Source organism: Osmerus mordax, chromosome 3 (genome assembly GCF_038355195.1).
Source record: "Osmerus mordax isolate fOsmMor3 chromosome 3, fOsmMor3.pri, whole genome shotgun sequence".
NCBI lineage: Eukaryota > Metazoa > Chordata > Actinopteri > Osmeriformes > Osmeridae > Osmerus > Osmerus mordax.
Window position 1 is genome coordinate 20,994,918 of NC_090052.1, and position 140,729 is coordinate 21,135,646.

At 47.8% G+C, this 140,729-nt stretch overlaps 8 protein-coding genes across 17 annotated transcripts; 6 read left to right on the plus strand and 2 right to left on the minus strand.

Moving 5' to 3' along the window:
- The first annotated feature begins 9,085 nt into the window (after positions 1-9,085).
- arhgap23a (Rho GTPase activating protein 23a) lies at positions 9,086-37,911 on the plus strand. Of its 7 annotated transcripts, none has more exons than XM_067232432.1 (24): positions 9,086-9,155; positions 15,775-15,978; positions 18,052-18,076; positions 18,657-18,749; positions 20,276-20,354; positions 20,730-20,790; positions 22,371-24,018; positions 27,591-27,746; positions 28,367-28,478; positions 28,596-28,635; positions 28,744-28,881; positions 29,148-29,453; positions 29,665-29,726; positions 29,833-29,948; positions 30,071-30,189; positions 30,317-30,469; positions 30,610-30,688; positions 30,822-30,895; positions 31,023-31,112; positions 31,348-31,473; positions 31,606-31,647; positions 31,792-31,885; positions 33,222-33,253; positions 33,358-37,911. In XM_067232432.1, exons 1-24 carry the CDS (start codon positions 9,105-9,107, stop codon positions 34,813-34,815), a joined length of 5,358 nt encoding a protein of 1,785 aa, XP_067088533.1. In that variant the 5' UTR covers positions 9,086-9,104; the 3' UTR covers positions 34,816-37,911. The 7 variants fall into 7 exon arrangements, with proteins under 7 accessions (XP_067088533.1, XP_067088535.1, XP_067088534.1 ...); XM_067232434.1 differs by having other exon boundaries at positions 28,406-28,478; XM_067232433.1 differs by having other exon boundaries at positions 20,730-20,784.
- An 882-nt stretch (positions 37,912-38,793) lies between these two features.
- On the minus strand, positions 38,794-40,693 carry hexim1 (HEXIM P-TEFb complex subunit 1). Its single transcript, XM_067233048.1, has one exon. The coding sequence runs from the start codon at positions 40,417-40,419 to the stop codon at positions 39,253-39,255; it is 1,167 nt and encodes a 388-aa protein (XP_067089149.1). The 5' UTR covers positions 40,420-40,693; the 3' UTR covers positions 38,794-39,252.
- Positions 40,694-44,892: 4,199 nt separating this feature from the next.
- On the plus strand, positions 44,893-58,776 carry plcd3a (phospholipase C, delta 3a). Its single transcript, XM_067232683.1, has 14 exons — positions 44,893-45,070; positions 49,252-49,419; positions 52,756-52,984; positions 53,870-53,999; positions 54,560-54,785; positions 54,903-55,104; positions 55,228-55,525; positions 55,646-55,786; positions 55,876-56,029; positions 56,169-56,285; positions 56,532-56,710; positions 56,863-56,998; positions 57,260-57,409; positions 57,493-58,776. Exons 1-14 carry the CDS (start codon positions 44,983-44,985, stop codon positions 57,633-57,635), a joined length of 2,361 nt encoding a protein of 786 aa, XP_067088784.1. The 5' UTR covers positions 44,893-44,982; the 3' UTR covers positions 57,636-58,776.
- A 470-nt stretch (positions 58,777-59,246) lies between these two features.
- On the plus strand, positions 59,247-65,816 carry nmt1a (N-myristoyltransferase 1a). Its single transcript, XM_067232556.1, has 12 exons — positions 59,247-59,362; positions 61,156-61,264; positions 61,440-61,584; positions 61,872-61,990; positions 62,158-62,249; positions 62,585-62,701; positions 63,010-63,180; positions 63,469-63,577; positions 63,680-63,850; positions 63,989-64,156; positions 64,489-64,626; positions 64,974-65,816. The coding sequence occupies exons 1-12, from the start codon at positions 59,247-59,249 to the stop codon at positions 64,992-64,994; spliced, it is 1,476 nt and encodes a 491-aa protein (XP_067088657.1). The 3' UTR covers positions 64,995-65,816.
- A 1,011-nt stretch (positions 65,817-66,827) lies between these two features.
- retsat.2 (retinol saturase, tandem duplicate 2) lies at positions 66,828-71,864 on the plus strand. Its single transcript, XM_067232555.1, has 11 exons — positions 66,828-67,035; positions 67,472-67,654; positions 67,889-68,130; positions 68,666-68,867; positions 69,054-69,251; positions 69,358-69,477; positions 69,613-69,751; positions 69,922-70,031; positions 70,442-70,611; positions 70,764-70,923; positions 71,064-71,864. The coding sequence occupies exons 1-11, from the start codon at positions 66,876-66,878 to the stop codon at positions 71,210-71,212; spliced, it is 1,833 nt and encodes a 610-aa protein (XP_067088656.1). The 5' UTR covers positions 66,828-66,875; the 3' UTR covers positions 71,213-71,864.
- Positions 71,865-72,671: 807 nt separating this feature from the next.
- cdk21 (cyclin-dependent kinase 21) lies at positions 72,672-74,720 on the plus strand. The gene is made up of 7 exons (XM_067233179.1): positions 72,672-72,904; positions 73,045-73,177; positions 73,261-73,428; positions 73,849-73,958; positions 74,193-74,243; positions 74,383-74,515; positions 74,643-74,720. Exons 1-7 carry the CDS (start codon positions 72,672-72,674, stop codon positions 74,718-74,720), a joined length of 906 nt encoding a protein of 301 aa, XP_067089280.1.
- Positions 74,721-78,371: 3,651 nt separating this feature from the next.
- Positions 78,372-95,223, plus strand: svilc (supervillin c). Of its 4 annotated transcripts, XM_067232369.1 has the most exons (31): positions 78,372-78,468; positions 80,000-80,615; positions 81,715-81,891; positions 82,369-82,403; positions 83,368-83,429; positions 84,652-84,797; positions 85,271-85,541; positions 85,875-86,552; positions 87,491-87,538; positions 87,663-87,725; positions 88,035-88,115; positions 88,216-88,561; positions 88,638-88,721; positions 88,898-89,102; positions 89,225-89,397; positions 89,563-89,700; positions 89,796-89,932; positions 90,120-90,267; positions 90,433-90,578; positions 90,766-90,941; positions 91,045-91,189; positions 91,717-92,059; positions 92,148-92,275; positions 92,470-92,572; positions 92,811-93,018; positions 93,132-93,265; positions 93,366-93,521; positions 93,681-93,824; positions 94,037-94,149; positions 94,279-94,434; positions 94,564-95,223. In XM_067232369.1, exons 2-31 carry the CDS (start codon positions 80,311-80,313, stop codon positions 94,648-94,650), a joined length of 5,136 nt encoding a protein of 1,711 aa, XP_067088470.1. In that variant the 5' UTR covers positions 78,372-78,468; positions 80,000-80,310; the 3' UTR covers positions 94,651-95,223. The 4 variants fall into 4 exon arrangements, with proteins under 4 accessions (XP_067088470.1, XP_067088471.1, XP_067088472.1 ...); XM_067232370.1 differs by lacking the exon at positions 81,715-81,891; XM_067232371.1 differs by lacking the exons at positions 78,372-78,468; positions 80,000-80,615; positions 81,715-81,891 and adding an exon at positions 81,393-81,541.
- Positions 95,224-96,430: 1,207 nt separating this feature from the next.
- On the minus strand, positions 96,431-98,484 carry tmem98 (transmembrane protein 98). Its single transcript, XM_067232373.1, has 6 exons — positions 98,291-98,484; positions 97,742-97,873; positions 97,268-97,301; positions 97,062-97,177; positions 96,861-96,920; positions 96,431-96,643 (listed from the first exon to the last, which is right to left on the minus strand). The coding sequence occupies exons 1-6, from the start codon at positions 98,419-98,421 to the stop codon at positions 96,442-96,444; spliced, it is 675 nt and encodes a 224-aa protein (XP_067088474.1). The 5' UTR covers positions 98,422-98,484; the 3' UTR covers positions 96,431-96,441.
- Between the last annotated feature and the right edge of the window lie 42,245 nt (positions 98,485-140,729).

Here is a 140,729-nt window from a genome sequence, read left to right on the forward strand (position 1 = left end):
AGTGTCTTTTTTGTCGTGTCGACTTCAAATCAGGGAGGATCCTTGATTTTTTTTGTATGGGAGCTGGCCACCTAGCTACTATCAAAGTGCTGTTGAAAATCAATGAACTGACAGAGGTTCAGACACAGGTAATGACTCACTCTGTAGGTCTGGCTTCATCACTTCTGGTGAACTCAATGACTCCAAATACCATCATATGACTTTAGGCAGCTTTAGCAGTGAAAGATCTTCAACCATATGTAGCGTTCTTTCTCCCTCTCTGGGTTCCAGTTGTCTTTCTCTTTCGTTTCTTTCGCTTGACGTCGGTTGTGTTCATCCCGGCAGTGAGCTTGTTCTGACAGGCCGGCTGGAGCAGGGGGCTGGGATGAGCAGACAGGCTGATAAAGAGATATGGAGGCTGGGTAGAGAGAGGGCGATGTGGGGCTGGGCTGCCCAGGGGGCAGGGTGGAGAGCCCTGCCTTGCAGGCAGGCAGGCAGGCAGAACAGAGGCACACTTCAAACATTCTCTATTTGTGGTGTTCATTACTCTCCTGCTCCATTTACTGCGTTTCATCGATTGCCTTTGCTGTCGGTCCTGAGCCTTTCCTCTCCTCTGCATCACCGATTCTCTGACCGCAACCGCCGTTTTCATATTTTTCCCCCTCATTTCTTTCCTCGATGCTTTCTCTTTCTCCCTCGGATTTGACTTACAGAGGCATGCCGGAGCAATCTCTTTTGATCTTCAGCCTGCTGCCTTATATGGCCATCTCCCTCTAGAAATGACAGAATGCTCACATTTTTTCCGATGCTGCATGTGTGCTTAGTGTAGTTTGAGCAGAAGTTCAGGTGTAAAGTATTTGAGTGAAGCTTCTCTGTACTAATATGGAATAGATTCCGTTGACATTGGTTTGTACGAAAACAATTTGACTCCCATCCTATAATCAAGTCAAATCATCTGGAAATGAGAGAGAAGCATCCTGTTTACACGCTTGACTCTCTTATTTCAGTTCTCTATTTGTCTATTAGAGAATGAGAGAAAGGGAGCGAAAGAGAGAGATAAAGAAGAGAGCAACTGAGGGGGAGAGGAGAGGGAGAGGGAGAGAGAGGGAGAGAGGGAGAGAGGGAGAGAGGGAGAGAGAGAGAGAGAGAGGGAGAGAGGGAGAGAGAGAAACCCCAAGGACCTACATGTGACCTTAGTCTGCTGCGTGGAGCAGTGTCTGGGTGTCGAACTGCTGGAGGAGATGTCTCTGGGTGGGAGCCAAGCCCCCCACAGCTGACCCCCTCCCCTGTACCCCACCACCACAAGAAAGGTCACTAACACAGAGTGACAGAGGCTAAAGACACAGAAATGCCGTCAGCATAAATGGCATCAGGCATATGTATCTCATCACATTACACACAGATGCCTGTGGCATACTCAGATAGCTATGGTAGTCTGCATGGTCGAAGTCACACACACACACACACACACACACACATACACACATCGAGTCGTATCTGTGCCTGACGCATTGGCTACGGCAAAACAACAGGAAGGAGCAGGCCTGTTGAAGATGAAAAGATGAGACGATAGCGAAGGCCAATGCTCTGCCTGTTCCAAACACAGCCAGAGGACCAATCAGAGTGGCATCTCTGTGCCAGGGGCGGGTGAGGGGCGGGCCGAGAGCTCGGGTAGGAATTACCCAGAAACGATCTACTAGTTATCTCTGCCTCATTGGTCTTATCACTGTGTACAGTCTGTGGATGGCGGGGGTTGTTCAGCTCCAGTTAAGACTAGCATCCCTGTTAGTCTCTTTACCCCCTTAGAGGTATGCAGGACAGGGTCTCATATGAAGGAGAGTGGGGGTCAAGCCCATGTCCAGGCCTTTTAGTCATCCGATTTAGAGGGAATACTGGAGAATGGAGTGTAGAAGCGATGGCTTTGTGGAGAGTTATTGAGTTGTTATTGGTTCCAGGGGGACAGTACTACGCTGTTGAGCTGTAATTACAAAGCAATGGACTGACTGAGATAAGACTGCAATGTTGAGCAAAACTCAAGAGAAAAACCTTCAGCAGTGTTTTGGGAGAGGTAAACGTCTCTCTCCCAGTAGTGTACACAGACTTCCCTCTGCTCTGTGTTTGAGTTTGTCTGTTGAAAACATTGTGTGATTGTGTGTGTGATTGTGTGTGTGCGTGTGTGTGTGTGTGTGTGTGTGTGTGTGATTGTGTGTGTGTGTGTGAGAGCCTGTCCGTGTGAACAGAATGGGTGAGGAATTCTCCTCAGTTTCAGTGTAGCGGCTGGCACGCGGTAGAAATGTACAAACCAGATGACCTCAAATGGAAAGTCCAGGGGCGTGAGAGGCAGGCAGGTCATCTAGCCTGCCGCCTGCTGCTACAATAAACATTCAGACAGACAGACAAGACTGGCAGACCAGACAGACAGAAAACAAATCGCTAATATATTTTCAACCTTTAAAAAAAAAAAACACTTTCAAACCTGTTTTTTGGAAACATTTGATCAAATATTTTTTCAACCTTTAAAAACTTTTTTCCCCAAAACGTTTTCAACTTTTTTACTACAGCCACACCATGAAGCAAGAAAGAAACTTTTGTATACTATTGTGTATGTATTCACATTGAAATTCAGACATTGATTTGATCCCCACGACTGTATGGATTGCTTAAATAGTGTTGCAAATAACCTAGACCCATGTCAGAATGTCAAAATGCAAAAACACAAGAATGTACATTTTGGGACAGGTCAAGTTCAGTTTGGGACGGTTCATTTTGCACTTCGGGACGGTACTGGGACAGTGAGGAAAAAAAGTGAGTTGCGAGCCCTGTGTGGATCCCCCAACTTTGCCCACTGTTGGCTCCACCCCACCCTGGCCCCTGGCCCACTGCCTGAGGCTGGTCCTCTAAGACCAGCCCCTGGTCCTGTCCCTGCCAGGGCCAGCTCTGCCCATGCAGTGGAGGGGAACAGAGACGTCATCCCTGACCCACACTTATAATTTTCATCTGTTAATTATACAGAAGCAAAGATGGGCTAAATATACCGTCTGAGGCAGGGGAGGGGCGGGGAGTGGAGTGGAGCGCAGGGGCCCCAGTCTCCAGGTCCTCTGCCCAGACACGGAGGGGGGCGGCGGGGGCCAGAGAGGCCTGCTGGAGCCCTGTGGTTTCTGGAGATCAACTCTGCTGAGGGGGCTGCTTCTGAAAACATCCAGGAAAGAAAGAAAGGGAAGGAAGGAAGAAAAGAGGGGTTGAAGAAGGGGGCTGCGTCGGAGCCCAAACGTAACGCTCTGATTGGTCCCAGTGGTTGTGGTCAGTGAGGGGGGGGCGGCGCGGGGGGGGGGGGGGGGGGTGTAGTGTTAGGTTGGCTTAGCTCTTTGCCAGATGTCGTCATTGCTGTGTTTAGGTTACACGGTACATGTGATACACACAGGAAGAAGGATGTTAGCACACAGAGAGTGAGCAGCCACGGGTTTGCTACCTGATGAGGCTCAGACGCTGTCTCCTGGCCCGCCCTACGTCACCACCAAGTGAAGGCTGGTAGAAGAGTTGCACTATGACCTGTCATGCTTGTGGAAGTATGTGTGCTTTGTAGGTATTTTCCTTCCCATTGACTAGCCCTTGTTTTGTAGCAAGCAGGCTAGACATCAGTTTGTTGTACAGCAGGGGTTGCAGTGCTGAATGGGAACTTCGTTGATGGTTGTCATAGTGACTGCACGATGATGGCAGTTTGCGCTGGCTGAGGTTGGTTCAGGTGATGCTGTCGATGGCTGAAGAGAGATGAAACCGTCAGCGTCGCAGCATAAAGGCATGGCACTGTTGCTATGGCAACACAGAAAGGATGTTGAATGGTGATGCTTGTCAGGGGGGATGGTGACCATGGAGATAGGCAGTGGCTGGCCGTGGTAGTGAGGGGAGCAGTGGTTGCACTCAGGTGGAAAAACCAGAGCAGAATGAACATGCCTCTGAACGCTCTGGTTGTGAATTGTACAGCGTATTTTTAGAGCAGAGCCATTTCCCAGTTGAGTGGAAAGGGGTCAGTCTTCCTCTCTCAGATTCGATGGTCTCCCTGTGACGGTGACCAAGCTACCTCTCTAGACAAGCCTCAACTAAGATGCCCCTCCTTAAGTCGGTTAAAGAAGATCCTTCTCCACTTAGCGTGGGCTATGCTTTAGAGAAAGAGGAGATATGTGTGTGACAGAGAGACCGATAGAGAGAGAGACATTTGTAGAGGTAGAAAAATGGCCGACCCGTCTCTCGCTCACACGTTCACAATGACACACATCCTTTCCTCTCCTTTCATCTCTGTGGATGTGTACGACTCAGCATCAATTCAAATACTGTATGGGTCTGAGCATGGACCCCCCTCTGCGACACAGAGTGTTGCACAGTCAGGGCTGAGCATGGACCCCCCTCTGCGACACAGAGTGTTGCACAGTCAGGGCTGAGCTTGATGAACCTGGGCCACCAACCTCTGCTATCCTCCTCCATGGCACTGCTACTGATTCATTATTCATCAACATCGCGATTAGGCTCCATGGAGTTTGACCTAGTACACACAGAACACTGTGTGTGTGTGTTTTGTCTGTACACAGTGTGTGTATGTTCACAATTTTATCCTCAGTTCCCACCCCCCCCCCCCCCCCCCCCCACCCCCCCCCCCCCCACACACACACACACACCATCTCATATCATCACTAACAGGCCAGGCCACATCAGTCAAAGGAAGGAATTCTGACCACACTGAAGGCTGCACTTAAAATACCCCGCCACTGTTGAGGTCAAAATCTGGGCTTATTAGTAGTTGGGTAATTGCAGTAGCATGTGCGAGTGTGTAGATGTGCGTGGCTTGAAACGGTATGTCAGTACTGTATCGCCGCCTCTTTTTTTTTTCCCCGCCATCTGCTCGAGCCTCTTTGCTATCTGCTTTAGATCTCTCGGTCTCTTGACGATTCTCCCCCTCCTCATCAACATCTGCCTCCCTCTTTTCTCTCTTGCTTGGTAGGTTTCTGCATGCTTAGCTGACTCATGTATCCCACATTTCCCCGGGGCGTTCATTGAGTGATTGATATGCACTGAAGTGGTATTGGACACGCCCACCTTCCTACAGTATATCCCAGCAGCATCCTTGTTCAGCCAATCAGCTCTCTCCCTCCGTGGGTCTGGGCGGATCCTCCAGTGGTGCCATTTTGTTTTAGCCAACTGTATATGTGCTGTTGTGTCCAGTGTGGTTTGGATGTTTGTGTGGAGGCAACTGCTGCTCATTATATTGTTGTGAGATTTTGGTGTTTTGTTTCTTTATCCTTTATGTGTATTTTGTTTTGGATTAAAGCATTTGCAAAATGAAAAAATGGATGTGAAGGGTGACTGAAGGGGAATCCTGTCAGGCTAGATCTGAGAGGAGGAATCAGTCTGGGTCATCCCAACAGTCTACTCTGAGAGAACTCACATGATCTCACATGGTAGTACTGTAACAGTGTGAGATTTACACACACACACACACACACACACAAACACACACACACATACAGAGGCAAGCACATCACAAGTTCTAATGCATCATATTTTGCGTGACGGGTTAATTACGGGGAAATGGTGGGTCAGGTGGTTTGCTGTAATCCTTGTGTTTCCTGTCTCCTGGAGAGATAACGGGTGTGTTGTTGAGTCCGTCCTGGCAGTGGACCACCCAGCTCTCTCAGCTGTGGAGCCCAGTGAGGAAGGTGGGATGGGGGATGGTCGGAGACGGTTTCCTCTCCAACTGCACCTGCCGCCTGGGCCTTCCCAGGGCCTTCCTCTGGCCCACTGAGAACTCACAACAGGTGTGACCTCTGCTGATCTCCAGCCAGTGCCCCATCCCAAGCCTAACCCTAACCATTAGTGGGTCAACGTCAAACTGACCTCATAGGTCAACATTTCGAGGGGGGGGGGGGGGGGGGGGGGGGGGGGGGGGGGGGGGGTACTACCTGCACCACGTCAATGAGACACACACCCCCTTCGCCTGCGTTTACACTGAGAACAGATGAGGCTAGCAACAATGGGGAACAATGGATACAGCTAGCATACTGTCACTGTCAGTATCTGAGAGCTCCACCCTGTGCCTTGTGTCCCAGTGTCCATCTGCCACTGAGCCGCATGTTGTGGCTGCCCCCTAGTGGCCGCGTCCCTGTAACTTCATGCCCTGGGTCTCCAAGCCTCTGGCCTCCAAAGGTCATGGATTTACTGGAGATTAAAGTTAAAATTAACCTGCTTAAAATAGCTGTGTCCCTTTTTATACATTTGCTTGGTTTTGATAGGATAGAGATGGGTGGTAATGTCTGTCTAGACTGGGCCCGACTATCTAATGTCCTACACTGCCAGCCTGAACCTTGTGCAGGTCACAGTTTTATACCCGACAACCTTTTATGTTTGTTATCTTCCACCCTACTTGTTCCTGTTCTTATTAGCATGAATACCACAGTAATCATCCCACAGCACGTATATCCACTTGATGATGAAGGCAGGTGTCCCAGGCCAGTGTTTCCCTGCATCCACACTCAGCTCCCAGCCCTGGGAGCAGGGCAGTCACACTCAGCCTCCCAGCCCTGGGAGCAGGGCAGTCACACTCAGCCTCCCAGCCCTGGGAGCAGGGCAGTCACACTCAGCCTCCCAGCCCTGGGAGCAGGGCAGTCACACTCAGCCTCCCAGCCCTGGGAGCAGGGCTGGTCCCTCTACCAGGGGGCTCCCAGCCCTGGGAGCCCCTGGTAGAGGGGGCCGCACCCTGCAGCGGGCCATGGAGCACCAGCCTGGAGGTCAATCAGCAGTGCTGCTCATGGTTCAAAGGGTGTCTGGACTCCATCTGAAGACCGGTCTGGAGCCAGCATGGTCATGTTGACGGAGATAACCGGCTTCCGTCGTTCCTCTCTGCCTGTCGTTCCTCTCTGCCTGTCGTTCCTCTCTGCCTGTCTTTCCTCTCTGCCTGTCGTTCCTCTCTGCCTGTCGTTCCTCTCTGCCTGTCTTTCCTCTCTGCCTGTCGTTCCTCTCTGCCTGTCGTTCCTCTCTGCCTGTCGTTCCTCTCTGCCTGTCGTTCCTCTCTGCCTGTCGTTCTTCTCTGCCTGTCGTTCCTCTCTGCCTGTCGTTCCTCTCTGCCTGTCGTTCCTCTCTGCCTGTCGTTCCTCTCTGCCTGTCGTTCCTCTCTGCCTGTTGTTCCTCTCTGCCTGTCGTTCCTCTCTGCCTGTCGTTCTTCTCTGCCTGTCGTTCCTCTCTGCCTGTCGTTCCTCTCTGCCTGTCGTTCCTCTCTGCCTGTAGTCCTCTCTGTGTTGAGTGAAAACACGTCACTGCCATGGCCGCCCCTGCCTTTGTTTTTGTTTTCGTTCTCGCGCGGCAAGTCTCGAGCTCACCTCTCTCTCTTTCTCTTTTGCGCCTGTCTTTCCTTGTTGATTTAGTCGAGAAAGATACACAGATCTGATGTCACTGCTCAGCTGCTGTGTGTGTGTGTGTGTGTGTCTGCGTTTCATGTAGGTGCACGGTTTTTTATGCACTTATCTGTCTGCAGGTCTGTCTGGACTTGTGGAACCTCCGTCAGTGGAAAAAAAAAGGGGGCAGGCCTGCTGTACCTAGCTGTCTTAAAGTACTAGGCCATGGTGTCGGTTCGAGTATGAAGGGGATTAGGGCATATCTCAGAACTAATCTGTCTGTGAGCGGCCGAGCCACAAACACTCTCTCTTCTCTCTCCCTCTCTCTCCCTTTATCACTCTCCAGCTCTCTCCGGCTCCTCTGTTCAGTGTTGCGCTTGGCTGGGAGAACGGGGGGGGGGGGGGGGGTTAGAGAGAGGGGGGCGTGTGGCATGGCATCTCTCCAGAGATTAGCAGCGTGCGCTGCCCGGATCTCTGATTCTTTGATTGTACGACTTCAAGGACTCGAGGCCCGCGGGGGTGAGATGGAGGTTAGACTGGTGGTTAGATGGTGGTTCAGAGGGGGACAGGTACGTCAGGCTGTGGGTGGTTCAGAGGGGGGACAGGTACGTCAGGCTGCGGCAGGGTGTCGAGGCTGACAACCGGCAGGTAATGAAGTGTGTCATGCAAGTGTTATGTCAAACCTTTTGTCCTGCATGCGATCCCAGTGTATGTTTACCTGTACGCGTGCACCGACATGCAGTGGCCTATCCGCTCCAGTATGGGTCAGTGGTCGGGAGCAGTGGTATTATGACTCCTCTTTGTGCGAGACTGTGTTCTCTGTGTAAACTTTTACTCAGCGCCTCCCTGCTCTCCTCTCTGGTTACCCGTCTCATCTGTCCCTCTTTTTGAGGCAATCTCTCCGTGGGTCACGAGAAGAGGAGGGGAGACGGAGCGAGAGTGGCCGTGCACACACAGAGGCGCTCTGTTCCCAAACCCGGCTCGACTCGGGTCGTTGCCAAAACGGCACTCTAAAACAATGTGATATGATTCTCAGTCAATGCTGCCCTGTGTGAAGCGAAGACGTCTGGTTACTCTTGCTCTCGTACCCCCCGCCAGGCTCAGACTGCCCTGTCTGCCCTGTCTGGCGCTGGTTTATGATGTCACCCATTAAACAAGCCTGTGCTCCTTTTTAGAAGGGTGAATGTAGGTGTGCTGTCCCTCTACTCCCCCCCCCCCCCCCCTGGCAGGGACCAGGACCTCCCCTGAGGTCGTCTGGTCATGTCTGGCGAGGGCAGGTCCCCTTGGCTCTCTGTCAGAACACTAGCCTCCAGCCAGACCACAGACTCAACAGAACCCCCACATCTCACAGCCTACGGATTTTATGAGATCCTAATTACACACCCCAGTGTATTTATACTCATGTGTGACTCAATAGCGTATGCGGTGTGTGTGTGTGTGTGTGTCTGCGTGTGAATTAAGGAAACTTTGTCTTGTCGAACTTTGTTTTGAGATTTCTTTCATTTCAATGAATCATATCTCTTTGGAAGTGGATGGTTTTTCGTGGAAAGGGCCTACGATATTCAACCGTTTCCAGACCTGGGAGTGTCTAGGTGTAGTGTACCCTGGGTACCTGGGATCCTGGGTGCCTGGCTCGTGTTGGAGCTTGCCCTGGTGTGTGGCAGGTGGAACCAGTCTAACGTCCTCGGCGCACGATGTCAGAGTGGAAGGGAGCAGGAACAGGATGATAAGGGAGCCTCACTCACCATGGTCACCTGCCTACCTCTCTCACACACACTCTGGAGCCACGGCTGTTTGGTGAGAATTCCGTCGTGTGTGTGTGTGGCTCTGTCCCCATGTGCATTTCTCGGAGTGATGATTTAGAGTCAGCGTGTGAGTGTGTGTGTGTGTGTGTGTGTGGGTGTGTGTTTAAGTGTTTTTGTGTGTGTCGCTGATTACACATTGCTGTTTAACGGCAGCTGCTTCTTCTGTGCTGGTTTTGGAAGCGTTGTGACGAGGTGTCTGTTACTCTCTGTATCCTTGTAGCCATTCTTACTCATTCTATTTTCATTCAGTTTTTCCATTTGGTCTGACCTATCTACATCCTCTTTTTAATTTTTCCTTTATTTGTCAGTTAGATGAGAGGAGAGAGAGAGAGAGAGAGAGAGAGAGAGAGAGAGAGAGAGAGAGAGAGAGAGAGAGAGAGAGAGAGAGAGAGAGAGAGAGAGAGAGAGAGAGAGAGAGAGAGAGAGAGAGAGAGAGAGAGAGAGGGAGAGAGGGAGAGAGGGAGAGAGAGAGAGAAAGGGGGGGAGAGAGAGAGAGAAAGGGGGGGGAGAGAGAGAGAGAGAGAATAGGGGGGGGAGAGAGAGAACCGGGACAGCGGTGAAGCCTGTGTTTGCTTTGTCTTTGTGTTTGAAATCAGACTCTTTTTGTTGTTCTCTGATTGGAGGGGGAGTGTCTGGGGTGGCTTTGTGGAGTCGAGGTCAGGGATCATAGTCGTGTCACTGCTTCTGTCCTCCTCACACATGCACACGTGCCACCCCAACTCCCTCTATACACACACACACACACGCACAGCACATGACATCAGAGCTACATTGGATTGACCTCGTCACCTGCCTGCGGGACGACTCTGGAGCGGAGCATCGACGAGCCAGTCAAGACTGTCCTGAGATCCCAGAGCTGGAGGGACAGGATCTGCAGTAGGATCAATCCTCCTGGAGCTGAGGCCGGTTTAGAGTGACAGCCTGGAACAATGGAGGAATGATGGATCCCGTGGGTTTGGAATGAAGAGGAGCGAAAGGGAACACAGAGAAAACATAGAGAGGTGGACCAAGTTGAATTTCAAAAGGTGAAGCCAGCGAGGAAGTAGAAGGCTGGGAGAGAGAAAGAGAAAGAGAGAGAGAGAAAGAGAGAGGGACATAGTTGGCAGGAGAGAGACAGAGGGAGGGCAGGAAAGGAGCAGCAAGAGAGAGAGAGAGAGAGGGGAGGAGAGATGGAGGATCCAGCCCTCTAACTGTGACGGTGGTTCGTGTTTGGGGGGGTTGACAGAGCGGCTTTGTGAGCGGAACATCGCTGGACGCTGCCACTGACGGTTGTTCTGTCCGTCAGTCTGCCAGGCGGGCACTGTGTCTGTCTGTCGGTCTGTAGTGAAATTAGCCTACCTCTGTTCCTCTGGCTGAACCACACACACACACACACACACTGTGCCATCTGCTACCCAGGCCTTTCCGCTCCTTCCTCTGCTCCTGGAAGGAGCCCCTCTGAGTGTGTGTGTGGCAGCGCGCGCGTGCGTGCCTTGGAGATCCGATTCCTTGCGCGTCCTTGGGGGGCAGGCTGCTTGTCTTTCCTAGGAGGTGGAACTTTTGTGGGATTACAATCACGCAGACCTCCTGGCCGCGGGCCAGAGTGTGGACGGAGACGAGCACAGCGGCTGGAAGGAGGCTGGTGCGATCGAGAGCTGTGGTCACCCAAGGAGGGTCTCGGAGCTCAGTGGGGACTAAGGAGGGGTGACGGTAGATGAGCTGCAAGGACACCCGCATCATTCCTAGGAGCCTCGTCTTGGTTCCCCGGCAGCCCTCGTCCCCGGTCGCCGGCTCTCCACCTAATGTACGTGTTCGTGGGCAGGGGCTTGTCCAGCGTTGGGTGAACTCCGTGCCCCGATGCCCGCAGCCATGCTCCCGCACCCTGCGCCAGCGCGGTCAGAGTGGTGCTTCCAGGACCGCGGTCGGGGTGGACTGCAGCTCCCCCGAGCCCCGCTGTATCTGGCTGGCCGTGCTCCGCGGAGCCCAGGCCCCCGTGCTCTCACCCTCACCCCCCGCCATGCCAGCCCGCCGCGGGCCCGGTCATCTCAGCAGGGGCCAGCAGCTCTTCGTCCAGCCAGGGTAAGGACGGCTCCTCCTCAGGCCCTGGCGGGCTGTCGGAGGCTGGTGAACAGGGGGGCACGCAGACCCAGCTGACTCGGTCTAGCTTGTGTGCGGTACAGTTTCAGTTAAGCTTTTCTTTAGACAAAGACGCAAACCTGTGAGAAGCTTTGTTTTTTGGGGGGTTTGTTTTTTGCGTTTCTCTGGGCCAGTGCTATGTGGGTTGTGAGACTAAGGCTCTTATCAAGAGGGAACTGTTTTGGCTGTAGCTCTGTGGGTATGTGTGACATACTGACTGTTTCTGCCCTGAAGAGGTTTCTAATTAGTGAGTAAAGACAGATGAAGGGGGGTTGTTAAGAGCCACTTTGAGAGGGGGGGATGTGGGAAAATAGAAATTAGAGCATCTCATTTTCACGCTTGCTTGCTTGTGTGTGTGTGTGTGTGTGTGTGTGTGAGAGCATGTCTATGTGTGTACACATGTGCCACATACAGTATATTGTTTCTCTTTTGGTCTGTATCTTCCCCTTGTTCTACACCTCCCACAGTCACACACTTGAAATGCCAGTGTTTGGAATTTGGGAATGAACAGGCTTCAGTAGATACACACAGCTGGTGCAAATACACACTGTAGCAGTCAGCGTTGAGAGTGTGTGTGAGTATAAACTACTGCAGCCCTGAATCCCGACCTTTATTCAGCTGTGCAGATTATTTCAACAATGCTAATGATGCGTGAGGTGTGTGTGATGACATCACGATCTGGCTGCAAGCAGTTGGGTCCACATGCTAATTGGATTAGGCTAATTATTCTTCTGTGTGAGACTCATGGATGTGATTCAGTGTTAAGACAGCCTTGGTTGGTGTCTGGGGGTACAGTCATAGTTAATGTCAAGTGTTTGGTTGGTTGGGTTGGACTGCGAGTCGGGGGCCGCTTTGTCCTTTCTATACGTGCTCAAGTGGAAAACCCAGTTTAACTGACATGTCGTAATCAACTGCTAGTTTCTCTGACAGAAAGGTTGGACAGGTTTTGAACGTACACACACACACACACACACACACACGTTTACACACACACACCCACCCCGTGAATCAGTTGGTTATGTAAATGATATTTGGAGCCTTTTGTCAAGTAGTCTTCTGTCTGCAACAGGATGTGTAATGGAGCAGCAGGTGGAGGTGGGGGCAGGTGGAGGTGGGGGCAGGTGGAGGTGGGGGCAGGTGGAGGTGGGGGGCAGGTGGATGTGGGGGCAGGTGGAGGTGGGGGCAGGTGGAGGTGGGGGTAGGTGGAGGTGGGGGCAGGTGGAGGTGGAGGTGGGGGCAGGTGGAGGCTCAGATGGCTGGCTTTGGAACAGAATGTTGTTAGACTTGGAAAAGAGGAAAGAGTATGTCCATGATGAGGCTGGGTCGCATACAGTATTCAAACACAATATACATCTCGCTCTGTCTCTCTCTCTCTCTTGGGCTACTCTCTCACTTTCACCGTTTCTCTTTTTGTTATTATACACTTTCTTAACACCCTCCCCCCCCCCCCTCTCTTGCTCTCTATCTCTCTATCTCTCTTTGGTTTGTCTCGGCCCATAGCTGTGTGCAGTGGGAGCAGACAGGGGATATGTGAATTTTAAGCCCGTCAGCATTTGCGAACTCTCTAAAGCTCCACTTTTCAAACGGGTTGCAGCTCTCAGCTGTTTGAAAGAGCATTGTCCTCTCGGTGGGCTCTGACAGGTCGGACATTCTCCACCCTCAGTTTGTCCCCCTCACTATGGCAGAGAGGGGCAAGGTAAATGACGAGCACAGCCTTATCGCTTAATCATCGGCCTGACAGTTGGGACCTCTAGACAATATGAATGTTGCGCAGCACTGCGGAGAGCTTAGAGTTCAGACCCCATTCCATATATCTCCCTCTGCTCTCCCTGTCCCTTCAAGGCTCTCAAATTGAGATGTGGATGTCACGAGGCAGCTGTCTGACCCTCCAACAATTCTGAGAACCAAATTATGAAGTCTGTGAATGACATGAAATATGATGTGGGCGTAGGGCTTTCTGGAGGGTTCCATATGTTTTTTTATGGGGCTTTTCATACTGAATGAGAGCCTGTGGATGCATTCACTGAAGGCATGCATGTGTTCGGGCGCCATATTGTCTGAATGGTAATCGTCAGTTAAATCATGATGACTTACGAAAGCATTCATGTGAGCTTCGTTCTTGAACCAAGCAAAGGCTGGAGGACTCCGCTCTGAAAGGCCAGCAGTAAATGCCAAAAGCCTCCTGCAGGTTGCACAGCCTCAGAAAGAGAGCTTTCCCCCGCCTGTGTCTGAAGGCCTGGGTTGGTCTCCGTTGAAAATTAAGTTTAGACTGTAATCTACTACAGTTTTCCGAGAGCATTTCTGGGTCAACAAAACATTTCCTCTGTGTGGGTCACAACGAGTATGTAGGGGAGTTAATTATTGATTTAACTAACTAGCTCAAATGTGCAGATACATGTATTAAGGATGGGTCAGAGACAATTGAGTGTGTGTTTGGTGAGCGAGTGGGGGTACTGATTGTAGAGAATAACCAAGCGCCCAACACGTTCCACACGTTGGAGGACAGACGGGTGGGAAACAGAGCTGTTTCATGGAGCCTGTCTCCTTGTGTTTGGAGTAATCACAGGGTTTGGTATTCCCAGTGCTGGGAGGGGCCATGCGGTCGAAACCGGCGTGCTGGAGCCTGTCCCTGGCCTCGCTGGGCCCTTCACCCCCCCCCTCCTCCTCCTCTCACTCTTTCCCTCTCTCCGTGGCTCCCTCTCGCCCGCTCCTCACCCCCCCCCCTGCCTCGACTCCTCTGTGTGGGTTTCAACACGTCTAGAGGCTCAGCCGCTCCCTCGGAGGAATTCAGGCTTCAGTCCTCCGATGCCTCTTTATCATCTCTCGGTCTTTCTTCCTTGCTCTCTCTTTCCAGCGTCTGCCCACTCGGTCTTTATCCGTGACATTTTTTTTCCTTTCGCGCTCTCCTTCTCGTTTGAATCCGCCTCTCCCGTCCTCTCCTCTTTGGGGACATTGTACGGGGATTTGGGGCCATTGTGAAGTGAAACGGTGCAGGGCCAGGTTACATCATCTGAGCTATACAGGGATCTAGAGCGCAGCACAGTGAGAGGATGTTTGGTAGAAGTCAACCCATCTGGATTACTAAGCAAGGAATGCGTGTGGAGACGGAGAAAGGAGGGATGGAATGGAGGAGAGTTCAGCACGACAAAGAATCGAAGGAAAGAGAGAGGAGAGCGCTATTGTGGAAGCTTTGTGGAAACCCTTGCTGGAGAGAGGGCGCTCCCTTCATATCTAGTTATTTATAGGTGCTCTTAATGGCTGGTTATCCCTCCCTGTTGCGATTCCCACACTTCCTGCCTTCAGTCTGCCACTTCCTGTTGTTGTGCTGGTGTATGGACTCGCGAGGTCAGCGTGTGTGGTGGGGGGAAGGCGCACAGGAAGTGAAGAACAGGGTGTGCATGAAGGCGTTACTGCCAGCTGTGGGGCATCCATGTTCACCTCTGATCCATTAGCATTAAAACCATATGCATACACACATGCCATCTCGGACGATACAAAACACTCCGATACAAACACGCATCTTCTCTCTCACAAACGCCCAGGCGAGAGACAGAAAGAGAGTATGTTTGAGGAGCAGCCGTTCCACATTCACCGGGAATCTGTTTATTTTCCTGCCGTATGACAAATAGTCGTTTCACCAAACAGTTTAGTCACTCCGAGGTTCCCGCGAGGCAGAGTACCTCCCCCCAGCCTGTTTGGTCAGGTGGTGCTGTCTGAGTGACAGATGTGGGTCGTTATGGCGACACGTGGGTGATAGTTCTGGCGTGTGTCCGTCAGGTGAACTGTTTGCCGAGGCCCTGCATTATGTTATGCTCTTTAGAGACAGAGAAAAAGAGTGAAAAAAAGTAGAGGAAGAGAGAGAAAGAAAAAAGAATGAAAGAAAGAATGACTGAATGGAAATCTAATCTCATTCCTTAGAATCCGCCTCATATCAGACTCGTAGACCCGTCCTTTGTATTGCAGTCCAGGGTGACATGACCAAGGTCAGTCCTGAGTGGTTGCATGTGCCCATATAATTGGGTTGAGTTCCGTCTTCCGCATTCCTAAGCGTTTCTCCCCAAGGACCCTCCTCCAGCCCCTTGTTCCGTCTAGACGTGGGCCTTTCCTGACACCGGACCCCCCAGAGCAGAACTTTTATGGGCCATTGTTGAGGTAGTGGAGGTGGCCATGGCTGTGCCCTTTGTCCCAGAAAGAGGTTCTGGTGGCGGGGTCGTGGATGCCATTGCTCATCGACCAGGGCATTCCAGTAACACATGAAACACATTAGCGCTAGCCTTTGGTCCTTTTCCTGTTACCTTCAAGTCCACGTTTTGAACATATTGCTACACCCTTTACTCCAGATAAGAGGTCATGAAACCAAACATTCCTAAATAACACATCCATACTTGCAAATGAAGGTTAAGGAACGCGTTGAGCAATATTAACATTCTTATGTCTAACGACGTCATGACTTGTTGACCTGAGTCTAATGGCTTTTGTTCTCTCCTTGTTCGCAGGCTAAGGGGCGGAGAGATGGGCTCTCCTCGGCCAGTGACAACCCTCGACCGGCGCTGGTGGCTGGGCCGGGCGGGGAGGGCGTCAGTGTGGGGTGGCATGGGCCTCGGACGCTGCTCCTCCACAAGAACTCCCAGGGTTTCGGCTTCACGCTGCGCCACTTCATCGTCTACCCGCCAGAGTCCGCCCTGCACACCAGCCTCAAGGTGAGTCCACCAATCACAAACCTGGGACCTAGGAACCTGGGCCTATCGAAACACAGAGGAGGAAAGATACAGCCAATGAGAGCGCAAGGGCAAAGTCGTGCATGATGTCAGCTCGGTCTCATCCACATGCATCATCACAGAGCTAATGCACTAAAATGGCTGCCCGAGCGAGCACAAACATAACTAGTTTCACTGCTTATGATTTAAATTAATACTTCCCCTATCAGAACACAGAAGAGGAAAGATACAGCCTATGAGAGCGCAAAGGGCAAAGTCGTACATGAGGTCGAGAGACTCGTACGGCAGCAGGAGGCCCTAAAGCTCATCAGCCATCAGGAGAATATAGAGGTAAACAGTCGGACAAACGAGTTGTAGCCAATTTAAGACAAAAGGACTGGCTGAGCCAAGCCAATTACCGCATTGCAGGAGCCTGAAGCCTGAAGACAGTTCTGGGAGGACAGCACTGAAGACACGTTAAAGAAGAATGCACAGCTTTTTCAGTGTTTTATAGAGTGTCTCGTTCTGACCAGAGGGCTGTGCTGCCTTTACAAGCTCAGAGGAAGTGGCGCTCTTCACTACGGCCGCTGAGAATCACAGATACCCTCTTCAGAATCAGAATCAGAAAGGGATTTATTCGCCATGAAAGTTTGCACAGACAAGGAATTTGCTTTGGCAGGAAGGTGCATACAATAAACATATACCTAAAATTTAAATATGTGGACTAACTATACTAAGGGTACATAGTTCCCCTTCAATAGTTCTCTTCCGACTGTGGATGGTTCTAGACTTTTGTTATTCGAGGTGTGGGGGCGGAGCTACAGATGTGAAATTTGGAGATGACGGCTGTGGTTGGTGTGGGGCTAAAACAAGGCCTTATTATTACCCCCCTCCCCCCTCCCCCTGCCCCCACTGGCATCACCCCACCTCACCCCAGCAGCTGCAGCAAGGACACAGACTCAATAGGCTCTGTTGTCACAGCCTAGTACCACTCACTGACTGCCTGGCTGTACCAGGAGCAGACAGGACAATGGGCCCACTACGACCCTGGCCCAGTGCCTCTGCCTCCACTGCCCCCACTGCCTCTGCCCAGGCCTGAGCCCCACATGGTGGGACAGTGTAATAGTCCCCTTATCGTCGTTAGACCGAAATTGTCTTCCTCAGTGTATCAACACGAAGGCAAGGATCTTGAGTGCAGCGACTCTCTGATCAAAGCTGAGGGCTTGCGAAGTGTGCCTAAGAGAAACAGCAAGATGCAGAAATGAGCATAGTCCATTCTCCCCACTTCATCACCCACCCACCCCCCCCAACCCTAACCCCCCCCCCCCCCCCCCCATATCTCGTCACTTCAACACATCCACAGGCCCTCGTCCGGATGTGACCAGACAGGGGCGTTCGGACGGGGAGCATCCCTGGTTCCTGTCCCTATTCTGGGGCTGCGCACCTCCTTTCTCTGGCCTTAAACCCCCACCATTGTCTAGGGAGTGAGGAATGAGCCCACTCAGCGCAGCCTAAAGCCAGCCAGCAGCCAGCCCACCCTGCCCCTCACCCCAAACTGTCCACTCAGCTCAGCATATGTGGATATGAGCGTGCGTGTGTGTGTGTGTGTGTGTGTGTGTGTGTAACCTGTGTGCCTAATCCGTGTCAGCCCTGTCAACTACCTCCAGTGAACGTCAGGCCCGCTGCTCAGTGCTGGCCTCGTCTGCTGGGTCTGGGAGTTGCATGTTGTTGCCTGCATCCATGACATCATCCGCTAGCAGACAGCCCAACCTGAAAAGCAGCCTCGGTGTTGTGTATAAACATCCAGAGACGCATGCAAACTGGAACAGGCTGGCATGTGACGGTTGGATGGAATTTCAGTCATTGAGATGCCAGGAGGTACTGAAGCACACTGCATGGTTGCAATTCCAAATCTCCTGCACATGCTCAGATCACATGTGTTGTAGAGAGAGGAAAGACAGAGCTGTGGTATCCTAGGATGCGAGCAGCCAATCAGTTACTCCACCATAACACAACACTACACAACACACTCCCACAACTCTTTTCTGATTCATGCTGTTTTCTTTCTCTTTGCAGGATGAGGAGAATGGGAATGGAAAAGGTAAATTACCCCCCCCACACACACACACACACACACACACACACACCCCTCTCTCCCTCAGTAAACACCAGCACCATCTCTGGAGGGTGGCTGCCCAGTGATGTCACCCCAGGCCCTCCAGACTCCCCCCTCAGGTTGCTCTGCAGCCACACTGCTCCCCCTGCAGGACTGAACACAGCACTGCACCTAGTCTGTACACATACACTAGATAGCTCATGGTCATGGTGTACGGAAAGGGAGGGAATTCAAACTGTTTAGGGTTGTTGCTCCACCAAGCGACATATATTTCCAACGCTAGTATGTTTTCAATGTAATTCCAGATATCACAAGAGTGACTTAATCAATTACTTCATCACGTGTAAGTTGGAGTCAGATGGCTGAGTGGTTAGGGAATCGGGCTAGTAATCAGAAGGTTGCTAGTTCGATTCCCGGCTATGCCAACCAAATATGACGTTGTGTCCTTGGGCAAGGCACTTCACCCTACTTGCCTCGGGGGAATGTCCCTGTACTTACTGTAAGTCGCTCTGTATAAGAGCGTCTGCTAAATGACTAAATGTAATGTAAATGTAATGTTTCGCAGGCTATCCAAGAAGTCACCTGGAGCCGATGGACACCATATTTGTCAAGAATGTGAGAGAGAGAGGTCCTGCTCACCAAGCTGGCTTGTGCACGGGTAAGGGAAATTATGCGTGTGTGTGTGTGTGTGTGTTTGTGTGTGTGTGAGAAAGAGAGGGAAAAAGAGACAGAGACAGGGCAACACTGTAGTCATGCTGATTTGCAATGAAAATGACCTGGAGAAGTCACATGACGCTACAGGCATAGAATCACAGACAAGATCAGATCCCAGGCCAGATCAGTACGCATACAAATGCAATAACAGTAAAAAAAAAATATATATTATGCTATACCAAAAGTGATGGAGTTAGACTGATAGTAGCAGTAGTTCAGTCTGACAGATGGAGGTTTGGACGAATTCCTTTTGTGTCTTGCTGGCAAAGCCTGGCTGCATTCCACTGCTGGCAGCTGAAGTCAAACAAAACCAGAACTCCTCACGAAGCAACGCTTTCTGCACAGATAACAGCAAAACACCTCCACTATAACACAACCCGTAACATACTCAACTCTCGTCCTCAGACTTCTTTAACACAGAAACTCACAGATTGTCTAAATTATACAATCTGCCCCCTTCTCCCCCTTCTCCAACAACCCTCCTGCCCCTCTCCCAGTACTCTCTCCCAGTATCCCCCCACATACACACACCTTCTCCCAACAGGAAGTGTGTGTGTCTGGGGGTCTCTCTGCCCTGCCCTGCCTCCACGGCTCTGGCCTGTTTCACCAGGATATCCCTCTGCTAGGCCTGTCTGGCGGGGGGGGGGGGGGGGGGGGGTCACAGGGTTCAGACAGGGTGTGTGTGTGTGGGGGGGGGGAGCTGGAGAGAGTGTATGTCTAAGAGAGTGTGTGTTTGTGTGTGTGTGTGTGTGTGTGTGTGGGGGGGGGAGCTGGAGAGAGTGTATGTCTAAGAGAGAGTGTGTGTGTGTGTGTGGGGGGGGGAGCTGGAGAGAGTGTATGTCTAAGAGAGTGTGTGTGTGTGTGTGTGTGTGGGGGGGGGAGCTGGAGAGAGTGTATGTCTAAGAGAGAGTGTGTGTGTGTGTGGGGGGGGGGAGCTGGAGAGAGTGTATGTCTTAGAGAGTGTGTGTGTGGGGGGGGAGCTGGAGAGAGTGTATGTCTAAGAGAGAGTGTGTGTGTGTGTGGGGGGGGGAGCTGGAGAGAGTGTATGTCTAAGAGAGAGTGTGTGTGTGTGTGGGGGGGGGGAGCTGGAGAGAGTGTATGTCTTAGAGAGTGTGTGTGTGTGGGGGGGGAGCTGGAGAGAGTGTATGTCTAAGAGAGAGTGTGTGTGTGTGTGGGGGGGGGGAGCTGGAGAGAGTGTATGTCTTAGAGAGTGTGTGTGTGTGGGGGGGGAGCTGGAGAGAGTGTATGTCTAAGAGAGAGTGTGTGTGTGTGGGGGGGGGGGGAGCTGGAGAGAGTGTATGTCTTAGAGAGTGTGTGTGTGTGGGGGGGGAGCTGGAGAGAGTGTATGTCTAAGAGAGAGTGTGTGTGTGTGTGGGGGGGGGGAGCTGGAGAGAGTGTATGTCTTAGAGAGTGTGTGTAGGGTGTTTTTCCTCACGGCTGCTTGTGTACGTGTGTGTGTGTGTGTCGTAGGGGATCGGCTGGTAAAGGTGAATGGAGAGAGTGTTCTGGGAAAGACGTACTCCCAGGTTATCGCCCTCATCCAGAACAGGTAAGAGCTGTGGGTTCAGCAGGGATTCATCTGTATGCAAGTGGGATTAGCTGCTTCGCGTCTGTTTTTAACAACGCAATGTGGTGTCCATGATGTGTGTATGTTTCTGTGTTTTCTGCTCACAAAGATAATAGCCTTAGAGAGTGTACATATATACATTCACCAGTCTGACTATATGATGTCAGGGTCAACAAAGAGAGTTGGTAATATGACCCATTATGCACAGAAAGTTCTGCTATTCAAAACCACGTGGAATCACATAGCACATTTTTTTAAATCAATAATACCTGTCTTTTCGAATCGTTTCCTCTTTCATGCTTTTCCTCTGTAGTGTATCGGCTCTCTATATAACTCTGTATGACCTTTCTTCCTCAGTGACAGTGTGTTGGAGCTTTCAATAATGCCAAAAGATGAAGACGTGTTACAGCTGGTAAGTGTGAGTATAAGATTTCTCACACACTTTCAGCACACGCGTGTGCACACCAACTAACACACACACACACACACACACACACACACACAAAAGACCATCCCTCCCTCTCTTTCTAAACAGATACTCTGATAAAAATATGACTGGAGCGGGCGACTGAGATGCTTTCTAGTCTGCACTCAGGTTACAACGCACCAGTTCACGTCATTATCAGCTGTTTTGAGTGTCGTTTGAAAAGCGCCTACATACCATCCCATTAACACCCACACACAGTCGGTCCTTGAATCGCTCTACAGCTCGCTAACATGATCAGGCATGTCGAGTATGCGAGCCCTTCCCCCCCCCAGACAGAAGGAGCTCAGGACCCAGTCGGACTCGTACACACCAGCCTGCTTCACCTTATCACTCATGCCATCCTTCCCCTTACCCCCGTACCCACTCGTCTGTCCGCATGCCCCGCCCCTCACTGCTACGCCTGCATCAGCAGCATTCCAGGGATGACATCATCAGCTCGACGCCCCCTTTCCACCCTGCCACAGGGTGGAGTGAGCGAGAGAGGGAGGGAATGAGGGAGGAGAGAGGGAGGAGAGAGGGAGTTTGGAAGGGTTGGGCTGGTTTAGGTACGGCACACACAGCGAAGGGCAAAACAAGGACAGAGAAGGAGCGCCACATTGGAAACACAACAGAGGAAAAGGAGTGGAAAGGGGTAGAGATACGACCACAAGAGGTTCGAAGAAACCGAGACAGAGAGAGAGGGGCGGGAAAAGAGAGGGAGAGAGAGCGTGCGAGAGAGTGGTGAATCCTAGCATCGGCAGTAGGCGGTGTTGAAGGTAAACAGACTGTTGATTCGAGGAGTCCTCTCCTCTCCTCCAGCAGACTGAGGAAGGAACCCTGAGTCAGTGCACAGAGCCTGGGCTCTGAGGTAAACCCCTCAACATTTCTCAGTTCTGTGAATATTCTGGAGATATTCTTCTTGAGAAGGGAGTTTGTTGTTCAACGCTCTGTTGTATCTGGTGTTTGGTCACGTCCAACCGCATGATCTAGCTTTACATACCTTTCGATGTAGTTCTGCTGTGGATATAGCCTTTTAGTATGTCGTCTGTAGTCTTTAGTATGGTTAAGATTGTAGCCTCTTTTCAAAGTATGTTGTTGCTGAGGTGTATATGCACGTCTTTATGTCGAACATTGCCGCAGGCCTGTTCAGTTGCTGCTGGTTGCTGTGTTGAGAATGTGGCTTAAGGCGTGTGCTAAGTTGTGCTTGCGGCTAGCTAGCCAGCTAGCGAGCTAGCGAGCTAGCTGTTTGTGTTGGGAACACAGGCCCCAGGGACAGACTGTGACAGAGGGAGGCAGCGAGCCGAGCACAAACGAGTCCAGGTTGGTGCCTGTTTGTGCAAAATGGTAGCAGAGAGTTCTTGGTTCTGCCGTGTTTGCTTTGTTATGGCTCTAATCTAGTCACAGCATCATTGATCCACTGACCACGGTCCCTCCACTCACCCCTCCCTGTCTCCACATCCGCCCACCCGGCCCTCACCTGCTCCTTGCTGGCCTGGCTTGTCTCTGACCTCACACTGTTTCCCTCCTCACAGGCATACTCCCAGGATGCCTACCTGAGGGGCAACAATCCTTACACAGGGGGGGCTCAGAATCTTCCGGTTCCGCCACCCCTCTGCTACCCACGCGGCAAGTCCCAGCCTCCCTCCGGGGGGGCGGCCCCCATGGGTCAGAACCAGCTGGATAACTGGAGCCGCTGGGCGGGTTCGTCCAGCCCCTCGTCCCCCCTGGACAACCGCTCTGCCGTGGGCAGCCCGGCCAGCTGGCAGGAAGGACGGGCCGGGGAGCCAGGGGGCGTGGGCCACAGCAGTCCCGCCCACCGCACCGAGGAGATCCAGTACGGTATGACCGGGCAGCAGCCGATGGGACAGACCAGAGGTCGCTCGTACTCCTCGTCCTCGTCCTCAGGAGGCCCCCTCTCCAGCCCGCTGCACGTCCACTACGCCAACCACAACACTGCCGCCACTGCCACCTCGTCGCAGGGCCCGCCTCGCATGTCCAGCCAGGTCTGGGCCAGCCCGCCACAGCCTGGCCACAGCCGCGGCGAGCGCTGCCAACAGGCCCTGTCGGACTGGTACTACAGCCAGGTTCCGGAGCTGCCTGTCCGCAGCATGCCTCCGCGCCACCGCAGCTACTCTCAGGACCGTCTGGGGGAAACGGGCGGCGGGCGACACCCCCAGCGGCCGGGCGGCTGGCCCCACAGCGCCTCCCAGGACACGCTGCTGCTCCTGCAGCAGGCCGGCCCCCACGGGGACCCTTACTGGACCTATGGGGAGTGGGAGGGGGCTCCCCCCCAAGGGCATCCCGCCTACGGACGGGCCCGCTCGGAGAACCTGCTGGCCCAATACGACCGCTACGGACGATCGCTGGAAAGGCTGGACAGGGAGGCGTCTGGGCTGGTGTCTCCCCGCTACGAGAGACCTGCCTGGCTACCGCAGGCCCCACAGCCCCCCCCCAGGACTGAGGCCTACCAGAGGCAGGGGAACCAATACGGGGTCACACAGGCCCCCTCAGCGAGCCGGCATTCACAGTCTCACCACAAACACCCCCACCCCCACACACAGCCCCACCCCCACACACAGCCCCAGCACCAGCACCAGCCCCAGTCCCAGCAGACGGCTCCACAGAGCCGACGGCTGCCCACCGGCCAGAGCATGGACGACCAGCCCGTGGGCTACCGCAGCTACAGCCCCTCTTTCTACCGCAAGACGGGGAGAATAATGCAGCAGGCTCACTCCTTCAGGGACCCCTCCTACTCTGGTCCCCACCTCAACTGGGCCCCGACCCCTAAAACCAGCCCCCCGGAGGGTGCCCCTGCCACGGCCCTGTTGTCCTCCACGGCGGCCCCGCTGTCCTCCACGATCCCTGAGCCTCTGGACAGGGCCTACCGGCCCACCAACCACGAGAGGGGCGCCGTGGAGGGCCAGGCAGAGGTGGTGGCACAGATCCAAGAGGTTGTGCTGAGGCAAAAGCCCCCCACCGGGCGGAGGAACGCCCACGCCATGCGCCACCCTCACTACGCCCTGCCAGTGGACGCCATGGAGCCCTCGGTGTTCCTCTCGGAACCCCTAAGCACAGCACCCGCCCTCCGCTCTGCGGGCGAGGCTGCCCCGCGGCGAACCAATGGCAACCTGGCGCCCCTGCCTGTTGAGGATGACTCCCTGGCCTCCATACCCTTCATAGGTAAACGCCTCACCTCCTCTACCACCCCCCTTCTTACTTCACACGCTCCCTTCATCTCAACCTGCAGATGCCACTGTTTCTGTTTGCGCTCGAGGTACTAATATGCTCTCTCTCTGTGTCTGGGTGAGTGTGGATGTTGTGAATGCGAAGCCCCAGACATAATTAGGAAAGATGGGGGACCTAGACAATGACGGTGTCTTTCATTTCCTGTCTGCGGAGGCTCGAGGCCTCATCTCTTTCAGTTTCTGTGTGTGTGTGTGTGTGTGTGTGTTGGGTAAAACTGGTACTTTCCGGCATGAGTAGTGTTTGATTGTATCATAACTTTTGTAACTTCACTGATCCAGCACAGATCACCTGGCCCTTTAGAGGAAATGAGGTACGGTTTGACTTCCTGTGTCGGTGTGTGTCCTTCCAGAAGAATTTGATAAGGACTTGAGGCTTTCTTGGTCCTATGAATGAATTCCACTTCTGTTTCAGTTGTAGGATGAACTCAAATTCAATTGAATTGAAACCCAAATAATAACTGGCAGCGTTCCTGGGTTAGCCAGGATTGACAGCCTCATATTTGCCATAGTTGTTATGAATGTGTGTATAATCCCATGTCTGTGTACGTGTTTGGGTGTATGAATGTGTACAGTATGTGTTTTTCAGAAGAGGCATCTGTAGTCATGTCCACGCATGTTCACTCTGCTCAATGCCTGAAAGCATACCAGCGACTGGGGAAGCTCACCGCCTGCTGTTACATTACTCTACAGCTGAACATCCAGATGCTGTGTAGTCAAACCACAGGCAGAAACTAGCCTCAGTCAGGCACTGGCGTACACGCCCACTCCTAGTTCAGGCAAAACAACCTAGCAGCCAGGCACATTATAGCTACTGTAGTTGTTGAAAACATCTTGAATCCTAATAATAATCCTGTAAATGACCTTGTCAGATGGTCAGGCCATGCTAAAAACGGGAGAGATTTTTGATGAAGGTACAAACCAGGAAGCAGGAAAACGTTCTTGCTTCTCCGCGTCTGCTCAGAGCAGCGAAAGCAAACCGAGACTATTTAGTCCGGAAAACAAGCTGGGACACGTTGCATGAGCAGAGACTGAAACTAGGCGGGCTTGTTTCTCCCGCACAAAGAGAGAGAGAGAGAGACGAGAGTCCCTGCATCTCCCCAACAGGCGCGTTGATACGATCTGGTCTGTTTGGGCGCGTGACTTGATAGGACGCTGCTGTCCTCATCGTCTGTCAAGCTCAGGCATCTGGGAGACAGACATATGCGTCTGATAAGCTTGTGAATCCTGGTCCTGTAGCCACCATGTTCTCGTGGATTTGAGGACGTCCTCTGGTCCTGTGCTATAGGCATGACTTCACAATGTGCTCCTCTCATCTGGCCCAGGGTCGATAGTTGGAGATAGAGAGGACAAAAGGAAAGAAGGAAATGGCATGGTTCTAAAGCTCATTTAAAGGAGCCTGAGATGTAGAGGTTATGCCAATGGAGCACAGGAAGGGGGCTCCAGGAAGGGGGCTCCAGGAAGGGGGCTCCAGGAAGGAGGCTCACAGACTCATACTCTGCCCCCCCCAGGCAGAACACTGTGCCCCTGCCTTCAATGCTGCCTTTGTGCACCACTGGGCAATGAGTGGGCTCTCTACGATTTAGACCCTCCTCGCAACAGACGCTAAAACGGTCAGCAAGAACAGGCCTTGATCTCGCCTTCTCAGTCTTGCCCTCCTGTCTGTGTCTGTCTCGGTCTGAGGCCTAGGTGTCTCACAGAGAGAAAGTGAAGTGTCTGTGAGCGTGCTGGCCCGGGCTGTTGGAGGATATAGCTGTCCCTGGCAGGTCTGTCTGGAGCCTGTGAGCTCACGCTCTGGCCTCTTTTGGCTCTGTTAATGATGGCCTTTGTTAAACCCACAGCACTGCTATTTCTGGGCCACGCTGTAAACAGGCAGATTCCACATCCTAGATTGGGAATGTTTCCGCCTCTATCCCCTCTCCTACTCCTTCTGCCGGCCCGGCCGCGCTCGTGAGAACGGAGCCGAGAGAGAGACGAGAGAGAGGAGAAAGGACACTTTGAGAGAAAGAGACTAACAAAAGAGAAATGGAGAGAACGGCCAAGCAGAGAGGAGCAGAGGAAGTCCGTGGTGTCTGAGGGGGGGGGGGATGCATGGTCTGACTCAGAGAGGTAAGCCACCTGATGGAAAGGAAGAGGAGAAAGGGAGACTTGCTCGGAGATACTCAAACACTGTTCTGTTGAATGAAGAGAGTTTTATTGCAAGAGCGAATGCAGGTCTCTAGGGTATGTTTGAGTGAAGCTTTAAACCTTTGACTCACGTCGGGACCTGTGACTGAGGCAAGCAAGGCTGTGCTGCCCTCTGTTGTCTTGTGAAAAAGCAGACAAGGCTGTAGGGATGTAGCCTTGGTTACTGCCTGCTCTAGAGCCACTGTTCAAAATGACAGGACATTGTCTGCTCTCTCTATATGCAAATGCTGGGCTGGTCTCAACCAGTATGTGTGTGTGTGTGTCCTTGTCTATTGTTCAGAAGTTTCACATCCTTTTGTTATTGATAATCAAGGTTGACCTTTCTGCAGTTGTTTTTTATTTGGTTGACCACTTTATTGTCGAAACGTTCTCTCTTATTAGGCAAAAAAGCGTGTCATTCTTTGTTAAATATTTATATATTTATTTTAGGTATTGATATATACATAATGCTCATCCCAGAAACGCCTTCACTTCTGTTAAAGAACTGAAACCATGTGTCATTACCTGTTGAAAAGCCTTTCTGCTTTCTATATGAAGAGCGTTCTCATGGACACAGAAGAGACAGGTATTGAATCAGAGATCGTCTAAACTTTATTATTAATTTTGCCTTATTTGCCTTTTTCTGATCTTTGTTACATTACATTTAGTCATTTAGCAGACGCTCTTATCCAGAGTGACTTACAGTAAGTACAGGGACATTCCCCCCGAGGCAAGTAGGGTGAAGTGCCTTGCCCAAGGACACAACGTCATTTGGTTGGCACAGCCGGGAATCTTACCAGCAACCTTCTGATTACTAGCCCGATTCCCTAACCGCTCAGCCATCTGACTACTTTGTTCCCTCGGCTACAGCTCTGTCCGTGCAATGCTTCTGTGTGGTTTGATGACTGTTTTGTTCGATAATACAGCTTTTCTTCTACAAACAGTAGCTTCTTGTTGTACCGTGCCCGTGATTCAGTACATTACTATACAGGAAGCCTCAGACACAGGAAATGTCCTCAACTTTGAGTCCATGTGAATGTGGGTTTGAGAGAGATGTGAAAAAGCTGTGTCTTCTCATCTATTCATGGGGAACACTAGCTTTGTGCATCTGTCTTCTGTGGTAATCCAGTGGTACCTCATCAATCGCCCCCCTCACCCCCTTAAAACCTCGCTCCTTGACTTCCACCCCTCCCTCTTCATCTAACCCTTCCCCCTCTTCCCCCACCCTGACCTTTCCGTCTTTGCCTCCCTATTGACTCCCTTTACCTACCCCCTCTCCTGACTCCTTCCCCATCCCTCCCCATCCCTCCCCCTCCCTCCCTCCCTCCGTCCGTCCTCCAACAGACGAGCCGACGAGCCCCAGCGCTGACCTGCGTGCCCGCCACGTGCCCGCCTCCTCCGTGGTGTCCAGCGGCATGAGTTCAGCGCCCGCCGGCGTCACCAGCCCCGCCTCCCCCACATTCACCTTCCCCCTCACAAGGCTCTTCTCACACGACTGCAGTGAGTGACCCCCCCCCCGTCCCCATCCCTCCCACCCAGGGCCAGCCCCGGCCCTCTTGCATGCAGCCATGCCAGAATCCTCCTCCAGTGTCTCTGGTGCCCCGTTCAGATGTCAGGTATGCCCTCTGTCTGCTTCTCAGACAGACAGCTATAACCCCCAACAGTACCCCGTCTCTCAATGTATTTGTTTTTTTATTGCATGGTCTGGTTAATTGCATGCCTGTTTAAAAGTAAGGATACGGCCTACCTTGTGTAGAGAGTATCTAGTGTCATTTGGGTGGTTTTGGACGAGTGCATGGACGACTCTAGCCAAACCCCTCAAAACCTGCGTGACAGTCCGTCCTCAGACAGACAGACTGGTCACACCTGCATGACTGTCGTGAGCAAAGTGACCCGGGGGTGAATTACCATCACCCACCCCTGCCAACCTCCACCTCCACCATCCAACCACCACCCTCACCTCTTCCTCCCTAACCCCCTCCCCCCTCCCCTCCCCTGCTACTAACCCAACACCCCCTAACATCCACTCTAGTGACTGGCATTACATCTCCATTTTCTATTTCTCTTTCGCTCTCTTTCTCCGTCTACCTCTCTTGCTCGTTCGTTCTCTCGCTGAGCAGGCAGTATTAAATCCAGTCGCCGTTCCTCCTATCTTCTAGCCGTCACCACGGAACGCTCCAAGTCATGTGACGAAGGACTGAACAGCTTCAGAGAGGAAGGACGGGTGTTCTCGTGAGTACCGGGGGGGGGGGGGGGTGGAGAGAGACATCACAATGACACGCGTGTTAATTCACAAGTATTTATGATAATGATTTATTCACTATTTAATTAATCGATTGTGTCCTGTAGGAGGCTACCAAAGAGAGTGAAGAGTTTCTTCGCGGATGGGGTGAGTGTTCCGTCTGATAACGTGAGCTGTATCGCTGCATAGACGACAGGACGTGCTGTGGATCTGAGAGCTCCGTCTAATGTCAGGGTGTGTGTGTGTGTTTTTCAGTCTCTGGACAGCCTGGGGGCAGCGGAGGAGGCACGCTCCAAACGTCACTCCACCTCGGAGTTGGGCAGCATCAGCTACAGTGACGTGCGGAGGGAGGGCTGGCTGCACTACAAGCAGATCCTCACCGAGAAGGGCAAGGTAGGAGGAGGAACCGGCAGGGGGGAGGAGGGGTAGGAGGGGAGGAGAAGTGTGGAGGAGCAGGAGGAATCGAATCACCTCGATCAATCTTCTTACTCTGTCCCTCTCTGATATGACTGTGTCTGTTTCTCTCTCTCTCTCTCAAACCCTCTCTCTCTCTCTCTTTCTAACCCTCGCTCTTTCTCTCTAATCTGCCCTCTCTCTCTTTCTAAACCTCCTTTTCTTACTAATCCTCTGTGTCTCTCTCTCGCGCTCGCGCGTTACAGAAGGTGGGCAGCGGCATGCGTCCCTGGAAGAGGGTCTTCTCGGTGCTGCGCTCCCATTCGCTGTTCCTTTACAAGGACAAGCGGGAGGCGGTCCTGCGCGGGGCCACCCTCGGCGGGGCCGAGGACGAGCAGCCAATCAGCATCCGGGGCTGCCTGGTGGACATCGCATACAGCGAGACCAAGCGCAAGCACGCCCTGCGCCTGACCACGCAGGACTTCTGCGAGTACCTGCTGCAGGCGGAGGACCGAGAGGACATGCTGGACTGGATCAAGGTCATCAGGGAGAACAGCAAGACCGACAACGAGGTCAGGCCAAACCTCCCGGCGCCCAGCCTCCATCTCAGCGACACCTCTAGCCTAGCACCTAGCCTAGCACCTAGCCTAGCACCTAGCCTAGCACCTAGCCTAGCACCTAGCCTAGCACCTAGCCTAGCACCTAGCCTAGCACCTAGCCTAGCAGTATTACGACGCTAGCGCGTGAACCCAGCTGATTCCTCCGTGTGTTTGTTTGTTTCAGGAGCTCGGCTTCTCCAGACAGGCACTGATCAGTAAGAAGCTGAATGACTACAGGAAACATAGGTGAGGCACGCGAGACCCACGCAGCGGACAGGGGAAAATGGCCCCTGGTTGCGTTTGGTACGATCTGCGAGGTTTGCTTGATGCGTTCCTCTGTCTCCCCCTGCAGTCCAACAGGCAGCAAACCCGACTCTTCCCCGAGGGTACCCCGCATGAAGCCTCCCTTCCTGGCCAAGATGGAGACGGCAGCAGGCGCGCCACGCTCACCCAAATCTGAGGGCAAAGGTCAGTGTGTGACGAACAGGGACCCAACCAGGGTATTAAGTCTCAAACCATTACCACGGTAACAGTCTGATCTGGCCATCAGTCCTGAGTGTGTGTCCTTCTGTCTGTCTGGCTTTCCACAGATGAGAGCAGCCCCCCTAAATCTCCCTGGGGGATAAACATCATGAAGAAGACCAAGAAGTCTGGGCCCAAGGCCTTCGGGGTGAGGTTAGAGGACTGCCAGCCAGCTGTCAAAAACAAGGTCTGTGAAACCCTCCACCCTGCCCTCATATTAAACGCCGTCTTGCTGACAGAGGCTAGAGTCTACAGTGTACTGCACAGTAGTGTGTCTGTGTGTGTGACTTATCTGTGTGTTTTGGTTTTCTCAGTTCATCCCTATGATTGTGGAGATCTGCTGTGGGTTGGTGGAGGACATGGGTCTGGAGTACACAGGCATCTACAGGGTCCCAGGGAACAACGCCATGGTGTCCAGCCTGCAGGACCAGCTCAACAAGGGGCTTGACATCAACCCTGCAGAGGAGGTGATACAGCTGCGTTAGGAAAACAGAGACACATACATGGACATAAACAAACACATCAACACAAACACACACAGAGGATCTATGTCTTTAAAAAAGTCTCAATCAGAAGGTAACTTTGCCTCCAACCTCTGTCTGAACAGAAATGGCAGGACCTGAATGTGGTCAGCAGCTTGCTCAAGTCCTTCTTCCGGAAGCTTCCAGAGCCTCTCTTCACGGACGGTCAGTTTGTTGTCGGCATGACAACAAGACAATCGGCATGACAACATGACAATCTCAAGTCAAAGTTGTGACCAAGATAGACCAAACCATAACTTTTCGATTGTCAACAGTATAATTTCTTATGTCTACACAGACAAGTATAATGACTTCATCGAGGCCAACCGGATGGAAAATACAGGAGACAGGTTGAAAACCATGAAGAAATTGGTATGTGTAGCGTGCGTGCGTCCCTCTGGACAGTATAACCCGTTGGTTGACATTTAACATGCCAGGGTTTGGCAGGTTTCACTCCAGCCAGCTGTTCAGTTGTTGACCTGCCGTCTTCCTCCCCCAGATACGCGACCTGCCAGACTACTACTACCACACTCTCAAGTTCTTAGTCGGCCATCTGAAGACTGTAGCTGACAGCGCAGACAAGAACAAGGTATGGAATGCTGTGTGTGTGTGACTCAGTACGTGTGAGCATCTGTAGGTATTCGCTCAGGGGGAGAGGGGGGGGTGGGGGTAGGGAGGGGGGGGGCTGGGTGGGGATGGGGGAAAGGGAGGGGGGAAAAGGGAGGGGGGGTCCTCTGTGGTCCCCTGTGGTCCCCTGTGGTTCCCTGTGGTTTTCTGTGGTTCCCTGTGGTTCTGAGCTGACTGAGGTGTCACTGTGTGTGCAGATGGAGCCTCGCAACCTGGCTCTGGTCTTTGGTCCCACGCTGGTGAGGACGTCTGAGGACAACATGACGGACATGGTCACGCACATGCCTGACCGCTACAAGATCGTAGAGACGCTTATCCAACACGTGAGTCCCTCTTGCCACGCGCGTGTGCACACACACACACACACACACACACACACACACACACACACCTGCATCCACACTAACCTTCCCTTATCCAATATGAATCTTGTTTCCTTTCCTTATCTGCTCCAGCATGCCTGGTTTTTCAGCGAAGAGGTGGACAAGGATGAGAAGGTATGTCTCGCTGTCTGTGACACATGGCTACTGATAACGGGCCTCAAACAGCTGGGGAGTAGATTGTATATCTTGCCTGCGGGGTATGACAAGACATTGGGCTATGTGGTGCACATATTCAACTCCCTGTGTGGCTGCTTTCAGACACCAGTTGACACAGAGGACCTGCAGCCGGCCCCCAACATCGACCACCTGCTCTCCAACATCGGCAGAACAGGTCTGCTGGGGGAGGCCTCAGGTGAGCTCGGCCCCGCCTCTGCCCCACATGCACCAATCACAACCTGCATCCTGACAATGACAGCCTGTGCAAGCCAATCCGTGTCCTTGCTGTGATGTAATTGTTCTGGCCTCACACTTATTGACAGCGACACAGTTTAAACTGTAGGCTGGATTGAAATCGGTGTGATGGAAACACGAACGTTGTTTCCACTTCTGATTTCATGATTATTCTTCTGCATGTCTCTCCTCTATGCTGACTTTATTCTCTTCCTTATCACTTATCTTTCCCTTGTTTCTCTGTACATCTCTGCTTCCCTCTTTTAGCTGAGCCTGGGGAGCTGCCACTGCGGTAGGATGAGATATCCCCTGGCAACGTGTGTGTGTGTGTGTGTGTGTGTGCGTCAGGGGGACATGTGCACATTTGTTTAAGCGTACGCCTTTCGGGTGTGTTCGTGTCTCTGCGGCCCGCGGATGCTTCCCCCCCCCGCTCCCTCTCAGTGTCAGATTGACTAAAGCAGCTCCCAGCTCCCAGTCTAACAGATGCTTTGACGGATGACTGATTTCCTTTGACTCCGTGGAGTGCTGGTGAAGCTGTCGTTGCGTGAGACTCTGTCACTGAGAGAGAGCCCTCCACAGTGGTCTGTCTGCCCCCACCTGCTCCACTCATCCTCTATGGAACCTGTCATCCACTGCTCAGGCTGTGTGTGTGTGTGTGTGTGTGTGTGTGTGAGAGTTTGTGAGTCTCTCTCTCTCTCTATGTTTGTCTAATTATATATGATATAGACTAAATGAAAGAGAGAGAATGATTCCCAGAGCATCTTGTGTATAAGGTTATTGAAGACTTGACCCTGTCTCTTTTTCTGCCTTGTCTCCTACCAATGCTTATTTCACTGGGTATGTCATCAGTGTTTGCCATGATGTCATCAGTGTTTTCCCATGATGTCATCAGTGTGTGCTGTTGATTCCTTAATGCTGTTTTTCCCCACCTTTGCCTAAGACCCTGATCACATGCCATTCACTGTGATTTCCACCGTGACAATCAGGGGTTGTACCACACTCTCCTCTCTGTGTTGATGGTGTGTGAACGGTGTCTGTCCACGGGGGGGTAGGTGAAGGTTAGTTAGTGGGCATGGAGACTTGTCTGCACAACTGTAAAGCTGTAAAAACAAACCCAACGGCTTAAGCCCCTCAAAACAGTCAACATTACAAACAATAGTTGTTGTATGACCAGCTCCGTCCTCTAAAACCAGCCCCCAACCTCCCCCCCCCCCCCCCCCCCCCCCACTGCCCTGCTGTTTAAATGTCCTCGCAGTGGACATGTGTGTCTGATGTCTCACTGCCCTCTCTCTTTGCAGACTCAACCAACAGTGACTCAGTTAAATCCAAGGTAAGTCCTCCTGAGGAGAAATCAACACGGTGAAGCACAGTGGCCGTCATTTGGACCGGCCGTTGTGAGTTTGCAGTTCGTGACCTTCGTTTTCCCTCTCTCAGGGGTCGTGGGGGACGAAGCGGGATCTCACTGCCAAGGACTTCCTGACCCTGTCCATCATGTCTGCAGTGACCGGACGCAAGCGCAGGAAAGGCCACAACGGCCGCCCCCTGGGGAGCAGCACGGACGATGACTCTGAGCATGAGCCAATCAAAGCCAGTCACCTGGGGGAGGAGGGGATAGAAGAGGCGGAAGTAGTAAGAGGAGATATAGCTCCTCGAGCAGTGGGAGAGGAGGATGAGGAGGAGGAAGAGGAGGAAGAGGAGGAGGAGGAAGATAGAGCGAGAGGGAAGGAGGAGGTAGAGAACGAGTCGGTGGCTCCCAGCATGCCTTGCGGTGAGAAGGTAGAGACAGGGCAGCCGGTGATACTGCTCCCTGAGGAAGAGGAGGTGAGGGCAGGGGTCAAAGGTCGGCCCTGGGGGCCGGAGGACGCGCGCTCCATCGTCTCCGGCTACTCCACCCTCTCCACCCTGGGGCGGAGCCTGGTGTCGGAGGGGCGCGGCGACGACGCCGACGACGAGCGGAGCGAGCTCGTGAGTGAGACGGACAACGAGAGTGGCTTCGCGTCGCGCTCCCTCACCCAGGAGAGACCTGAGAAACACCCGCCGGCAGCCACCCAATCACAGCCCCCCGCAGCCCCGCGCAGCTTCCTGTACGCACACTGCAAACCCCCTGCGGTCGCCCCCCCGACCCAGCCCGTCACCCCCACACCCTCCACACACACTCATACCCCGGGGGAGAGGAGCGATGGAGGGGCGCGGTCCAGCACCCCCTCCTCCTCCTCTTTCTCCTCCTCCTCCACCACCCACAGGCTGCACCCCCGGCCCTCGTTCAACTCCCACAAGCTGATCCAGTGTGACACGCTAGCCAGGAAAAAAAGCAAGGGGGAGAAGGCCAAGGCTCGCTCCCTGGACCTGTTCGAGCTGGCTGGGCCTTTGGCTGAGAGGGAGGGGGCCGGGACAGGAACGCCGGGGCCCCAGGGGGGGCCGAGTCAGTCCTCCAGAACCAACCCATCCTCAGGTAGCAGTCAGGAGAGCCTGCGTCCAGTCCGGCCCAAGGCAGCCCTACCACCCAGCGAGGCTGCTTCCTTCACGCCCGGCGGCCAGGGCCTGTGCCAGGGACGGGGCTCCCTGGCAGACCAGGTGAGGGCGCGCCTCCTGGGCTCGGCCGACGACCTGCGCAGCGTGGGGCTCAGGAAGCCGCTCTCTCCAGAGACTCGCAGGAAGAGGAGGGCGTGGCGCAGACACACTGTGGTGGTCTCTCCCACAGAGACAGGTGATAAGAGACACCCTCTAGCCACCAGCGAGTTCCCCCTGTCCCCTGCCACTCCTAACCAGGCCAAAGCGCAGGGCGCTCCTAGAGACCCCCAAGGACACGAGCTGGGGGAGCCTCTGGCCCTCGGCCAGGAGCCTGCAGCCGCACGCCGTGCCCCCGCCTCCAGATTCCACCAGTACCTATAGCAGGGAGGAACCAGAAGGCCTGGCCCGACCATCCCCCTCTCACCTGAGCCTTCCTGGTCCCTGGCCTGAGGCTGAGGCTGCTGTCTCAGGAGGGGTGGGTCAGAGACCCTGGCTCCAGGTCGGGGGGCTGTCGACAAGAAGAGCCACGTTCAGGCACTGTGGGCCCTGTCACAGGACTGAGAACAGCCTCTGATCTCGTGTCAAGACCCCTTTCTGTCTGATCAGCTCCATTTGCATGGCAATGGGCATTCCAGTTATGCCAAAGCTTCTTTTTTTTTTTCTGTGTGTTTTATAGATAATACAATGGGTCACATAGAGACACAGACAGACCTCATCACATATGTTACAGTCAAGAGCTCTTACGTCATGTTTTAATGGATACTCTGGTCTGGCCTGATTTGGCTCATTTCCTGTTAGACAGAGGAAGTGGGCTGTCCCATCACTGTATCCAGAGAGAGGCCTGTCAAACCAAACCTTCCTAGGGTTGCTTGTGACAGGCTCTAGACAGCTACATGCTTCGTTTCCACGGTGATGACTAGGCTTAAAACCACATTGTGCTCAAAAAGACACACACTTTTGCAATATGCAAGATTCTGAAATAGTACATCATAATTTAGAAAGGCGAAATGTAACATCGTGTAAGTTTTGCGACATCTCAGAGTTGTGTGAGGTGATTTAGCAAATCGTTGCATATTATACATACTGATACACACACACACACACAGTGGTCTGTAACTTGGCTCTCACTGTTAATATGTTCATCTGTTTGTCTAGATGTGCGTGTTTGTCTGACAATGCCCGTGATAGCGTCTGCGTGTGCTGGTGTTTAAACTATTTTGTAACATTTGTACAAAGCCTTGTTAAGTTAACCTTGTAAATATATATATACATATATATATATTGCATTATTGTGTTTGTTTTTACTTTTTCAGTTTCTTTTTTATGGTTTACAAAAGTGCACCCCAAAAGTGCACTATCATTTCTTTCAAGAGTACTTGAAATGTTTCCCTTAATATATGCTTTTTGTTTTATATACAGTATATATTATATATATTTTTTGTATGAAAATACTAAGTACTTTTATTGTGGTTCAGCCTCGCTGGTGTAACTGTTAAAAAGAAACAAGATCAAACTTAAACACAACTACAAACCTGTTCCTTGTTTCCTCTTAGAATTTCCCCTATGACTAATTTCTCTACTATGCAGACATCCAACATCTCCCGCCACAAGGTCAGGTGGCTGAGTGGTGAGGGAATCGGGCTAGTAATCCAAAGGTTGCCAGTTCGATTCCCGGTCATGCCAACTGACGTTGTGTCCTTGGGCAAGGCACTTCACCCTACTTGCCTCGGGGAGATGTCCCTGTACTTACTGTAAGTCGCTCTGGATAAGAGCGTCTGCTAAATGACTAAATGTAAGGTGTAAATCAATAGCTCTCTTCTCCCTGTGGCCTCTAGATGGCATCCAGCCTTTGGAGTAGGCCATCTGCTCTACATAGTAGCCTACCATTCCACTTCGCTTGTAAACTACCCTGCTCCCCAAGGCATTTCTTTGGTACCTTTCCATGGTGTTAACCACGCTCACTTTGCCTTGTTTGAGAGCAAATAAGGTTTCATGGTTGTGGTTCATTTCTACATATGAAAAGCAGATGTTTATGAGATTGGATTGAATGCATGTTTTCCCTGATTATTCTGTCCCTTTACAGATCAAGGTATTCAGTAAACTGGAAGACAAACATATGTTATTTGCAATTCTAAATATGCTATACAGTTTCAGAAAAAGGCTATTCTCTCTTCTATTCCATATTGCTTGGTTTTTAGTAGAACATATATACGTGTGTATATGAACATGAACTTTTTCAAATAACTTTTCTCACTAGATGAGCTGTTCCAATTGGACTACGTATTGGTAGTCAACTTAACTTTCTGGAGGAATAATTTGGTTAAATTTGTGAAGAGTAGAAACAGTGCTCTACAGCATGTTAAGAATAGTTGGCAGTGCCATGTTGTTGTATAATACTTTTCTTAAGGATAGAATCAAAGGAAGAGGGGTATTTCAGCCACAGAAATAACACACAAATCAAACTTAAAAGTTGGTTTCTGACTGTTAGGTACTTGGAAGTCTGATCTCGTGTTGTGGTCATGTGGTCAGGTTCCTTCAGCCCATCAACAAGCCGAAACCATTTCGCAGTTGAAAGGTTGCTTTTATTTCTGCATCGATTTCTCCTCACCTAAGACAGTAGTTTGACCAAACCATTTCATTTAACTTCATTGTAGTCTGATTACCTCAAGTTTTACCTTACAAGTGCCTGATTTCTGGAATATGTTTGTGTTCTGCCCTGCCATGGTCAGTCTGCTCTCTCTGTCCTCCCTTAAACTCTCTCTGTTCCAGTTTCAAAGTCTCTCACTCATTTCATTGCTGTCCTAACATCTAACCCAAAGATGTGTATATTTCATACAAGCATACTTTGAGGGTCTATTAAAAGCACACTCTTGCCAAGGACATGTCTATGCACTCTTTGCCTTTAATAGGCATTAACAACGAGTAACTGGTGCTGCGAGGAGAAAGAAAGCATTGATCTCTCACTTGCTTTTCTTACAAAGAGGTCTTCTCTTTTGCCTGCAGTGTTTTCTGTGATTATGGTACACCTATGGATCCCTCCTCATAGGTAACATTAGGCAACACCTGGAGAGGAGACAATGGTACCATTCATCTGCATCTGATTACCTTTGATGAACTGTTTGAACTGAAACTGTCAGTCTAAGTGAGAGACAAGGTTGAGCTGGAGCTAGCTGCCCATGCCTTTATCAAGAGGACAAATACATTAAGACTCAGACACCAATTAATGTATCTTAGCTGTCCGATTCTTGAAATGTGACTTACCTGATATGTTTTGTTTTTATGTCTAATAATCTAGTGTACATATTGTCTGTATATGTAACATATTGTATTGTGTACATTTTGAATTGCTTTAAGTAAAGTATCTAATAAGAAAATTGCCTTACTAAAGGTTATTCATCTAAGACTACTTTGTTTAATGAGTCTGTGCTTGAAAGCAAAGTGATATGGTGTAAATAAACAGAACCGTTTAAGATTTTGTGCTGCTGTAAACGTTGTGTGTATTGGCAGTTCATGGCTGAATAATGTGGGTTATGTTTTAATGCAAAGTACATCTTAGTCAAAATGTCTGCTCCGAAGCAGTTGTAAAACAATGGATGGCGCCCTCTAGAGGCTGGGGATGAATACAATCACATCCGACAGTAAGATTCGAGTCTGAGGAGGCGTTTAAATCCGGGGATCTGAGTTAGCCAGAGACTTGATACTGCATTGATTCGAATTCAGATCGTCATCAATACAGAAAAAAAAAACACATCAACGGATTTGCGGATGCATTTACTGACTTGGACATACTACTTCACAATGTCATTTTAATAGGCCTAAACTTTGTTCAGGTCTTACACCTTTCACCTATCAACTTCCCTATGCCATTTTAATTCATAACGGATCATTATATTGCCTGTGCCCTGAAGGAATGACTCGATGGAATTGTCCATACGCAGATAATTGTCATAAACTATATCTAAATGCCAAGTAAAACAAAACGATAACCACACAGAAATAACCGCCATCTCACCATAGACACTAAACTATTTTATAAGTGACAGCTCAGGCGAGATCCTCTATATACCATGCTCATAAATGTCAGAGTACAGGCCAGACATTTCTGTTGAGTCTTTAAATTCACATAGCCTAGGTAAATGGCTTGGCAGCTAGCAAATGAATACAGACGGGATAGATAATTTAGCATTTTACTCAGTGTAATGTTTGTGTGAGAACATCACTTTAAATTAGGCCTATGCTCTTTGGTAAACAAAGCAGGAATCCATGGCCTACATTATAAAAGGCATTAGACCACTACATGAGATGTTATAGGCCTATATTAATGTAACCATTTAGGAACTTAAGTAATTAGGCAAGTCGTCAGAACAAATCTTTATTTACCCATACGGAAAACAACTTTAGAGTGCACATGTATTTTGACAATTTATGTAATTATCGAATTATAATGCTTTGAATGAATTTGCCTTATCAATTTTTAAAATGTATCTCTAGGTCGTGCTGATTCGACAATTGGGATAATATAATGCATACAATACTTAGGAACAAAACAAAAACATACGCATTTTCAAATACATTCTCTTTATAAAAAGAATTGAGCTTTTTAAATATTTACATTTTCTTTCTTGAAAAAGTTTCATATCGACGCCTTACAGTCCAAAAAGAAAGGAAATATCAAGTATTGCAATGCAATTTACGGACTGAACAGTCCAAATAACAAACCGATTACATAAAACGGATGACAGTTTTTAAAATCCGGTGTGAATCCCCTTGTTTCCCATTTGAATGTTGTTTTCTTTAAGTTAACCTGCTTGTCCATTTTTATTTACCTATGGTGGCAATCTGTCCCCTTTCCTTGCTCAGCTGGTTCTGCAAGAGAAGCTCGCTGTTCTGCGCTCTCAGTCTCTCCAATTCGCTCTCCAGTTCTTTGAGTCGCGTAGAGTCGGACTGGGTCTGGGGTACCGGGCTATCCAAGCGGGTGGCAGGATCGTTAACAGAAAATCGTAGCCTGTTGTTCTCCTCTTCCAAACGGGACATGCACTTCTCTAGTTCCAGATACTCCTGAACAAGCTCTTGCTTGGTCATATTTTGAAGACTCTCAACGTGGTACTTCTCATAGGTTTCGGAAAAGTCTCTCTGAAGAAATTCCCCACCTGCATTTCCGGCCCTTCCAATGCCGTCGCTGCCACCTCCGCTACCATCATCATCTTCTTCCTCGTCCATAAGATCGTCCTCACTAGCTGTGTCTTCTGGGCGACCAGGCCCCAACAGCCGCCGGGCACCCGTCTCAGTGTTCAGGTCTGGCTCCTCACGGTCATGTTCCTCCATTAGAAACTGTGTGGTATTATAAGGTGCTACAGGGAGTCCTTTCGCAAACATCTCTTCTCTCACTCGGGAGGCCCGTGCAGTTTCTCGTTCATCGAGTTCTTTCTTTTCCTCCCAGGAAAGCTTGTAATATGGCTTCCAGCGACGCTTCTTTTTTGAGGGTCGACGTCTGTGTTTTTTCTTGCCCTGACGCGCATCTGTCCCGACGCCAGAGTTGGTTCTCTTGACGTGATTGCCACTTTCTCCTTGCAGTTGGCTCAGGTTCTCCTCGAGCGGTCCATCTCCACTGTTACCGTGGGCAACAAGGCCACCTTCTCCCGCTGCATCTACTCCGGGTTCCTGACAAGGCTGAGCAGCAGCTGGACACTTGGGAAGTGCATTTCCGGCAACGAACACAGGACACACCTCCCTGTGGCCGCCTTGCATTTGCCACAACTTGTCTGTTGTGATACCACCACTGCCATCTACTTGATTTGTGTTTCTTTGTCGCCCCCTATCGTCAGTCTCTGGTCCACCATTCTTATTGGCTGGAGGATGCTCCAAAACGGTTCCGCTCCCACCTGATGTGGTATCTGAAGTTTTAAGGTGATGGGTCTTCTCAAAGCTTTGATCCGACATCCTGGTGGTGGTGCAGATGGGTTTGCTTGTCTTACCACATTTCATGCGTTGTTTCTAATGTCCTTTTAAGATTGACAAAAAAAGATTTAACAAAGTTCTGCAAAGTATTCCGTTTCTATCTCACAATTAGCCAAACGTATATTAAAGGTAAAGTTGCTTTAAACGCACTATTGTTAATTTTAAAACGAAAATTTTCAAATGAAACACTTGGTCTTCTCAAACGATTCGTCAGAGCTACTGTTGCTAACTACCGTTAACTATTTCGGAGCTGCCAGAAATCGCTGTCCTGTCCAATACTACGCGACACTCCGTCGCTACAACAGTGTCCAGTGTGCTACTGTGAAAGAGGGAGCTCGTGCTTATATACAAACGCTGCCTCTACCAGTGCGCATGCTGCTTCTTATCGTTCGAGTTGCATTGTGGGATGTGTAGTTTTACAGTCTATTTTAAAGCCTAAAACGTTTGAAAATAAACTACATGGTCCATGAACGTAGGTTTATTGGCGTGAATGTTAGCCAATCGGATTTGATAAAAAAAGGCGGGATTCGCTTCTCTTCTCTGTGCCTTTATTGGACAACGCTGAAAATGCTCTGTTGCTAAGCTTGAACTATATTGCTATTGGTAAAGCAGAACGTCAATCAAACGCACACTGGTCTAACGAAGAAAGCAGTGCGGACAATTTTCATGCAGGTTAAACAACCACAAAAAGAAGGGAGAAATGTAGAAGTGTACAAGTACTTACTTTAATAGTTTGTTACATGGCATCATACTCTCGCCACATAAAACATATCAATGAAGATAATAACGTTTTTCGATGTTATTTTATTCATGTATTTTCAATCACAGTACTTTCATGTACTACTGCAATCTTTCACCCCCTTCTGTTTAAGCACAAAATGAAACCGTCTGGTTGTACGAAGTAGTCCGTTTCGACTGTTAATTTTGGAAAACAATCATCTGCCCATCTTATATGTGGTTTATTATCTTATTGTTTATGAGGTTAGATGATTATATCATGTAATTCATGATTTGAGGTAACATTGAACGTTGTATAAGTATTTATCTTCTGCGCGGAGTGATATTTTACACACCCCATATGTCTTATTACAGAAAGTGGCGTAAGCAAAGATATGTTCTAACTAGTCAGCAGCGCCACCTTAAACAATCGAACGTATTGTTATTATCATGGTTCCAAATATTGGTAGATAATGGTAGTCTATTGGTTTGGCGAGGATCACAAACGTTTTACGTTGCATCTATCGGTCGTCAGTTAGCTACTGTTAGTACTAACAGTGGACCTCTTTAACGCAGTTGTCCCCATAAGAAGCATAGCTTCCAGTCAAATAGCTAGCTTGTGCTGGCGCTTCTTCGACGAAGCTAACGTCGTTAGCTAGCAAGCTAGTATGGTGGCAACTATAAGCTAGCTAGTTTGCAAACAACACACAACGTATCGGCTCAACTAGGCAGTCTTAACAACCGCCCAATCATTTTCAGAGTAGGCACGCAGCTCGGTCAGATTTAGTCCAGATGTTCTTTTGTATACCGACGAACATGGTTGAGGTTGCAAAGTAGCTAGGCTAGCTAAATAAAACGTCTTGCTACCTTGGTTCCGTCTAATTGCTGAAATATAACAAAACAATGGAACCATTAAACACAATAACTGGGAAGTAGCTCACCACGTGGCTTTGAGTAACTAATGAATTGAAACTAATTAGCTTTGAGCACCACTGATGTAAAACATCCTTTGCTTTGTGTCAAACTACGATAAATAGAACGTTTCAATTCCAGGAAATAGTCTGACACATTGACAATACCATGTAGCTACAAACTCGGTTAGTCTAGTTGGCAATTAGCTCATTTTAATGTATCACGGCTTTTATCAGAAACTACTATTGCAGGATGTAGGTTTTGAATACATTCTGACGCACCCACTTGAATCTGTCAATCTTAAAGAACTGCTCGCCTACTAGATCTGCTTTCGTGTTGAGCTTTTAAGCTAGCAAGCAGGTAGCTTAAGGCTAGAAATCCATTAGCCAAACATTGAAACGGAATCTACGGCCATTTAGCTATGTAAGTGAAAGCTTTCCCTTGTAAGGAAGACAATAGTTATTGCATGTGAAGGTAACCAGAACTGCACAGGCCCCTCTAGCTAAGGTGTCTACAGTTACACCTGCGTGTATTTCTATACATTCATGATCATTGTACTACTCATTTGCCATTTTTCACATTATGTCCCTTTCATCTAAACTTTTTACACAATAGAAAACACATGTTACACCATGTTAATGCATCATGATACACAAGTTGAACTGCCAGACTGAGGATAGACTAAAGTGGTAATCATTAAAACATGCATAAGCACATATAGCTATAACTTTCTGTCTTAATTTGATACGGTTGTTAGTTACAATTATGAAAATGCACAGTGCAAAATAATTATTTTTGATGCTTAGGGAGTTGTATATGGATTTAGCCTACTGTAGCCTAAACAGTGGACTGGAATACCTACACATTTACGCTTACATTTTATTCATCTAGCAGATGCTTTTAACCAAAGCAACGTAGCAAACTCAAACATTGAAGTGGTTGCACCACCTTTTTTTTAAATAGTTTGTTTATTTGCAACAGTTTGGAAATATAGTTCACTATTTACATTTAGTCATTTTTTAGCAGACACTCTTATCCAGAGCGATATTTCCGTGTGAAAGGCCTATGTCCACATTTACGACACTGCTTGCTTTGTACATCAATAACGTTAAACCACAATGCTCATTGCTTGTTTTAATCCTAAAGTGGTCCCATTCCCATCGTGCACCTGGATTTGGCCTAGACCCACCAGGTTAGTCCCATTGGCACTCGTTATAAAATAGAAACAGTTCTTACATTGCGCAACATAGTGACATTTTCTTCCACTGCTCTTCAGACAGCCCATGAAACAAGATTTCTCATATACACAGTACCTCCAGCAGACCACCCTTCCCCCTCACATCTCTGCTAATCATCCTCTTTATACCATTATCAAAACCTAATTAAGTCGCTGCCTCCTGGGTTTGCTATAGCATCTTAGACCAAGACACATTCATTTAATCTACTGCGGTTTTCTAGTGGACCCAGTGTGCCCACATATTGATATAGCGTGATCTACTATATACAACTGAGGCCTAAAACATCCTTACGAATCAATTGATTTATTCATTTTCTTTGCAATACATTCATGAAGGAGAGTATCATTTGTATATGCTTACTGAAAGATTGATCCTAAGACGATCTTAAAACTGTATTTAGTTTTGATTAGGCTATAGTTAAAAAGTTTGTGGAAATACGATGTGCACCAGATTGACAATGAAATCTAACGTTAAATGAAAGGGTTTCCATGACATAACTTCCACACCCCACACAGGATTGGATAGGCGTCAGTGAAAGTGTCAGCGAAACCCCAATAGGGGGCGCTATTTGATAAGAGTGGGCTAGAATTCCGTATGGATTCTCGTCTCGTCATGATACCTTTAGTTCGCTTTTGTGTCAAGGACAGTTTGTTATGCCTACTTATGGTCGCTGGTAGTGGTTAAAGGAGCCTATGGTTTGCAGTCTGTTACAAACAGTTCTTTTTCTAAAAGAAACCTTTTTAGCCTATTCTGATTCTAAAACTGCCACGGGGCAGTTACACAAAAAATGCTGCAAGACACCCAATGCATCTGATATTGCGGCGACACTGTTGCAAGACACGTAAGAGACAGTGCCATTGTCGCATCTAGAAATCTAGTATACGGGGCAACATTTTTACTCGGACACTTAGAATGTGTCTTGCACTGATATTAACGTCATCGCGTATTACAAGAGTGAGATCTAGCTACGCCTCACTGCCTCCTGGCTTTAAACATGTAACAAACCACTGTACATCGTGTCAACGCAATCGATCGCTAGTCTTGACAGTATCTCCTGAACAGACTGTCTCGTAGTCGCATATCAGAAGGTGAGAGTCTTCAACCCCAGAACATAACACAAAATCCCCTGGTGTCCCCGTTAAATGCGCCCTGACAGCAACAACTAGCCTACTTATAAAAGTTAATCATGCTTGACAGAGACGCTATATACGATAATATAAAAACGTTATATCCGACCAAAGGCCTACTGATCCAAGTAGCCTACTGAACATGTGTTTTTACATTTTATAGAAGAAGTAGTCAATGGCACATCTCTTGGCACATATCTCTCTCTCTCTCTCTCTCTCTCTCTCTCTCTCTCTCTCTCTCTCTCTCTCTCTCTCTCTCTCTCTCTCTCTCTCTCTCTCTCTCTCTCTCTCTCTCTCTCTCTCTCTCTCTCTCTCTCTCTTCTCTCTCTCTCTCTCTCTCTCTCTCTCTCTCTCTCTCTCTCTCTCTCTCTCTCTCTCTCTCTCTCTCTCTCTCTCTCTCTCTCTCTCTCTCTCTCTCTCTCTCTCTCATCCACTCTCTCGCTCTCTCTGGGAGGCGCTCCAGAGCTCCTGAAGAGTTGTTACGAGTTGAAAAGCACACTTTTCAACCCACACTTTGCTTTTCACACCGAGTAGAATCTGACAGCCTCAAATCAACCAAGACCTCAGGGATCTGTACTGGACATCTGCAGTGCGTCATGTTGGTCCGGAGCAAGAAACCCACCGCCGTGCACAATGAACAGCGACCGATAGAATCCAAGACGCAAGATCCTCTGAGGAATTTGGGTAAGAAGCGATTACTGGTACAATTAAAACATTTTTTTTTCGATCAATCAACTGGACAGGTGTCATCTAAAGAAGACTAGTAAACCTTCAAAATGTTAACACAGTTTTAGAAAGGTGCTCACGTATTTTTGTGATCGCTGACTTTCTTACCTGTGGCCAATGCATCGATATATGTTCCGTTTAAAAAAAAATATTAATGATAGTAAATAGCCTACATTCTTGCAATATGCAACGTGGATAGATCAGTTTCCTCTGTTTTGGTTGTGTTTGAGAAGTTTAACTAATTGTCAAAGACAATGACTAAAACTCATGAATGCATTAATCCAAATGAAAACAAACATCTTCTGGTTTGAAAACAGAGTGGCGAGTACGAAACTTTTCCAGGAAAAACACAGAGCTTAATTAACGTTGTGTGGGCGCTGACAAGTGGTCATGTGTTTGTGAATTGTCCAACAGCTCACAACAGCTCACTGACCCACTTGTGTGATTCAAGCTCTTCAAATCTTCTCTCCCAGGCCCCTGTGCTCTGACACCCCTTCTCACTAGAACTCCCACTCCCCGTTAATCATACACACTCAGCTCATGGTCACAAATGCCTAAATAGAGAACTGCTGAGGAAGGATAGAGCACCTGTCAGAGCCCCAAAAAATCCTTCGGATGCATGTCAGTCTAGACCTCAGAATGATGGTACCAAGATGTGCGTTTGTAAATTGAAACCTTCTAGTCCTTATGTTATTGTTACATACATACATGAATGGGCAATCTGTCTAGTCCATATAGAAGCTTGCATTGGAGCCCCTGAACCCTGTAGTTGCGCAAGTCATTCAAAAATAGAACTTGTACAGTAAAGTGTCCAGTTAGTAAAGTTCTTTATCAGTTGTTAGGCAGACGGTCTATGACATGCCCTTACATACTGTCTTATCGGAGTGCAAAGTTTTATGTGGCTCCTAGTCACCTGCGCTTTGGTTTTTTAAATGAGTGCAATTTATGTTGTTTGGACTTTAGTTGGGTTGTTTAGGGAGTCAGAGTGGCTGACCGGTGAGGGAATCGGGCTAGTAATCCGAGGTTGCCAGTTCGATCCCGGTCAAGCCAACTGACGTTGTGTCCTTGGGCAAGGCACTTCACCCTACTTGCCTCGGGGGAATGTCCCTGTACTTACTATAAGTCGCTCTGGATAAGAGCGTCTGCTAAATGACTAAATGTAAATGTAATGTAAATGTAATGTTGTTTACCTGTGATATTGGAAGTAGCCATTATTGGCAGGCATCAGCAAATCCTGTCTATGTCTATGTAAAGAACCAAGGTGCGGGCGAAGGAGAGTGTCAACTCACCTGAATGGTACAGAAATAGTAGAAGGCTTTCTTAGGGACATGTACACTATAGGATAACTATACACAATCTCAGCTCTCTCAAAAGGAGTTCTGAAAGACTGTGAGAGTTGTTCCTAGTCATGGGTGGTATTAGTCTCATGTTAGAGTACAGAACGTAAGGAATCTGGTTTAGGGGCTTAAGTTTATAAATCACTGTAATCACAAGAGTTTGTGAGTATAGGATATATAGCTGAGCAGTGACCTAGTGGCGATCCTAAGGTTGAGTGCAAGTTGTTTTTGCATCAGAGATGAGGGAAGGGCCATTGCCAAACAAACAATGCCATGCAGGGAAGGAAGGGAGTTCACATTTTGTCTCGACACATTTCTTCACAGCTTTTAATACTCTCATGGAACTGTTTAGGGGACCGGAGTGACTTTGCTTCCCTCTACAACGAGGCTCCCCCACCGGTCCCAGAGTTCGTTCACCCTGTGGGGAATGAGCCTGTTGGATTCATGTGGTTGTTTACAGAATAGTTCTCTCTCTGGGTCCCAGAAATCATGGGCGTTATCTCTATTGCACATATCGGTCTTTTTGTTTGCTTTCATTTATTCTATTCATCTATATTTAATCAGTTTCTCTGTAAATGCTGCCTCTATTCTAAAGACAGTTTTTTCTCTCCCTCAATCTCTACAGCTTCTAACTATTTGCTTTTGCATACCACTATATGGTTGCTAGCCAGGCCGCTTGTTATGTTCAGCCAACTGGTCAAGTGTGTGTCAACACGATTGTCCCCCAGCCTGCTGCAGGAGGTGTGACAGCGCCTCTGACTACCATCTCCTTTCCAGTGTACTCCTCCCATTCCTACTTACAGCGTTATAACTTATGGACAAATCTCACGGAGTACTTACTATGGGGTGAAGGGTTTTTGTGCAGTTGCCAAGGTGAGGCGAGCCTTTCATTGGAACTTCTCACATTCCATGGTATTATTAAAGAGACCCTTTATTCTGGAGGTGGGGATCTCTCACTGAATTGCTCCTCTCAAAGTTTTCCTGGAGTGTTTCCTTTCGTTCTATGGGCATATGTGAAGCCCTCTGTGACATTGCTTGTAAAAGGGCTGTGTAGATGACGTTTAATTTGATCTGACAGACATGCGCACATGCACGTACACACACACACGACATCATAGTTGAGGTTAGGATGTGGACGGTAGGAGCAACAGGAAATTAATGTCAAAAGAGAAAGGTAGAGGAGCCGCAGTTTCAGTTTGAACAGCTCAGCATGCTGATCTGCTGTTACAGGTGCCTTGTGCTCGGCCTGGAATGAAGGCACTGTCAATAAACAGAGTTGTTATGGATGATAGAATGTGGTGGTCGTGGAGGGGCTTCTCTTTGTGTTTGACCCCTCAGATGTAAAGGGGGGTGGGGGGGGAGGGGGCGGGGCTGAAAGCAGCTTTTCTTCTGCTCCAATAGCTAGGCTGTGGAGGCCCCTGAGCTGCTAAGACACAGCCTGGCAGGGGGACGAGCGTGAGGAATCCAGGCTACTCTGAAAGAGGCTTTGACTCATTTAAAAGTGTCCCTCTGAGTAGGGAGTTTGACACTTCTGCACTTAAGATTCTGTCCTCGGACAGGTTGTATAAGGAAAAAAATAAGGGATGAATAGAGTTATGTTTGTGACAAGGGAGAAATGTGTTCATTACAGCAAATCAGGGTTAAGAACAACCGTGGAGGCCTATTGATCCATTGCAGAGAACCATTCAGAGAAGTGATGGAGCCCTAAAGAAGAGTCGTCTCATTTTGACAGATATTTGTGTGAATCAATAGTGTGTGATTTGTGTGATAGTGTGTGTCCTCATCCGCCTCATGGTGCTTCATGTTCTACATATGTTGAACAGACTGTTGGAGTGGCACTTAAAGTGGCACATATCCTTAGTCGGGCTAGTAATCTGAAGGTTGCCAGTTCGATTCCCGGCCGTGCAAAATGATGTTGTGTCCTTGGGCAAGGCACTTCACCCTACTTGCTTCGGGGGGAATGTCCCTGTACTTACTGTAAGTCCCTCTGGATAAGAGCGTCTGCTAAATGACTAAATGTAAATGCATCCACACAATCCAGAATTTTCCTTTGCTGGTTTTTCCCTGGCCGTGGAAGGATATTAATCATATAATTGTTGGCATCTGTTCCAAACTCTGCATTCTGACTCTGTTTTGTTGTTGAGTGTTTCAAATCTGGCTCTGCTTGAAAACCTTCGTAAGCCCAGGCACATGGAAAACGAACAATAACAAACTGAAACTTCATCGTAACTTGGATGGGTTATTATGTTAAAAGGCCTTAATAAATGTTTTGGCAATGACTTTAATGTAGTATTACTGTAGCTATCCTTTGTATTTCCATCAAAATAGTGTGTGTTTAGGACATAAACATAAGCCTTGGCAACGTTTGTTTGAGGATATGACTGGTCTGCCAGAGGAACATTTTCTCATATAAAAGCAAGTCATTCTGCCACCCCCACTGTTTGCCTAGCACATAACACACAAACACAACAATGTTTTCCTCACTGGAAAAACAGCTTTTGCAAATGTATGAACTCGACAGAAAAATCCACATCCATTCATTAACCTTTGACAGTCCTTTGAAGTTTTCGGCACAGACCGGAGGGCTCAGAGTTGACTGACTTTAATGAAAGCAGAACTGCCCTCTCAATGACCTGCCAATGGAGCCCAATGGATCTGTATGAGCACTCAGAAGAGGAAACCATGCAAGGCCGACACACCACATGATAGCAGTGACACGTGACAGGGTTACATTTAGTGGTCATGAATCACAAGATCGTAACCCTAACCCTAACGTCATCGTCCTCTGTGTGTGTGTTCCAGGGGTGCTGGATGACGAGGATGTGCTCACGATGATGCAAGGCTCCAACATGACGAAGGTGCGCTCCCAGAGGTGGCAGAAGAGCCGTAGCCTGAGGCTGCTGGAGGACGGGGTCACGGTGTTTGTCGAGTCCACCAAGAGCTCCAGGAAGGCCAAGGCCCAGCAGACGTGTAAGTAACATGGGAGTCAGGTGGCTGAGCGGTTAGGGAAGCGGGCTAGTAATCTGAAGGTTGCCAGTTCGATTCCCGGCTGCCCAAATTACGTTGTGTCCTTGGGCAAGGCACTTCACCCTACTTGCCTCGGGGAGAATGTCCCTGTACTTACTGTAAGTCGCTCTGGATAAGAGCGTCTGCTAAATGACTAGGGGGAGGAAAGATATATTGGAGCCCAAGTGGGGGATTAAAGGAATGGGGGAAAAAAAGGGTGAGGAAAGGCAGAAGGGCGAGGTAGGGAAAGGATAAGGAGTAATGAGTAGGAAGGAATACTAATCACATGATGCAGCTTGATCCGAGTTTCTAAGTTGCAAGATCTAAGATGTTTTTTATGGGAGGTTTAGTTGCTGGAAAGTAAACTAAAACCATTATCAGATCAAGGCCTCGATGGAGTGGAAGGCTATCTTACAGGAGTCGCAAACAAAAACAAAGAAACTGGATTTCCATCAGCCTACTCTAGCCTATTCAACTCTTGGTTAAGATCCAATGCACTCATTCAGTCAACTCATTGTCGTTCATTTCTTTTATACCTTGTCTCACTTCAAAGCACTCCCTACTTGAATACAATATGTTCATGCTTTCCGAAAAGGTGAGGTCTAGTTCTAGGTACTGAAACTACTGGTATTTCATGTCCATGAACGGAGCCACAGCCAAATAAAAACATTCTAGGAAAAAGGTTTTGAAACTGACTGTTGGAAGTGGTTATGCTAACCAGTTAAGCAAGGTATTTGCCTTGGTTTATTTTTTGCCTCACTAAAAGCTTTCACATCCATCACCGAGGAAGACTGCCGCTTCAATCTATAATGATTGAAATCCTCTTAAAGGGAAATAATTTGGTCTTTAATCCTAGATTATTCGGCTCATTAAAGCGTGGGAACTTCAAATGTCAAAGACTGAATGAGAATTGAATGACCCCACATATTGCTCATGCATAAATCCTCATATTGGTCAGCATGCAGGCATATCCACACAAACACTAACCATAACGCCTCAAAAGGTGTATATGGGTTTCTCTCTGTGTGTGTGTGTGTGTATGTGTGTGTGTGCCTGTTTTAAGTAAGATTAGAACTCATCCACATAAGTATATCTCTGCCCAAGCTCTAATTGCTGGGTGTGTTTCTGTGCATGACCCCCCACCACCATCTTGGGTCTGTCATTTGAAGTTAGTTTGATCTAAATGTGTTTCTGATGCCTATAATTTCATGAATGGGAGCTCACAGTTAAAAGACATATGAGTTAAATGTTCACGCAAGACCAATGCTCTTTTCACAGTGTAACAAATGTTCTTCCATTCCATAAAAAAAAATATATATATTTTAATGATTCATTATAGAGTTGACCATAAACTTGAGCTGTCAGTCCTTTGGCTCAATTGATTATTTTAACAATTGAGTGATTTTCCAAGTATGTCCAAACACTGTGGCAATCAAGAGAGGTTCATGTTTTTCCGTTTTAGAGATGGACTGTAAACTGTTGCTGTGGAGCTTCAGGATAGTACAAAGGCAGCACTGACTGGTTATGTGTATACAATAATGGTACCTTTTTGATTGAGGGCTTTTTTCTCTCTCTCTCTCTCTCTCTCTCTCTCTCTCTCTCTCACTCTCTCTCTCTCTCTCTCTCTTCTTCTTCTTCTTCTTCTTCTTCTTCCTCTCTTATTGCACATCTCTTATGTATCCTTCCCTCCAAAGCACCTCTAACCCCACCCCAGTATGTAGCTGTAACTACTTAATAGATATGACTCTGTTATGGTATGACGGGGTAACTGGTTTGTCTGGGTCAGTAGGTTGTGGCAGGGTGCAGCTGTGTTGCATGTCTGTATAAAGATAAAACGTCTCAATGTGGTAAGTGTCATAGTGACTATCAAACCCTACTAGTAGCACTGCACAGTGATCAGACCCAGATCATGATGATCTCTTCAGCAGACAGTCACACTGGTCACTTTATATTTTCAGACCTTGGACAGACAGATCAATCAGTCAAACAATCGTGTTTACTTATACAACACATTGAAAAACAACAAATGTCAACCAATGCTCTAAACCAGTACAAACAATGTCACACAAGAGATATACACACTCACATGCATGTGGAGGCCTAGATTCTAGCCTCCTTGTCTTGCTACCGGGGTCCTGGTGGATATTTGGAGCTTTGCACCTGCAGTTCAGCATGGTGCCCTTTGTTCAGAAGGGCTTTAGAGAGAATGCACCACTTAACACTTTAGCTGTGCCTGGGTGTGTCCCTCAGTTATCTCAACTCCCTCTTGGCGTGTGTATGCACACAGATACACAGAGACACTTCACCCGACATTTTTCAGGTTTTAAATGTCACCCTCTTTGTGGAGACAGAAGGAATAATGCATCAGCAGTTTTGAGGAGGTGGGTACAGATGTCTGGAGGCTTTAATTACCATCAGTCGGAGAAAGAGTACCATTGTCACAACAAACTGGGTTAACTGTTTTTCACTGCTCATGTCCCAAAGCCAAGTGTGGACTGTGCTCTACTTTGTGTCTCTGTCATTAGAAATCTGATACCAGAGCAAGAATAAACACGGTTCTTCAGTCACTGGTGGTCTAGAGGGCTAGGGATAGGCTTTACAATACAGTGCAAAATAGTTTAGTGTCATGTAAAAGGAGCAGAGGAGCAGAGTAGGTTGAAAAAATGAGAAATTCAGCTGATGGTTTTAGGCCCTTTTCGGCTACCATTGTGTGTTTGGGAGTTTGTGTCTGCAGTAGAGTGGCAGGCTGGTTATGTTGCTGGGCAGACAGTTGGTTATTATGTATGGCCCAGTTACCCCTGTCATAAATTGTACACAGTGTTATTAATACCAGGAAAACTATTGTAAACATCTCTTTCATTCTATTTTTTAAGTCTAGGACTACGCTTATTCCTTGTCTGGGAAACTGGGTCTCAGAGTGGCAGGTTAAATTTGGAGCCTGAATGTACATTGGGAACATATTTAGCCACTAAGCTCATGCAGGTCATATTTTATGTGCTAAAAAGTTCCGCTAGCACTGTTACTTCTCCAGAAAGATGTTACAACACACAGCCAATATCCTGACCCTTGACCTTTCAGAGTGCGTCACTTTGAGCAGCATGTGTTTTTGTGCTACTGTGGTATCCAGCTTGTGTTCTGTTAAAACCTTTTGCATACTGATCCTGCATCTCCCTCTCTCTCTCTCTCTCTCTCTCTCTCTCTCTCTCTCTCTGTCTCTCTGTCTCTCTCTCTCTCTCTCTCTGTCTCTCTCTCATTACGTTTGTGTGTCCTTCCCAACCAACCATCTCGACCCTCCCTCAGTCTCGGTGACGGAGGTGGAATGTGTGCGTGAGGGCTGTCAGTCTGAGGCTTTGCGGAGGCTGTCTGGTTCGGTGCCAGACAGCCAGTGCTTCACCTTGATCTTCAAAGGAGCCAGGAAGAGTCTGGACCTGCGGTGTCTGTGTGAGGAGGAGGCCCGTCGCTGGGTCCGGGGGATTCGCACCTTGAAGGAGCGGGTGTCCAACATGACACAGAAGGAGAAACTGGACCAATATCCTTACACTCTCGATGTCAGCCTTGATGCAGAGTAAATATAGTGCTGCTGAAATAAGATCTCTATGGTGACTGGCTCTGGCGCTGAACATAACACTGTCACATGCACCATCTCACATCCAGAGCATAGCTAAGATGTTGAGCAATGACCAGCAAACAGCGCTGTCTAAATATAGAATAGATATCCTGTCAATTATAATCCCTCACATAGCCCCCGGGTTGTGGGGGACCTGGGTGTACGGGAATTCAAGATGGAAACGCTATCTAAGCAGGTCTTCCTTATTTTTTGTCTTGCCTCTCTCTTTCTCTCTCTCTCTTTCTCTCAGTTTTTGTTTAAACATTGTGAGGTCTGAATAGAGACATGCGCAATTGAGTAATTGAGCATGTCCAGGCTAGCGCCATGGATTATTACTGTATGTGGTTTGGTTGAGGTTTGGTTGTGGTTTAGCACAGTTAAGTCACAGTAGTGTAACCAATACGTTTCCTACTGGAACAAGGTGTGATTTGTAATATCCACAACAGTCATTTTATGCCCCATATTGTGATTATAGGAGGTTTCATTCATTCACAGATTAATATGAATGCTCATCTGTGCAGAATGGACACCTAATAATAATGTACAGTATTTAGGTCAATCTCCCATCTGCATTCATTTTATCGTCAATTCCATGTCATATTCCTGTGCATGGAACGAATGCATTGAACTGTGTAATGAAAGTGATGAGGATTGACTGAACACAGTTTAAACCTCAAATCTACTTAAGTGCATGAACGTCTGGGTCAATGGACCTTAGTTGTGTGCTCGTCTGCCTTTTGGACCATGTCCATGACGGTGGGGTCATAGGTGAGGTTGACCCTGGTTGTTGTCCTTAACCTACCCCACCTGGATCCGTGGGTACCTGAGGCGGGCAGATCAGAACCAGGATGGAAAGATGAGCTACGATGAGGTCAAAACACTGCTCCAGATGATCAACATAGACCTGAGTGAACAGTATGCCCTCTCCTTATTCAAGGTGAGTCAGGTCACCCGCACAATGTTTTCCTGAGATGGAATTAGGACAGAGAAGAAGAGAGAAAGAAAGAGACAGAAAGACAGACGCTAAGACGAACAAACGGAGAAAGGGAATTTGACGAGAGAATTGCAAGAGACGTTCGTCATGCTGTGAAGTAAGGTTTGACCGTTGCCTGTGAAAGAGCCTGTGTTTACTTAGTATGTTATGAAGAGAGGTTCTATTTCAGAGACCGCCTAGAGTAGAGAATCTGTGTTCAATTACCAACTCTGTGGCAAGCCAACCAGGAGGCCCCCTTTCTCAAACATGAACCACACACACACACATTCTGTATCTCTGCCTCAGCAGGGTAGTTTCTTACACACTCTCACAAGTCTCTGGGTCAGTTAAGCATAAACTATATGGGGGTGGCCATAGTTTCACAGACACACCCAAATGACTACTCTTCTTTAAACATACAGTTTGAATCTGAACCATGTGATTACGCAAGTCATAATGATGATGATTATGTTTTTCCTCATTACAACCCATACTCTTGTCTGTCGGTCTCCTCCGTGTCTCAGAAGTGCGACCGGTCTTGCGATGGCCGTCTCGATCACGTGGAGATCGAGGAGTTCTGCCGGGAGCTGATGCGGCGGCCAGAGCTGGACTCTGTGTTCAGACACTACTCGGGTAACGGCTGCGTGCTCTCCACTGCCGAGCTGAGGGATTTTCTGGGAGACCAAGGAGAGGATGCTTCATTGGTCCACGCTAAGAGCCTCATATTGACCTATGAGCTCAACGATTGGGGTACGCCCAATAACCTATCTGCTGCGTCTTTTCTGCAAACAAATTATGGCTGGATAATTGTCTCCGTCTGCACCTACAGATGAGTTTATGACAAATGTATCCTGCTCGTTCATACAGCCCAGAAGAACCAGTTGATGTCTCAGAATGGCTTCACCATGTATATGCTGTCCAAGGAAAATGATGTGTTCAACCCTGACCATGCTAGAGTCTATCAGAATATGACCCATCCTATGGCGCACTATTTTATCTCCACCTCCCACAACACATACCTCACCAAGGATCAAGTGACAGGTGACAGCAGCACAGAGCCATACATCAGGTATTAAAACTCTACACACACACACACATACGCAAACACAAGTATACATGCATGCACACATGTAGGCACTCAAATACACTTACATACCCGCTGTAAGTTATAATTGTTCTCTGTTTGTGCCAGAGCCCTAAATCAAGGCTGTCGCTGTGTTGAGCTGGACTGCTGGGACGGTGACAAAGGAGAACCGGTTATCTACCACGGACACACATTAACCTCTAAAGTGCCTTTTAAGATGGTGATAGAGACTATTGCCCAGTACGCCTTTAAGGCCTCCCCCTATCCTCTCATCCTGTCCCTGGAGAACCACTGTTCTGTGGAGCAGCAGTTGGTTATGGCCCGACACCTGCACACCATCTTGGGCAGACATCTGCTTTCCAAGCCCCTCAGTGACCTGCCCCTGGAGGACCTGCCCTCTCCTGAGGTAGGACATGCACAGCTCCTTCATCCACAGTCCTGTTTGAATCCAGTCAGAGGTCATTTTGGGTGCGCCAAAAAATTGAGAACTTGGAGAATCCTTCTGAGAATGTTGAATTTCCCGCAGGAGCTAAAATGTCGGATTCTGATTAAAGGGAAGAAAGATACCCCTCACTTGGGACAGCTGGGGAAGACCAGCAGTTCGGCCAGCTTCTCTTCCAGCTCAGAGGAAGAGCCTGTTGGCAGCAACAAGAAGGACCCTTCGAAGGTAAGGCCAGGAAGGAGGTGTCGATCACTTCAAGTCACGGTATACGGTGCTAAACGGTTCGTTATTGTGATTCGTGTTTCAACTTCTAGGCCATGTCCTCTAAGATGAGCCCGGAGCTGTCTGCCCTGGTGGTATACTGCAGGAGTGTCTCATTCCGTGGGTTTGATCACTCAGCCCAGAAACCACCCAACGAGATGTCCTCGTTCTCTGAGAGCGAGGCTCTGAAACACATCAAAGACTCAGGCAAGAGGCTTTCGGATGTCCGTGTGAAGTTGTTACACTATGGCCCTCAGCCACCCGGATGCTTTCCCCATCAACCAGCGTATTTTGTAACCTGACTCTTATTTGATATAGATGCTTGTCTGTGTTTTCGTTTATGCAGGAAAACTGTTTGTCAGACACAACACCAGACAGCTGAGCCGGATCTACCCCTCTGGCCAGCGCCTCCAATCATCCAACTATGACCCCCAGGAGATGTGGAACGGCGGCTGCCAGTTGGGTCAGTAAACATGGCTTGAAGGCTGGTTGGGAGGCTGGGTAGGAGGTCACACCACTGACTGTATTTCAATCTTGATTTAGCGGTTGAGACTAATAATGATTCATTTCTCTGCTGAGAGCTTGAGTTGGAATGTACATTCCTAACCTTCCCACTCATCAGCAAACTAACCCCAAAGTGAGGGAAGTGTTTTATAATGACTTGCATTTCTGGGCACCGGTGTGTCTCTATTTGCACTCCTGTGTTTAGTGGCCCTGAACTTCCAGACTCCTGGGGAGCAAATGGACCTGAACCAGGGTCGCTTTCTGCCTAATGGCCGGTGTGGCTACGTCCTCAAACCCAGCTTCCTGTGCAGCCCCACAACAACTTTCAACCCAGAAATCACTGGGGGCGGACCGGGACACATCCCAACCCAGCTGACGATACGGGTAAGCAATCAGGTGTTGTTAGCTCGGACTGCTTGACACGGTAGGAGGTTATATGTCATGTCCCTTTTTCTCATTTCAATCGTATGAATGAAATAATTAGTTATACAAAGGGAGTAAACAAGAATGTCTTATCTTGGACTCTTTGTGCTCAGGTGATATCTGCACAGCAGCTGCCTAAAATCAACACCGACAAAGCCAGCTCTATTGTGGACCCACAGGTGTGGGTGGAAATTCATGGCGTGGCCATTGATAATGCTAAAGACAAAACCCAACGCATTAACAACAATGGTACCTATCATTCTCTCAGCTCTCTCACACCACATCATGTTCAAATTAGGCCAGGATACCAGTAGTTTATTGTCCAAATTTGTTTTGTGTGTTTCTTATTGAATCGTGACCCTTAGTCCATATAGACATGGCAAAGTGGATTTAATTTATATTCATCTTCCTTGCCCAAGGGCAGTGATAATTATCCTATACAGCTCCTCCACTACAGCTCTGTTTGAATAGATGATTTTGTGTCTGACGGCACTTTTGCACCCTCTACAGGATTCAACCCTCGCTGGGACTGCACTCTCAGTTTCCAGCTGCAGGTCCCTGACCTGGCCCTGGTACGCTTCGTAGTGGAGGACCATGACCATACAGGCAAAAACGACTTTGTGGGCCAGTCAACCTTGCCTTTCACCAGTCTCCGCACAGGTACCGACTAAGAACTTTTTATTTGACAAATCGATAAATCAATCAACTAGATGGCTTTTGCTCAGCTCTCTCGTCCTCCCCAGGTTATCGCCATGTCCACCTGCTTAAGGCAGATGGCTCCAGTCTGTCTCCTGCCACCCTCTTCATACACGTAAAGGTGTCCCGCAAAGGAGTCCCCATCAAAAGTGTGTCTGAGCGTATGGTTATAGCCAAAGGCAAAGCATGAGTGTGCTTCACCTGAACTGGGGTTTTGGTTCACAGCCAACTGGTTCTAAGGAAGATGTCAATCCTTGGAGAGGGCCTGCTGCTGCTTGTAGCCCAGTACTTACCTAATGCACTTAATTACAAGCCACTCCTGATTCAAAAAATGGCCACCCCTCCTTCCAGAAATGTTGAGGAAATGTGTGTCTCGTTGTGGGAGTATTCTGTTGCTTGATGCCAGTGCTATATCAGTGGGTAAATATGACTGACTAAAGTATTTCTTTTATTAAGTGAAGACATTTGACTTTTTACAACAATTGATACCTTTTAATATAATTGATGTACCTTTTAATTTATTATTACTGAAAGCTCTTACAATTATCTAGTTAAGAAGTGTCATGTTTAGTCAAGAGTCATGATTTAGTAATTTATGTTTATGAAATGTAATGATAGCAAGAATGGTGTTTATAATAATCTGAACTGACATAGAACTTGAGATTTATAACTAAACTGTTACCATTGTATTTAATCCAAAAAACACAATTTTTTTAAACTTTCAAATAGTCTCATCAATTTATAAATACATGTAATAATGTAGTAATGTACTGCAATGTAGACCAAGTCCAGTTTTGCATGTTAGAACAAGTGTTACATTAGTTGGAAAGTGTTAGAGGTAGTGTATTAAATCATCATGTACGTGTGAGCATCCTTTTCTATCTTTTTTAATTTTATGATGAACCCTAATCCAAGGTCATTTTTATAGTTTTTTTCCTGCTTTGTATTGTAATCTAGGTAAGATAACCATTTTAACTTGAAAAAGCTGTTTGTTTGTTGCTCGTCTCGTGTATATTGCCTGCTGACCATTTTGTCCTCTTTCGCCCACATTCTGTAGGTATTGAACCTACAGAATGCTCGGTAAGCATTGGAAATAGGTCAGTGTCAAATCCAACCAAGCGCGTCTTATCCCTAACACCACTGAGTTAAGTCTTCTCCATCAATAAAGATGGTATTTTACTGTTTTGTTGTATAGCAATAACGTGCCAATACAGTATTTATTTTCCCATGACTAATGTGTAACTGGTGTGTGGTGTGTATCGACGAAAGATGTTAACGAAAATGAGAGACAAGCTTGTTCATGTTTTTAATAAAAAGGAATGTTCTAAACCCTCCCGTTTAATGTTATTATTATTTTGTTTGTTTACAATTTGTGTGTGGTTACCTTGGTAAGCACAAAGAGGTAATTTTTACCCCCCAAAAAATAGCGTGCTCTAGTTAATAGTTTAAAAAGAAAGTATAGAATGATCTCGTGCTCATTATTCCTAGATAAACATGAATCAATATTTTCAGGCTTTGTAGTTTAGTTCAGTGATTGGTTGCTAGCATAGTGTTATAATTGGTGGATCAGGTTAGTGATTTTGTGAAGAGAAGTAATGGGAGATTGGGTAAGGAAATTATGACTGATCTACTAAAACGTAGAACGCATATTCTTCTTGACTCAAGCACGTAGACACAGACTTGTCAGAGTCGTTAGTTTTTGGGATGACTACAGGACCCAAGGAGCACCACGACAGTTGGCCAATAGTATCGGGGGGTGTTTTGAGGCGTTGAGTGCACGCGGTAGTTCCTCACTTCCTAGATGAAGATGGCGGATGAGAATGAGACAGCACCGAAGCCGGAGAAAGAGGAGCAGGTAGAAGAAGACCATGGACATTGCAGCGATTGTGAAAATGAAGAGCACCACTTTGATGACGGGTGAGGGCGCAGACTTATTTTTAAAGAATAGTAGTATTTTTGCAGTGTTCCTGCGCTCGTTTGACAGCTTGCTAACAGTGCAAGCAAGATCAGTCATGCTATAGAAACTCATTGCTCCTAATAATCCCACCCACTTGCTTTTACTTCATTGGTACTAAAGGTTGACAGTTTACTGACATTCTGCTCTGATTGGACCTAATTCGATGCTGTTCCTGGTATGGGCGGGTCTTCATTTTCTTTCATTTTACCCTGACGCGTCGTAAGGTATGGAGATAGAAACGAAAAGATGAACGAATTGTCGAAATATGCATGCATTCACTGCATAGACAAAAAATGTGTACTACAGTGAAATGTTAGGTTGGAATTATGTTATTTAAACATAACTGACAAGGATATAGCCACGGTGTCGCACTGGTAGCAATTAATGCTGTCATTTCTGTAGCCATTTAATATAAAGTGTCGACACAGTCGTTAGCTGGCGAATTTGCTCATCACTAACGAAGTCGTGGGACAATTAAAGCAAAAATGAGCAAACAAGTGACTAAAGGAAATCTATAGCATCTTTGAGCTATTATGAATAAAAGGAAGAAGCCAGCTTATTTAGTATTGTTTTGTGCAGGCCTCATTTCACAGACAGTATAATGACCCAGTCATGGGCAGTGTATGCTTCCAGCATCTTCATGAAGGCGTCTCCATACTCATCTCCCGCTTGCGAGGTTTTGATTTCATGTCTCAAGGTCACATGGAGCTATGCTTTATACATTTGTTATAATTTTACTTTCGAGTACACAGTTGTTCATTTGAAAACCATTAATAGCTTTTATGAAATCAATAAGAAATCCATTTTAGATGGATTTTATTGAGCTGTAGAATCCAGAACAGTAAGATAAAAATAAAAATAAATCTCACAGTTTACCTTAATGCATACACACGCACACACACTCACACACACATATACAGGTAGGGTGCCTGGAAAACAGAATGCTTCTAGATGGTTACTAGAATGGAAGCATGGTGAACAAACCATTGAGGGCTTTGTCATCTATTGTTCTTGGTGATCACTGAACATAGACGCATACATACACACACACTTCACTTTGGTCATGTGATTCACCATCTGTCCTGGTGTTACAAATACAAGCCAGTGCCTAGCCTCTCTCCCCTCTTGGACACTAATGGGATTATCCTGTATTCCTCTGTAAGTATGTAGTCTCTCTCATCCAATGAGATGGCCTTCAAGGGTGGGTGGGGGTGGGTGGGGGGTTCATCTTGTGTTCAGTGCCCAGCCTTAGACTAGGCTGAAGAGAATTAAGGAGGCAGTGACACAGTGTTATTATAGAATTATGTATACTTGACACAAATAGGTCTGAATTCTGTCGGTGATGGACCCTACATGTCCCACACCTCGTTTTGTCTCATGTCTGCTTCTTAACTAATGTGAACTGCTTTGGATTGTAAGGGTGAAAATGCTTGTGTTTGTTCTCTACTCGTGGACGATGTACTCAACCAAAGACTTTGGCACACTCCAGTCCCTGTCTACATTTTACATTTACATTTAGTCATTTAGCAGACGCTCTTATCCAGAGCGACTTACAGTAAGTACAGGGACATTCCCCCGAGGCAAGTAGGGTGAAGTGCCTTGCCCAAGGTGAAGCCTACACAATGTCAGTTGGCATGACCGGGAATCGAACTGGCAACCTTCAGATTACTAGCCTGACTCCCTCACCGCTCAGCCATCTGACTCCCTAGTGGTGTCTAGTGGTCTGATTCGAATGTTTTCTCTTCTGTCACAGTGAAAAGGGACTGGGGGACGACAGTGGTGCCAAGAAGAAGAAGAAGAGACAGAGAAAGAAAAAGGACAAGTCTGGAGTCCAAGAGGCAGCACAGGATCCCCTAGCCAAGGTAGGTGGGGCGGGATTATGCCGTTTTCCCTTGAGAGAGTTGCTAAAACACCGACACTGATAGAATGGCAGGTGAGTGGGGAGAGAGAGAGACAGAATGTAGTGTATCTGCATTTTGTATGTGTCTATGTGCATGTCAGCAATACGTTTCAAATTCACTTTTTGTCTCTGTACAGGTGAACTCACTGCCAGCTGATAAACTGCAAGAGATCCAGAAGGCCATTGAACTATTCTCTGTGGGTCCTGGCCCTGCCAAAACCATGGAGGAGGCTACCCGGAGGAGCTACCAGTTCTGGGACACACAGCCGGTCCCGAAGCTAGGTATAACACAGGACATGCAGGGGCATGTAGACACAGAATGGTTTTTGGAAACCCTCAAATTGACATTTAGTCATTTAGCAGACGCTCTTATCCAGAGCAAACTACAGTAAGAGCAGGGACATTCCCCTGAGGCAAGTAGGGTGAAGTGCCTTGCCCAAGGACACAACGTAATTTTGCATGGCTGGGGAATCGAACCGGCAACCTTCTGATTACTAGCCCGATTCCCTAACCGCTCAGCCATCCGGCTTCCAAATGATCCCTCTCTGTGACTGTTCTCATCCCTCTAGGGGAGATGGTGACATCACATGGCTCTATCGAGCCTGACAAAGACATCATCCGGGAGGAGCCCTACAGCCTTCCACAAGGCTTCACCTGGGACGCTCTCGACCTGGGAAACCCTGCAGTGGTAAGAACACACAACAGATGTTAAGACATTCAACCAGCCAGTCTTTCCTCACCTCACCTCACAGACTACTGAACCTAGAACATAACCAATTCAGCCAATTCATCCATCCAACGCATTCAATTCTGACCTTCATGCCTGATGAATGGACTTTTTCTGCCCGATTTCAGTTGAAGGAACTGTACACCCTTCTGAATGAGAACTACGTGGAAGACGATGACAATATGTTCCGATTCGACTACTCTCCTGAGTTCCTGCTCTGGTAATTAATTTACCTCTATTGCTCATGCCACTTGAACATTTCCCTTTAATCGATGTGAGTCATAAAGATATATATGTCATTGTGGTATATGCTACCTTAGAAAAGCTCATTGTAGGTTTATTATACACATCAGTGTACTACAAGTCACTTGTAGCCTGTACGTTATTAGTGCACTTACCTAGTAACTAGCAACAGATGTGAATAAGTAGGGGTTGGAATCTTTTGTTCTAAATCGCTAGCAGAGTCGCTAGCAGACTGAATCACGATTCAAATGTGAATCGATTTTTTTCCCACTACACCTATGATTAAGTGTAGCTCATGCCTGTCTCTCCTAGGGCTCTGCGTCCTCCTGGCTGGCTGCCTCAGTGGCACTGTGGGGTGAGAGTGAACTCCAACCAGAAGCTTGTGGGATTCATCAGTGCCATCCCTGCCAAGATCCGCATTTATGACATGTAAGAAACTACAGTGTGGCTAAGGCTACAGTGACGCAACAATAAGAGTCCATGTAATTGCGAATGACACCACTAGTACAGTATGTACATTTATTTATTGTCTCTTTTTTTTTGGTCTTGACAATTGGTGACATTGTATTACAACCGAACTGAATAACTCGTGTTGGGGACTCCTTTTGGACGTTCTGAACGTACATGCAAAATGGTTAACGATGTTACGGCATGTTCATATACACGCACACAGATACACACATACATGAATGCATGGCAGAAATGATATTGACTCTGAACTGTTATCTGTGGTTAAGGGAAAAGAAAATGGTGGAGATCAACTTCCTTTGTGTCCACAAGAAGCTGCGCGCGAAGCGGGTAGCGCCTGTTCTGATCAGAGAGATCACCAGACGTGTCAATCTAGAGGGCATTTTCCAGGCTGTCTACACTGCTGGAGTAGTGCTGCCCAAACCTGTGGGTACCTGCAGGTGGGTCAAATACACACATACACACAAACATAATCACATAATGCATCTAGGGAGTCAGGTGGCTGAGCGGTAAGGGAGTTGGGCTAGTAATCTGAAGGTTACCGGTTCGGTTCCCGGCTGTGCCAAATGACGGTGTGTCCTTGGGCAAGGCACTTCACCCTACTTGCCTCAGGGGGAATGTCCCTGTGTTACTGTAAGTCGCTCTGGATAAGAGCGTCTGCTAAATGACTAAATGTAAATGTAAATCTCAGGAGATGACCGTATTAACACTTTGCATTACTCCTGTAGGTACTGGCACCGTTCCTTGAACCCTCGCAAGCTGATCGAGGTGAAATTTTCTCACCTGAGCCGGAACATGACAATGCAGCGTACCATGAAGCTGTACCGTCTTCCTGAGGTACGGCACCATCTAGGGGCTTCCGTTTGCACAGCATCAAAACCAAAGAGGTGGCAGTCAACAAGGTTTAGCTGACCCATCCTGTTTATAAACTCCCTTCAGGCTCCAAAGACATCGGGCTTGCGACCAATGACCAGGAAAGATGTGCCTGCGGTGCATCGTCTGCTGCTGGGGTACCTGAGCCAGTTCCACCTGGCCCCCACCATGAGCCCGGAGGAGGTGGAGCACTGGCTGCTGCCTCAGGAGAACATCATAGACACCTACTTGGTGGAGGTAGAGATCTCCACCCATCATACAGGATCAGAGTCCTTCTCGTGGCTGAGTTATAACCGTTACCAGAGTTACCTGAACAAGAATGTGTGGAGCAAAAAAATGAATGTGGTTTGTGCTTCCTCATCTCTCCCTCAATAGAACTCTGGAGGAAAGGTGACTGACTTCTTGAGCTTCTACACACTTCCCTCCACCATCATGAACCATCCAGTCCACCACAGCCTGAAGGCCGCCTACTCCTTTTACAATGTGCACACCTGCACCCCCCTGCTGGACCTCATGTCGGACGCACTCATTCTGGCCAAGTCGGTAAGTTCGCCCGCAAGTACATTTTACATTTAGTCATTTAGCAGACGCTCTTATCCAGAGCAATTTACTGTAAGTACAGGGACATTCCCCCCCCCGAGGCAAGTAGGGTGAAGTGCCTTGCCCAAGGACACAATGTCATTAGCAGAGCCGGGGATCGAACCAGCAACCTTCTGATTACTAGCCCGATTCCCTAACCGCTCAGCCACCTGACTCTCTGAGTATAGTGAGAATAGTTATGTTTCCCTTTTTGACGTTTACGGATTGTATCTCTTCTTCCTCTCACTGTCATGCTCTTTCTCACCGCTCTTATGTTCGATGTTCTCAACACACAGAAAGGGTTTGACGTCTTCAATGCACTGGACATGATGGAGAATAAGACTTTCCTGGAAAAGCTTAAGTTTGGTATTGGAGATGGAAATCTGCAGTATTATCTGTACAATTGGAAGTGTCCCAGCATGGGGTCAGACAAGGTATATTGTCATTGATGCTTCATTATCTTATACTTAAAGATGTTGTATCTTCGACTGTAGATTGGCTTTTGATGATATGGCGTACAACACTGTGATGATATGGCGTACAACACTGTGATGATATGGCGTACAACACTGTGATGATATGGCGTACAACACTGTGATGATATGGCGTACAGCACTGTGATGATATGGCGTACAACACTGTGATGATATGGCGTACAACACTGTGATGATATGGCGTACAACACTGTGATGATATGGCGTACAACACTGTGATGATATGGCGTACAACACTGTGATGATATGGCGTACAACACTGTGCTCACCCTTCCCTCGTTCTCCAGGTTGGCTTGGTACTGCAGTGACATCCCCGTCTGCATCCCAGTGCAAAGTGTCCCAGTTAGGCCAGGATACCACACCAACGCACTGAACGCCCGACCGACGGCCTGATGGCCCTCCTGCTCCAGGAGAGGAACCCCACCGCCCATTTTTACTTTATGACCTTTTGAACTTTGACCTGCACTACTGCTGCCAGGCAGGGAGGTGGGGGGAGATGGTTCTCCCTCACACTCTCTCTCCCTCCCATCACATGGACCTTAAGCCATTGTAGTTACCATCTCAGACAGCTGTACAACATTTGAAAGGCTGTCATGATTGTACCAGGTGCAAACACACAAATACACAGGCCAGAACACTTACTATTTACCACCTACATATTTGTGTACCCACAAAACATAAATGTGAATACAGCAAAGTAATGCTAATACTCTTGAATCTAACATTTTTTCTTTTTCCACTCCCAATGGAAACGGCTTTTGCAGTAATAATCTGTCATCAAATTTTAAAGAAAAATAAAAACAATCAAAAAAGATTTCAAAAGCAACGGGGAAAATACAGAAGGTGTAAGATGATATCCAAAAGAGGATTTGAGACAAGGGCTTCTGTTTCGAATCGGTTTCCTCTTTCAGTTAAAGCTTGAACCTGCAGATTTGCCATCAATCCCTCCTTTTTCTACGTAAATAGGTTTTGTGGTGTTGATTCAGCACCCCTGACTGACTGAACTAAGAGAGTTGGCCTTCATCTTTTTGAATGCTTTTTCCCATCTGTACTAACTTATGTGACCCACTATCCGGCTTCTTACACTTACAGAAAAGCCCTGTTCTGAAGAAAATAAAACAATAACAGGTTTTGACTGTTTTTATTATATTTTATACATGGCAGACAGCAAATTGGGGTTGGCTCTGAATAGAAACAGTTTATAAACTGGATATGAATGGGAATATCTTGAGTGGAGAACAGGAGAAACTTAATAAAACTACTAGATTTCAAATGTTGGGGAGGGGACCAGATAAAGTGTCTCTTAAAGTTGAGTGTTAGTTGGAAATGCAAACTGATGTGGAAAAACGGGTATCATTGTTTTATGATGCAGGTGATTTTGTGCAAAATAAAATATAGAAGTTGCCATGAAGTTTTTGGCATGGTTTTTGTGATGCTATTCGACATGATGGCTTTCTTATGATTATATTTACTGCTTGTGTCCTCAGGTTGTTTAACCCAAAGATGTGTCTAACATCGTGTCCTGTCACGTCGCATCCAGTTAGGACAGGGTGTTAGGTTCAAGATTCAGCTAATGTTTGGAGTCACACTGGGAATATGGGTTTAAATAGTCATTGTTCTAAGAAAACATGATGTGGTCTCTGCTTTCTAAGTTTCATTATCTTTATGTAGATAATGGTGTCTTTCTTGTTCAGAAACAAGGCTTATTGTGGACCAAGAAGCACTACAATGGAAACAATGATGACTCCTGTTTTTAACAGTGACACAATCCTTTAGCTGTAGCATTATGCCTCTGTTTTTAAGGGAAGTGCTCCGAATTATTAGTATTAGTAGTTGCAGTGGTTTCGAGTAGACCTATATCCCGGATAAAAGTTGGGAGTTCACGTATTTTATTTATATTATTGTCTTATACTTCCCCTGGAGCGAAAATAATGGCTGTGTTAGTCCGTGTGATTTTAAGTGGGCGTTTTCCCCTGGACTTTAGGTGGGCGTGTTCATCAGCTGACTGTTTGGATGAATTTGCCTGACGTGGTACGAACGATATCTGCAATTGGCTGAGTTTGTTGTCAGTCAAGCATGGATGGAGTTGAACTGGCTTGTACTGTAGATTGACGTCCTTCCTACTACAGTACAACGAGGAAGTGGATTACCCTTTGGCATAGTTTAGTCGGTGGACGACCTCATGCACAATGTGGATCGCCGTAGCTGTAATTTGTGCAGGCCTTGTTGCATTCCTTTTAAAATATGCATTTGGAACATCAGGACCGAATCCTTTCGATATCGATACGCGTGAACCGCTGAAACCACTGGTCACTGACAAAAAGGAGAAAAATAAAGTTCTTAAACAAGGTAAAGTGACAGTATTCAAAACAATTCAAACATTTGGATCTGCTCAAATGTTTTATCTAGAGACGTATTTTACCTGTTGCACCCTAAGTATTTATTTCTGGTAAATAAACTTAATTTATAAAATGGAGTCAGTTGGCTGAGCGGTGAGGGAGTCGGGTTAGTAATCCGAAGGTTGCCAGTTCGATTCCCGGTCATGCCAACTGACGTTGTGTCCTTGGGCAAGGCACTTCACCCTACTTGCCTCGGGGGAATGTCCCTGTACTTACTGTAAGTCGCTCTGGATAAGAGCGTCTGCTAAATGTAAATGTAAAATGTAAATGTAAAAAATCCGATTTACTTACGATGTAACACTTAGCTTAACTTCTAACCATTAGCTGTCACCACGTGATGAATGAAATCTGAATACTATTGCTGTGAATTATTTCCTCTTTTTCAGGTTTCTTAATTAACAAAGTACCAGAGAACCTAGATGCCATTATCATTGGCAGTGGAATAGGGGGTCTTGGGCTGGCAGTGATGCTCGCTAAGGTTGGGAAGAGAGTCCTGGTCCTGGAACAGCATGACAGGGCTGGAGGCTGCTGTCACACGTTCACAGAGAAAGGCTTTGAGTTTGACGTCGGTAAGACATAATGGCACCTGCCCTGCGATTTACAACAGATCTTAAGAATCAGAAGATGACTGATTGTGAAGATTCGGTTATTCCCACTCTGGGATGTTATAGTATCAGATATCATTGTTAAGGTTACTAGAATGGCTGTGTTTAGGTTGCATAAGCCTTTCATCTAGTCCAGTCACTGTCTTGCTCTGACCACGCTAACACTATCGCTGTTCCAACGCTGTCTTCCCCACACAGGTATCCACTATATTGGTGACCTGTTGGAGCACAAGCCTTTCCGCTGCATGCTGGACCAGCTGACCAATGGCCAGCTGCAATGGGAGCCCCTGGAAAACCCGTTTGACCAGGTGGTAATTGGCCCAGCTGACAATAGGCGCGTCTACCCTATCTACAGTGGCAGGGACCGCTTCCCTCAAGAGCTAAAGAAGTGCTTTCCAGGGGAAGAGAAGGCCATCGATGAGTACATGAGACTAGTCAAGGTGTGTTGGTACATCATGATCAGATAAGTTTAGCTGAAGAGAGTTTTCTGATTTATTCGGTGAACCTAATCAATACTGAGGCTTCCAACAGGACTATGAGCTTTATTGGCAGTTGGAATGCTGATAGTGACTCATGTCTGCTAAAAATCTTTACTTCCTTCATATCTAACTGTACTTTGGCATGAAGGTCACAGTCTGTGGTCCGATGCTGTTGTGTCACCATTATCCCAGTAGGAAGCAGTGTCGTAATGTGTGATGTATCAAGACTGAATGTGCAATCTGTCTGTAAGGGTGGACATTAATGTCCAACAATGTTATCAGATCAAGGAGACATTACACTTTATCTCAGCAGTTTGCAATAAACCATCATGAATCAGGTTCCTGTAACATATGAATAGAACTAGACAGCCTACAGGTACTGAATTAATCTGATTGTTGATACCTGTAGAAAGATTGGGTCCAAATAATAAATAATCTCTTCACCTTTTTTGTCTCATGTCTGACTTTCACACCTGTCTGTATCTTCTGTTCACAGAAAGCAGGACGCAGCGTTTGGCTCATGGTTTTGTTGAAGATCGTACCACTCCCATTGGCTAAGTTCTTGGTGTACACAGGCCTAGCCAATCGTCTGTCTTTCTTCTTTAAAATGGCGTCACGCAGTCTAACAGAGGTGGTCAATGAACTGACTGAAAACGAGGACCTCAGAGCCGTTTTTAGCTACATCTTCGGCACATATGGTAGGTTGTACAGTGTGCGGTTAAGAAACAAACGGTCACCACCATTTTCGATGTGTGGATAGAAGTCATTAATGTTGCAGTTTTGGTTTGAACTGCATGTAAATGTTCTGGTACTATGGAGTACTATAGTAATATAGAGGTGTTACGGGTTTTGGTCTTGAATTTCTATATTCTGTGCGTTGCCAGGTAACATGCCCAAAGATGCCAGTTTCTCTATGCACAGCCTGCTTGTCTGCCACTACCTCCATGGGGCCTGGTACCCAATAGGAGGTGCCAGCGAGTTAGGGTACCACATGATCCCCATCATTGAGAAAGCAGGGGGAGCCGTTCTAGTCCGTGCTCCGGTCAACCGCATTCTGTTCAACGATGCAAATGAAGCTTGTGGTAAATATGAGCTGTTTTTAAAGCGTATTCTCAAACCTGTTATGTTTGAGTGTGATGATCGTTCTGTTTCTAGAAAGCAGTTCCCAATGCTTTTCTTGGGTTGTAGGTGTAAGTGTAATCAAGGGCAAAGAGGAGGTCCATGTACGTGCCCCTATGGTCATCTCAAACGCTGGTATCTTCAACACCTACCAGAAGCTGCTGCCCAAAGAGCTCCAGGCTAACCCGGGTATGCAAGGAAACAGAATGCGGTCCATTTCACACAGGCTTTCTATTGCCTGAGTCCAATATTGGTAAAGAATAAAGCCTTCGAGAAGCGAATGTCTGTTTTGTAAAATGATAGTTGGTTATGTGATTCCTGCAGCTATCCAGAAGCAGCTTAGTATGATGAAGAATGGAGAGGGAGGTCTGAGTATCTTCTTGGGATTGGATGGAACCAAGGAAGAGCTGGGCCTGAAAGCAGACAACTACTGGATCTTCACAGAGAACAACGTTGATGAACTGTACGTTATTTTTGTCATTTGTGGTTGAACTTTCACTTTCCTGTGTCTAGGGGAGCATATAGCTGTGCTAAAACATAAGGATTGAGTTGATGGTAGTGCTTTTCAGAAAGGTCGTAATCTTTAAGATGCATTTGATGTATCGCATCACACAAACCCCTCCCTGTTTACAGGGTCGACTCGTACTTGAAGGGAAAGAGAGAGGAGTCGGCTCAAAGTGTACCTCTCCTCTTTGTGGCCTCTCCGTCTGCTAAAGACCCCACATGGGAGTCAAGGTCACCAGGTATGTGTGTCCTGAGGAGTCAGGTGGCTGAGCGGTGAGGGAGTCGGACTAGTAATCCGAAGGTTGCCAGTTCGATTCCCGGTCATGCAACTGACGTTGTGTCCTTGGGCAAGGCACTTCACCCTACTTGCCTCGGGGGAATGTCCCTGTACTTACTGTAAGTGGCTCTGGATAAGAGCGTCTGCTAAATGACTAAATGTAAATGTAATGTAAGGTTGCCGGTTGTGCATAATGACGTTGTGTCCTTGGGCAAGGCACTTCCTTGTACTTACTGTAAGTCACTCTGGATAAGAGCATCTTCTAAATGACTAAAAAAGATGTCTAAATGTCCTTTTTGTGCTAATTCAATGTTTATTCCCGGGAACCTATCCTCGTCAACCTCGCTCTCCAATGCTTCTGTCTTTGGTTAGGCAAGTCCACTCTAAGCCTGGTCAGCTTTGCCAACTATGAGTGGTTTGAGGAGTGGAAAGATGACAAGGTGACCAATCGAGGGGCTGATTACAAGGAGGTGAAGCAGGCATTCATCGACTCGATCGTGGAAGTGGTGATGGGCGTCTTCCCAAAGATCAACAGGGACAAGGTAGTAAAAAGCCTCAAACTGCTCCCATTAATATCCTCGATAGCGTCAGGTTTATTCTGTCCTTTTTTTAGTGGAGCCTTACCAGTAATTGAACTGTTACCTGGCTGAAATCTGTCTTGATGGTTCTATTCCGTTTCTCTGAAAACTGGTAGATTGAGTATGTGGATGCTGGGACCCCCATCACAAACACGCACTACATAGGAGCCCCCCGTGGGGAGATCTACGGAGCCGATCACGGCACCGCCCGCTTCAGCGCCGAGCTCAACGCCACTGTGAGACCCCAGACTCCACTGAAGAATCTCTACCTGACAGGTGAGTCGCTGTCTCGGGATTCTGTTGAAAATGTGTTGACTTTTCGACGTACCGTTTTATAGCTCCTCTCTTTAGAGAGTGCGAGTGTGACCTGCAGTATGGCTGTGGATCTGAGTTGTCTGTGTGCGTCTGATTTGCAGGACAAGATGTGTTTGTGTGCGGCTTTGCTGGCGCCCTGGCTGGAGCGCTCACCTGTGGTTCTGTCATTCTCAAACGTAACCTGCACCTCGACGCCATCGCCCTGGCCAAGAAGACCAAAAATGCCAACAACATGAAGAAAGAGCAGTAAAACCAGTGACGTCAGTAGCCTCAGAAGACCTGCATGAAACACTGAATGTGAAGAGGATGAGAGTGGAGGAAGAGGGTGGAGGACAGGGCATGATTGGAATGACATGTATTTAATCTGGGTGTAACTAACCAGCACAATCACTTTAAGATACATTTGCAATATAACAAGCCATCAAATCTGTTATTTTATTTCACTCATCTTGACCTGTAATATTTGTAGCAGTAGCATAACATCACATAATATGTTACAATTGCAATGGGACTTTTCACATCCAATTAATTGACTAACAGAATACAAGCTTTGGTTGAAAAGACCTTGCTAATTGAAAGCCTCAGAACATTGTAAATCGTTACATTTAGAGTGCATTTTGTTCGTTTTTATAGTCTACTGTCAAAGAAGTAAGTTGTCTATTGGTGGTTTCTTTCAGAAATCAAATGCACTTTTAATGATAGGACAGGAGTCTGCTGGGTTTACGATTGACTACGACTAATTCTTAAATGGTATATTTTCGACCGGACTGCAGTAATTTTCTACCCCACTGACGTGCCTTTACAGAAATGTGATTATGCTTGTGTGGGAGGGAGAACCAGGGGAACTGGATCATGTGCAAGACTGAATCACTGTGTTCGTGTGTCAATAAAACATAATGCGAATCCTCTAAATGCCTTTTTATATAGCATTTATTTGTATAGTTAATAAGAAATGGGAGTCAGATGGCTGAGCGGTGAGGGAGTCGGGCTAGTAATCTGAAGGTTGCCAGTTCGATTCCCGGTCATGCCAGCTGACGTTGTGTCCTTGGGCAAGGCACTTCACCCTACTTGCCTCGGGGGAATGTCCCTGTACTTACTGTAAGTCGCTCTGGATAAGAGCGTCTGCTAAATGACTAAATGTAAATGTAATAAGGCTGAGTGGGTACAGATTATTTGATGAAAAATAATTAATAAAATGTTAAATAAATGCATAACATTTTATTTTTAAGACAGATGTTTTCTCTAATTTAATAGGACACATTGATGACATCATTGCGCCCGGATATTTTTTATAAGGTACATATCGAACACGAGGACATCACGCGTTTTACATCGATGGTGCATGCATGCAGCGATGATGTGATGTCATTTCGGAGGGATCTGACTAGGTTGGGTACGAGGCATGTATTCTTCTAAATGTTACATGCCCTCTGAACTTAATTAGTGAGCCCTAATATCCAACTGGTTCAAACTATTTTTGTGTCTTGAAAACTAATAGGTGAGAGACGTTTGCGTACGATAACTCTTTTCTGTGTTGACTTTAACGCCATCCTGTCTTTAACGAGATCCTGTCTGCAAAGGCCTAGCTAGCTACTATTAGAACCATTATCTGAAGGGTCTGTCAACTGTTGAACTGACGAGAGTTCAAGATCCATATTGACAAAGGAAACTCTCAAACTAGATCAACTAATAAGCACATTCAGCTAGTCATGGACGTAAACACATGCTGTGATAATCAGAACTACGAAATACTCGTAGAAATAGGGGAAGGCGCTTATGGAAAAGTGTACAAGGCCAGAGAGGTGAGCGATCAACAGCGACTGGTTGCGGTAAAGAAGTTGAATATCCCAAAAGATCCTGATGGTGGTATTCCTCCATTCATGATCCGCGAGGTTGCCGTCTTACGTAAAATCGAGTACTTCAACCATTCCAACATTGTAAAGTAAGTTTGATCAAATATTAAGTACTAACGTGGTTCGCAAATCAATGTGATTGGATATAAGGTCATGCATGGATTAATAATGCATTGATCCAAAGTGATATAGTTACTACTTGATTCATTTGATGACCTTTCTGTGACAGGTTGTTGGATGTGTCAGCTGTAATGCGGGGCAGGAGCATGGACCTGACGCTGGTGTTTGAGTACATTGATCAGGACCTGTCCACATTTCTCTCCAAGATTCCCAACACTGGTCTAAGCCTGGACAAAATTAAGGTGTGGTGCTCTCTTCCTATCACACAATGTCAAATGACTCCACAAACCTATACCAAGCCTGACTTGAAATGTTGTTTCTTCAGGATGTGATGAGGCAGCTACTGCAGGGGCTGGACTTCCTGCACGCCAACATGCTGGTGCATCGTGACCTGAAGCCAGACAACGTCCTGATAAGCAGCCGTGGGGAAGTCAAGATCGCCGACTTTGGAATGGCGCGGATCTACACATATCACATTTCCCTTACCCCTTGCGTAAGTCTTTGTCCACCTGTGAATCTCTTGACAAGAGTGCCCATGAGTTATAGTACGTATGGGGTGGGGGTACTTGTACTATACATGTATTATTTCTGCAAACAAGTGTATCAAATGTCCTATTTGTGAACCTTATTGTAAACATATCTTTGTCAGATGGCCCGGAGGAACTTATCACCCAAGTGAACTTCCTGATTACATTTTACATTTACATTTAGTCATTTGGCAGACACTCTTATCCAGAGCGACTTACAGTAAGTACAGGGACATTCCCCCGAGGCAAGTAGGGTGAAGTGCCTTGCCCAAGGACACAACGTCAGTTGGCATGACCGGGAATCGAACTGGCAACCTTCGGATTACTAGCCCGATTCCCTCACCGCTCAGCCACCTGACTCCCTGATGTTCCTCCCTGGTCTCCAGGTGGTGACCCTGTGGTACAGAGCCCCTGAGGTTCTGCTTCGCTCCAGCTACATGACTTCTGTGGACATGTGGAGCGCAGGCTGCATCTTCGCAGAGCTCTTCCTCTTGAGGTACGGAGAGAGCACCGTTTTTTTGGGGGGGGGGGCTGCTTTTTGGGTGGTTTTGAAGGTGAGAGGGAGGTAGCGGGTGGGAAGGTTTGCTCTCTGTGTCCATATGGCAGATGCGGGTCCAGCGTTTTAGAGTTCATGGATACATTATTTCTCTACTATCTCTATAATTTATAGAAACACACTTTACACGTCCACTGTTGTATGTAAATATAACATGCATTTTAAATTCCACAGACCACTGTTTTCTGGATACACTGAGATACAACAGCTCCAGAAAATATTCGAGTGAGTCTCATGTATCAGAGTCCCTCTACGTCCTGGAAGACTGTAATACACGTGTAATAATTACAGCCATATGTATGTGGTTAGTGGTTGTGGGGTATACTGTTAATGATGTCTAAATGTGGGTTTGGCTGTTCTCCAGGGTGATAGGTTTCCCCAGTGAGGAGGACTGGCCCGTGGAGAGTCCCATCTCCTACTCCTCTAAATTGGCCCCAGGTGCCACCTGTACCCAGCTGCTGTCCACCCTAGGCCAGGAGGAGAATGACCTTCTCTTTGTGAGCATGCCTAAAGCTTAACATTGTTTCTCCATGATGTGTTATGTGTTGCTTACGTTTCCTTCTGGGGTAATGAGTCGTTTCTATCACTAGTCTCGATAAAGCAGTCTCCCTCTCTGTCCTGCAGCAGTGTCTAGCGTTCAAGCCGACCAATCGCATCTCAGCCTCCAGAGCTCTGACCCACCCCTTCCTGCTGGGCTCCTGAGTGTGTTCCAGAACACTGGAGGACGCGGGGAGGAGAAAATTAGGGCTCATCCCTCATGTGTCACTGAAAACTCTTGTGCCACAAGATCTAACCCAACTGGGTCAAGGTATTTTTTTATAAACAATATTAAGGTAAAAAAAAACGTGTTCAACATCATGGATGTCTAAATCTTATCATACAGTGAGTATGAAACAAGTCTAAAAGGTGGTTCTTATGGCATGACAGTTTGAATGTTGACAGTCAGTTGGCAAGTGAGTCATTCCAAAACATTTTCTGTGCAGTAAATTAGTTTCTTGTTCCTATATGTTGTGCCTTATCTAAATAATTAATTAGATCTAACAAATCCACAAATTTTCCTTGTAAACTTGTCGTCAAAAGTACATTGTTCACGTGTGCTTTAATTTATTGATGATTTAGGGGTAAAACTGTTGCTGCTTGTAGTAATTCAATTCTCAAGTTACTGCAAGTCATTGACACTTCTCTGTGCACATACAGTAGGTCATATTATTTTGCTTCTGTTCTGTTTCACCGTCTGTTGTTCTCTTGTGCGTCCAGTGTATGATATTTTAAATGGTTTTATTGACTGGTGACTGGTGACAGTGACTGGTGGTTGTCATTCCTAGGTTTATGTATATACTCACTTGAAAGGTGTTTTTTTTGTTACGAGGTGCTATACAAATTCTTGAAAATGTGTTTTTTTGTTATTGTTTCAAATTGTTGTAGTTTATGTAAATGTTATTTGTAAAAAACAGGTAAAAAAGGTTTACCTTTACTTTTTTTCTTTTCTTTTTTTTCTCAAATTTGAGCAGCACCTGTTTACAGTTATTGGCATTGTTAGATTTTTCACCCTGACCCTGTTATCGGCATTGAATGTATGTTTCTTGATCTCTTTTCTAATAAAATAAAATAAAATGAATATTTCAAATACAATTCTAAAAAGATTATCGTAAGGATCTTGCAGTGTAACACACCCGTTTCATCAACAAGCAACTTTTAAGACAGGAGACTATTTCGAATTCTAGTCTCAAGACAAACTGTTTGGAGATGGCCGAAAATATCAACATTTTTACTTGACTCGAACTAAGCATACAGTGTACCATGAACTGCATCCTGGAGCGATATGTTTGATCAGTGCACTTTCTGATAGGGTCCAGAAAATCTAAGACTTCTATTTTGCATTCATATTTTTCTTTTGAATGTCATACAATTTTTTTCCAATGCAAATTATAATATGAATTTAACAATTTGAGTAAAATTCAAGAACATGAATTTCAGAATATCTTGCAATTTGGTGTCCCCTTTTTTGTTGTTGATATGACAGCGTGCATGCATTCCACAAGTTTGTAAAACCTGATGACCCATATTATCATAGCATTATTTGACAATGTTCTAAAGAACTTCTTATGGGATGCTTGGCTTTCTCTATGGTAGTATGAGGTGGTATTTTGAGTGAGCTATGGCCTGGTGTTATTTTAAAAGCTTTATCTTTGGCCTTGTCAAATGTAGGACAGCTAGCGTTGCATCTTCTCTTCTGACTCGTTGCCTAATTTGTACAAGGACCTCTGACTATTCTGTGTTTGCCCTTTTGATATAATTTGATCCTTAATGTGTACCCAGTTCATTTAACTGAAATAGTACCGTGTCTTCAAAGGCACCCCACTTCATTTAAAACAGTGTGCAGTAGCTGGACAGAAGGAGGCAGTGTAGTGATATTGGACTGAATTCCCACACCTGCGTTATCAAGGAGGTTATGTGTTGCGATTGGCTATTCTTCTCGAATGACTAGCATCATGTGCATTTGTATTCAATAAATCACATTCAGTCAAACCCAAACGATCCGGAAATGTATGATCGACTTGTGACAGTAAAACATTGTATCTACCTGTGAATCACGAACAGGTGGACCATTAATAGCATATGTCATCAACCTTTTTGGTTTATTGGCAGTTAATAAACTTTTTATTTGAAAGTTAACGGATTGCTGACCCGTTATGCTTTTGCTCACTCCTAGCTTTGGCCCCCGTATTTGGAATGTAGGGGAGAGGGAGGGGGTATATTTTTAACGGGAACAAGCGCTTTCCCTACATGGGCGTTCACGCTCTCTGTTGCAGCGGCGCACTGCTGTCCAGCCTGCCGGTGCCTTTACTACCCGACGACATGTAAGTTGACTTTACCGTGAGAATGTATATTTGTTGTAAATTGTAGTCTGTAGTGTTTTACTGAGTTTTGATTGACAATGCTGAAATTAGACACTTCCTGCACAACTTTCCAACAGATTAGAATTAGATTGTCCACATGTATCGTTTCAATAGTTTGTTTTAAACTGAGTTGCCCTAGAACCACGATCATATTTGACGGAATTTATGACCCCGTATTAGTAACCTTTACTCATGAATTAGACATGTTTTTTATAGTTTTAAGAGGGGCCAATGAGTTTAGTTTTTGGGAAGTTGTACGCCAACTAGGACTGCTCCGTGTAGTGAATTTATTTCGCATCATCATTTAATACTGGATATGACCCATTCATGGCTCTGTGTGATGTGGCTGATATTTTTGACGCAGGCTGTTCAAGCTTTGACATCTGAAAAGAGTAATCAACTGTTAATGTATCACACCATGCCAGCAGTAGAGGGGGAGAGCCGCAGCTGCTGTAGAGACATGTTTTCTGCAGTGTGCCCCGTGCTTTCGTCTGTCTCTTAACAACAGTAACACATTCATTACATGGCAGAGCATCTGGTAGCAAATCCAATGGAGACCAGTATGCTTATAAGGAGTTGTATAGATCAGACATGTCCACTGGAGACTAACTGTCGAAAGTTTCAGCAAAGTGATGTTGAGTGCTTGTATGGCTATGAACAAGGAGAGATGTGTCAACCAGTGTGCTATGATAGATGTAAGGCTCACCTAGACAGGGCTAGGAACAGGAGACATTGTTTATGTTGAACTCACCAACATTTCGGTCAATTCCGCCCAATCATCACTCAGTGCAATATAAGAGAGGAAATGAGATGTCATTTTTGGAGGGGTTAGTTAATTTGCCCTTGAGCTTTGCCCAGCGGGGGGCTTGCACTCCAGGATCCCATCACAGATCTAATCGGCTGTAAATCCTTGCTGTCTCTCTAATCTGGACCATGACGTCTGGTCCTGATTGGAGGTGAGATCATGTGACATAACAAATCATTCCCTTATATACTTTAGGTACCTGATGTGGCTATCACGGACCTTTGGTTTGGGAGAAATAGCCTCTTGTGTCTCTGGAGTCCAAGTTGATTAGGGATTGTGTTCGGTTTTAGATGATGAGATTGGATGGCTACTCATGCACGTCAAACAAATTGGTGCTGCTGATGTTGGCTGCACAAAAATGTCCTTTAGAATTGTATTACATGACATTATGTATTGTTATGTAAGCCTTTTGCTAACAACTGGTGTGACAACCCCTGTTGTGTTTTCACAAATAAATGGAGTGAGCGTGTTCATCCTGGTGTGTTGGTACACTGGTGTCAGCTAGTGTTACTGGATTAGGACCTGATCATCCATGTTGAGCTCCAATGGCAACCGCTCTCCTCCAATCCCCTACTGTCTTACCTGTCACATGACCTCAGCCCTGTACACAGGATGGGGAGTACTACACGGTGAAGCTCACTTCTGCAGCCACAACTAACACCAACAGTGTCGCATCATTTAGGACTTTTCTGGACGTTTGAAATAGTTCTTGAGCGTGAGGAAGCCCTCTGAGTGACAGGAAAAGGTAGGGCAAAGCTTTCCAAAAACATGTTCTCTCTTGTTGTTCCCGTCTCTTTTATGTTCGTGTTCATCAGTGCAACATTGTCATATACACTCACTTTTGACCTTTCTCTCTTTTTCACTTTTACATCATTTGTCTTTCTCCCTCTGTTTCTCTCTCTTTCTCGCTCTGTCTTTATCTTACACACACACACACACACACACACACACACACGCACACACGTGCACACATACAGACACAGACACACACACATAAACAGCCACACCCTCTCACTGTCACCCCAAGGGTCTTGCTCGCTAGAGGATCACTGTGTCTGGCAGACAAGCTCAATAAACCTCTCAGTATTATGGTGTGACATGGGGCGTCAGGTTTACCTGTCGTAGCAACATGGCTGACACAAAGCCGTACAGACGTTAGCTATACAAATCTGACACATGACATCTTATCCAATATACTGCCACCCTCCCTCTATCTAGCCATCACCATTCCACTCCCCATACACACGACAGACATGTATTTTATGACAAAGATACATTTGACAATCGTTGTATTCTTTAGTTTCGTTAGTTCATTTAATTTTCATCCCTATCCACCCCAGATTCCAAGTTGAGATTCTGAATCTGTTCCAGAAAGTACATTTCTCAAAGAAATGAAAGCTAACAGCGTACAGTATTCTTTAACCATGCTCTACCTCCGATGAGCCCTGGGGCTGCCTCTGCTCATTGTTCCACAGGCCACATTGTGTTGCTTCTGTGGGGGTAAAGCACCAGGAATGCTGACGCCAAACATTTGGCAATTTCAGAACACACACTTGTAAACGTGCACGCCTACACACAGACACGCGCACACACACACACCCACACACACACACACACACATTATTTGTCTGCCTAGCAAACATAATCTTATCACAGCTCTAAAAATGAAAACCTGATTATACCTTTTTAATATATGATTCGTGGTTCCAAATAATTACAGCGTGCAAGTGGAATGTAACAGAAAACGCATCATGACATCGCACCATCACATCATCTTCACAAGTTAGCCGAATGCTGACCAATTGGATGTTCTACTCGCATAGGAAGCAGTGTTTAGAAGGCACAGAGCTTGTTCAGCCAGAATGAGCTGCAGTATAATTGTACTGGGGGAAAAACCTGCTGCTTCATTGCTATCCAGGATTGGATTGGAGCTGAGAGGCTGAGGGGTAAGATTACAGTGCAATGGGAGATTCCTGTGCGGCTGTGTAGACTGGAGCAGGTCATCTTACACAGCCTTCAGAACGAAAGAAGCGAGCAAGCAGAAGAGAGAGAGAGAGAGAGATGGGTAAAAGGGGCAAGATAGGGTAAAGGGTGGTCAGTCTGCGGCATTCTGCTGTTGTCTCACATAAAATAGAGTTGATTCTGTGGGAAATCTAATACATCCTGTAAATCCATCAGCAAACACAAGTGGAATGATGTTGACTGAGGAAACCAAGCTGGACTGTGACAGAGTGACTCCGAGCTTATCGGATACTCGTCTGCTCCCTCTCCTTTAGATGTGCTGTGAGCGTCACGGGGTGATTAGTCTGACGGAAGACGTATCGATCTGAGGGGCCCGGTTCCCACCAGCAGAGGAGTTCCCTCGGAGCGTCCGATCTGCCTAACACAGTCAAGTGCCTGGCCAGTAGAGGAGCGGCAATCCCTTGGAGTGGAGCAAGAGAAGCTTCTCATTTCCCCTACCTGCCTTCAGAGGTGTCTGAGAGGTAAGCAAAGAGAAGACCTTCCCGCTGCTTGGTCATAAATGCCACGTCATCGTCAGAGGGGGAGAGAATCAGTTGAAACCTTCTGAGGAACACGGGAGAGCCACATGGACACGCTGGAGAACCCGGCCCTGGAGCCCAGGTCCGAACGGATCGCCCGCTACAAGGCAGAGAGGAGGAGGGAACTGGCGGAACGCTATGGCAACATGGAGGAGCTCCCCACCAAGTGGGTGAGGAGGGACGTGGGGGAGGCGCAGGAGCCTTGTCCCCAGCCCCCCCCCGACAGCCCGCCCCTCCTCACGGACAGAGCCCCCTGCGGGGGGGTGAACGGCCGGGCAGGGGGGGGAGACCGTCCGAGAGTCTCCAACGGCTTTGAGGGAGACGCTTCTGCAGAGGCAACAATCCTCAGAAGGTGAGTCCAGCTATATCAGGTCTGGACAGACCTGCTGTCTCTGCACTCACAGTGCTTTGAGAAGCACATGAATTCTCGGTTCCAAAGTCCCCTCAGTGGCATTTTGATGTGCACTAGTGACTTGACAGGGACTGCGATGGAGAGAGGTGCTCATGTTGTTTTGCAAACCCTGGCGACAAGGCAGTTTTTTTTTTTGCATGTGTGATGTCACTTCCTTTGCTGAGTCAGGATTTAGTGCCTATTGTCTCTGAAATGCAAAAAATGTTCGCTGGCCTTAAGAGCATTGTGGCATCGTTAAGAACACAGAGCACCAGCCGAAAGATGCATTTTTTGGCTGCTACCAAGCTAGCTTACGAACACAAATAATGCAATGTGCTTCCACATCAAACATTGACCCTCTATCATGCAGTCTGATCCTGCTCTAATGGAGACTGTTGCCACTGACCTTGCAGACCCGAAAATAAATTAAAGTTCACCAGTTGTTCAAGGTCTTTGTCTCAAATTCAGCCAGAGCTGTGCTCCCAAATGGCGTTGTAAAAATGAGATACAATCATTCTGGTTCTTGCTGTCGTTATTTGCTTGATGGACTTTGACGATATTCGGCAAGATGTTAGGGTGCTCTTTAGGGAAGGGTGCTGTGGTAGTTTGCCACCTTCCTTATATCAACACCTTCCCCCGTTCGTCCTTATACCCCCCCCCCCCCTCCCCCCCTTGACCCTCCACCCCACCCCTACCTTCCCCATCCCATCCCTCCACTCCAGGCAACATTCTTCTGGCTCTGCCAGCATGTTCATTAGGGGGGACCCTGTAGCCCCCCTAGGCCCCCCTGGACCCGACGCCCCCCAGCTGCACACTCGGGTGTCGGTGGGCCAGTTGAGGAGCGCACTGCTGCAACAGACCGGGAGTGCAACACAGCCTGAGAACGTGTAGGGTCTCCTGCATGCTACAAACTGTGTGTGTGTGTGTTTCCGACTCGGCCTTTAACTGTTTTCGTGTGTGTACAGTATGCGGGGTTCAGCTTGGTTGTCACCTCTTCTAGAGGACCTCTCTCGCGGGCCCTCCCCTAACTCTCCTCTTCTTCCTCTGTCTTTGTGGGTAGTTGCTCAGACGGTGGGCTTGCTACCTCCTCCCTCGACCTCGCTGTCAAGCCCGGCACTGAGGGGGGGCGCCGACGCCCCCGTCGCTATCTGCCAGGGGTGTCAGGAGGGGGCCGCAAGAACAACGAGCGCTTCAGGACACAGCCAATCACGGCCAGTGAGATGCAGGAGAGTGGCGGGTAGGGGCTTTGTGCTGTGGCCACGAAGAGTGATGACATGAAGGCCGGGGAGTCTAGAGGAGGGGGCCTGGCTCCTTTTGGGGGGAAACAGAGATCTGCAGTGTTTGGGTGTCTGTTTTCATTTGCACGTCGATGAGTTCTTTTAAACACATGTCTTATTGGATACCGTGAGCATATCCTATATTTCCTCCTTCTGTTTGCCACCACATGTTAATATCGGTTGGCAGATTTGCATGTGTGTTTGCATCTGACCACGGTGCTGCCCTTCGACGTCATCATGAACAGGGTTAGCTTGTTGAGCATGCAGATACGATGCAAACTTGTGTGTGTGTGTGTGTGCGTGCGTGTGTAGGAAAGTGAAACTGTACACATCCACAGGTTTGGTAACAGAGAGAGAGTCTAAAGGATATGCTTGGGTGGAGTCTTGTCATCGGCATGTTGCCGCCAGTGACCTTTCATTTGTTATTTCTCTCCCAGGCTTCCAGAGGCTGAAGAGGAAGATAGCTGTAAAGGTAAAGTACCTCTACATCTGTTTTGCTGTTTTGTGTTTGGATTATATGCAGAGAGAAATGGAAAACAGGGAAAGACACACACAAAATGGCTGTGTTTGAGCCTGTGTTTGAGACAGGGTAGACTGTAAACTGTAGCAACAGCAGAAGCAGCCTGCTGTAACAGGCTTTGCCATCACCTCACAAAGTCACAAAGAAAACAAACCTACACACTCTGCCCTCTTAAACCCACGGTATAAAACAACATTTTATTACTCCAATAAAACAAGGAGAGTGTTTACTTTATTATTATTATCTCGCTACTAATCCCTATGTTGAAACTCAACCATGGTTTTTATTCACCTGAGGATAGCAGCAAAGTTACTTAAACCCATTATGAAAACAATTATTTTCCCCCATGCAAATAATACTCAATGATCTCTTTCGTGGCCCTCAGTGCAAAATGGCTGACCGAAAATACCGATTTGAAGTCTATTTTGAGTATTACTAAGTTTGCCTTCTGTCCTTTGATCAGCTGCACTTTCCAACTGCCAGGGTAAATATTGTGCAGTGGGCCACTGGCTGATGCCATGCTGTAGTTCAGCTCTGCCAGGTGAGATAGTGCTGCTTTGTGACTCAGTGTCCCAGGTGCTGGATGGCCCAAGGGGCCTCACAGGGAGGGTTCAGTCACGGGGATCAGTCACACTGTGTTCTGCAGGTGGAGGAGGTGACTGACAGGCTGACTCTGTGTTACTTATCCCCAGCCCTCTCAGACCTTCTGGGATTAGCTTGTGTGTGTACTGTGTACTACAGGAATGTTGACAAAATGTTTTATATGGGATGTCAAGCGCTACCTGAACTGGCTAAATACGTTTTATGAACCTGTCTCTGTTTACGTACATGTTATATGGGTGTTTATGAATACATAAGGAGAGAGTGTTCATACCTCTTTTCTCTGACTTGACAACTAATGTATTATGTTTCACAGCTGATGTGAAGACGGATGACAGGGCCAAAATGAGTGTGGCAGCCAAGATGTCTCTGTTTAAAGTAAGTCTTGTCTTTCACTGTGGAGAAGTGAAGAAGAGAGAGAGACAGAGAGAGAGAGAGAGACAGAGAGAGAGACAGAGAGAGAGAGACAGAAAGAGAGAGAGAGAGACAGAGAGAGACAGAGAGAGAGAGACGGAGAGACATAAAGAGAGAGACAGAGACAGAGAGAGACATAGAGAGAGACAGAGAGACTCAGAGAGACATAAAGAGAGAGACAGAGAGAGACACAGAGAGGGATACAGAGAGAGACATAGAGAGACAGAGAGAGACACAGAGAGACATAAAGAGAGAGACAGACAGAGACAGGGAGAGACAGAGAGAGAGAGAGAGAGAGAGAGAGACAGAGAGAGAGAGAGACAGAGAGACACAGAGAGAGAGACAGAGAGAGACAGAGAGACAGAGAGACAGAGAGACAGAGAGAGACAGAGAGACAGAGAGAGACAGAGAGAAGGCAGACGGCGGCCTCATTCCACACAACTGCTCACCTTACAGCCCCACAGTCACGGAGGCCTGATGAGCCAGTGCTGAGCATGTAGAACTGAACACCTGCCTCCTGAGTGATACGAATGGCCAAACAGGTGCTTCTGATGTGGCACCTGATCGTATGGACATGCAGAACACACACCATCAACTACATGTCCCAGTATATTAGTTCCACACATTCAGCAATGTTTTCCATAGCTGCACACACAACAAATCCCAAGGTAAACACAACATATATTTTTGCGATTGTTTTGTAAGGCAAACACCGACCGTTTTTGATATTCAAAACGGTAGCCACTGTCTACAGTTCCCACTGTAGACATTTCCTGCTAAGTTTTAGCTGTGGAGTGCCTGCGTCAAGGCCAGGTGACAATGTGCCAGGACCTGTGTTGAACAGCCCAAGCAGCATTATAATTAGCCTGCCTGGCCGTCTGTCCGAGGAGGAGGCAGGGAGGTAACGATACACGGTGAGCTCTGGTTACACTCTGACCTGCAAGCCTGCCATTCTATCCCTCTCTGGACCTGGCTAGAATACCAAAGACACCTCCCATCTCCTGCTCCATTCACCAGCTCTCTGACCCACTTCCTGGCCTAAGTTTAGATGAAAAACACAGAAAAGAATTTGCGTTTTACTGCCTGTTTTTACTGCCTGTTTCCAGACTGCCGCATTGAGCAAGATGTCTGTTATGGCTGACTTTTCATCTCAACTATCCCCCTTTCTCTCGTCTCTTTGTGGCAGGAGCTGGAGAAGACGGCGGCCCCCGAGGTGTCTTCCTTCCTGAAGCCTCGCTCCGGTAGCGTGTCCCACGAACGCAGGGTGCGTCGCGGCAACGAAAATCGCTCTCTCACTCAACCAATCACCTGTGAGGAAATGGTTGCCATCAGGTGGGCTTTGTGAAAGAACTCAAATGTCAAACGTGCTGATTGCAACCCTTGAGAATTGTATAGTGAGCCAACAGGGAGCGCGGGGTTGAAGCTGCAGGGTGCAGACCGATTTGTACAAAGAGTCTTGCAAGTTGTAAAGACAGACTCATTATAATAAAACCACAACGAATTGTAGCAGGCTTGCATGGCTATCCGAGACAAATCTATTTTCTCCACAGACTACCTTTTGACATTTGCTGGGCTTGGACTTTAAAGGGATTCCTGCCTCTAATTATACACAGTTCATAGACAGGGGAGAGTTAAACATTGATTGATGTCGACATAGATTCAAAACGCACAGCTATGTGTTACACAGTAAATGCCCTTTGGACATTATCATTCACTTGATTACACTGTGTTTCTATCTAGCTATTCACCCATGAAATAACCACCCAGTGTCCTCCCACTCTCGTCTCCCCCCGGTTCCTCTACAGCAGCCCCAAGGCAGCCTTGTCGGGCCAGGCCCCCCCAGGCCAGGCCCCCCCAGACCAGGCCCCCCCAGCCCAGGCCCAGGCTGCGCAGGCCGAGCCTGTGGAGGACGATGAGAGCTGCAAGCTCAGTATGAGTGAGAAGCTGGCTCTCTTCAACAAGCTGTCCCTACCGGAGGGCCAGGGAGACGGCCCTGCTGACGCCCCCCCAGAGAGACGCAGGCAGAAGGGGGCTCGCTACCGCACACAGCCCATCACCGTGGAGGAGGTCAGTCTGGTGGGTGTGGGTGGAGCAGCCACAGAGATACATTGACACTGACAAATATAAAGTATACTAATCTGGAAAAGGGGGGGGTGGTGGAGGGGGGTGGAGGGGGGCAGGTATAAAGTATAAGCAGTTGAGTATTAGCTTGGACTGAACAACTAAATGGAATGTCAATCTCTATTTGTAGTCTAAGAAAACTGAAGTACATGGTCTCTACGTACTGTACTGGTCTTAGATCCTGCATTTCCCAATAAATTGTGATTGTGAGCTGCGAATTCCTTTTTGTATTCAGTTCCCTTTAACAGTCTACGACTTCTCTCTGCCTGTGGTCTGTCCTATCTCCAGCTCCAGAAAGCTCCCATCCAGCTGCCCCCTTTGCGCCTGTCCCCCCACCTCTCAGACAGGCAGCAGGCCCTGTCCGTCAACCTGAGGCCCAGCGAGGTACGCCAGGCCCGGCACTGGCCTGGGGAGGCCTCCAGGGCAGATATAGAGCCTGGCTCAGGAGGACCTGGCACCAGCTCCTTGGAACTCTACTCCCCCCAGAAGTCGCTGTCACGCTGGGACTCTGAGCCTGGTGAGATCAGAGGAATCCTGAAGAAGAGTCGCTCTGGAGGACCAGAGTGGAGCAGGGACCGAGGTTTTGACAGCAGCCAAGAGTCCCCCTTCACCCTTGAGCAGAATGGGGTGGAAGCAGCGGGCATGGGAGAAGACAGTGGGTCTGGTTATCGGAGAGAAAAACATGGGGTGTCTGGGGGCGACGGAACCCCGCTATCTGGTGCCCCCTGGAGGCAGAGAGGGAGGAACAGGAGGGAGCCCATCCCCGCGGCTCCAGTGAGGGCCTGGCCAGAACCTCAGGAGGAGAGGCCCTGCCAGGCGGCTGAGCAGGACTCCTCAGATGTCTCCAGGGAGGAGGAAGATGAGGAGAGGAGCAGCCGGAGGAGGAGGGACACCCCACCACGAGGACATGTTGAGGTGTCTCAGGCAGACGGCTGTGGCCAGGAGACAGGCGGCTGGAGGAGGACGGTACGACCTGCAGCACCCGACATCATCCCGCCCAAAAAAACTCACTCAGACCACGGTGACAGCAGAGCCGCGATCGGAAATAATTTCGTAGGAATCGCTAGAGTCTGCCTCCATGTCTGTTTGGCAGCTGGTAGTTGGTTTCAAGCGGCGCTTCAGAGTCTTGAATAAATGGGCTAAATCCAGTCTTACCCTGAAAAGAACAGCTGCTAACAGACCAGATAGGACTCCACGGGAGGCTCCGCTGCAGGGAGGGACAGAGCGCGGCCTGCTATCCTCAAACGATGCACAGCAGCCCAGAGTAGGGTCCATGTCTCCCCCCCCCCCCCCCTCCTAATCTCTAATCCCCAGAGAGTGGGCCTGGAAGCAGGGGGCTTTAGACGGTCAGTCAGGCAGGGGGGAGCAGGGGGTCAGAAGAGGGTCAGACAACAGAACAGGGGGCCTGAATCTGGGGGTGAACCTCGTCTGGACAGGTCCAACTAAAGCACGCTCAGGGATTTGGAGCTGCAGTGAAGGGATGAGGACGAGTTGCCTCGGCTGTCGTTGAGCGTAGGGCTGATGCAGTGTGGATCAGTTCTGCTCCTGAAAGTTCAGTGGTTAGGATGAGATTTTTGCCATTCCATTGAAACCGAAGGAGCATTAGAGTACCTCCTAGGCACGTCACTATGGTATGTGTTTTAATGTCTGTTAACTGTGAACATCACTACCTCTCCTATGGGTGATATTAGACAGGGATGTGCTGGAATGACAATTCCAGCACATTCCAGTGAACAATGATAGGTAGACAGGGGTGATGACATGGACTCACTCTATACACATGTATCCATTAGTCACCCTCAGCTGGACAACTACTTTACAAGTGTGTGTGTGTGTGTGTGTGTGTGGATTTGTTTGTTCTAATTCTTTCTTCTGTCTCAACACTCCCATGCTGCCCCCTACAGGACGAGAACCAAATCTCTCACGATGAGTCAGTCCGACCGCAGAGCTGGGTAAGGCGTTTGTCAATGACGCATTTTCATTCTGACATGACGATTATGCTGTCGTCCAAAACCATGAAAAGCGACTTTGTGGATTTGAGCCAACATTAGTGCACCTCCTCCTCTCCCCTCCCAGGATCCTGTGTTTTCCTCAGTCTATCCTAGCAGTACACCTCAGTATGTCATGTGTTTCAATCAGGTAAATGTGTGTGTGTGTTCACGGTGGAGGGGCAAAGCATGTTGCTCTCTACTGTTGGTTGACGGTACTTTGTGTGCAGTGCAGAGTTTTAAGACTTATTTACTGCAATGACGGTTAACAATTGTCTGTTACAAAGGGTTTTGGAGTGATTTGTGGGTTGTTGCACCTTTAACTGTTTACTGGGTGTCGTTTAGGATGACAGAAAAAGCCTGTTCGGTTTCTTCAAGTCTCAAGTATTTTTCTCTTATCATTTTCTGCGTCCTCCTTCGCTCATTGTTTGAGTAATCTTTTCTACCTTGCCTCTTTCAGACGACCCAGTCTTTTGAGGCCCAGGAGGTTTCCTCTGCCGCCCAGAGCCAGCCTCGTTCTCAGCCTCAATGGAGGCAGAAGGTGAGGCATTTAATTCAGTTTTTTTCTCTCACAGTCTCTGAAATAAGCACATGAACAAATATTTTTCCTCATCCAATACAATCTGTTATTGGGGATGTAGGTCCGACCAGCAGAGGAGGAGCAGGCCCAACCCCAACCCCAGGCCCAGGCCCCGCTCCAGGCACAGCCCCAGCCCCAGGCCCAACCCCAGCCCCAGGCCCAACCCCAGGCCCAGGCACAGCCCCAGCCCCAGGCCCAACCCCAGCCCCAGCCCCAGGCCCAACCCCAGGCCCAGGCACAGCCCCAGCCCCAGGCCCAACCCCAGCCCCAGGCCCCACTCCAGGCCCAGGCACAGCCCCAGGCCCAGCCCCAGCCATCAGTGGCTGAGCGAGGGCGTTCCCTTCAGGAGAGCGAGGATCAGTGGCAGACCAGAGGAAGAGGGGAAGCTGGACGGATGACAAAACGAGGTGAGCTCTCGCTTTGCTTTGGTCATCTCCAGTACCTGTCACCCTACCCGTTCTCACTGTGCCTGTGATGCTCCAGGTCTGGTCTCTCCTGAACCCGACCGAGATGACACTCCTCCCTCTCACAATAAGAGACCCTCTACAGGGGCCACAGCATGCAAAGGTACACAGCACCCATACACCAACTCCACACTAGCCTGGTTCAATTCAACAGCAGATTGATAGATGGTTTACCACTCATGACGTATTCTTAATTTAGCCTTTCGCCCCGGGGTGAACTTGCATTGGAGTGTGAAATACCTGACCTTCCCCTCTGTCCCATACAAACTCATTCCCCAGGAGCAGAACCCCAGGAACCTTCCCTGGAGGTGACATCCGAGCAGGGGACTGAAGGGACAGAGGCCATGCCTCTGGATGACCAGGGGACACTGGGAGGTTTCTACAGACAGCTGTCACCCCTGTCACCCGCATCTGCTGCTCTTCCCAGCTCCGGCTCTGAGCCGCAGACCGACCTGAGTGCCCTCTGCCAGACTAACACACCCATGTGAGTGTGCGTGTGTTTATTCTCGCTGCGTGTTAGCCAGAAGCGTCCTCCTCGCACTACAGCTGTGACAGTGTTCTTATTCGAGGTGTGCCTGACGGTCTGTGATTCTGCCCGTGTGTCAGGCTGACTTCAGCGGTGGCGGAGCACAGGCGCTCGGTGCGCCCCTCTCGCAGGACCCAGGGCTCCAGGAACCCGCTGCGAGCCCTAGCCGCCAGGGAGGACCTCAGGCAGGACTTCATGGGACAGAGAGTGAGCGAAGCGACTGCAGAGACCAACAGGATACAAGCAGAGAAGAGTGAGCATTTTAATGCAGGACATTGCTCTCTCTCTCTCTCTCTCTCTCTCTCTCTCTCTCTCGCTCTCTCTCTCTCTCTCTCTCCAGCTCTCTCTCTTCCTACGTGTCTCTCTCTTTCTCCCTTCTGTTTTTGTCGCTGATTCAGAACTTCTTCCCCTCTCGCAGAGGTCAAGAACAACAGCGTGGTAGACTCAGCTCTAGAAGGTCTGGCCAGCACCGAGGTCGCCAAGGTCACCGTTGCCACGGACGCAGTCAACAACAACAGCCCACCAATCAGCAATCTTGTGCTCATTCAGATAAAAGGTCAACAGAAAAGGTGCACGCGTGTATGCCTGCGTGTCCTTGTGTGTCGAGACAAGCCAGTGTGGTAAAAATATGTTTGTTTCCCACGGTAACAGGCAAGCGACATGTCCAGGTGCGTGTGGTGGAGCCAACAGTCTGGTCTCTGAACAGTGGAGACTGTTTCCTCCTGGTCACAGCCAGCCACTGCATCCTGTGGTGTGGAGAGTTTGCCAACACATCAGAGAAAGCCAAGGTACTGCTGACACAACACAGCTTTGACAAGGACACCAGGCCAGCCATAGGCTGAAACATCTAGCCAATGAACTCAGCCTCTTGCATGGACTACGTGATTTCCTAAGGATGTATAGTATATATGTGTGTACGGATATATAGATTGTACGATCATGCACAAGTAGTGATGCGGTGGTGCTGCCCTCCAGGCCTCGGAGCTGGCAGCCTCCATCGTAGCCCTGGGGGAGCTGAGCTGCCAGGCTTCCCAGGTCACCTGCCTGGAGGAGGGGGTCAACACTGAGAAAAGCCAGGCTTCTGACTTCTGGAACATTCTGGGAGGAAGGACTCAGTACAGAGGTGAGTGTTAAACCAGCTGTTCTCTCAGCTCCACATCTAAACTCCCCCTGTATCTCATCCCGTATGACAGCCCTGAACAGGGAAACGTATGTTACTGTGAATCGGAAATCCTCCCCACCCTCATGTTCGTCTGCCGTCTGAGACGTTTCGGTTCTCTGTCCCCAGGAGCGGGCGCCCCTGAGGAGGACGAGCTGTACGAAAGTGGGGTGGTGGAGTCCAACTGTGCGTACAGGCTGGTGGAGAACAGACTGGTGCCTCATGGGCAGGCCTGGGCAGCTGTGCCCAGTGTCTCGCTGCTGGACTCCAGGGAGGTCAGTCCCTCCATGTCCCTTAGAGAGTCTCACAGGATCTCAGACAGTCTCTTGGTCATTGGTGTTTCTACTGGTCACCTGTACACGCTGGATCACCGCTGTCTGTTAGAATGACACAGGAACATACAGCATATTGCAGGAATAACGTGTGTGTACGTGTGTGTGTGTTTATGTGGGTCGTCTCCAGGCTCTGGTGTTTGACTTTGGCAGCGAGGTATACTTGTGGCAGGGCAAGGACGTCTCCCACGGCGACAGGAAGGTAGCTCTGCAATTGGCCCAGCAGGTGTGGGGCGGAGCCTACGACTACAGAAACTGTAGGGTGAACCCCCTGGACCCCGCCCACTGCAACGCCAACATACAGCCGTGAGTCAGTAAACACGCTACAGACAGACATGACGTGACTCTCGTTTAGGGTTGATAGAATGAACGTGAGGTGAATGACAACAGCATGACACGTACTGTGCAGGTGTGGCAAAGGGCGCCCTGACTGGGCCCTGTTCGGTCTGGTGTCCGAGGGCAATGAGACCGTTCTCTTCAGAGAGAAGTTTCTGGACAGGGAGGAGAAGAACAGGTGCAGAGAGGAGCCTGCGCCCCTGGTCCAGGTGAACCAGGTTGGTGGGTGGACTAGAATGTGGTTCCCAACCCTGGTCCTCAGGGCACCACTGTCCTGCATGTTTTCGATGTGTCCCTGCTCCAACACACCTGATTCAAATGAATGGGTCGTTATCAGGGAGTCAGATGGCTGAGTGGTTAGGGAAGCGGGCTAGTAATCAGAAGGTTGCTAGTTCGATTCCCGGCTATGCCAACCAACTGACGTTGTGTCCTTGGGCAAGGCACTTCACCCTACTTGCCTCGGGGAGAATGTCCCTGTACTTACTGTAAGTCGCTCTGGATAAGAGCGTCTGCTAAATGGCTAAATGTAAATGTAAATCCAGCTCTGCAGAAGCCTGCTTATCACCATTCATTGGAATCAGGTGTGTTGGAGCAGGGAAACATTGAAAACATGCAGGACAGTGGTGCCCTGAGGACCAGGGTTGGGAACCACTGGGTAACCCTGAAACCTCCCAGCATTTCCATCTGTCTCGTCTATCTAATGTGTTCCTCACTTCTCTCCTCCTCCTACACTTCTCCTTCCCAGTCTCTCTCCACTCCTGTGAGTCCTGTGCCTGAGGTAACCATGACGCCCACCATGCCCCCGCACTCAGATGGTCTGTGTCCCTGTGACGCCAAGGCCTTGGTGGCAGGTGAGGGTGTGGCGAGGGACACCCTGCCTCACGCTGCCGTGCAGGGGCTGGGTCTCCAGCGGGGACAGGGGAGGGTCACCCTGGAGGACGGGCGGCAAGGGGAGCTGTGCACGGTCGCCGTGGATACCTGGCACATCCAGGAGGGTGGGGACTGTGAGGTCGCCATGGAGAGCCCAGGGCAGCTGCATGAGGGAGATGCCTATCTGGTCCGCTGGACCTACACCATCAACAGCACAGGTCATTATCACCACCATACTGTCATACCTACACTACACTGAACTACTTTTGAATATGTTGAATGTTTACGCGTCGGTTTCTTGTCCAGTGGGACACGGAGACAGCCCAGGTGATCCTGACAAGGAAATCTCCGCCCTTTACCTCTGGCGAGGTCGGCACTCCAGTGTCAGTGGTTGGGGCATGTCTGCTCTTACGACCCACCACAAGGGGGCGCAGGTCAGACATTCTGCCTCCCACAACCACACACACAGCATTATAGAGTCGAAGCCAACTTTATTTGTATCGTGATCAAATTACACACACATTCAGGATGAGAGATAAACTTCAAACCTGTGATTTGATAAGAGTGAGAGATCATCGTCATAGATGTGGCTAATTGTGTTGTCTGTGCTGTGGTGCTCCTGGTAAAGGTGGAGGTCCGTCAGGGGAAGGAGCCGCCCTGCTTCCTGCAGCTGTTTCGGGGAGGTCTGGTCATACACCGGGGTCGCCAAGGAGACGCCACCGCCAACACAGGTGGCACACTGACTCCTCCCACACATTTACATTTAGTCATTTAGGCTCTTATCCAGAGCGACTTACAGTAAGTACAGGGACATTCCCCCTGAGGCAAGTAGGGTGAAGTGCCTTGCCCAAGGACACAACGTCATTTGGCACAGCCGGGAGTCGATCCAACAACCTTCTGATGAATAGCTCCGACTCCCTAACCGCTCAGCCATCTGACCCCTTGTGTGTGGTCTGGTGTGTCCCGCAGCGGCCTGGCGCCTGTTCTGTGTGCAGGGTGAGCTCCCGGAGGAGGCCTGTCTGCTGCAGGTGGACTGCTGCTGCGCCGGGCTGCGCTCGCGAGGCTCCGTCGTCCTGCTCGACAGCCAGCAGGGGGCGCTCTTCCTCTGGCACGGCTGCAAGGCCCACTCCGGCTCGCGGGAAGTCGGCAAGAGGGCTGTGGAACGCCTCACGCAGATGTGAGTCCTCCCTTTGTTGTCTATCTAGGTCAATACATCTCTCCACAGTCAGGTCTGTCGATGCTGGTGATATCGGAGTGTATTGATGGTGTGTGTGTGTGTGTATGTGTCAGGTGTCCTGCTGAGCTGGGGCTTAGCAGTGATAGCCCTCTAAGGGTACAGGAGGTGGAGGAGGGCTCAGAGCCGGTGGAATTCTGGAACGCTATTGGACAGCAGGACAGGAAGGCCTACGACTGCATGCTTCAAGGTAAAAACAAGACGCAACACCTCGTAAACGTGTCCAAAAACACGGTATCGAAACGTATAAAACACTTCATCTGAATGAGCTTTGATGCGTTTTCCCCCAGATCCAGGGAAATATAACTTCACACCTCGTCTCTTTCACCTGAGCGCTGGCTCCGGCACTTTCAGAGGGGAGGAGCTACAGAGCCCTGGCCGCTTGCCAGGCGTTGTCATGGCAATGCCCTTTGTCCAGGAAAGTCTGTACTCTGTGCCACAGCCGTGTGAGTGGGCGCTCCTTTGCACAGACACACACGACTTCAAAACCAATTACTACAAGTAATTCGACCAATTTTCTCTAGATAATAAATCTTCTAAATGGTCTTTCTTTTTTTTCCTTTTCTCTTTCCTCTCCCCCATCTTCTTTCTCTGTTTCTCCACAGCCATTTTCTTACTGGACAACCGTCTGGAAGTGTACCTATGGCAGGGGATGCAGGCTGAGGACGATAACCGCTCTCCCTCAGCCTGTAGCACCCGGGACAATGAGCGGAGGTGTGCCATGCAGACGGTGCTGCAGTACTGCAAAGGTGAGTAGTTCAGGGAACCTGGGGTAACTCCTTGCTTGGACAGGTGATAGGCTTCCTTAGCTTCATCGTCCATTTTTTTTTTAAGATTTAAAAGAGCTTCAGCGCTCTGTTGTTTACAAATACTACGGAGACATTGCTGTTAGTTTTCTGTGTAGATCGACTGTAGCTCTGCCTTTTCCTGTGGTTGTACAGCTGTTGTCTTGGTGTTGTAGAGATGAATCCCAGACGTCCACCGCTGGCCTACCTCATCCTGGACGGAGAAGAACCCCTCACCTTCACCAACGTGTTCCCTCGCTGGGAGAAGAGATCCCAAGCTCACCCACAGGTACACTAACTCAGTCACCGTAGTACAATAAATAAGATTGTGAGTTATAATACAATGAGTTGTTATTGTAAGCTATAGACTAACCTCTCTCTCTGTGTGTGTGTGTGTTTGTGTGCTTGCATGTTCCAGGGAGAGATGGGCCGGGTCAAGCTGACCCTGGTGCAGGACGCCCTGGCCCAGCTCACTAAGACCCAGTACCCCCTGGATGACTTGCTGCGGGCTCCTTTACCTCAGGGTGTGGACCCCCTATGTCTGGAGGTCTACCTCTCAGACCAAGACTTCCAGGTAGGCAGAGTGTGACTGTACCTGTCAGCTTAGGGCGGCCAGTCAATTATTACTTTGAGTAAACATGTGCCTCAGCCTTTTTTTTTTACACTTTAAAATCCTGGAAATTGTGGCAATTTTGTCTTTCAGACTATTCTGGAGATGAAGAGAGATGAGTATGACTCACTTCCAAGCTGGAAACAAGTCAACCTGAAGAAAAGCAAAGGACTGTACTAGCTAACGTCAGAACAGGAACATGTACTTGTATTAATGTCCGCATAGCTTAAAACTTTTTTTTGTTTTTGTATTTTCTATTTTTAAGAAAATTTTACGTTGTCAGACGATAACATTCATGTACAGTGTTTTCTTAGTAGTCGTTTTATCTGTGTGTCTTATTTAAGTATGGTGTTTTAGGGCCTTATTTTTTGGGGGTTCTCAGCCAAATGCTCTCAGTTTCAGAGAGACAGGACTGCCTATACCTTCAAACAGAAGGGCTAACTATAATCCCAATCCTAGATTAACTGTGTTCTTTTTTGTATTCCTAAAACATGAACGTGTGGGTGGCTTTCTTACTGAGTAGCCTTTAGAGTTTTTGTTGTTGTTGAAGAACAGACAGCCCGCACATTTTCCTATGAAACTTTAATTTATCTGTACAAATCAATGAAGGGAATGAATGAAAGAGATAGAGAGGAGGAATAGAAGGACGTCAGTAGTGAACTGTGGATGGGACGTGAAAACAGGACTGAATAAAAATTAAAAAAACTTCTAACAAACAATGTAAACAAGGAGAATAAAGGAGTAACCAATGTCTTCATGTTTCCTCATCGATCAATATAATTCTATCAAAGAGACCTGCATGTCTACAGCTACTGACAGTCATTCAAACTGTAAATGTCAATTTGACGTTGAAGAAGCGAAAAAGTCACAAATGTCTCTTCAGGAGGACAGACGCAGAGTCCACTGATTTGTCACTACGCTTAGTTGAGGGCTTGACAGTAATATAGTTTTCTCTCTAAAATCTAATTTGTGCATTTTACATGATTGTGCTGTACATATGTTATTGGTGTCATACTAGTGTGGGTTCCTGTCAGTGTTGGCAGTGGAATGGAAAGCTTTGTAGCAGCCTATAATAATGTAGGTGGAAAGACCCCTAGTATTGTGCAGCATTTGCATCTCTGGCTATACACCATGTGTGAGGGCTGGTTAAGGCTGTAATTAGGGCCCTAGGAGCTTCTGTATTAGGTATGCATGGGCTAACAGGTACACATGCTCCAATGATATCAGTCAGCGCAAGGCACGCAAAATCTGCTTCAGATCGCTCAGTACTGGTAACCGAACAATCCTTAGCTAGTATATACACACAGCTCCCCTGTATTACTACAGTAGGGTAAATACATAAACAACGCATTTGATCTCAGATAGCTCCCTCAACCGCTTGGACATGCCCAGTGCCACGAGACACGGACCGTGATTTAACTGACTCGGAGTCAGGTGGCTGAGCGGTTAGAGAATTGGGCTAGTAATCCAAAGGTTGCTGGTTCGATTCCTGGCCGTGCGAAATGACGTTGTGTCCTTGGGCAAGGCACTTCACCCTACTTGCCTCGGGGGGAATGTCCCTGTACTTACTGTAAGTCGCTCTGGATAAGAGCGTCTGCTAAATGACTAAATGTAAATGACTACCTCTTCTTCTTCATTTGGGTGTTTTTCTCCAAAGCCTGGATTAACGGAGTGAATTTAAGCCTCCATGTGACTGTGCAGCCCTAACGAGTGGGATTAAGGCCCACCGCGGAGAGATGGGCCACAAACGTACGAGGTACGAGGGGGCCAGTGCATGAAGAGACCTCACAACGACTTTTAATACAACGTCTATCTTAAAAGTGTAACATCTTGCTTAGTTATGGTAGATGAATACATATGGAGTATGAATTCACCTTTGACTGTATATGTATTAATGTTCCTCTAATGCAGTGTGGGAATGTGAGTGTATATGCAAATATATGCAAATATGTGTGTTTGTATGTGTGTACTCTAAATGGCCTGCTCTCTCTGCATGTCTATTCCAGGTAGACTTCTCTCTGGTTCAGAAGCCAGGGCCGCTTCCCTAAGCACCACCATGTGATCCTCTGCAGCATGCAGCGATTGGTCGATCCAGTCCATACTGCCAGACATGTGACAGGCATTGCGTGTCACCAAAACCAGGTGGCTGACCGACAGGAGGAGAGCAGTGGCCCTGAGGGACACCATAAGACAGACAGGTTTAAGCTGAACAAAAAGACCAAGCACATCATTTCCTCTTTGATTGTCGCAGCCCAGGTACCCCGCACTCAGTCTAGAGCGCTCTATGAATGCATTCTATAAGGCAGCTGTCTGCATGGTCAGCCATCACTGTCTGCTCTTAACTGTCTCTCCATGGCAGATGATGGAGGCTTAGTGGCAGTTGTGATTACCTGGCGTCCAGCAGGATGGGATCCAGGGGGGGGTACATCGATCGAACCACGTCATCAACCCTGCACACGACACACAGGATTACGGGAAGGGACAAAAGAGAGGTCGGAGAATAGGTCAGCCAGTATCCGTCTTAATAAAAATATAGATTTGTAATAACGGCTGCAATTCAGATGATAGATTCAACCCAGTCTGAATGTCACCTAGGACTGATGCGTTTGGCAACGGTGATGATGTCACTGAGGCTGGCCGGGGCCTTGACCTTTGCTCCTGAGCCCATTGTCATGGCGACCAGCTTTTCAGTCAGGGTGTGGCAGATCTGTGAACACACAGTGTGTGTACAGTAAATATGATCCAGTTGGACAAGAAAGAAAAAATATCAAAGCACCTGGGTGTTGCTTAACGTTACCTTTAGGATGGAGATACAGTGAGACACCAAACCACTGTTAAAAACAAACATTCAGTTAAAATATGCTCTAGTACATGCCTGTATACAATATTGAATCTGCTAATACTTGATAATAGACCGAGAGGAGGTCTCTATGGACTTGTGTACAGCCAGCCTAGCGGCCAGCCTAGCGGCCAGCCTAGCGGCCAGCCTAGCGGCCAGCCTAGCGGCCAGCCTAGCGGCCAGCCTAGCGGCCAGCCTAGCGGCCAGCCTAGCGGCCAGGCTAGCGGCCAGGCTAGCGGCCAGGCTAGCGGCCAGGCTAGCGGCCAGGCTAGCGGCCAGGCTAGCGGCCAGGCTAGCGGCCAGGCTAGCACTCAGGCTAGCACTCAGGCTAGCACTCAGGCTAGCACTCAGGCTAGCACTCAGGCTAGCACTCAGGCTAGCACTCAGGCTAGCACTCAGGCTAGCACTGGTATGCTCCTAAGTCAGACGTACGAGGCGTCCTCGATCCAGTCTTCATTCTCCAGGATGGCCTCGATGTGAGGGTTGGTGATGACCACGTCATCCAGCTCGAGTTCTGAGGGCTCGCTCTGGGTCTCCATGGCCCCAATAAGGTCCACGTTGGGTCTGGGGGAGGACAATGGGGACCAGGTGAACAGAGAGATGTGAGGTTGCATAGGAGAATACACAAGGGCTTGATGAGAGACAGACAGTGAGAGCAAGAGAAAGAGAGAGTAAGAGCAAGAGAGAGAGAGACAGACAGAGAGAACAAGAGAGAAAGAAAGAGAAACAGACTGACAGCAAGAGAGAGAGCGAGACCTTGCATGTTAACTTGGCATTAACCTCACATTCAAGCAGGTTTGCCCTGAGTGCTATGTAGAGGGGCTAAACCACAGAGACCATGCGTGGAACACAAGAAGGGAACAGTCAGTACAATCAACTGTGAAGCGAGGAGACCACAGCCTCGGGCTGCAGGTCATATGCACCCTAACCCACCCGTGTGCTGACGTCCCCTCCCATCCCCAGATGCGTTGGAACACTGACTTGGAGTCAAAGTGATGCAGTATGCTGAGGGGGTGGCAGTAGCGGTGTCGGCACACCATCACCAGGGCAATGAAGGACGCCAGGAAGATGGTGGCCAGCACCCCGATGGCCACGATCACCACCGTCTCCATGGTGACCCCGGGTCCCACGACGGCAACAGACAGCGACGTGGCGAGAGGAAAGGTGTCCAATCAGGCGTGACTCGCTGGTCTGGTTGTGATTTATGGCTGAGCACTCATCTGCTGAGGAGAGGGTGTTCACTAGTCACAGCGACATGAATAAGCAAGCCTTGTTAGATCTCAAGTACGGTCTGAACATCTGTGTGTCTTATTTAAGTATGTTGTTTTAGGTCCTTATTTTATTTATTTTTGTCAGCCAAATGCTCTCAGTTTCAGAGAGACAGGACTGCCTATACCTTCAAACAGAAGGGCTAACTATAATCCCAATCCTAGATTAACTGTGTTCTTTTTTGTATTCCTAAAACATGAAACCTGATGCTGTGTTTCACTGTGTCTGCACAGTGAAACACAGCATCAGCTTGTTGTTTGCCTCTGTTGTAAAAAAAAAAACAGTGTCTGAGTGTCCCACCCAAAGTGTACACAATCCTCTGTTCTTTATCAGAGCACATACAGTGTAAGGAAGGTGAGCATGCCCTTTTGTTGGTTTCATTTGCTGCGGTGGAGCACAGCCTATGGAGTCGCTGCCTTGTATTCGCCACAGAAGGCAATACAGCTCGATAACAACCGCACATGACAGCTTCTGGAGCCTGACATACCGTACACTGGCATATCTTGAAGGAACACAGTTTACATGTCACCCATTTCTAATCACTGCCACCTCGCACAAGATAAACCTGATGAACAACCTCAACGAATCATTAATCACAGCTAAATCCATACAGCTTGTCTGTCAGTGTCTTCATTTGACATTTGCTGATACAGTGCTAGGATATGGATAGCCCATCAGGGACTTGTTTTTAAAATCATCTGACATGTTTTTCTGAGCTGTTCCAAGACGAGCAAGATAAAGGGTAAAGTAATCTGCTCACAATCACAAATCTCTCTTTCCTCCCAGCGTCTTACCCCTGTAGATGCCTCGGGTCCTTGGAGAGGGAAAATGTTGAGTATTTTTGATGATTTTACCACAGAAAGCTGTTTCCCCACAGGATGTAGTTCTTGTCTACCTGCCCTCTGCCCAGTTGAATCACTCATTAACCTAGCCCTGCCCCACCTTGGAACCATAGTGTGTTCCTGAGTGTGTTTATGTGTTTGACATAACCAATACTTTGGAAGGAAGCCATGGGCAGCAATAGAAAGGCCTTTTGAGGTGGAATGTAATTGATTTGTTTTAAGGCATGGCATTTATTCAACAGCGCAATGCAATTTCCACATCGTATCTTGAGGCACAGTCACCATGGGCAACAGAATTACAGAATTACAACATTCTCAACCGACATTTTCATCCGGATGATTATGTGAGATTCCGCTTTGGAATGCTGTAATTCTTTAATCAGATTAATTTGTTGTACACTGGCCGTGTCATACTGTGCTTTGTCCTGTCTCTCGCTTTAAGTATTTCAGACTCCTTTTCTGTTAAGAGGAGAATGGTCAATTAATGCCTGATGATCATAATGTGGGTATGGCATTTGACACTGTGGTTCAGAAAATTATAAACAGTGGGGAAACAAATTAAGTGAAGTAAATTTCTGTGCACAACCAGCCAATCCCTAAACCCAACTCAACTCTTGCACACAGTTAGTAAGACATTTTTGACATTGATTTTACATACAGATTACTTTAATATCCATACACTGTCACAGTACTATCTACATACACTGTGCTGAATTTTCTGGAAAGGGGATGGACTAATTAATGAGATGCATAATGCTTGCCCTCCACCATCAGTCCACTGACCCCCTTGCTTGGTCTAAAGGGGAGTGTACAAGCAGTTGTCAGCCAACTCAGAGACAAAAGAACTACAAAGACTACAAGAGGCACTAGCTGACTACAAAAGTAGCTCACACTAGTTTTAGTGATTGTAGGCTGCTATATTATTTATATATATTTTATGTATGTATATACACATACATATTAAGTATTCATATATAAGTATTTCACTACTCATATTTGTATTTTAGCATCCATCCATTTGTGAAATTGTTGAATACAAAGATAATAGAAATTGTACTTGAAAATTACCTACTACATACTTAATTGTCTTAACTAGGTCTGTTTAGGCTGCTCATCAGCAGTATAGTTTTTACTTTTGCATTATTTCTCACTTTACACTAGTGTTGCTAAAACATATTGAACCAAATGCCAACCAGATAACACGATTAGAATTCAGACTTACCAAATCATTTTGTCCGTTTTCTCTTTTTGCTTTGGGAAACAAAGCGGCTTCTACTTGCTTGTGTGAGTGGAGATGGCACCGACTTCTCCAAATCGGTAACGGGGACGCGCAATGGCCATTACGTGAGCGATTGAGCGGTAGGTGAATGTGCTACGGCGGTTCAGTAACAAGCCAGAGCTCCGGGGAAAAGTTTTAAACTCCGCGTTGTGCACGAGGATTTAACGCGTGCTTGCGCCTGGAAGAATGTGCGTTCTCTATGTAGAAGTTATTCCAAATGTGGCTATTCAACTAATAACGTGGCCCTCTGTTAAAATTGCACGCAGTTTTATAGTGTCATTCGTACTATAACGTTTATAGTTTGGTTATATGGATTATATATAAATTAGCAGAACTGCAGCCAATATTATACTCATCAATTATATGTAACTTTTCTTCCCATGCTTTGCGAGGGGTTTAAAGTTTTTTAATATGTTTATGTCATTGATTTGGAACCCCGAATTCCCTGAAAGTACCGCTAGATGGCGTATGCAATCCATCCTATTCCGGAAGTCTCCATGATGACCAGACCAAATTTGAGATTGTGAACGACCATGAAAAAGATTTGGACCAGGTAGGCTACTAATCATTTTGTATTTCCTATGTCGATGCGTTCTTGATTACAAGTAACCCGAAACTGGGGGAAATATATACACAGATTAACATGTCAGAGAGAACAGCCAAGGCTAGGCAATTTACAGCAGTTCCATCGGATGTTTGAGACAACACACATCCATCTGAAGGGAGATACTCTTATGGCCACCAACAGATGACCCTGCTATGATCCCAGGCCTGCTGGGGAGAGTAAGATTCTTTAGTTACAGTGTGCAAAGCAGCCGCTCTGGGGGCAGTGATGAAGCCAAGGTAGATTACTCCCTCTGTAAATCTGAAGATAGTTATAAAATCAGACTGTTGTCTGTGGAGCCCATGAGAGGCCATCTGCTATGTCTTCACAATAATGGAGTATGACTCGTAGAAACAAAGGCCTTTGTACAAGTATGGCTTCATAAAAAAATGATTGACCAGATATAACTGGGAGTCAGGTGGCTGAGCTGTGAGGGAGTCGGACTAGTAATCCGAAGGTTGCCAGTTCGATTCCCGGTCATGCCAATTGACGTTGTGTCCTTGGGCAAGGCACTTCACCCTACTTGCCTCGGGGGAATGACCCTGTACTTACTGTAAGTCGCTCTGGATAAGAGCGTCTGCTAAATGACTAAATGTAAATATAAACGCAGGGTCACTGGGCAACTGGGAACAGAGGAAAGAGCGTATGTTTTTGTAAAACAAAAATATGACAACAATATACCAGGGGTGTAGATGACAAATCCTAATCAGTTCATCATCGACAATCCCGTCATATCTTTGTGAAACACCTCAAAACATCCTCACGCCTCCAGAACTCGACAGTAAGAAACACACACGAGGAAGTGCCTTCCTTCCCATCCTGACCCAGTGGTCTTCCCTCCCTCCTGCTCCAGGCAGGCTATGAGACAGCTCGCCTCTCACCCCGGCCGTGTTAACAACGGCCCCAGGCAGCTTTGAAGCGATGATAGCAGCAGCCGGCAGCAGATCCAATCAGTGGATAACAATCTCTTCCCCTGGAGAGAAAGCTTGGCCGGCTGTAATTGAACTATTAGCTGTCATTAATACTGGCTGGATGTCAGGTGGACTCTGAGCCTCTAGTTCTTGCACTAGGCTGTGCTGTGGCTGGCACCTTCTGCGACTGTGATAGAGCTAGGAATAGAGGTTGTGGGAGGTTTGGTGGGACGCCGGTCACGTCGTCATGGTTACGGCTGATCAGGGTTGAGAAATTAAAAAGGGGTTGTTGTTGTTGTGGAAGGGGCCTGTTGTTGATATGCAGACCCACATCTACGCAGGGGGAGGAGCTGGTGACTCATGCTTTCTCCGCAACTTGATCTCAGATCCGTTCCTGCGCCACGCTACGCGGGTTCCGATCAGGGGCGTCGATCAGAACAAAGTGGATTACTGAATCTCTTTGACTCCAAATTAGGTCTTCCTTTTGCCACGACACCACTACGCAGAACTGTGCCTATTAGTCACGGTTATGTGTTTTGTTGAATCCCAATTCCTGGAGTTCTTGGAACAGCATCAATAGCTAATCATCAGAACTGAGCGGTTATGCTGATGGATGGAAAGTGAGGATGTGAGTTGCTTTACAGTCTCTCTGGCCTTTCATGGCATCTGTAGCCCCAGAGTGTCTCCATACAGGGGGAGGGAGACAGGGCCAGGGTGAGCAGGGAGGGGGTGGAAGCCTCCAGAACAGATGGTAAGGACCAGGCTAGCTGCAATAGGAGTGCACCACTCTCCCCGTTCAATCCTTTCTCCCCCCGCTTCATCACAAACAGGGAGACGACTGTCATTGCCGATGATGCATGACACCTGCTTGTGAACGTACCTTTCTTCCCGTGGCGAAGCAAGGGCTGTGAGTTGATGATTAAATAGTCATTTTTATCATTTAGAAGTGGTTCACATTACAAACACGTACACCTTTGTGGGGAATGTGCCTGTGATGCATTGAGGAATTGTCCAAAAACTGGACTATGTGTGATTTTTATCTCAGCCGGTTTTCCGGTGAGTGCTGAGAAACCATAACAACGCCACCTGAGCTCCCAGACCATAATAAGTACCTAATGACCCATGCGAGTGCTGCATGCCTATTGGAATCTGTTGTTTAGTTGACATGGCAATGCTCCAGAGAGTTTTCTATCAGTGCAGAAATAGTAGAAAATGGACTCTCAAGAGTAGGACACAAAAGGAAATTCTAAATGAAACGATAATTATGATCAAGACCTGGATGAGGCCTCTCTGAGGGTCAAGTACTGGGTTTATTAAGATGGTTGTTAGACATTCTGAGCTAATCTAATGCGTGTGGATAATGGTTGTGTGTTGCTTTTCAGAGAGTGTAATGACAGTGGGCGCTTTTGTGTTTTTGAATCATTGTCTGCCCTGCCTGTGATGCATGTTTAAGAGGCTGGCATGACAAACTAGGCCATTGTTCTTTGGCATAAAAAGTCTTTCAGGAGACAAGCCAAATCTCCCTATTCCACAGATTGCCTTGTGAGAATAAGGTCAACAGTGCATTATAGAGTATGTCATGTGTTTCTGCTGTAATGTGAATGGCTTTGCTTGTGCAAAAGCTTGTTACCCGGTTGTCATATGTGTTGGCATGATTGGGATTATTTGTAGAAAAACCCCAATTGTCTGCGTGAAGAACGACTTAGCGCTCACTTGGCATTGGCTTAGAACTGTACTCGGACAAAATTATGGATACAAAAATATGGAATTAGTCTGAAGCTTTCCAGCTCCAGCCTTCTGGGGTCTCTCAATCCCTCCAGCTCCAGCCTTCTGGGGTCTCTCAATCCCTCCAGCTCTCCCCCGTTTACAATGCTTCATGGTTCGTAAGTAGCAGAGAAGGAATGACAGGACCCGATTTTTGTGAGACCGAGACAGATTCAGTGGGGACAGACTCAGCTGGAGGGGAGAGGACACAGCAACGTCCTTGAGAATCAGAACAATTCTGTTGTCTTTTAACCACACAGCTTTCCGCCCCTTGTTTCATCTGTCTTTGTCTTTATTGTCAGTGAAGATGGCTCGGATTCCCGTTGGCAGCGAGGAGGGGGGCACTGAAATAAACTTGTTATTCACTAGAGCTGGCTTATGTGAAACCTTGAAACCTAGTGTTTGGTGGTGTTCTCCCAAAACATTTGCGAATTATGCAAACTGTCTGAAACAGCCATTTAAAAATGCATCTTCAGTATTGCTAGAATGTGGGTTGTGGATCTGTAAACCAGTCATAATTAAGCCTCGTCTGTCTTTCATTCCAGCTAGTTGGGGCTTGGTGTCATGGTGTTTACCATCATTAGGCTCAGTGACGCCACCCCATGTGAGAACTTGCATATTTGACAGTTGATTGCTCTCTCCTTCCATCTTTCATCATCCTCATCTTTTGCTCCATCTGCACAAGCGATTATTTTTGGCTTTTAAGTTATTTCTCACTCTTCTTGTCCCAATCCCTTCCACACTTCCCCTCATCCATGAGATTTTCCTAATTCTGCATTCTCCCCAACATCTTGATTTAATTAAAGTGATTACCTACTTCTTCCCTTTATCACTTTTCGCCAGAGTGGTTTATCTTTCCTTCAGATATTTTCTTCAATCTCCGAGAAATAGTTTCTTGGATCTTGCATACAATCTTCCAGCAATTTCATCTTTCTCCACGCCGAGGTGAGGGAGATGAGAGGAGGAGGGAGTTTGAACCCCTTGCCAGGTAATTGGAAGGTTTCCGTGCTACGGTGAAGCTAATGACCCATGCAGGAGAAGCACAGCACCCAGGCTTGTCATTCAGATGGGAGCATTACATTTACATTTAGTCATTTAGCAGAAGCTCTTATCCAGAGCGACTTACAGTAAGTACAGGGACATGTAGGGTGAAGTGCCTTGCCCAAGGACACAACGTCATATTCTGCACAGCCGGGAATCGAACTAGCAACCTTCTGCTTACTAGCCCGATTCCCTAACCGCTCAGCCACCTGACTCCCTGAGCACAAGATGGAATTAACATCCACAGCATCCACAGACCTGCTGGTTTGGAAACCCCAACTCTCTGTGTGCAGCATTCAACAAAGCAGGACTCCATGGAGGTAACGAGCATCGTCCTCAATAGATGTCCCCTTCTTCCCTGTCTCTGACTAGTCATGCCTCTGATCTACGAAGACAGCCCATCGTTAGGCGATTTACAGCAGTTCCATCGGATGTTAGAGAAGGCCAAATCGTCCATATCCTTGGAGATCCACCACAGCACCAGTTATGCCAGGGATTCACCAGCAATCTGCAGGTTAATCAAGCATGTAGGTCACTGTGCATCTCAGAGAAGACAGGTGGAAGCCACCATGAACGCTGCTGACACATCTAATGAGATTCCATTACTCTACTTTAGGGAGAGAGAGAGAGAGAGGGAGGGGGAGGGGGAGGGGGAGAGGGAGAGGGAGAGGGGGAGAGAGAGAGAGACATAAAGAGAGAGAGTGTGACCGAGCGGGGTTCAGGTGAGAGGTCGTTTGACAAGGCGCCCGGGCGGAGGCGTCGTGTGTATCAGGCTTATGAAATCCACTCTGTGGTCTATTGATCTGGCCTGTGGTTTGATTTATGCTGTCTTTAAAAATTCATTAGGCTGAGGCATGTGGGAGCTGCAGGGCGGTGTGTGTTCCTGTAGGGGACATTTGTCTGTTTACAGACCAGGAGCATTCAGTCACTGGCAGGAAAATATCCCACTGTACTAAATGAGTCACTTTGTAGTTTGTACCACACACACACACACACACACACACACACACACACACACACACACACACACACACACACACACACACAGATACAAAGGACCACCAAGGAGCCTTTGGCATGCACACACACACACACACACACACACACACACACCCAAAGCCTCCTTTCTGGTCCTGTGTATGTACGCACGTGTGTGTGTGCTAAACGGTGTAACACTTTCTTGATGAATCCCTCCACTAGATAAAGAGAGATGACAGGGGTTACATTAGATATCCAGGGATTACAGGAAGGTACACAGTGGAGAGTCAGGGGTTACAGTTCAATGCACAGGAGTTGCATCTCATTCTGAGATGTGGTGGATGTTCTGTGTCTGAGATGTACATGTGTATATACTCAGGGTGCATGCTGGGAGTACGTAAGGTAATGTATTCCTCTATTCAGCTTCCGTCTACACTGCCTACAACTGCACCCATAAATCACTTGGTGCCTACGAGGGATTAATGAACATAAATCTGTTCATTTGTGTAAATGCGTCTGGACTGCTATACTGCAACCTGGTGTGACAAGTCGTAACACAGTTATAGAGGGTTAGGGAAGAATGAGGTAATCACTGTTAGCGCCCCCCCCCCCCCCCACCCTCTCTGTGGACCACCCTGGATTGATGAGGGGGGGTCATTTTCAATTAGCCTTGGGTGTTAATAAAGACTGCACTGTTCAATTAGGGAAAAAGGGGATTTCTTAATGGGGGCGGGTCCCTTTAAGCTTGTTCTCAGGGTTGACGGAAGGTTTGGGAGGAGGAGGAGGGAGGAGGAGGAGGAGTAGGAGAACGAGCCCGCAGGCAGACAGGCAGACAGAGGCAGACAGAGGCAGACAGAGGCAGACAGAGGCAGACAGAGGCAGACAGACAGACAGACAGGCAAACAGGCAGGCAGGCAGGCAGAAAGAGAGAAATAGAGAACTACTCAGAGCACACTGCTAGATATGTGTCTTGCTGTGTACTGGATGTCCACACCCTCTACACTCACTCAGACACACAGAAACCTGCCCACATATTATTCTCAGTTCCACATGAAAGCAGGGAAGTGAAGTACAAGAGAGGGAACCTGATTACTCCCCCGCATAGGATCCTAGGGGGGGGAAGCCTTGCTGGGTTTTTGAAGTAGGGAGAATTTGGGCAGGTCTCTGCCCATGTCTCGACCCTGTTCCCCGCCCACTCCTGCTGCAGAGTGGGAAGGGTTCACATACAGGACTGTGAAGGCACAGACCTGGAGCCCACGCTGAGTGTGTGTGTGTGTTTGAGTGTGTGTGTTCGAGTGTGTGTGTGTGTGTGTGTGTGTTTGAGTGTGTGTGTTTGAGTGTGTGTGTTCGAGTGTGTGTGTGTGTGTGTGTGTTTGAGTGTGTGTGTTCGAGTGTGTGTGTGTGTGTGTTTGAGTGTGTGTGTTCGAGTGTGTGTGTGTGTGTGTTTGAGTGTGTGTGTTCGAGTGTGTGTGTGTGTTTGAGTGTGTGTGTTCGAGTGTGTGTGTGTGTGTGTGTGTTTGAGTGTGTGTTTGAGTGTGTGTTTGCGGGTTGAAACTGCCAGCAGACTGGCAGGCTACACTTCTTTCGTAGATTGATGATGGTTCTACAAAGTATGTCATTTTTTATTAGGGTGTTCTGCAGTGAAGGGTACATGATATATTGGATTGTTTTGTGGTACGCTGTGTCTCATTGCCTGAAAAGTGTGTGATTGCTTACAATACTGTGTGTGTATGTGTGTGTGTACAGAGTCTGTACATGAGTGTGAAGCTGTGATTGGATAGCTCAACTATATTCTTTTCATCAGCATGATTCAATTATCAAACGTCACCCCTGGCTTCAAAAAGTTATGTAACACACTTGCGTGAAAACCCAGCAAAATAATGACTTTTCTGCCGCAAATTAGACTGTGTCAGACATACTAGATACCACTGAACAAATACGCCCCCGGGGGGAAACACAGTATATTTCCATACATAAACATTGATTGAGTGCAAAAAGAAATAAATAAAAAAATACATTTGAGTGGCCCAGAGCTGTCAAGTGTTTGGGTCTAATCAATGCCTTATGGAAGAGCTTTTAGAGAGAGGCCCAGATGATGTGCACTACAGAATTTGTTTTTATGTTAATATCAATTCATATGAATAACATGGAATTTACCTTCATATAATGGGAGAGCAGTAAATATAGAGGTCGGAAGTTTAAATTCCTCATTTCTTTTCGTTTACATTACTGTTATGCTGAGAACACTGGCCTTGCCTCTCAATAGAAACATCTGTGTTGTATCATTAGAAATGCTCGCAATGTGTGAGAAAAAACACTCAAAGTTCTGACTCTAGTTGTTTCTGTTATACATTGTGTTTTCTTAGACACAAAATAATGCATTGTGATCCGGGGTATGATGCCAGTCTGTGTTATTGCCTACAGATTCACAATGAAAAGTGACAACATTTTCGAGGACTGTTGTGTGAAGGTTGTAGGAAGATAAATGGCTTTGTTCCATCCGGCCAGTATCTGAAGGACTCCCTGCTCTCTGTAGATCCGGTTTTTGACAAAACCTTTCTCCGTCAACACTTGGTCGATGATCTCCGTGTTGTACAGTCATCACATACCCAGACAAGGCCAAGGATTCTGTTGTTAACTCTTGGTCTTTCAAGCAGGAACCCAGACGCATCTCCTGACTTGCAGTCACAACACATATTAAAGGTTCCATCATCTAGCTTTCATCTTCATCCCAGCGGCCTTAGTGTCAGATAGGTCTGCGCCTCTTTGGTGTTCTCAGTTGTATTGATTACACTGACAACCCCCTCTCAATGGACCTTAATGAGAGGGAGAGAGAGGGAGAGATGGAGGGAGAGGGAGGGAGGGAGAGAGAGGGAGAGAGAGAGAGGGAGGGGGAGAGAGGGAGAGGGAGAGGAAACACTATCTTCATTTTCTCATTCCTGTTATTCTTCCAACTGACACTTAGAGAAAAGCAGAGCTATCTTTACTCAACAAAATGGCATCTCGATAGAAATAGCTGTTATGCAACAATTGTGGAGAAGCCATGGGAGAGAGAGAGAGAGAGAGAGGTAGATTTGTGGCTAGTACTTTGAAGGTCTGGTGATCCTGTGGCGATTAGTTCAGCCATAAAAAAAGGACTTAATTATTTGAAGCACATTGTGTGATAAATGTGTTTAATTTTGGATCATGAATCAGCCAAACCCTTACTCCCCATCCGTTGTGCTAAGAGGGAACACTGTGTGTGGCGCACAGAGATTGTCCCTGCCGTCACCTGTGTTGGAGTTAGGGACAAGGGCACACAGCCTGTCCTTTAGATGGAGGGGCTACGGGTGTGAGGGGGGGGGGATGTGTGTGTGCGTGGGGGGGGGGGGCGGTACTTGATAAATCAAATGTGTTCTGGAGACACAGCCTTGACGCGGGCAGTGAACTGTGAGCCAGCAGTAAGGGGAAAAGAAACTGATCAGAAGACAACAGAGAGGTGGAAAATTGAAAGCCATGCTTGCTTCCTCCCCCACCTCTCCCCATCCTTCTCTTAGACGGGGGCAAGGTAGCTTCCACACTGGTTAGCTGTTCACCTAGAGTCTCTGCTATGTGATGCACTGAGGCGAGTGTAGTGTTATACTAATCAGCTGATGTTGCTGGGGGGGCGTGGTTAGTTTCGACTGCCTAACCCTCAGCATGGGCTGTAGTGATGATGGTTGGACGCTCTTTGATGTGGTCACCACCGAGCAGATTAGGCTTGTCTGAGGGGGGGGTAAAGCACGTGTGTGTGGGGGGGTGGGGGTATGGGTGTGTGTGTGGGTGTGTGTGTGTGTGGGGGGGGGGGGCATCTCGCAGCGTTCTCTCTCCCAGAAGGAGCTCTGGAAGTGACAGTAGCTGCTTTGGGCCACAGTCACGACCACGGCTTAATTACCATCCTGCTGGGATTTGTGGGCCAGAACACGTAAATTTTCTGAATTACTCGTCCGCGGTGTCACACTAATTACTGAGCATAGACTTGTCAAGAAAGATAATTAAAAAGTCATCTTTTTGTGAGATCCTACTAGGGTGTGAGGAAGAGATGACGGCGCTTGGATGGCAAAGAGAGAGTGAGAGAGACAGAGAGACAGAGAGAGAGACAGAGAGAGAGAGAGACAGAGAGAGAGACAGAGAAAGACAGAGAAAGAGAGAGAAAGAGAGAGAGAGAGAGACAGAGAGAGAGACAGAGACAGAGAGAGACAGAGAGAGAGCGGAAAACGGATAAGTATCTGTCTTACATGTGCAGCTTCTGGAAATATGGATATGGATATGAAAAAGTGTTCTGGATCTGTAAATGTATCGGACGCCTGAAATGTCCCTGAACAGGCGATCGAATCAGGCTGTAACTGATTATATTTGTTTGTGTGTGTGTGCAGGGGTGTACGTGCAGGCGTCTGCATTTGGGTGTGTGTGCGTTTGGGTGTATGTGTGCGTTTGGGTGTGTGTGTGTGCGTTTGGGTGTGTGTGTGTGTGTACGTGTGTGTGTGTGTGTGTGTGTGTGTGCGTTTGGGTGTGTGTGTGTGTGTGCGTTTGGGTGTGAGGGTGCATGAGTGTATTTATGCCCGTCTCCACACATATAATTGCTACCCTAGCTAATGTGGTTATGTAACACAGGTGTGAGTGGCTAAACCGATTCCCCCGAAAGAAGCTGTCATGTGTCAGCCGTCTTCTCTGCTTCCTGGCTGCTGCTGGTTACATTTACATTTAGTCATTTAGCAGACGCTCTTATCCAGTGCGTCTTACAGTAAGTACAGGGACATTCCCCCCCCGAGGCATGTAGGGTGAAGTGCCTTTCTCAAGGACACATCGTCAAACGGCATAGCCAGGAATTGAACCGGCAACCTTCTGAGTGATAGGGAGTCAGGTGGCTGAGCGGTGAGGGAATCGGGATAGTAATCCGAAGGTTGCCAGTTCGATTCCCGGTCATGCCAACTGATGTTGTGTCCTTGGGCAAGGCACTTCACCCTACTTGCCTCGGGGGAATGTCCCTGTACTTACTGTAAGTCGCTCTGGATAAGAGCGTCTGCTAAATGACTAAATGTAAATGTAAATGATAGCCCGATTCCCTTACCGCTCAGCCATCTGCTTGGCCGGTTGTCTGGCTGTTGGAGACACGTTGACTAACTGCTGGCTGCTGGAGCGAGGAGATTAAAAGGCTTCTTTTCTCAGCCCCCAGAGTCTTGGGAGATTTCACACACAATAAAAAAGTGTGAGATATCCTCGACGGCGAGGGCGACCTAACTCAGACAGACCCAGCAGATGGTCGATGAGGACTGCGGAGAGATTCCAAACACTGATGGCGGAGAGGATATCTCGGTGTTGAAGAAAGGCCCGTTCTTGTGTGTGTCTGTGTTCCTGTGTGTGTGTCTGTGTTCCTGTGTGTGTGTGTGTGTGTGTGTTATGTGTCACTAGTCCCCTCTGTGACCTCGAGGGGGTGTTTTTTCGCCCAGGGTCTTGCTCTGACTCATGTCTCTGTCTGTTTACATCGCCTCAGGTTTCCTGGGTAGCAGAACAGGCGGAGGAACATGAAGGTCGAAAAGAACAGAGCTTGAGAATGAAAAGAATTGGCTCGTCCTTCTACGAAAAGGCAGGAGACTGCAAGAGCAATGCCAGTACACACATATACCACAACACAACACTACCATACAACTTTTTTTGGCCGTTACTGTACGTGCATACGTAGTCATGGCAGGACACATCCAGGAACATGGCGTTACTGTGGATGTGTGGGAAAGTATCTATGCAATCAGTTCTTTACATTTACATTTAGTCATTTAGCAGACGCTCTTATCCAGAGCAAGTAACAGTAAGTACAGGGACATTCCCCCGAGGCAAGTAGGGTGAAGTGCCTTTCCCAAGGTCACAAGTCGTTTTGCACGGCCGGGAATCGAACTGGCAACCTTCAGATTACCAGCCCGATTCCCTAACCGCTCGGCCACCTGACTCCCAGCCACCTGACAACCAGGAAGCAAAGAAGAGTGAGGCAGTGAGAGAATGTGATGTAGAGGTGCAGTCAGAGTGAGATGATGAGAGAGTGAAGGTAACAGCTAGTGACAGGGATTCCTGTGAAGGTGGGTGCACTGATCCAGACTCTTACCTCCATGCTGTTTCGACGCATCTGAAAGGAGCTCCCTGTACACGCGCTCCCATGTCAATTACCAGGACATAGCCCAGGCCTCTGACAGCACCATGCAGCCATCCACTGGGATTTATCTGTTTAGACACACACACACACATTAATGTACAGGATGTTCTCTGGGGGATCTGAAGTCATCCCTTCCTTGTTGCACAACACTTAGCCCCTGAACTAACATACTATTAAATCAGCATTACATGAAAGATTGACTTGGCCTGGAGTGAGGAGGTTGAATGGGGGTTTAGTCCCGAATGCTCACTCAACGCGAACATTATGTATCCAGGGCCTAAGAAAAGAAAGCACCTACTGAAAATGGATCTCATGCATCACATTATCAATGTCATATTTTCTATTATCATTTCATTTGTTTTATTATGATGAAACAAATTGAACAAACTAGTTTCAGGCAACAACAAAAAAAACATAATTACTACAGTTTGGAAATTAAATTGTAGCCATTTGAAAATGTGAGGGAATCGTCTCGGCCTTGTCATGTGGAAAACCACTGTCAAGTACCATGCTTGCATTGCATCCTTTTAATCACTTTGCCGAGGATCTTAAACGATGCACATTTCCATGTGCACACAAATACATGTGCTGTGGCAAACCCTGTCTAAATGACACTGTCCTCTGGCAGTCCTCTGTGCTCAATTTTAGTGTGACCGTAACCAGAAGGCTGGATCATGTCTAATCCCCTGTGGCCTCTGTGCTGTGTGTGTGTGTGTGTATGTGCGCGTGCGTGTGCGTGTGTGTGTGTGTATGTGTGTGTGTGCGTGCGTGTGTGTGTGTGTGTGCGTGTGTGTATGTGTGTGCGTGCGTGTGTGTGTGCGCGTGTGTGTGTGTGTGTATGCGTGCGTGTGTGTGTGCGTGCGTGTGTATGTGTGTGCGTGCGTGTGTATGTGTGTGCGTGCGTGTGTGTGTATGGGGGCATCTCTGGCTTCTGTCTCTTCCGCGGCCTGTCCAGGCTGGACCACACTGTTCCCAGAAGGCCTGCCGCTCTGCACCAGAGAAGCCAGACTAGAGACCTGAGACCCAGGTGCACTGCACCCAGTGGAACAGAAACAGGGCCTGTGTGTGTGTGTGTGTGCGTGCGTGTGGAAAATGTTCAGCTGCATTGCCACGGTCACAGTGGGGACAACCAAGATTCAATCGGCCATGAAAGACATGAATATAATTGTATTTGGAGTTGCTACATGTTCATCGCCTCTGTGGTGCCAGGCGCCACGTCACTGTTTCAAACCCAGTCCAACTGTCCGATAGAGAGGTGAGTCTCTCCTGGGATTCCCCCCTCCTGGAGACGGCTGCTCCAGCAAGCTGAGCCCCGCGCTGCCCCAGAGGCTCATGGGATATGAGGGCGTGCGAAATGCCTCCAGGGAGCGAGTGGTACTGAGGACATCTCACGGGATGGATGGGGTGGATGGATGGGGTGGATGGATGGGGTGGATCGAGGGATGGATGGAGGGATGGATGGATGGAGGGATGGATGGAGGGATGGATGGAGGGATGGATGGGTGGATGGATGGATGGGTAGATGGAGGGATGGATGGATGGGTAGATGGAGGGATGGATGGATGGAGGGATGGATGGGTAGATGGAGGCAGGAGGAGTGCGGGAGAGGAGGGAGAGCTCACAGATTCCGAGCAAGCAGCCTCCCCGTATCTGGGAGAAATACAGCGGCGAGGGGGGAGTATGAGAGAGGGGGGAAAAACAGAGAAAAGGAAGGTTTGCTGAGGGGAAGGGGGTAAAGTCGACGTGGAGCAATGTCTGGTGAGCCATAAACAATATCTTGTACGCTCACACCTGAGAGAACAGAGGAGCTGTAAAGGAGACAGAGAGAGAGCGAGAGAGAGGAAGCAGAGAGAGAGAGAGAGGGAGAAGGAGGGAGGGAGGGACGGAGAGAGAGTGTGAGAGAGACAGAGGAAGCAGAGAGAGAGGGGGAGAGAGAGAGGGAGAGAGAGAGAGGGAGGGAGAGAGAGGGGGGATAGAGAGAGGGAGGGGGAGGGCCTGACATGTAACAGATCAGGAGAACTTATTCAGGGAATTGGAGCGTCTTGTCCTCTCATATCTGAAAGGGGAGAGAGAGATGACTCACCTCTCTTTGCCATGCATCCAGTCACAGGAAGCTGGACTGCATTGCTTGCTGCCCCGCTCCCTTTGGCTGCCTGTGTCCCTGGAGAGAGATGAAGGGTTGCAGGAGGGGCTGCTTCCAGCTGTCTGCTGAGGTTGTGTTTAAACCCTCTACTCCTTCCTCACGCATAGATCTCCACTCGCAACAGACCCTCCGTTTACTGTTCGTTTTGCCAGATTGACATCGCAAACGTGATTAAGTGCTGTTACTCCCAAGATTGATAGTGGATTTACTCAACTCTGGTGTATTACAAATGAACTGCAATGTGAGGATAATAGGGAATGAGCATCTGCTCATTGGTACAGCGATTGGTTTAGAAGAACCCTCGGCCAAACGACTGTGCCCAGGTATTCAGCGCGCCTCACGATTGCTCAACCCAGGATTGATGTGCCTTTCCATCTGGGATGGAAACGATTCAGCCGCACGCCCCCATACAGAGACGCAGACACAGAGACGACCAATGGGAGCTAGAGGATCTGACTGGATCCACCAATGAGAATCAGCTTTCTGCATCCATCTATTTCGCAATTATGTGTGTGCCAGCCGTCGTGTGCCAGCTGGGCTTAGCCGACGTATCGCCTTTGAAATACACACACACACACACCCACTCACACGCACACATGCATGTCAAGACCTTGCCTCATTTATCACACTAGGATCAAGACATCCTCAGGAAGGATCTGAAGACTACTGTATAACTTAGCGACTTCTTGACCTGAACAGACCACTGCTGGGGTGAATCTCAAAAGCTTGATCTGTAGTGAAGTATTGAGGTGAAGATTGAACTTTGCAGATGATCAAAGCAGCTCTCTTGAGAGAGTGTTCTTTAAGTATTCAGTCTGTCACTCTGTTTTACTGAAACCAAACTACTGTCTTATGCCCATGTTCTTTGTAGAGGCAAGGCTTCTTTTATGGTTTGATGTGATGAAAATTCATATTTTCATTTGATTGATGAAATATATGTCGTTTCCTAAAGGCTAATTAACCATATCTGCTGTCTTTGGAAGGATAATGAAAGCAATCTTCAATGTCTCACAAAAGCACAATCGTTTCTCAATGGACTGTCACATTGCGATGTATTTCAATGGGCCCTAGGAGACGAAACGTGGCCAGACAGATACATAGCTCATCAGGCCATTTTTGCAGATTTTCTCACGTGGGACCCGACACATTCGTGGCGCCAGGAGACTTAACAAACACACACAAACAACTCAGCAAGCTTCTGTCTTTGTGTAGATTCAGAATATTTTCAGGATGATTTTTCTCTCTTCTCGCCGCTCCCCTGAGGCTCCCAACAGACTATGTAGGCCTTGCTGCTGGCTCTCTTCTGGCTCTCTGCTGGCTCTCTTCTGGCTCTCTTCTGGCTCTCTGCTGGCTCTCTGCTGGCTCTCTGCTGGCTGTCTGCTGGCTCTCTTCTGGCTCTCTGCTGGCGTCCCATCTTTCCTACCGACTGCCTGCCCGCCCGCCTGCCTCTCTCAGAGGCTCTGCTCCCAACACCAGCTGGTGACGCTGGCAGCCACCGGCTCGCTTGGACCCCAGTTAAACATTGATGTGCTGGTTCTAGGCTTCCTCCGCAAGAAAGAGAGTTACCGAGATGGCCGAGAGAGAGGGGGACAGAAAGGGTTCTGCGTAAGAACCATAAACAAAATGGTACCACTTCCAGACAAGGTGAATTATCTTGTTTCGAGTAGACTTAGAGGCAGTTTAAGATAGTTGTAAACCGGCCATTCATCAGCGTCAGCATTTATCTTAATAACTGGAATGAATTCAGCTTTTTCCTGATAGATTAAGAGCGTCTGAAAAGCCAGTTGTTCCTGGCACTGGTTTTCCAGAACACTACAACTTTGCAAGCAGTGCAAGCAGCAACTGAGGATTCCCTCCTAGTCAATGACAGCTGCAGTGATGTAGAAGTGTGAAAACCCAATCATAAATGCTGACCTTTTCCAGTCTGTTCATGCTGTGCTTGGCTAATCTCTATGGGCTGCTGAGATGGTTTATTCAACGTGCCGGGCGTGTGTGTGTGAGAGAGAGAGAGCCAAACCCCGGCCTCGTCGGAGGGTTCACGGCACACCCTCCCAGGGCTGGAGAGCAGGTAGGGAAGGAACCCACACCCTCCCAGGGCTGGAGAGCAGGTAGGGAAGGAACCCACACCCTCCCAGGGCTGGAGAGCAGGTAGGGAAGGAACCCACACCCTCCCAGGGCTGGAGAGCAGGTAGGGAAGGAACCCACACCCTCCCAGGGCTGGGTTCCTTCCCTACCTGCTCTCCTTCCTGGTTCATACCATGATAGGATATTAGTAAGTAAGTAAGTACATTTTATTTATATAGCACACTCTAACACAGCAAGGTTGACCGAGGTGCCGAACAAAAGCACAAAAAAAGACACCATAAAATACATAGTGGAAACAAAATACAAACGGTCAATAACAGTAAAATAAGTAACATCACAACTCAAGAGGCAGTGAAACACTAGTGCATATAAATGCGTTTTAAGTTTGGATTTAAAAACAGACAATGAAGGAGCCTGCCTGACAGAGAGGGGAAGTTGATTCCACAGCCTAGGACCAGCAATATTAACACAACCACTAATGCTAGTTCCACTAATGTAATGAGTCAATCTCCTGTGGAAGTCTGTTAGTATCTTTAATGTGCAATGGAGGGGGGGGGGGGGGGGGGGAATACTAGTGTAAAATGCACCAGTTTACTACCAATGAAACAGTTGTTTTCTGGTTCGGTGTTTCTGGGCTCACTTATTGTATAGTTTATTTTAATCTAATTGGGTGTGCTCAAGCCTTCGGCGAGAGCACAACCTTTGTTCTCTCACATATATATTATTATTTTTTTTTTTATTTCTTTTTGCCCCCCTAAAACTCAGTCAATATTTGGCCTACATAGACAACGTAGGTGTCAAAAGTTTCGTCTTGGTAGCGATTGAGTTGCTTCTATTGGAATTTACGTTCCGTTGCATGGTTTAAGCATAAGTTAAGTTTTTGTGGCGAAAAGTGAAGCTAACGGTGGCTAATTTGCTAGCCACAGTCACTGACGTTACTAACGTCACTGCGTCACTAACGTCACAAAAAACACGCGTGACTACCTTTGCCAGAACATTCGTTTAGCATCTGTTAACTTGGGGGATAGCTAAGCTAACTATAGCTTTACTGCAAGGCAGCTGCAGAAACGCCACAAGAGAAGAGGCCAGGGTGATAACTATTTACTCATTTTACTTTGTGATATGACACACAATTGTGATGTGTAATGTACAATATAAGCTGATATTATTAAGGAAGTACATCTACTTTCGGAAACAGTAGTCTACTATTTCACTGAAGTATTAGCATCATGACATTAGCCTGTGTTGCCCGGGCAACACATACTACAGTGGTCTATGATGTAGCGTTATCTGTTTTCAATCGTTAAAATAAACATTCCTCACATATACATTTTCGTTGTAGGATTTATTCTGACATTAGAAAACGATTTGTTGGTGAAATTACCATTACCTGTGGTTTCAAACCAGTGTAGCTCACTGCAACGCTGTAGCTTACGCGAGACACACTACAAAAACATCTAGCTACAGTACACAGCTGTTTAGGAAGTCAAACGGCGACAGAAAATGTTCGGCACTCCCCTTACTTAAATCAAAAGTCTATCTAACTACTAACCTGAACTTCATTGCCACAGCCTAAACGTTGTCAATCTGTTCATGAAAATAATTAATTTCAGCCTAAACCGTACAACGGAACGTTAAATCCAATTCAACCAACGCAATCGCTACCAAGACGAACACAGCAGTAGTCTAGTACTGTACCGTAGTAGTACAATTTACCGGGGCAGCTTCTCCACACAGGGCTATATCGCATTTTTCGTTGTTACTGACCATGATTGCTACCAGTGAGCTTTTTATGAATGAGCAATTTTCCACTAAATAAATGTCAAGCTTATTTACGTTTTGGGGGGCATATTTTCAGTTAGCAGATGGTACGTTTGAATCGCGATTCCATCTTCTACTGCCGGGTAACGTCGTAGAATAATCTTCAAAGGGGTTGTTTATTCATGAATGAATGCAATATGAGTAGGCTAAATGCCTGAAAATATCATGAAAAGAGAAAAACTTAAAATGACGTTTAAATCATAGAGATTAGGTCAATTTTTACACCGGTCTGCAATAATGTCACGAAAACACGCGTGACTACCTTTGGCAGAACATTCGTTTCGCATCTGTTAACTTGGGGGATAGCTAGGCTAACTATAGCTTTACTGCAAGGCAGCTGCAGAAACGCCACAAGAAAAGAGGCCAGGGTGATAACTATTTACTCATTTTACTTTGTGATATGACACACAATTGTGATGTGTAATGTACAATATAAGATGATATTATTAAGGAAGTACATCTACTTTCGGAAACGGTAGTCTACTATTTCACTGATGTATTAGCATCATGACATTAGCCTGTGTTGCCCGGGCAACACATACTACAGTGGTCTATGATGTATCTGTTTTCAATCGTTAAAATAAACATTCCTCACATATACATTTTCGTTATATGATTTATTCTGACATTAGTAAACGATTTGTTGGTGAAATTACCATTACCTGTGGTTTCAAACCAGTGTAGCTCACTGCAACGCTGTAGCCTACCCGAGACACTAGTGTGAGTAGCTAACAAAAACTCCTCAGCTGTTCAAGTCAAACGGTGACAGAACATGTTCGGCACTCCCCTTACTCAAAAGTCTTTCAATAGTTGAAACAATCTGACTACTAACCTGAACTTCATTGCCACAGCCTAAACTTTGTCAATCTGTTCATGAAAATAATTAATTTCAGCCTAAACCGTACAACGGAACGTTAAATCGAATTCAACCAACGCAATCGCTACCAAGACGAACACAGCAGTAGTCTAGTACTGTACTGTAGTAGTACAATTTACCGGGGCAGCTTCTCCACACAGGGCTATATCGCATTTTGCGTTGTTACTGACAATGATCGCTACCAGTGAGCTTTTTATGAATGAGCGATTTTCCACTAAATAAATGTCAAGCTTATTTACGTTTTTGGGGGCATATTTTCAGTTAGCAGATGGTACTGTTTGAATCGCGATTCTATCTTCTGCCGGTAAAGTCGTAGAATAATCTTCAAAGGGGGTTCTTTATTAATGAATGAATGCAATATGAGTAGGCTAAATGCCTGAAAATATCACGAGAAGGGACAACTTAAAGGGACGTTTAAGTCATAGAGATTAGGTCAATTTTTACACCGGTCTGCCAAATGTATTCGTTTTGATTCAGCCTGTCAGCTGCCTCTTGCAGGGGAAATGAGAAGACATCATATTTCATTCTACACTTCACTCGTATTTTGAGTTGTAAATGAGCAGCAAAAAAAAGATGCTTTTAAATCTATGTAATCTTTATAAATAATAAGTAGGCCCGATGCATTTTTATATAAAATATACAGACCCCTGTGCAACCGACGCAAGCAAGCACACCCTACAATTTCCCCAGAAATTGTATCCTCTCTAGTTCCACTTAGTATTGCTAGTTATGTACCCTTGGTATAGTTAGTCCTCATATTTAAATTTTAGATTCCTATATGTTTAATGTTTGCACCTTCCTGCCAAAGCAAATTCCTTGTCTGTGCAAACTTTCATGGCGAATAAAACCCATTCTGATTCTGATTCTAATATTGTGCATTGGAGTGGGATGTAAGGTCAGAGCAATGCAAATGTTATTTCCCACCTGTAGTGGGGTTGAATTGAGACTCGAGATGAGGTAAAGTGATATATGTTTGTGTGTGGGTGGGTGGGTGTGTGTGTGTGTGTGTGTGTGCATCTGGCGCACAATCGGGCTTGCTCTCAACGCATTCACGTGCGAGCAGAATGAGACAGGAGCCGTGGATGAGCCGCACCTGCAACCATTCAGCCATCATCACGTATCACAAGTCTCGACACGTCTCTCTATCCTGAAAAAAACCTTGCTTACATTGACTTTTCAATTAGCCATACACATTTCATGTTTCATTGAAACATTTGAACAACGGGAGGAGAGACCACATTCAGCTGATGCCTCTGTAGATAGCAGTCACGTCTAAGACGTGACGAAAGACAAAGAGAGAGCAAGACAGCGATGCACAGAGAGAAGGGAACCAGGAAGTCTGTCATCTGTGATCCCTGTTTACATGGAGTGATTTCCTAAGAGTGTGTAGATTGTGACCTTGGCATGATGGCTCCAGTAATCAACGACGGTGATGCATCAACATCCAACTGCAGCTTGGGTGTTCCATGCTCCTGACAGACTGTTGCATTATGTATGTGTTTTAGTCGCTGTGGTTCCCTGGGTGTGTGGTTGGGAAGAGGAGAAGGGGGGAGAAGTAGGGAGTGGAGGACTAATGGGAGGGGGGAGGGTGTATGGCAAGGAGGAGGAAGAGGGGGGTAGTAGTTATGTAGGGGGAGGAGGAAGGGGGGGTAGTAAGTAGGGGGAGGAGGGGTAGTATGAGTGAAAGGAGGAAGAGGGGCGTATTATGTAGGGGAAGGAGGAAGGGGGGGTAGTAAGTAGGGGGAGGAGGAAGAGGGGGGTAGTATGTAGGGGGAGGAGGAAGGGGGGGTAGTATGTAGGGAGATGGGGGGTAGTATGAGGGAGAGGAGGAAGAGGGGGGTATTATGTAGGGGAAGGAGGAAGAGGGGGGTAGTATGTAGGGGGAGGAGGGGTAGTATGAGGGGGGGGAGGGGGGGGAGGAGGTAAGGAGAGGGGTTTAGGGCTCCGACTGACATCAGGATGAGGTAAGAACACAGAGTGAACTTGTGGGCTTTGTGTTTCTGTGTGAGCATGGTCAAGTGTCTGGACTTACTCCATGCCTTATACTGAATGTCTTGGAAGAGGATAAGCAAGGCCATCACATGGCAAGGGAGGATTGTGTGTAGCTGTGCAATGCCTGCCTTTGTAGCATCTCCTCTGCTTATGTATACTGTAGAACTGTGTCAAGTAGTCTAAAGTGCATACACAATAACTATTCTCCTGCTGTAGCTAGAAACAACATACACTGAGCAGCCTTTATAATTCAACACGTTTTCAAGGATCTTTGGATTGTATTGCTTTCTCGATGCCAGTTCTAATGCTCAGTAGACTGTGCAGCAGTGCAAATACTGTATATGTATGAATCCTAGAAAAAGATGTATTCTCTTTCACGAGGCGTTGTGCTATGAGTGTGCTTTAACCTACTCTGCTCATGCATTTCTATACTTGATCTACAAAGTATTCCTCCTGCAAGGCTCCTGTCGAATGCCGAGCCAGACATCCACAGAGCAGTGGAAGTGGCTGATGCGTCCGTGGCTCATGCCTGGGTGGCACCGAGAATGTCAGACGACTGCGTGTTATGCTGAAAGGGGGGGTCAGATGGCTGAGTGGTTAGGGAATCGGGCTATCAATCAGAAGGTTGCCGGATCGATTCCTGGCTGTGCCAAATGACGTTGTGTCCTTGGGCAAGGCATTTCACCCTACTTGCCTCGGAGAGAATGTCCCTGTACTTACTGTAAGTCGCTCTGGATAAGAGTGTCTGCTAAATGACTAAATGTAAATGTGAAAGGGTAGGTCAGAAAATCCAGCAGGATTATCTGATATGTGTTATGGAGTGGTCCTAGAAAGACCAGCAGTGTTAGTTGTTTGGTCAACAGAGAGGGAGTGTTGTTCTCCTGGTCGGTGTGGGGTGTTGAAGACTTCCTGCTGTGTGTACAATGTTCCTGTGCGGACCAGACAGCCTGCTCTCCTGGTGAGTTCATTAAATCAGCTGCAGGAGGGAGATCTCTGGGTCTGGAACTCCTCTTACCTCACCTTTCGGAGCGTGGGGGCGAGTCACCCTTGGCAACAGGAACACCCCCCATCCCCCTGGTACTTTAGAGGCAAGGTGGTGTTTTGCTTCTGTTTCACAGAGCTCCAATCTCTCTCTCTCTCTCTCTCTCTCTGTCTCTCTCTCTCTCCCAGCAGTGTCTCTCTCTCTCTCTCTCGCCCAGAAGTGTCTCTCTCTCTCCCAGCAGCCTCGCTCTCTCTCTCCCAGCAGTGTCTCTCTCTCTTTCTCCCAGCAGTGTCTCTCTCTCTCTCGCCCAGCAGTGTCTCTCTCTCTCCCAGCAGCCTCTCTCTCTCTCCCAGCAGTGTCTCTCTCTCTCCCAGCAGCCTCGCTCTCTCTCTCCCAGCAGTGTCTCTCTCTCTCTCCCAGCAGCCTCTCTCTCTCCCAGCAGTGTCTCTCTCTCTCTCTCTCCCAGCAGCCTCTCTCTCTCTCTCCCAGCAGTGTCTCTCTCATTGCTCTCCCACTCTTGTTCTTTCTCACCCTGTGTGTTCGTGTGAATATTTTATGGGTAATTTGACACACAACCTGTTTTACTGTAAGTGTCCGCACAGTTCTGCACTGTGCTTGTTTAAATAAAATAAGCGTAATGCTGTGTTCAAGGCCCATTCAAATCAGTTTGGAGAGGTCATCCAAAAGGGGGGGGGCATTTACTCTCTTTCTCCCCTCCATCATCAATCTAAAATTCAAATAAGTCTTATTAGCATGACATGGATTATTCAGTATTCGCTGAGCATTATGTGAAAGGATAATTATTTTACAATGTTTAAGAATATATTGATGTGCTCTTTGCATTCTAGGTAACCAACTCTCTCAATGTCATTTGGTTGTTTTTTAAACCTGCCTGACTGTCACAAAAGTTGCGGAAAACTCCTTTTAAAAGTGTCGATTCATTCAACTCCTCTGATATCCCTTATCGGCTCTGTTCACGGTCTTAGTGAGAGCATCTTAGGTTTGGCTGTGCAGCTTTGCTGGGCTTGGAGAGACAGTTGTCTACTCAGGGATGATCTCCTAGCCAGTCTCACATTCACCGAGGAGGGAAATATGGTCCAACTGAAGACAGCGAGAGAAACTGAGTGACATGGAGACGGGGGGGGGAGGGAGACGGATCGTTTAATCTGGGGGGGGGGAGGGGGGGGGGAGGAGGGGGGGGGGGAGGGGGAGGAGGGGGGAGCCTGCTGGAGAGGCTGATTAGAGAGGGGGAAAGCAGCGTGTTGTTTCAGACAGGCAGTTCCCTGATTTCAATAATTGTTGAGAGAAATCTGACGGTTTATAACAGTTGGCATATATTATTCAAATCCTGATTTAATATCTAGAAAGAAAAGAAAGGCAACACTGGCACCAAGCCAGTTGGCAGGAGTTCAGGAGGAAATGACACGGTTAACTCAAGTGTGTTTAATGAGAGCATATAGGAGATATTCAATCAGATTATTGGACGAAGGATTGTTGGTTTAATTCCATAATTCTCGTAGAGGAACGAACTAACAAGTTCCGGTTAAGACACAGATGTTCAGGCGATGCACAGGCACTGTCAGTCCTGCAGTCTGAAGTCTTTGGGTCTTAGAGCTTTACTCACCTGTGACAAATAGCTTTTTTAATCATATCCCCAGCCTCAGGGGATCACACACACACACTCACACACACACACACACACACACACACACACACACACACACACACACACACACACACACACACACACACACACACACTCACACACACACTCACACACTCACACACACACTCACTCACACACTCACTCACACACACACACACACACACACACACTCACTCACTCACTCACTCACTCACACACACACACACACTCACTCACACACTCACACACTCACACACACACACACTCACACACACACACTCACTCACTCACACACACACACACACAGACACACACACACACTCACACACACACACACACACACACACACACTCACACACACACTCACTCACACACACACACTCACTCACTCACTCACACACACTCACACACTCACACACTCACACACTCACACACTCACACACACACTCACACACACACTCACACACACACTCACACAGACAGAAGCATCCATAGTGATGTCCACAGACACACACATTCCCAGAGCCTCTGTGGTAATGGTGCAAAATCAACCCCGCCGACCCTCCTCCCCAGAAGCATTGCATGATGGGAAATGACAGGGTGCCTGCGGGTGTGCTGGCACGCCAACCTATTCACAGCAGAGAGCCCTCACTCTCCCAATAAAGAGATCAAGATTTGCATGAGTGCATTCCCCCACGTGCACACTCCCCCACGTGCACACTCCCCCACGTGCACACTCCCCCACATGCACACTCCCCCACGTGCACACTCCCCCACGTGCACACTCCCCCACGTGCACACTCCCCCACGTGCACACTCCCCCACGTGCACACTCCCCCACGTGCACAGGCGAGCACGCTGGTACCTACACTCAGTCAGTTTGTCTCCAGTCATCAGAGAGTAGATGTTGTGTAACAGGTTTAGTCCTGCCCTGGGCTTGTGCTGGCCAATTGCAGGGGGCTGTCCTGGTCACATGGGCTTGCTGCCCTACCCACTGCTAGGCAGAACAGACCAACTGCTGGGTGAAACACCGAGGCGGTGGGAGAGGGTGCACACACCCACGGGGACTGCATCACCCTCCAGGCCCTCCAGGTGTGTGTACGGGTGGATGACCAAGGTGGTCTGTGTCTGGTGGTTTGTCTGGGGTAACAGCAGGTCAGCGTGTCTGGTTTAGATGTTCGAGGTTTCCTCTGTCTTGATGAAGAAGGGAGGAGACAGTTGCCATGCCAATAACAAGCTTGTGTCCCCCAAGTTTGGGAGGACGTCTGTGTTTCTTGGGACAATGTGACTACTTGCTTTGTTATCTGACTGTGAAGCAGCCTATGATGCCTGAGAGGGATAACAGTGAAGGTCAATTTTTCGGTCCTGTTAGTTTGTGTGTGTGTGTTTCTGGGACTGATTAGCACCTCCTCACAGCTGACATCTTACACACCTCCCACCCCCATCCCATTTCCCCAGCGGAAGGATCTCCAGCCAAGCTCTCCACGCTGGTCTGTCTGATTGTCAAAACCTTGCATGAGTCAGCGGTGAAAGGTCATAGATGGAAAAAGGTTTCAAACAGAAGCCAAACTCCTTCAGAGGCTTTTCAACGAGGTCTAGATCCGGAAGCTTCAGCCTGATTCGCCCTGTTGTTTGTAGGTCTTTCCTCCGTGTTCCTTGTTGAACCGTATCCTCTTTCTTTCTTTGAAATAACATGTAGGCTTACTTACTGACACCAGAAATAAACTGGCAAGCTGATCACCAACGCCTCCCCCCCCACACACACACACACAAACACACACCGATGACTGGGAAAAACACACCTGCCGGCGTCCATTTGGTCCTGTCTCCAGTCTATGTCCCGTGCCATACTGTATCTAATTGAAGTGACACCCGACACGCTCAGTACGTGCTGGATGACCGAGTGCTGCACCGCCGACGCTCCAACCCGCTGACAACACACTTAACCAAACAACAACAACTAACTACAACAGCTGCATGAATCAGAGCTCCGCTCCCTCCTCTCAGGGCAGGGCATGCCCTGGACAGACTGTGCGATGATGGAGCCACCTGTCACAGCGAGGAGGGTACGAGATCGAAGACGTTCGACCTCTTCATTAGCACACGGAGGAGAAGCCATCAGTCACATTGAGATGTGAGTGAAGCGCTTCGCTAATGATTTCTCCGCATGGAAATTTATTTCGAGACCCACGCTTATGGTCGAGGTGACCAGGTTGGCTTAGATTAATTACCTGTGCCTCTTTCTTTGACACCGAGAAGCAGTCAGGGAACCTGTCAACAGCTTGACTATAAACAAACGTCCTTGGTTAGGTTGTTTTATTAACACACACTCAAACACATGCGCTCATGCGCACGCGCACGCTCAGACTTGTTATTCAGGGAGCGTCTGTTAATATGCCCGTGTGTGTTGACCCTCAAGCCCTGTGGCTAGATCCTCCCCCTTCATCAGGGCCTAATGAGTAAACTGTGATTTCACATGAGTAATGCTGCTTATTAATGCTCTCTCCAAGGGTCACATTGCTCGCAGAGTTGTCTCTCTCTCTCTCTCTCTCTCTCTGAGCTGCCATGCTGGTGAACCAGAGTGATGCGCTGTATTAGATGTGTACGAGGTGCCAAATGACCTTTTCTTTGCCTTTGCCTCTGCCATTCTCAGGGCTGGGTGGCTTCCGTCAACATGCACTCTGCGTGCAGCCCGCTCCGTGTCCAGGATGGTCCCTTTCATGTGGTGATGGTGTGACTTGGAGTATAAAAGGCTTGAATAAATAGGATGGACAAAGAGATGGGTTTGTTATATCGCAACAAAAGTAAAAGCCCTGCCCAGCTGTGACAAGGCAGGATAAGAGAAACGGACTGATGTTATATACAAGCTCTTTTGATGTCTTTCATCACAAGCCAAGCTTGAGTGAGATTGAAATCTGAATGTTTTCGAATGGACTCGCATAACTGACGTCAGTTTGATTTTTATTGTGTTTTGCTGCAAAGGCTGCTTTTCATAAAATGTTATCAGTTTGAACTGACGCCTGAAAACCTGTGAAATATTCTAGAAGTCAGGCCCCATTCTACATATCTCTCTGGCTTGTTGTGTTGAAGTGCGCTCCAAGAATATTGATGTTTTAGAGCATAGCCACGTCAAACCAAGAGATAAACATTGCGTTCTAACATCTAACGTGGAACCAGAAAGTCTTTACATGTCTCCAGTACTGTAAGCCTAAAGAAAAGGAAGATTACAGTGTGACATTTCAGAGTCTTTAAAACCTAGCGCCAAATATTTGTTATGCCTTGATGTAATAAATTGTGTTTACAAATGTTTACTTCCTTTCTCCTCGTGATGCAGGGAGTCAGGTGGCTGAGCGGTGAGGGAATCGGGCTCGTAATCCGAAGGTTGCCAGTTCGATTCCCGGTCATGTCAACTGACGTTGTGTCCTTGGGCAAGGCACTTCACCCTGCTTGCCTCGGGGGAATGTCCCTGTACTTACTGTAAGTCGCTCTGGATAAGAGCGTCTGCTAAATGATTAAATGTAAATGTAAATGTGATGCATTTACATTTATGCATTTAGCAGACGCTTTTATCCAAAGCGACTTCCAAGAGAGAGCTTTACAAAAGAGCATAGTGCTCGTGGAACAGAGTACTGCAGGACACGGAGATGGACTGTTTGACAGAAAGATAGTCAGAAGAAACTATTGATCCCTGAGGGCAAATTGCTCTGTTACAGCAGCAATGATAAAGGGACACCAGATGGTATTTTTCTCTCTCTTAACAAAAGCAAGTAGAAAAGAAGCAGGGTTCACAAAAACATAAATGTTATAAATAATTTTTTGTTTTCAACAAAAATACAATAAACACAAATAGTCTTTGAGAAGAGAATTAGTAACAAAAAAATATGCACTACTGTATCTGCATATACCGATTTAGGACTAGACATACAATATTATTTTGTTTATATAAGGTTTGTGCTTACAGACTTGTCTGTAGTGTGAAGCCTCAGAATGCATTTGGTACAGCTCTGTCTTTCACCCAGTGTTTTCAGTCAGTAGTTTTCTGTGGAAGAGTGAGTAAGGTTGCTGTTGCGGTCTCACAAATTGTTTCGTTTGTTATGTTCCTCTGCTCTCAGCGTAGGGGTTGCCAGGGAACAGTATCAGATGAACGTCTGCTCTTATCTTGTCACACTCCTAATTTCCTGTGGCCCCGCTTTCCCCCGTGGCAGCTGTTCCCGTGGCGGTGATGGGGGTGTGGTACAGAGGGTCCTCACTGTAGCCCTCACAGCCTGGAGAGGGCCCTGATGACTGAACAAACACACACAGCATATGGAGCTGGCCTCGCCAGCCACCACCACTCAGTAAACACATCACACAATGGCATGTTTGGGGATGTATAAAGACAGTTATTTCTTATTGGAGTATGAAAAAGTGATCAGAGGTTTTTATTAGATTAGATTAGATTCAACTTTATTGTCATTACACAAGTACAGGTACAAGGCAACGAAATGTAGTTTAGGTCTAACCAGAAGTGCAATAGCAGTAAGTGCAGGATATACAGTGTCGTTTTTGCCACTGCTCACACTGACGTTTCCAGGACTTAAATGATGCCGGTGGCTTTGCAATGTCAAACTTTCCCCCTCAACAAACAGTTTAAAACGATGGGTGTTTTGTACCCATCAGAGATTTGATAAATGCCTGTGTGAAGGCAATTTCATTCTCGCTGGAACAGGATAGCGGGAGCCATTTGATTTCCCAGTTAACGATAGATAGCCTGGGTAATTTCAGCCAGAGGTTGCTACTAGATAGCGAGTTTCGCTTTCAGCCCAGTCCAACACTGGAGGTATTGCGTTTCTGCTCAGTGGGAGTTTGGCGATAAAGGTAAAGTAATGGTCTTTCATCCAGGGAGCCTTCCCAGGACTAGCATCACTTCCTGGCTGTAATGCATCACTTCCTGGCTGTAATGCATCACATCCTGGCTGTAATGTATTCCATCTGGCCCACCGTGAAGCTTCCATGCTGCACTGGGCATCGACCAAAGTGATGAGCTGTGGCTCATACATGTATATGCACCTCCACGCCCACACGCACATAGGATGTCTCTGGCCGTTTACCGGATTAGCTTATTGAGATTTATGACACCCCAGACAACAGCAGGTTCATTACCTACAGTGCTCAGTCAACCCTATGTCCTGCAGGAACGTGAAGCTACTGTAAGAGTTCTGTAAATAACCACAATCCATCCTCCTGCCCATGGAACTAATTGTGTCCCTTCGCCATATATCACTTCAATGGAACTGCACGTAAGCTTGGACAGTCGATAAACAGCTTTATTAAATCCCAGTGGTGCTTGCTTGGAATCATCAAATAACTGTTTCGAGTTAACGCCTCCATTAGGTATTCCATGCACTCGCGCCAGGAAGTGTTTGTGTGCGTGTGTCGGTGGGTCTTTTGTTGCCTCTCTCACAACCCCACACGCAACCCTGCATTTTTCTGTAACCGGCCACTGGACCCTCCCCCCCGCTCCTCACTGAGAGGTGGCTCCATAAGTAGACAAATGCAAGCCGTCCATTCTGCTAAAAAAGCTTCAATTCAAAGGGAGCATCCACAGCCAGCTCTCACACAGAATAGAGCCCCACGGAATAGAGTCTGTTGGAGTGTTTCGACAGCGCGTGGGACACATCAGACCCCCCCTCTCTTTGTACAGTGCCGTCTTCTTTTTGGCACGCCTGAGGGCTGTTGTCATCGTCTCACACTGATGACACGTAACAGGGGCGTGATGGTACAGTGCCGTCTGCTAATCTTCTGTCAGCGCAGCTTTGTGTAGCCGTCTGTTATTCACACGTTCGGACAGAGGTCCGATCCCCCCCCCCCCCTTCGACACCCTCTCGCTCATTCTCGCCCCTCTATCTGTCTGGCTTTCATTCTCACTCACTCGCTGCCCTGCTGGTGATAATCTCACATCTTTCTTTAGCCGGCAGTCACCCTGCACACCCCCCGACCCCGACACCACCTTCAGACCTCCACCTACGATGTCTTCCCCCTCCCCGCCATGCTCCCTCCCCCTCCTCCCTGCTCTCTCACTTTCTTTCTCGTTCTCTCTCGCCCCCCTCTACCACTCCCCTCCCCCAACACCACCACCAACATCAGACCTCCTTATATGACCATGCGTCTTATCCTAATGTTGCCTTCACCCTCTCTCCGCTATGCTCTCCCCTGCCTCTCCGCTTCCTCACTTTCTCGTTCTCCCTCACCACCCCCCCCACACCCTCCACCTTTCCCAATAACAGTGGTGAGTCATGGGTTGCTGGCCTGATCACAGTGTTGTGGCGTGGAGGGGGAGCTCTCCTGTGTGTTATACAGCTCCAGCTCTGTAATCAGATGGGCTGCTCCTTCATATCTGTGTACGCAGCTCAGCGTGCCTCTCTCTCCTTCAGAGAGGACGTTGGCTGCCTCTATTATTTGTGAGGGGTTCCGAGACTAGGTAAAAGCACTGGTTCCATCTATCTGAATTGCCATTACCCTTCACATCGACTTCTTAGCGCTCTCCTTAGTCAGGCAAGCACGACTTGAATGAATGACTGTGTGCTTATGTTTGTATTTGTCCTGTGTGTGTGTTGTGTTGGGCTCCCAGTGCCTGGTCTGTAAAGGAAATGAAAGTGATGGGTGATGTTATTTATCGAGGGGCCACGTTGTGATGGAGGTCCCATCTGTGTAAAAGTAATAGTCGTGTAAAGTGTGTGTGGTTGCTGTGATGGTGGACGAACTAAAAAGGTTGGTTTTCCCATCATCCCCTGTGGATGGAGCGGGAACCCAGTGACATGCTCCTGTGGAGCTCTGCAGAGGCTGAGATGGATGGAGCAGGAACCCAGTGACATGCTCCTGTGGAGCTCTGCAGAGGCTGAGATGGTTGGAGCAGGAACCCAGTGACATGCTCCTGTGGAGCTCTGCAGAGGCTGAGATGGTTGGAGCAGAACGCGGTCGGGTGACATGAGCACAGTGGTCTCAAACAGGACTCTCTAGTTCATCCCTGAAGTGCTGCCTCGACCCTAGTCTGAGCTCCGTGTGGTCGTGTTCAGAGTGGCAGAGGAGAACCTTATTATTTATACATACCAGTGTGTGTCCTGAATCAGGTCAGATGACGGAACATTCCTTGACATGGATTGAAAGCATATTCTCAACAGTGCGAAACAAAACTGAATGGCACTCATTGTATATCCATGAACGCCACAAATCGGATGGATTTAGCTAAGGGGATCGAGCATTTGACCTCAAACCAGAGGTAGCAGGTTCGAATCCCCCCTTCGTATGTCGCTGTACTCTTTCATTACGTCAAATACAACACTGCACAGCACCTTAGCTCATCCATACATGAGAAAAAGACTCCCGGCTGTAAGAAAAACATCTGTAACTGTCGTTTTTTAAGTGACAGAGTCAAGGACACATCCTGGTTTCTCTGCCGCATCTCAAGTCGTCCCTGTGTCGTTTCCTCTCCCCTCCATCAATCAGAGATGCTGGAGAGTAGTTCCACGCTCCGCTCCTAGCCGTCACAGCTGCTAATGAACTACATTGTCTGCAGTCCATCACCGTGCTTGAGTTCCAGCCCCAGCACTCTCACATGGCCATGGATGGATGCCTGGGCCCATTTCTTAGGCACGGTGTTGTTCTTTAACTGACATCAAAGGATCCCTCACTCGATTCTACCTCCTAATGCTTCTTCCATTTCTTCTCAATTAGTTTTCCTGTGAGTTTTTTTCCTTCTTCCTTGAGGGTTTAGGTTGGTTTAGGTGCAGTTATATTTTTACATTTAGTCATTTAGCAGATGCTTTTATCCAGAGCGACTTACAGTAAGTGCAGGGACAGTAGGGTGAAGTGCCTTGCCCAAGGACACAACGTCATTTAGCACGGCCGAGAATCGAACCAGCAACCTTCTGATTACTATCCCGATTCCCTAACCGCTCAGCCACCTGACTACCCAGTGACTCCCCAGTTCTATAGGCACATGTGAAGCCCTCTTCAAATAATCAGCTCATCAGCTCCTCATGTTCTCACCACCCTGGTGTCTGCGCTGAGAGTCATCTTCATGATGCTTAGGACAGCATGTTCCCTGTCTGACCACCCCATCATGTTAATCTGATGACCGGGTCAGAGGGAGCTGCCCATCTCCGGATACACGAGAATGAGAGAGGAGTCCAGGATCAGGGTTGATTTTGTGGTGACCGAATGAAAACCTATAATTATCTCAGTCCCTCATAGCAAATGGGAAGGGAAGGAGCTGTCTCATAATCACTAACCAGAGTGGAGATTAAAGGACAGGGCAAAGCTGGAGAATACAGTGGGGTGTGTTCCGATCGAGGAGTGTGTCTGCTGGAGACGAGATTGGAGATGCAATTTCGACTGTGTGTTCTGTGTCTCTGAGTCCTTTTGAAGTGCACCGCAGAATGAGGCCTGGACAAGAGGAGTCCTTCAGATTCTCTGCAGCACAGAGACTAATGAATGAGTGCATGCATTTGTGTGCTGTGTGGTCGTATTGTGGTAAAGGGTTGCAGTGGAGACAAAAAAGATTGCCACATACCGGGCTACATGTGAAGCTCTCCTCTCTGGGACGTACAAACACAGGAGTGTAGAATCCACCTTTACTGTCAAGTGGATGTACAGTATTATGCATTCTGCCTACATTATGCAAATCACTGCAGTCTGTGTGCTTCCAGAGGATTCAAGCGTTGCCCATGGCGGTAGTGTATGCTGCAGGAGACTCTAACAGACCCTGACTGTCTGTCTGGCTCCTGAACACCTTCCATGGTTGACAAGACTATAACAATATTCTCCACATCTGCTAATGGAGGCAGCAGGCAGCATAACAGTGCGTTCACACTGCAGCGACGCGATGCGAGCGACGACATGTTTTCCATTCATTTTCTATGGAGCCAGTCAAATCGCTTGCGTGGTGCATTGTGGGTAGCGACGCGACGCATCCGAGTTGAGATTTTCTCAACTTTATGCAAATGAGGAGCGATGGTTAACATTTCTAGCTTTCTAGGTTTAGAGGTGGAGAAACTAATCGTTTGTGTGGCTGCTTACCCAGTCCTGTACGATACATAACTAGCTGGCTAGCTAGCCCGGCCTGAACTCCCTATCGTATCGACAGATTAGCAGAGACTTTGAGTAATATAATAAAACGTTTTTTACACACGTGTATGTCTATTAAACAGTTTTGTATTTTGTATACAAGTTGTATTTTAATCGATGTTGCGAGTACGTAAACCCAAGTCTGCACACTTGGCCATGACAACTACAACAGTGACTTTAGAGAACTACATTCTACATTAATCTGTTTGATACGCCCCCGAGCGTGGTGAACTGTGGGAAGGCGAGCGATGGCAAGCGATTAGCGTCGCTGCAGTGTGAACGCACTGTAAGGGTCACCCTCACCTTCTTGTTACATCACCGCAGGCCTGTTGGCCCAAGGGGGGAACTGTGCAGCAGTACAGTACAGATATAGTGTTATGTAGTGTGAAGCTAATGCACACGACTGTCAGTTAACCTTTAATAACCTGAAGCAGTTTGTTTCTGTGCATGGAAAATGTATTTACTGCACGTGGACACTCGCACACCTTACTAATTTGTGTTTCATAACGTCCATATAATGAGACTGATCTGTTCCGTTGAGGCGGTACGTTGTGTTCTTTGTCAACCATCCTTAATGAGGCAAATGGGAAAAGCGTGATATTCAGATAACAGTGGATTTGGACAATAGGAGACGATGCGAGTGGTAGTGGCTGTGACTAGCGAGGGACACGCGAGATAACTGCCATGAGGATGGTTAACTGTGTTTAGTGTGATTGAGAAAGGAACAAGGCTGATGTATTTTCATGCACACGTGCGCCTTGTTCACAGAGCCACTGAGGCGTCACATGGTATATAGGGGAGTCAGGTGGCTGAGCGGTGAGGGAATCGGGCTGGTAATCCGAAGGTTGCCAGTTCGATTCCCGGTCATGCCAACTGACGTTGTGTCCTTGGGCAAGGCACTTCACCCTACTTGCCTCGGGGGGATGTCCCTGTACTTACTGTAAGTCGCTCTGGATAAGAGCGTCTGCTAAATGACTAAATGTAAATGTAAAATGTATATATTCTCCTCTCCGTACGGACAAGGGTCCTGTAGGAACATACTTTGAGTGGCGGTCTTGGATTTGAAACACAACGTGGAGACCAGATTCTCACAACGAAGCGCAGAAGCGTCGCAGCTGTAATTGAACACAGCACAACACCGGTGCTTCACACTTCAAAGGGTTTGTAGATTGGCTGTCATTGGGCAGACAGCTGGCAGATGAAAATCATTTCAACCTGCACATGAGAGGAGGCAGTATGTCTGAGCACCGTATTCCTGTGTTTGGACAGGAGTTTGCACAAATCACCCACAACAAGGTGTTGCATTCAAACAGACGACGGGCACATAAAGCCATAAGTAGACGCAACAAAAAGCTTTCGGCCGCACAACATCAGAAGGCGAATCGAACACACACCTGGTGATGGAAAAGAACTACTAAAGCAGAGGCACGGCCAAATGCTCAGCCAGTGTGCAGTGTCGTGGCAGTATCAGCCTGTGACCTTTATAGTTCCTCATAGTGCTGACTACTCTCGAGGTCTGGCCCATCATTCAACCGTTAATTAAACCTCATGCTATAATTCCATGGCTGTATTGTGTGTAATTGAGTTGATTAACAAAGTTCTCTGTTTTTTTCCGCTCATCCGGCTCCCACGCACGGTAAGAAGAGGGTCAGAGTTCACGCACACCTACACAGTCCCAGCATGCAGCCTCTTGAAGATGCCTGACTGAACAGTGAGCAGGTCACTGCTGCTCCTCTTACCTGATTCTCTCATTCCAGGACAGAGATGGAAGTGGTGTGCCGGCTCCATCCATCCAACCCACTCACGCTCCTGTTTGTGTTGTCTCTCTCGTGTATAATTAGCCACTCGCCGACCAGAGAGGCATTGTAGATCGTACACGGTGCTGGTGCTAAGCTCTCCATCTGTCGGAGGTTCGTGTGTTTGTGGTTGGTCCAATGATGGAACGTAGTGTGTCTCCATCGCACGGGTGGATCGTTCTTCACGGTATTTTTCTCCCACTTTTCTACTCGAGTTCCCTCTCCGCCACCCCTCTCTCTTTTCCTTCATCTCTCTCTTCCTCCATCTCTCTAGGGAATCAGAGAGCCCCGAGATTGAATTATCATTCCTAACTGGTCTTAGAAGCTGTGGATAGTGGACTCCCTCAGAAAGGGAAGAAAATGAGGCTTTATAATGGATCCTGATGTAATGAAATGCCACTGACCGTAATAAGATCAGTCTAAAGGGAGGTTCTAACCCCTATAGAGGGATGCTCCGTGTTGAGCATGCTGTATCTATCTAGTGAGAGTTCTTTTCACACTGATTATTGGGTTCCAACTATTCTGTTAATAATTAAAGGGGATTTCAGCAGTTAAAGCAAAGAACCATCTCTTGTACAAATCGTCCCGCAATCTCTCAAAAGCTCAAAGCGAGCGGCCAGCCTAAACCGTGTGACAGTCACAGGCTCTCTCACCAATGCACAAACAGTGGAAATGCCAAAATGCTAATGCCAACATTTACCAGAGGCTGGAAGGCAGGGCTGATCAAACAGGGGGAGGTTCTGCGAGGTCGAGGAGAGGGGATTACACGTTCACTCTGTGCCCGTCAGACCTGTATTTCACCATCACAGAGCTAGACATATGGAGAACGCTCTAAAGGGATCAGTTGCAACTGCAGCAGCAAGTTGTAGCAGCGACCTTAAACAAATATGGAAAAGCATACATTGCCTGTGTGACGGTGGTCCTCTAACGTCAAGCGCATCTCTTTCCACATAATGTAGTATGTTATAAAAACACGCCAATATTCAAACCAGAACCACTCTATCAACAGATTTCGACGCGTCCTGTCGAGCAGCGTCACCATGAATCACGTCTCCTATTTGGAATGATATACTCTGCTTTATTGCCAAAAATAGATGTCCGGACAAGACTTGTTCTCCACCCCGCTCCTCTCCCCCCCGCGGTGTCCCTTGGAGGGCCTCTCGGGGGCGGCTGTGCTGGTGACCTCCATGGGCTCCTCCTCATCCAGAGACGATGCAGGACAGCGGAGGATGGGGTCAGGCTGGGGTCCTTCCATCCACTCCATGAAGTCGTCTTCATCATGGTAGGAGACTGACTGACCGCTGTTAGCACTGTTGAATGTGGCATAGGGCTGGAACAGGGCCCCTTCACTGGACCCTCCAGACGCACTCCTTCCCTGTCTGTGCCGGTTCGGGTCAGGACCGACTCCAGCAGAGCTGAAAGGCTGAAACGGTGCCCCACTCGTACTCTGCCGAAAGGGCCCGTCAATTATCGTGTGATGAAAGGCTTGGCTAGCTGGTGACCAATTCTGTTGGAGACAGGGTGGTCTATTGAGTCTATTGAAACTCTGTGCACTGATGGTGGAACCAACCCACTGATTGCAGGTCTCCAAAGCCTGAGGTCCAACCGCTAGAAACTGTGCTTGGAATGGGTTGTTGTGGATTAACCCAGGAGGGGAACCCAAATGGCTTCCATTATGCCAAAATCCCTGGTCCATATTATATTACTCTTCAAAGATATTGCTCCTGAAGTATGCAGCTGGTTGCCAATTTTGTAACTGGAGAATGAGCTCTAGAATGTTAAATACTCTAAATGGCTTCTATGACATCACAGGTCATCTTTGCCACAGTCTCGATTTGTGTCAGAACATATGATTTAAGGTAAGAGATGAGTCTGGAGAATCGCAATTCAGGATTAATAATTGTTTCAGAATATTTACACCATCTCCTACACACACACACACACTATTTTGCTGTCTCCCATCTCTTGTACACTCTCTCCCAGACGTCAGTCCCCGCATACTTATTGTATCTCCTGTCTCCTCTTCGCCTGTCCTCTGAGTGGAGTGACAGTGTAATAGATCATTACATCTCACCGTATCACAGGGCATACTCTCTGGGGAGGGACCGGAGGTCGTTCACAGTCATCTGGGGAGCCATTGGAATGGGGAGAACTCACATGTCAGTGACTCTCATTTTCAGCTCCTTTCCCCTGTGCCTCATCTCCCATCGGGAAGATGTGGGCTCATGTTCTTCACATCTAAAACTCTAAATCGTTTTTTTCAGTAATGAGAATGTAAAGATTGTGATTTTACATTAGCTTTTTTTGCACATACAGTCGTTGAGAGAATATGGCTATGGAGTTTACTTCATCAAAGATGATTTAAATTCAAATACCTTTTTCAATAAAGTATACTCTTAAAATATAAAATTTACGTTTAAGAAAAGAATGCCTGGGCACTGTGGATTGGCTGGTTCTTTGTGTTACTGCAGAGTAATAACAGTTGGACTTCATCACCATGATATATAGACGTAATCCACAATGACCACCTTTCTCTCTGCCTGTCACTGGGCAGAGAGCTGCCACTGTAGGCAGGACAGAAAGAGATGAAACCATGTGCTTTTTTTCCTTTTCATTTTTAATACGTTCTATTATTGTGGAGGGAAGTCATTTCCGTGGCTAATCTCCTTTTGAAATGGATGGGAAAAAGTCCCAGAGTAATATACTTTTGGAGTTTTTTTACTAATTGAAGACTCATGACTGGGGGAATTGAATTGTGCTAGGTTTGGGGACTCTTGGCAGTCCTTGCGAGGCACTGGAAGAAATTGATTAAATGCCAGAGAGCTCCTGCTGCAGCTCCTGATTTGGACTATTACTATGGTAACGGTGGTCCTGGTCTAGCTAAGCTACGGTCCACACTTCAGCTTGGGTTCAGAATTCTGTCGAGTAAAAGAGAGACATTAAAACATTAAGAAAAGAGAGAGAGAGATGGGTGGAGGAGAGATGGCTGTGGGCGAGGGGTGTGGAGCAAGACCAGAGGAGAGGAGGGGGTGGGAATGGATGTCACAGTTTAATGGATTTATTTAGCGTGGCTTTGTGGACTAATCCAGTGAGCCTGCCAGAGGTCAATCTCCTCCTTCGCTCTGCTGGCCTGCTGTGGGAAGGGAGCGCAGCAGGGACGAGCCCTGTCACACTCTACACGCTTTACATAAACTAGGGATTCGACAAAATCACTTTGGAGACACCTGAAGTACCCTGGGTAGTCAGACGGCCACTGGATATTTACGCTGAATACCCCAAAAATAAATTCCCTCCCTGGAACTATCTTTCTTCCTTCTGAACCAGCAGTTGCCTTGGGCAACCTGGCGCTGTTTTAATATCATGGTCCATTGTGTCTCAGGGTCGTCCCCTGACTGCCTGCCTAGAATGTGCTACACTGACCTTTAGCTGCTCATTAAGGGCAGTGCTGTGTCTGCAGACAGCCTGAGGCTGTTGTCCTCCAGTTCCCTGTCACCTCTCCGGAACAGCGAGAGCTCCTCCACAGATGTGTGAAGCTCCGCCTCCTCCGGGTGTGAAGCTCCGCCTCCTCGGGGTGTGAAGCTCCGCCTCCTCCGGGTGTGACTGACATGGTGCAGGAACCCTGGTGAACACACATAACACACATAACACACACAGGGAAGCACACGAGTGTCCAGCACGCACGCACGCACACACACACACATACACACACACACGCACACACACACATACACACACACACACAGGGAAGCACATGAGTGTCCAGCACACACACACGCACACACACGCACACACACACACACACACGAGACCTCTGAGGTCGGCGTAGTGGTGTCCTGGCTGGGGCTTTTCATTCTCACCATGCAGAAGTGTGAATTGGAAAACAGGATGGGCTATCTCTGGTGGGCTTATCCTAAAATAGCTCTCCCAGGGGCATTGTCATCTCTAAGGTTGATACATTATTAGGTGGTTTGTTGGTAATTGGTTTGACACTGATATCTGCATGTTCTCAATGTTGCTTCTCAAATTGTCTGCTGTCCTGTACAGAATAGCCAGCTGTGCTCATCCAGACTGATATGACCTCTGACCTGTTTGAAAATCATGTTTTTTTCAAGGTTTGGAGACTGTTTTGAAGATTAAAAAAAGTCCTAAACAACAAAGCAATATTGAAGAGCTCTTCAAATAGATTGCATTTCTAGGGGTTCAGATCCCTTGTTCATAAGTGTGGCATAGATCAAACGTTTGTTTATATTTGCTGTGCAGGTTCACGCATATCATTGTTTCATTCTAAAGGGTACCATTGATTTTGGCTTATAGGTCATTATGGATTTTTTTTTTATTTTTTATACGTATCACTGTCGTGGGCATATAACCAATTTTAAAGCCAATCAATTGTCTCCATTCTTTTGTTTTCTTGAACAAATCAAAGCTAATTGCAAGAGAAAGCTTTTTAGTTCTTTCATGCATGTCTTTTGAGAGGTGAGGCTTCACCGTGGAGTGACGCTGTATCGGGCAGGGTCAGACAGTGTGTGGACATGTGACCTCTCACCGGCATTCTCTCTGTCTGGCTCTCTGTGTCGCCCTGTGTCATGGCCGTGTGGGCTTTGTCGGGGCTCAACTTTACAGACACACCGATAAGATGGGGGAGGGCATCTCTGTCTCCCCAGAATAACGTTAAATGGAGCCAGCCCCATTACATCTATTAAGGCCAATCCCAGAACATGACTCACGACGACATGCACTTTGTTTGATGTGCTTCGTTCTAGTTCCCTTCATGCGTCTGCTGTTGTTGTTAACTTGTTGTTTAGCTGCTTTGGAAGCACCTTTAGGAGATGGGATGAGAATATCTATGAGAGAGAGAGAGTGAGAGTGAGAGTGGGAGGGGGAGGGGGAGGGGGAGGGGGGAGGGGGGAGGGGGGAGGGGGAGGGGGGAGGGGGAGGGGGAGGGGGAGGGGGGAGGGAGGGGGAGAGTTTGTATAGAGAAATGAGGGAGAAAGTGTCATTCAAACATGAGACGCAGATTTAGGACATGGCCCTGGAGATGTCTGAGACTGGCAGGCCCATGACCCAGAGGCTGCCTGTGTGGGCCCTCACTGCCTGGCCTGCTCCACATCAGGCTTTGAGGACTGTGGGATGGGTGCTTGGATGGCAGGCCTTCTCCAGGGGGTCCTGACTGGGAGTGAGACCCAGACCCAGATCAGAACTGACCCCAAACTGCTTCCCACTGACCTGGATGGGGGTCTATATCTGAATGGCTTCACTTGGTGTTGTCAAGTAGATGGATGAGGGCTTCTCAACTTCAAGGTGCCTCTATCACTCAGCTCACAGCTTGATGAACATTTACATCAGGCTTTTCAGATAACTTCTATGGTAAACAAATGGATAGTGAGTCTTAGTTATAACGGCCAAAAACATCAATCCGTTGTTCATCCCAGAGATTGGCTAGTGTAACAGCCACGGTTTGTTTTGTGGAACAGGATCACACATTGAAAGTCTGGCTTTGTGGAACCAACATGATATCTATTCTGTTTCAGATTCCATTCACATCAGATGAAGAAATTAGGAAATAAAGTTTCTTCAGTATAATTGGTTTCTAGACATTAAAGTTAATATTGAGTGTGGGCTTATGCATGGAGTGAGATGTTATTAAAGTCTTAGTTTAGTTTCACTGTGCTGAAAGGATGTGATTGAACCTGTCCCTTCTGTTAGAGAGGGCTAATGAAAGGAAATTGGTTTTGGTGGATATTTCACCTTCTGTAGATACACTTCTCCATCACATTAAGGGCAGTAAAACAACAGATGCTTTATGTGTTGAAAGAATCTCTGCTATTTATTGTCTGCTGAAAGCAGATTGGTTCAGATACTCTACTTTTTTGGGGGGGGTACTTTTTGTTGCAAACAACATATTTAATAATATGTCAGGTGGCTGAGCGGTTAGGGAGTCGGGCTAGTAATCTGAAGGTTGCCAGTTCGATTCCCGGCCATGCCAAATGACGTTGTGTCCTTGGGCAAGGCACTTCACCCTACTTGCCTCGGGGGGAATGTCCCTGTACTTACTGTAAGTCACTCTGGATAAGAGCGTCTGCTAAATGACCAAAAAAAAGGGGACATTCCCCCCGAGGCAAG

Coding starts and splice junctions, on each gene's coding strand:
- hexim1 (XM_067233048.1), bottom strand. CDS start 40,419: ATGAAATGTGGTAAGACAAGCAAACCCATCTGCACCACCACCAGGATG.
- nmt1a (XM_067232556.1), top strand. CDS start 59,247: ATGAAGATGGCGGATGAGAATGAGACAGCACCGAAGCCGGAGAAAGAG. Junction 63,578..63,679: donor AGCTGTACCGTCTTCCTGAG/GTACGGCACCAT, acceptor AACTCCCTTCAG/GCTCCAAAGACATCGGGCTT. Junction 64,627..64,973: donor CCAGCATGGGGTCAGACAAG/GTATATTGTCAT, acceptor CTCGTTCTCCAG/GTTGGCTTGGTACTGCAGTG.
- cdk21 (XM_067233179.1), top strand. CDS start 72,672: ATGGACGTAAACACATGCTGTGATAATCAGAACTACGAAATACTCGTA. Junction 73,959..74,192: donor GCAGAGCTCTTCCTCTTGAG/GTACGGAGAGAG, acceptor TAAATTCCACAG/ACCACTGTTTTCTGGATACA. Junction 74,244..74,382: donor CAGCTCCAGAAAATATTCGA/GTGAGTCTCATG, acceptor GCTGTTCTCCAG/GGTGATAGGTTTCCCCAGTG.
- arhgap23a (XM_067232432.1), top strand. CDS start 9,105: ATGGTCACCTGCCTACCTCTCTCACACACACTCTGGAGCCACGGCTGT. Junction 30,190..30,316: donor AGCCAGCTGTCAAAAACAAG/GTCTGTGAAACC, acceptor TGGTTTTCTCAG/TTCATCCCTATGATTGTGGA. Junction 31,886..33,221: donor TCTGCTGGGGGAGGCCTCAG/GTGAGCTCGGCC, acceptor CTCTCTTTGCAG/ACTCAACCAACAGTGACTCA.
- svilc (XM_067232369.1), top strand. CDS start 80,311: ATGGACACGCTGGAGAACCCGGCCCTGGAGCCCAGGTCCGAACGGATC. Junction 89,933..90,119: donor ACACATCAGAGAAAGCCAAG/GTACTGCTGACA, acceptor GCTGCCCTCCAG/GCCTCGGAGCTGGCAGCCTC. Junction 91,190..91,716: donor CCCTGGTCCAGGTGAACCAG/GTTGGTGGGTGG, acceptor TCTCCTTCCCAG/TCTCTCTCCACTCCTGTGAG.
- retsat.2 (XM_067232555.1), top strand. CDS start 66,876: ATGTGGATCGCCGTAGCTGTAATTTGTGCAGGCCTTGTTGCATTCCTT. Junction 70,032..70,441: donor ATGGGAGTCAAGGTCACCAG/GTATGTGTGTCC, acceptor GTCTTTGGTTAG/GCAAGTCCACTCTAAGCCTG. Junction 70,924..71,063: donor GAAGAATCTCTACCTGACAG/GTGAGTCGCTGT, acceptor TCTGATTTGCAG/GACAAGATGTGTTTGTGTGC.
- plcd3a (XM_067232683.1), top strand. CDS start 44,983: ATGTTGGTCCGGAGCAAGAAACCCACCGCCGTGCACAATGAACAGCGA. Junction 45,071..49,251: donor AGATCCTCTGAGGAATTTGG/GTAAGAAGCGAT, acceptor TGTGTGTTCCAG/GGGTGCTGGATGACGAGGAT. Junction 55,787..55,875: donor ACAAGAAGGACCCTTCGAAG/GTAAGGCCAGGA, acceptor TTCAACTTCTAG/GCCATGTCCTCTAAGATGAG.
- tmem98 (XM_067232373.1), bottom strand. CDS start 98,421: ATGGAGACGGTGGTGATCGTGGCCATCGGGGTGCTGGCCACCATCTTC. Junction 97,874..98,290: donor CTGCATCACTTTGACTCCAA/GTCAGTGTTCCA, acceptor GTCCTCCCCCAG/ACCCAACGTGGACCTTATTG. Junction 96,644..96,860: donor CCCATCCTGCTGGACGCCAG/GTAATCACAACT, acceptor GGTGTCCCTCAG/GGCCACTGCTCTCCTCCTGT.